Source organism: Daphnia carinata, chromosome 2, assembly GCF_022539665.2.
Source record: "Daphnia carinata strain CSIRO-1 chromosome 2, CSIRO_AGI_Dcar_HiC_V3, whole genome shotgun sequence".
Classification (NCBI taxonomy): domain Eukaryota; kingdom Metazoa; phylum Arthropoda; class Branchiopoda; order Diplostraca; family Daphniidae; genus Daphnia; species Daphnia carinata.
In genome coordinates, this window is record NC_081332.1 from 6,225,321 (window position 1) to 6,362,116 (window position 136,796).

General features: G+C 40.7%; 7 protein-coding genes and 2 long non-coding RNA genes across 12 annotated transcripts; 4 read left to right on the forward strand and 5 right to left on the reverse strand.

Moving 5' to 3' along the window:
* The first annotated feature begins 308 nt into the window (after window positions 1-308).
* On the forward strand, window positions 309-42,406 carry LOC130686566 (MOXD1 homolog 2-like). The gene is made up of 12 exons (XM_057509682.2): window positions 309-1,015; window positions 14,342-14,737; window positions 33,374-33,520; window positions 33,672-33,848; window positions 34,945-35,031; window positions 35,204-35,392; window positions 35,695-35,846; window positions 37,192-37,367; window positions 39,046-39,170; window positions 39,721-39,914; window positions 40,166-40,334; window positions 40,421-42,406. The coding sequence occupies exons 2-12, from the start codon at window positions 14,393-14,395 to the stop codon at window positions 41,048-41,050; spliced, it is 2,391 nt and encodes a 796-aa protein (XP_057365665.1). The 5' UTR covers window positions 309-1,015; window positions 14,342-14,392; the 3' UTR covers window positions 41,051-42,406.
* On the forward strand, window positions 26,185-59,608 carry LOC130686578 (ADP-ribosylation factor-like protein 6-interacting protein 6). 3 transcript variants are annotated; one of them, XM_057509699.2, is made up of 4 exons: window positions 26,185-26,194; window positions 58,331-58,608; window positions 58,681-59,137; window positions 59,203-59,608. In XM_057509699.2, the coding sequence occupies exons 2-4, from the start codon at window positions 58,524-58,526 to the stop codon at window positions 59,300-59,302; spliced, it is 642 nt and encodes a 213-aa protein (XP_057365682.1). In that variant the 5' UTR covers window positions 26,185-26,194; window positions 58,331-58,523; the 3' UTR covers window positions 59,303-59,608. The 3 variants fall into 3 exon arrangements, with proteins under 3 accessions (XP_057365682.1, XP_057365681.1, XP_059350085.1); XM_057509698.2 differs by lacking the exon at window positions 26,185-26,194 and adding an exon at window positions 58,190-58,231 and having other exon boundaries at window positions 58,560-58,608; XM_059494102.1 differs by lacking the exon at window positions 26,185-26,194 and having other exon boundaries at window positions 58,302-58,442; window positions 58,560-58,608.
* Window positions 55,157-55,993, reverse strand: LOC130686581 (uncharacterized). The gene is made up of 4 exons (XM_057509702.2): window positions 55,927-55,993; window positions 55,729-55,868; window positions 55,474-55,658; window positions 55,157-55,411 (listed from the first exon to the last, which is right to left on the reverse strand). Exons 1-3 carry the CDS (start codon window positions 55,988-55,990, stop codon window positions 55,479-55,481), a joined length of 384 nt encoding a protein of 127 aa, XP_057365685.2. The 5' UTR covers window positions 55,991-55,993; the 3' UTR covers window positions 55,157-55,411; window positions 55,474-55,478.
* LOC130686583 (RNA-binding protein 5-like) lies at window positions 59,592-63,590 on the reverse strand. Its single transcript, XM_057509704.2, has 14 exons — window positions 63,404-63,590; window positions 63,066-63,218; window positions 62,844-63,011; window positions 62,658-62,763; window positions 62,523-62,592; window positions 62,225-62,298; window positions 61,916-62,026; window positions 61,735-61,849; window positions 61,443-61,676; window positions 61,123-61,384; window positions 60,743-61,043; window positions 60,164-60,679; window positions 59,900-60,073; window positions 59,592-59,839 (listed from the first exon to the last, which is right to left on the reverse strand). Exons 1-14 carry the CDS (start codon window positions 63,448-63,450, stop codon window positions 59,717-59,719), a joined length of 2,454 nt encoding a protein of 817 aa, XP_057365687.1. The 5' UTR covers window positions 63,451-63,590; the 3' UTR covers window positions 59,592-59,716.
* A 322-nt stretch (window positions 63,591-63,912) lies between these two features.
* Window positions 63,913-65,708, forward strand: LOC130686574 (mitochondrial carnitine/acylcarnitine carrier protein-like). Its single transcript, XM_057509695.2, has 8 exons — window positions 63,913-64,216; window positions 64,275-64,386; window positions 64,477-64,633; window positions 64,693-64,732; window positions 64,803-64,923; window positions 64,993-65,172; window positions 65,240-65,345; window positions 65,414-65,708. Exons 1-8 carry the CDS (start codon window positions 64,115-64,117, stop codon window positions 65,493-65,495), a joined length of 900 nt encoding a protein of 299 aa, XP_057365678.1. The 5' UTR covers window positions 63,913-64,114; the 3' UTR covers window positions 65,496-65,708.
* On the reverse strand, window positions 65,567-92,101 carry LOC130686579 (actin-related protein 2/3 complex subunit 4). 2 transcript variants are annotated; one of them, XM_059494103.1, is made up of 5 exons: window positions 92,095-92,101; window positions 66,312-66,430; window positions 66,044-66,251; window positions 65,811-65,981; window positions 65,567-65,754 (listed from the first exon to the last, which is right to left on the reverse strand). In XM_059494103.1, the coding sequence occupies exons 2-5, from the start codon at window positions 66,374-66,376 to the stop codon at window positions 65,749-65,751; spliced, it is 450 nt and encodes a 149-aa protein (XP_059350086.1). In that variant the 5' UTR covers window positions 66,377-66,430; window positions 92,095-92,101; the 3' UTR covers window positions 65,567-65,748. The 2 variants fall into 2 exon arrangements, with proteins under 2 accessions (XP_059350086.1, XP_057365683.1); XM_057509700.2 differs by lacking the exon at window positions 92,095-92,101 and adding an exon at window positions 66,624-66,776.
* LOC130686580 (uncharacterized) lies at window positions 67,114-67,494 on the forward strand. The gene is made up of 3 exons (XR_009420561.1): window positions 67,114-67,181; window positions 67,235-67,306; window positions 67,365-67,494. It is a non-coding gene; the product is annotated as an uncharacterized LOC130686580 (long non-coding RNA).
* On the reverse strand, window positions 71,320-71,958 carry LOC130686587 (uncharacterized). The gene is made up of 4 exons (XR_008999929.2): window positions 71,857-71,958; window positions 71,638-71,772; window positions 71,475-71,573; window positions 71,320-71,406 (listed from the first exon to the last, which is right to left on the reverse strand). It is a non-coding gene; the product is annotated as an uncharacterized LOC130686587 (long non-coding RNA).
* Window positions 73,101-111,233, reverse strand: LOC130686582 (plexin-B-like). Its single transcript, XM_057509703.2, is given in 24 exon segments — window positions 73,101-74,266; window positions 74,341-74,532; window positions 74,610-74,994; window positions 75,073-75,267; window positions 75,363-75,516; window positions 75,640-75,696; window positions 75,787-76,135; window positions 76,220-76,353; window positions 76,488-76,630; window positions 77,207-77,275; window positions 77,644-78,400; window positions 78,652-79,068; window positions 79,428-79,676; window positions 79,749-79,763; window positions 79,765-80,007; window positions 80,270-80,509; window positions 80,606-80,788; window positions 81,854-82,099; window positions 83,952-84,084; window positions 89,747-89,847; window positions 95,789-95,917; window positions 97,898-98,074; window positions 103,402-104,751; window positions 110,572-111,233. Coding segments are annotated over 23 exon segments (6,177 nt in total). The 5' UTR covers window positions 104,731-104,751; window positions 110,572-111,233; the 3' UTR covers window positions 73,101-73,986.
* Window positions 111,234-136,796: the final 25,563 nt, after the last annotated feature.

Consider the following 136,796-nt stretch of genomic DNA (forward strand, 5'->3'; position numbering starts at 1 on the left):
ACCGCCCTAACAAGATGAAATTTAAGGCTACATAAACAAAAAAAAACAACAAAACAAACGAAAACATAACCCATCTAGAGGTTCTCACGTTTCAAGTTGCCTTTTTTTGTGCGTGTTGTTTTTCTTTCCTTCTTTATAGCGCCGCCGTTGTTGTCCAGAGATGGCGCGCGCATCGTTTCTCTCCCCCACCATTTTCCCAGGCAGGCCCGAACAAGTCCACTAGACGACCACGCTTGCATGGACTGACTAGGGAACTCTTGTTACTCTCCTGCCCATGCCAGAAGTTCCATCAGTCGACTACACGCCGCCGTAGAGTTCGTACAGGCCACGTGTTGCAACCAATTCATTTTAACTTCGAAGTTTTCGTTATCGGTTTCTACATTACATTTATTTTATTCTCTTCATCACAAATAGAAGCTCATTCGTGATTTATTGCTGACGATTTACAACACCGAGTGTGCATTCTGAGAATTTTTAATCGACATCGAGTCAACTCTGAAAGAAATTTGATCCGACATTTTTATCCAAGTGTCTCCTGCATCTCGTCTTGTCCGTAACAAGTTGAAAACCTTCAAATCCTTCGAGTGTTATTCGAGTCAGAACATTTGTCTGTACCTCGTTCAGTGGCCATTAGAGTCAGACAAGAAGACGAGAGACATTTTGCTTTTCATAATTACATAGTCAGCAACGAAAAGTGAGAGAAGAAAGAACCCCCTCCCCCTAAAAAAAAAAATTGCTTAGTGTCTTTTTTGCGTGTCTGTGTGCTTCGTGTCGGTTGTGTCTTTTGTGCCTACACCGCGTGGCGTATACATCAGCAGTGTTTCTCAGTCCGAGTGTGTTCTATATCCAGTGTTGTTCTATACGTTTCTTTCGTTACGTTTGTGATTGCCACAGTCAGTCAGGGTAGATATAATCACCCAAAAGAAGAAACAAACTCATCGCTGTTTTTTTTTTGTGTTTTTTGCTTGAGAAACAACTTTTCTTCCAAAACCCCCTCTGGACGATAAATAATTAGGTAAGTCAGACTGAATTCTTTTCTTTTTTTTTCTTTTCTTCTAATGCTTTTTTCTGTACGAGTCTTTATCTCTCAGCTGGTTTTTTTGTTGTGGGCTTTTCCGTTTGCCCACTCATTTCATGTGAGTGTCGTTCGTTCACTTGTTGTTTTTGTGTTATTATTACCCCGTTTTTTTTTGTCTCGAACCAAATGGGTGGATCCACCACTTTTCTCTCTTTTGGATTTACTCGAGTTCCAAGTTCCATCGCCCGGTAATTGTTTGTTCATTCATCACGAAAAGTTAGACAGTTGCTCTCTCCTCCGGCGTAATATGAACCTCACTTTTGCGTGTGTATCTCTTCTGTGTGTTTTCCTCCCATTTTTTCTTTCGTTCAACAATAAGCTTGGCCCATCTCGCCCGCTCACATGGTCAATGCTCGAACCATTTTTTTTTTTTCTTTTTACCTCTTTCTCGCTCTCTTTAGAGGCGGGGTGGTGTAGAACATCAGAGACAATGAGGGCAAAACCTCGTTCGTGATGATGATGATAATGATGATGATTTCAATCGGTTCCTGTACAGACTTGAAAAACACCGTGAGAAAAAAATGCATACAAACTTGAAGAATGTAACAAGTAAAACTAGCCAACTATGTAAGGTTATTTCATTGCAGTCAGTCACACAGTCTCTTTAACCCTCAAAGGGAAACAAAAAAAAAGCCCCCCTGCTTTTTGTCTTTCATACATTTGAGTCGGCTCGGGTTTCAACTGCGTTGCCTCCTCGTTATGAAGCCCTTTTTATTCTTTGGCCCCCACAAGACATATGCCAGACTGAGGGGCCTTAAAAATCACGACTTGCATGCAGTTGCATCAAACAGCTTTTTTTTTTCCCGTTGACTTGCTCTTCTCGTATGCACAAAGGCATTCGAGCAACAATAAAGCCGATAGATCTGTCAATTCCACGTTACTCGCGTCACATTCTGTGCATGCATACCTGCCAAATCTTAACGAGGTGTCAGCAACAACAACAAAAAAAAAACGTCGAGTAATCCCCTTACGTCGTCGCTGTCTGTTACATTTTTTTTTTCCTTAAAAAAAAAAACGGATTTCCGAATCTCGCACAGAGAGGAAGGAAAACGCATGCTAGGCATCAAATCCGGATTGAATCGTCAAACTGTTACCATTGATGGCCGCATTTTCTTTCTAAATAAAGCTTTTATTGTACAATAAGGTGGGAGGGTGGATAGCGTAATTTATGGCATCGTCATTGTGCAAGAGAGCCTTTAAAAAAAAAAATAAGCGAGGGGGACCGGGGCAAGGAAGATGACTTGAAGGATGGTAACACAAGATGCTGAATTTTTTTTTTGGTCGAGTGTCAGACCTCAATGTCAACTTTTGGGGTTTTCATTTTCAAACAGAAAAAAAAAAGAAAATGTCCGACCCCTCTTTCGTTAGACATTTTGCTACGTGCCTGAGTTACCACTCAGCCGGAAAAAAAGAATACCTTCTTTTCTATCCGCAATTGGGGGGTGTACATATTCTTTTCATTTTTACGAGGATACAATTTTTTTTTTTTTTAAAGGTACTATAATACAATAAACTAGGGCGCGCGCGTTGGAACTTTGGGCATTTGATTTCTTCTTCCATTTTTTTTTTATATTGGGTGCTGTGTTGACGAGGCTGCAAGTCGAGCTCTAGTTCCAGCGGATATGCGTAGAATCGAGTGAAAGGATAGAGAAAAAAAAAAGAGAGACCATGGAATGATAGTCCGGTCATTCAAATGTAGCCGAGCGTAGAGAGCGGACAACGTGCGCGCCACGGGGTGTAGGTGGCGACCAAACTTTTTCGGTCAAAGAGAGGAGGTGGAGGGGAAAGAAGATCTTCGGGGCGGATTGTGTTTAGGGTTTTCTTTCTCCCTCCCCTCGATTTCAAGCTGGAATTATTTAGCGGTCCCAAAAACCTTCACCCCCTTTTCTTCTTTGAGCTGGGACCATTCACTTTGTCACACAGACTGTTGTACTCTACTGCTGCACTATACTGTTACTTCTTTTACCTTTTTCATTCATTGCCCGGATTTTTGTTTTGTTTGATGATGGCGCTAGATCCCCGTCCCTTTGCCCCCGGTCCACCATAACGACAATTCATTGTGTTGGCAAATGCAAGCGGAAGAAAATAAAAGAGGGCCCGTTTCTTCCCTTTTTTATTCAGTCGAAATGCGGGGTTTGTTGTGTCGTCCAGGTGTGTTGTTTGGGGTACGGTAATCTCACTCCTTCCAAAACAGTTCGCTTTTTTCCTTTTCTTTTTTTATCGACAATTGCCAGCGCGAGGAAGGTCTAATCGATCGGAAAAGAAGAAGAAGACGGAAAAATTTTTCAGCCGACACAAATTCCCATGTAACCTTGTTATTTCCGCAAACGTTTCACACGCGCTCTGCTAGATTTGAAGGATCCGCTAGGGACTGTAAGCGTCGATGATGGAAGAGACATTTTTCGTGTTGTTGAATACGACGTCTCGAAGGCTAAGATCCCGCAGAGGCCCTGTAGACATTGTGTGCGTTGAAAGTGGGGGGGGGGGGGATGATGGCCTCAAGTCTTATTCTAAAACGGACCGCCGCCGTCGTCGTCGTCATCGATGTAGATCCATCAAACAAAAAAAAAACGGGAATAAGGGAGAAAAAAAGGGAAGGAGATCCATCATAACCGGAGGAAGCAGATTCGCTCCGCATCTCTTTTACGTATGTGGTTTGTGTTTGTAATGGTTTATATATATATATATATATATACCTGCCGGTCGGGATTTAGCCATCAAACGTGTCTTTTAAGCGTGAGAAAAAAAAAGGGAAAACCGTGTGATTATCATTTTTTTTTTTCTCGAAACTGCGTCTTAGATATTGGCAGAAGTTTCTTGTATTTTATTTTTTACCTCGGCCGAATCGTTTCGTATTTGGTCGGTCATAAATTCAGACGGCAGACACACGCGCGGCTATCGAGAGGAATGCGACGGGTTCCGTGTAGATAAATCACGCAACGGCTGGCGTCTCCAACGGGAAAGAACTGTGACAAATCAAAAGGGCCGTTTTTTTTTCAAGGTTGTTTTCATCTCCACTTGCCGCCGCCAACACCACCACCCACTTGTTGTTGTGTTATTCCACGAAGGCGAAATTTAAAAAAAATAACAAGCTCACAAAATCTCTGTGTCTCTCTCTCTCTCGTCCAAAAAGCAACACATAAAAAAGAATGTTTTTAGAAGCCAAACAAATCAAGTGACAAAAAAAAAAAAATATTTACAAGCAGATGATCAATATCCATTTCGATGTAGAACTTGGTGTTAGTGGATTGCCAGCCATTTCAACTTTCTCATTGGCGCCGCCCATGTCTTTTGGTCGGACGGGCTAGAACATTGTAAATATTAGATTTTTTTTTCTTTTTTAGAACGTTGCATATTTTTTTTTAAAGTGGGTGTTGTGTCCTTATCACGTAATAACACGGTAGAGATAGCGAGCAAGTGGGAGTTTGATTTGCACCACCACTAAATAACTACGTGCTTCTACCAACAGAGCAGTTGAAATCTTTTTATTTGAGTAGATGTTGAGCTACGGCCTGTAATGATTTACGCGCGGTCACGATGGGGGCTGGAGAAAGAGAGAGAAAAAAAAATATTTCACGAATGTTCATTATAATAATAGTTCCTCATTTGATTTTTTTTTTCTATTGGTTGCTCGAAAATCAGATGGCGGAGAGAGAGAGAGAGAATCCCAACGTCTAATATATTTAAATTGCTCGTCGCACTTTAATCATGGGGGCGCACGTGTGTGTTTGAAACCGATGTTCAAGAAACGTGGCCAGGGGGACGTGAATAGAAGCCCTGGTCAGAATGAGGAAGCCATCACATCATGACTTTGCTTTTATTCTTTACGCTGCCATCTCCGTAGCCAACAAGGGGGTTCACGCCGCCGTCATGACTCGGCCTCTTTTCTCTTTTCTTATTCTTCGTCTTTAAACCCAAGATGTTTCCAAACATTTTTTTTTTTAAACTTCTTTTTATCATTTTTTTTTTGTATCTGATTTAAAAGACTTACGAAAAAGGCAAGAGAAAAAAAAACTAGTTATGAACTCGTTCGTGTCAAACGGCCATTTTTTCCTTTTAGCTATTGTAGTAGGTGTCGTGTGTGAACCAAAATAGCGGGGCCCTTTTTTTTTCAGCCAAGCGGAAGGAGAGAGCGAGAGAGAGAGAAAACCCAAATGATAATGATAGCGTGATTCGAATAGACACAATCTTACTGAGGTCTCTTTCGTGACGGTCCCCCCAGTGCAATCGTGTGCCCGTTCTTGCCTAACTCTTGACACTGTCAAGACAAATTGAGTCCGATTGCAGCAAGGGGCCGTCTATTTTAGAAATTGTGACGCACGATTGGCTTCAACACGCCGTCAGATCGATGATTATCTACCGTGATATGACAAGATGGGGTGGAGGTTACTCTCAGTCCCCGTGCTTAGGACTTGTCATTTCCCACCAGCTATGGTGTCAGTCCCATAATAAAATTAAACGAAAAATAAAGCAAACAGAAGAATCAAGTTGATAATCGGCCCTAGAAATTAACAAACGAAAATTGTTTTGCTTTTTATTTCTATCGTAACTGGTTTATCTCGAGGAATTGCATTACGCTTGTTTTTCTTATTCCCCTTTCTTTTCTTTTTTTTTTTTGGAACCAAAGTGGAATCATTCACACAAATTATTCAACGGGCATTTCTTTCAAGTGATGGAGGGGGGAAAAAAGGGCGTCTCACTAAATCAGTTTGATCGAGATTGCGTGCGTGGTACAACGTCGGGCGCGCGAGCTGCAAACTAAACAAAAATGTACATAATATAGTTGATAACATGTCTCCGTTGAAACGGTGCAAGATATCGATCGAGCTATTTCGTGGGTGTACGTGAAGTCGCAGGTGAGAAATGACGTACGCGAACGTCTTTTCTGACTCGAGTTTAAAATAACTCTTCCGCAGTAGGACGCGAAAAGTAAATGACGTGCGTTACAACGTGAATTCGCTGAAGCATCGAATAGAAGTCTCGACCAACTCGTGTTGTTTTGTGTAACCCAAAATGTAAAAGCTGTGTGAAGAAATGAGGATTGCTTGCGTACATACAGCTGTTGTGTTATTATAGGAACACGAGAGAGACAGAGAGGGAGTGGAACACGTGGAGGACGCTGATCCGTAGAACTGGCCAAATCTAATTTGATATCGTCTGTTCCACTGATTCGATTGCTCCCGTTGGAGTGGGGCCACTGTTCTCTTAGGGGGAAAAGGTTGGTCGATTTCGGTACTAATCGTGTTACACGAGACAGACAAGAGTGCGCTGCATCAGGTAGCTCGTAAGATGAGCGAGAGGCAAGAGATTGGAAGCTGCTACCGACTATTTTAAATAAATACCTAGGCTGCTGCTGCTGCTGCTGCTGCTGCTCTTGATGGAATTTTCCCCCTTTTTTTTTTTTTTCTTAAAAGGAAAGGCAGGAACAAAAGAGGCAACTCAAACGACCGTGGGGTGAAAGCCTACGCAGCCCCTAGAGGCAATTCTCTTTCACGCCGAGCTGCTTACGGCCGGTGCACGTAGACAGCATTTAACCTAACTTCATAGTCCGCCTCCTCCTCCCCTCTACCCTCTTTTTTTTTTTTTTTTTTTTTTTTTTACCCAAATAACTTCTCCGTTCACCACAACCCCCCGGTAGTGTATTATTTTTTTTTCTTTTTTCGTTGGGGTTCACCTCGGGGCACGTTTTGTGTGTACACGAAGCACACCTTTCTTGCGGGGGCACAGCGAGGTGCCAAAAAGAGATGGCCATCGCCAATAGCTCGGCCCACCCACAACCAATTCTTCCCCCCCCCTCCTCTCTTCTTGAAGTAAAGTTCCATCTTCTCGGTCTTCTTGAGGCTGCAGAAGCATGCACTCACCGTAAATGCCTCGTACAATTTTAGGGCAAGTCTCCAACTCGTTTTGTTTAAACAAGGAACTTGAGGCAAAGTCAGGAATTTCAACGTTTGTTTTTGACATGTTCTCCACAAAGCAGCACCTTGACTCCGCGTTTACGTGTGTGTGCGCGCTTTGTACTGAGGGGGTGGGGGGGGGGGGAGACAGTTTGAGAACGCCAACGAGTTTGACAGGTCAAAAGACAAACACGAGAAACATGGCACCAACGGGCGTGCAGCCTACGTACGTGTGTTTGATAATAGAGTAGGCCCTCGGCCGAAAACTGGCCGTGTCCCTTCTTTTTTGTTTGAACAGCAACACCTTTCATACATCGTCGAGAGACAGAAAATGTGTAACTCAGTTTAGGAGAAACTCTGAACATTCAGTGGCTTTGTTTTCATTCTCTCAATAACACTTGAAAACACTCGGGACGGAAAGCGACAGCTAAACTTTTTGGCGACAGGCCGTGGCTTCTGGAATCCTCTTTTCCGCCCTTTTTTTTTCGCGACTTGTCTGTGGCTTTAACGGTAACGAACGTCAATAATTACCGATCCAATCAACGTCAACGATTTCTCGAGATCGATGGTCCCCCCCCCCCCCCCATCTCTCCTTTCTGTCTCTCCACTTGGCGCGTATACCTCTCTCAAGGCGCCTGTTATACGATCCGCCAACTTACATGCGACAGGGGCGTTGTTAATAGCTGCGGATAGCGGACAAAGGCGTGGCACGTATTCTTACTTCAAAACGGTTCTCTCCGTATCACTTTTTTTTTCCGTACTAACAATAAGAGGAAAGCTTTGAAATCCTAACTATTAATGGCAGCCGAAAGAATCTAATCGATCGTTGACCGCTTGGCCTTCTTTACCGTCTTGTAGGCATTTCTTTAATTTTATTGATTGCTCTGTTTAAAAAAAAAAAAAAAATATAAATAAAAATAAAGAGTGTTTCTGCTGGATCGAAAGAAAGGCTGCAGTGGTGAAAAGAATTAAGCCAACGCAGTACTTTTTGGATTCCCAATGGCTATTGGGACGTTACAATCGAAACTGATTCATCCGTAAAAATAAAAAAGGGGACGCAAAAGACGGCACAATGTCCCCGTCTTTTTTTTTTTTTTTTTTTTTTTTTTTTCGTATTGATTTTCGATCCGTTGATTTTCTTCGACAGTCTCCGCGTTTGCCGACAAGTTTTTCGTTACATACACACCAAACGCAGATTAGGATTTTAGATAGGCGTTGGTCCCAGGTATATATATATATATACGTTGAGAAATCCTCGCACCTGCCTCAACATCACGTCAGTTTGACCTAAAAAAAAAGGTACATAAAAAGAGGCGACGTCCTTGCTTCTTTTCGACACGCCTTTGGAGTTTGTTTTATTATCTTTTGATTCTGTTAGTGTTAGTGTTGTCGAAAGAAAGTTATATAGTCGCGTGTTGGAATGATTTTTGGGAAAAGGAAAGAAATCCGTCTGCATAACGAGGTTCTTATATGACATCTTGATCTTAACTTGTACACATATCGGAGGGTGTCTAGAAAGAGAGAGAGAGAGAGAGAAAAAAAAAAGGCTGACCTCTTGCAGTCGCAGCGATTCACCTGACAGTTTGACGATCTTGTGTTTACGTTAGAGAATATAGATGGAGGAGCCGGAGAAACAAGAGATAGGACCACCCTCTACGTGTCTAGCTCTTTTTGTTCAGATCACACTGATCTCTCTAGACATTCCTCAACAGAGGCAACACACTAGCACAAAACAAAAGAGACATTGAAACCAGCACGCCATCAAACATCATGAAATTTTCCTTTTTTTTTTTTTTTGTTTTTTAAAGGGAAAACGTCAAATTTTCTCTTTTGAAATAGAGGCCCCAAGATTTGAATAGACCGCGCCGTGATGCATGAGCTCTGGTGGTAGCGTGCTACCATCCGAGTCGTGTTCAAGTCTCTTTTTTTTTTGTTTCGTTAAAAGCCCCCCCCCCCCCCCCCAAAAAAAAAAAAAAAAAAAAAACTTCAGTATTTGATATTTTCATATTTGTTTTCTTGTGTATGGCGAGGTATTGTACTCCTCTTTTCATGTATGTGCAAGACGTATCGAGTGTCAAATGTCGTCCATTGTTCACGTCACGCAATGCCAACTTCCCCTCTAGATCTCTTTTTTTTTTTTTTTAATTCTTACTCTTATTCCTGTTGTATATATTTTTTTAAAAATCAACCGAATCTTGCATCACTCAACGGGTTCAATCTTAAGGAGAAGATCCTCTTTTATTTGTTTTATTTGCTGGAACAGATTTTTTTTTATTTTGGGGTTGATGAGGACGTTTTAAGCACACCTCAACCAAATGCTAATTTTCAATCAATGCACAGACTTCTCGACTTGTCTCATTAAAAGAATTGAAAGCGCACGCACAACGATATAAAAAAAAAAAAATTAATACCAACGCTGGATGTAAGGTATTTTATTTATTTTTTTTTTCGAGAATCTCTGTTCCGCTTGCGCAGACACAATTAACGACGGTGTGACTTGCTTTCGAATTTATTTTTTTTGGACGTAGCTCTTCACTCGTGCCCCTCTTTAGCCTTATGCCTTATTCATGTGAGAGACATTGACATTTGCATGAAATAACAATGAATGAATCTCATTTTCTGGCCAAAACGAAAGCTACTTGTCTAGCGGCTTCACGGATATTTTACACCTGGATAATATCAGAGTGAAAGAAAGAAAAGAAAACAAGTGTGTTGAAGGTCTTCATTCGTTGTCCAGGTGATTCTTTCTCTTGAAAAAAAAGAAAAAAAAAAGGGAGGATGTCTATATGGTCTAATCAACTTTTCTTGTTGTGTACACGTCTGCTGGCCCTGTATATCAAGTCTGGCGGCATTGATCCGACACAGAGGCAGACAGTAGTGACTTTTTTTTCTGGTAGGTCTACAAAATAAAAAGAGTCGGTCGAGAAAAGGGCAGGAAAACGTCATTAAAAACGATGAAAAAAAAAAAAAAAAGGGACCGTAGAGGGCCGGCTGCAAAAATATTGAACTTGAGAGAATGTCCGGCACTTTACCCCCGGAGCGGATGAAGTAGCTGAGACTAGCCCAGCTGCTGCTGCTGCTGCTGCTGCTGCAAGTTTTCTATCTTTTTTTTTCTTGTGTGTCCTTTTTCTCTCAGCATGGGGCGGGGGTCCCCACCTTTCATTTTCAACTACAACAACAGAGGCCCCCGGTAAGAAATGGCAATGTAACATGAAGAGCACAGGACTAGGAGGAAAAGAAACTTTTGCCACTAGAACCGATGCCAACCATCGCTTAATCAATAGCGGCCACTGACAAGTGTGGGCCGGAAAATTCTTCTTTATTTCTTTATTCTCTTGTGACAAAAGAAAAGGGACTAGAAAGAAGAAAATACAATTGAAAAGAAGTCTCCCTTTCTTCCTTATGAAAAATATATATACAAAAAAAAAAGGCCATTCATTGAAGATGACACCTCCATCGAAAAGCAGTGGGGATATATAGAAAGAAAAAAAAAACGTCAGATTGGCCCCGATTTTCAGAGGGGGGTTAGTTGAATGTTGATATTGAGAGACCTCAAGACTGCGGCGTAAAAAAAAATATATATATAATGTTTAGATGGTAAAAGAGATCAAATGTCTTAGCCCGGAAGTGGTCGATAATGTCAACACGTATTGTCCAATCTCTTTCGCGTTTTTCAACATCGAGTATCTCAACACTACTGGATTAATCTCTTGGAACATCACACACACACACACACACACACTGAGGAAAGACTTGATTTACGTCTTTCTTTTTCAACCCGAAGCAGCTATTATTTTTGCCAGAGACATAGTTATACGCTTATAAACATAACAATGTCTCGTCACACGAAGGAACATCTCCGTTGACGGACTTTGGTCGAATACAATTTCACGACCGTCGACATAAAAAGACACGGTCATCATTCACTCGGCCCTTTTTTTTTTTTTTTTTTTTTTTACAGCTGCCGGACTTTTTTTTTTTATCGTCTCGTCGACTAATCGTCACATCGCACACACCACCCCCTAATCAACGTTTAGTAGCCAACATTTTGACGGGATTTCTTCCTCCCCCTTCTTCACGTCATGGAACGTCTATAAAATAAGTGGCTTTTCCATTAAAAAAAAAAAAGAAGAAGAAAAACGGGACGTATGGGAAAACAGATTGCCATCGTCGTTGTGGTCTTTTTCATTCGAACTTTATGCGTTTGGGTCAAGCGTTAACTGCTGGCCCATGTCTGCATTAGCGCAAACTTTCAAAAAAGAGACTTTTATCCGTTTGTTGTTGATGACTTCCCAGCTCTAAATCCCCCCGTTCTCGTTGAGGCATCTCTGTATCTAATAATCTTTATTGATAGTCGTGACGAGGGTGAGAACAACTTGGTGGTTCGTATTCATTCCCGTCTAAAAACCTACCACACCAGACGATAGTAAATAGATTTTTTTTTTTTTTTACACACATCGTGAAGGAGTGGCGAGCAAGGAGGGGGGGGGGACTGTTGGTTACAAAGCTTCAGATGATTATGTGTGCAAGTGATGATGAGTCTTTTGCCTCCGGTGGCCTTGGCTTCCAGCAGTCCCAACACACACACACACATTAGATTCCCGAAAGAGCCCACCCACACACACGTATGTAGCGACTCTTATGAGATGAAGGCGCCCATGACTTGTTGGTACCCGTACATTTCTCTTTTTGTGCATGGTAATATAATATTGACGCTTTACTCCTCTTCTTTTTCTCTTCGATGTCGCCCTCTTATTTCCCTTTTGCTACCCCATTATTATTGTCTTTCGTCGCCCCCCCCCTTCTTCTTCTCTCTCTGTCTGTGTTGACTCTGACAACCGAAGAGAAAAATAGGAGGGTTTCTATGACGCACCCGACCAACCCCCCCCCCCTTTTCTTCACCCGATGTTGCGGTGAGTGTGGTTTTCCTGTCACGGATCCTCTCTCTCTCTCATCCATTTATTTTTTATTATTTTTTTTAAACAAAAATAATGTTTATGCTAGAAAAAAAAGAAAAGAGAGACTGTGTTTGTCGTAGACGACTAGGTCGACTTCCCTTTTTCCATATCCATTACCAACAACCGGCCAGATTTTTGTTGTTGTTGTTTTTTTTTGGGGGGGGGGGGGGGGGGTTCTTTGAATAATGAAAAAAAAAGAGGAAAAGTTAGGAAAGAACTAACAAAATTTAAATGAAAGCAACCTTACAATATCCGATGCGCATATCGATATCCGAAAAGCTGAACAAAAATTTCAAGACGAAACGATTGAAACGGGACTGTTTTTTCCCCCTTGTTTTTTTTTCTTCTGAAATCTCCATCTCATTTTCGGATGGTTTTGTTTGTTTCCGCCTTCAGTTTCCGATTGAAATGCTGAACCAACAAAGATGTTTGCACGAAAGAAAACTGAAAGCTTTCTCACTAAAAAAAAAAAACAAAAAAAAAACTCTCCCATATATTTGTTATAGCTGCGAGATCTTGTGCAGCATGTCGTGTCTGTTGGTTTTTCATTAGTTTGATTTGCATAGATCTCTCTATGAAGTTTTGGCGATGCTGAAGGGCGTGGTTTGTTTCCCTCTGTGTCTGACTTTGGGTGGGGGGGGGGGGGAACTGTTTGTATAAAAACCAGAGTTTGTAGTTGAGCAGGAGCGATGAATAAGTTTTCTCTTATGAATCCAGAATGTACTAGTTGTCGTAAGTTGCACTAGTTTCAAACAGAGACAATAGCCGGAGTTACCGCACCGCTGCCGCTTGTAAGACAAACGCTTTTCTTGAACCATGTTGGATCATTTCATACACAATGTTTATTCTAATTTATTTGTTTTAGCCGTTCGGATGGGAATTGTTCTCCTTCCTTCCCTATCCGAAAGCGAAGTAGATGTGTTTGCATCGTGCACACACACACACACACACACACACACACACACACACAGACAGCACTCTAAGAAATCACTTTGCTTTTCTTCGTCCCTCCAGATTTTTTTTCTTCCTTGGCGTAGTGTAAATCCAAAGTCTTTTAGTCTGATTGACATCGAACACTTTACAGACCAACTCTTACCATTCATTTTTCTTTTTTTTTTTTTTTTTCCTTTCCAATTTTTGATATGCAGCTATTGTGATCAATGATGGCGGCTGTATCTCTTTTTCTTTTTTTTTTTTTTAACTGTCTCTCTTGTAATATTTTCACCCCCGCTTTCGTTCCATCCATCCATAAAAATGTATGGATATGCGGAGAGGTGAAGGGGAAACGTATAAATAGGGCCACTATAAACGGTGAGCAAGATACCGTGAATAAACCGAAACCAGAATCTGACATTCAATTCAGGGTGTTGGTTACGTTTCTATGTTGTTGCAGCTCTATAATCAAATCGCGCACAGCTCCCCCCCCCCCCCCCCTTTCCAAAAACAAAACTATTATTCGAAGCCTACACATGTATATCTAGAAGAAAAGAGAAAGCCACACAACTGAGTCGAAATTGTTTAAAAAAAAAAAAAAGTAATCGGATCCCGGGCGCGGTCACGCCGTCACGCCGCTTTCCTCCAACCGAAAATAATCATAAAAAGTTAAATAAATATATATATATATGTGTGTGTGTGTGTGTGTGCACTCGGATTTGTGTGTGTGTGTGTACAAACAATGTATATGATGGTTGTACGTTGAATGGAGGGGGGGGGGGGGAGATTTACACATACACACAAACAGTGGGGATATAGCGTATAGAGAGAGAAGCGTTCTGTGTTTGGGTCAAGTTATTGTTTGATTTAATAATATGCTGATGAGATGATTATTATATGGCACTGTGGGGTCGTAAATGTCTGGGCGCGACGGCGATATAGCTCTGCTGCGTTCGGCTACTGCCTTCTGACCCATGTCGTTCGGTTATTTTTTGTTTTTGTTTTTTTCCCAATCATCGCTTCCTCTTTTTTTTTTGTTTTTTTCTACTAACTTTGGCATGACTCACAACATGAAAATCTCATCGTAGCGTTTCAAATGGGATTTCGAAAATGCGCTGCCATAACAACAACAAATAAACAACATGAAATAACCAGAAACCAACCCAATCGGTGGGGATGGGGGGGAAGGGAAGTAGGGTGGCGATAGTTGATGGAGAAATAATACTATTTAACGATCTTCCTTTTGGTTTTGGCATTCGAAAAGGTCGCTTTTGAAATAGTTTGAATCGCTATTGATAAAAACAACACAAAAGCGCCATGCACTTATGTATTCATTTTCCGAGTATCCAGTTTCCTTGTCGTTTATCCTCAAAAAAAAAAAAATAAAACACAAATCAATTCGAAATCTTATTCAAACTATAATTCCGATGGATGTGTTTCACAATTGAATAATTTCTTATTTATTTTCTTATTTACAGATTCTGCAAGATTTTTGATTTGATATTCAATTTATTTATTGAAACGGAAGAATGGGGGCGGATGCACCAACTTCGAGGTGGGGGTTCCGGTGCTTCTCCGTTGCAATCCAGCTGCTTTTGTTAGTCTTCTTGACTGGTCACACTGAATGCTGGAGACCGGCCAACAACCCGGCGGCCGGTCCGACTTCGACCAATATACCTAACCCCGGATGGATGCACCGGATGCGACTAGACGCCAACTACGATGTGTACTGGTCAATCAGCGACAGTGAAGTCACTTTTGAGGTGCAGGTGCGCACCCTCGGCTACCTGGTTTTCGGCCTATCACCAAGTGGACACTTCCATGACGCCGATCTCATCGTCGGTTGGATCCATAACGGACGCCCTCGATTCCAGGTACGTTCAAGCGTATAGGCCAATTTATTTCTAGATATATACTGTATATATATATATATATATAAGAGCTTTTCGGAATGAGGATGTGTGTTCTCACGTGTGCCGTCATGCACAGGGCGCACATGTTGTATGGAAGAGGTCCAAGTTGGAATCATTTTTCGATGAATAGGACGCTGATTTTGATCAATTATGCACTTGCAACTTAACGGGTTGGGCCGTTTGAATCATGCGACATGTTTTCTTTTCAAAAAAAAAAAAATGGCTGCGACGTGCGCAGCGGAGGAATATCAGACATATATATTTTTTTTTTCTTGAAGAAAGTAGGCGTCTGATGGAAGAGCAGCAATTCATTAAAAATATTTTGTATGAATGAGCTCTCGTCTTTGGATGCGTCTTTCCACCTCGTTCCAGTCCGTTTCTCCATTTCACCAGAATTTATACCGACACCAACTCTATTACAGATGGTGTGCGGTATTCACGTCAACTCTCCGCCTCTTTTTTTTTTTTTTTTTTTCCCTTCTCCTTTGCTCATACGATCACATTCAACAATTGATTTATCCGGAATGGCAATCAGCTGTAACGACTACACCTCCCCCCGTTGATATCTTTTCCCCCCTCCAGAAAAAAAAAAAAAAAAAAAGAAATATAAACCTTCCTTTTTTTTTTTTTTTTTTTTTTTTTTGAGTCGTTGGTTACCATTTGACCTGATCATCAAAGAAACGAAGCGAATAAATAAAAAAGGAAAAAAAAATACTGTTGGGGCTTTAGCGGTGGGCACGTGAGGGGAAAACTGATAGATGGAATGCTTACAAGCCTCTTGTGTGTGCGTGTGTGTCGTGGTAGGGTAAGAATCTCGAGTGCGGTAGTAAACATGTCAAAAAGGAAAAAGAAAACGGCCATCTTTTTCTTCCACCTGTGGACATCATCGAAGTATGAAAATGTGGAGAGGGGCCACACGACTTTTAAAAAAAGGTGACGCTTTTTGATGATTTATAGAGGGCCCCTCATCACACACGTTGGTCCACGCTTAGAAAAAAAGAAACCTGTTCTGTGTGTCGGGCGATGGCCCAGCTTTTTTTTTTGTGGTGCCCGCTTTTCATTCAGTGCCCGCGATCATCAGAGAGTAAAAAGACAACTTTGCTCAGGTAGAGATGATGTTCATCCGAGAAGATAGGACGACAAACAAAAAATAAGAAGGTTCTCTCTTTTTTTTTTTTTTTTCTTTTCCTATTCATGGCGTTAGACGTTCTTATTACGTAGCAAAAATGTTTTTCTTCGACACCGGGACCTCACTACATTTTTTTTTTTTTTTGGGAAGCAAAACTCGCCCCTTTAATTTATTTACGTCTGAAGCGGCCGTATAGCTTTCAAAAGAAATGGTAAATAGATACAATTTTTGTTTTCTTTTGCAGAGGGTGGGTTTTTTTTTTTTCCAGTCTCTTGCATAACGAGCATCATTAACGCTTATTATGATGATGATGATGATATGGATCGTTTCTTTTCGAGCGTTTTTTTTTTTTTTTTTTTCGTTTTTTTCAAACGGTGGGTTTCTTACTGGTTGGAACCAGATGGAAATCGGAAATGGCTACTTTTTGTATAGAGTCCAAAACTTTGGGTTGGTGACCGGTGCAGTCGGCTTGTGTATATCTTAATGAGTCGACTTCCCAGAAAGTGATCATTTTCCAGCCGACCAGTTTTTTTTTTTTGTTTTTTTCTTTCTTTCCCAACTTCATTATAACATTTTTTTGATTTCTTTTTTGTGTGTCATTATCAACGGAAATTCACGGTCAGTTAGTAAGAATCAGATGCGCTGATGGCGCGCCACGACTTGTTCCCTTCGAAATGAATCGGCAAAAAAAAATGTTTTTTAAAAATAAAATAAAAACTCTCATTCAATTCTTCTGCTCTGACTCTCCGACCGACCATTGTCGATACTCCGAGACATAATGGCGGACACGGTGAATTATCGAGGGCGACGATATAATAATATATAATGATATAGAAAAAAAAAAAAAAAAAATAGAAAGAAGGGAGGCCTTGATGAAGATGTCGGATCTTTCTATCATGAAAGAAGTTGTGTATTTTTTATTATTATTTTTTTTTTTTTCTCTTTTTCTTATATACATTGTATGCGTTTGTATATTGTATTCTGTGCTGGGCCGTGCGGACGCGGAGAAGTGACAAAAGGCGGAAGTTCTTGTGTCAATCCTCTGGCCCGGCAGGGGGGTGCCAACACTACGGGATCGTGGCCAGCTATCGTCTTTTATTTTTTTCTCCTTTTCTTTTCTTTCTTTTTTTTTTTTTTTGTGGATGATGGCGTTCCCAAGTTGTTGTGTACATATATAAACATCGTGGAATGAGTTGCAATTTCCATCAATGATTAGGTGTATATATATATGTATATATCTCTTTTCGGAGCTCTTCATTTTCTTTTCTTTTGGTTGCTTGACTTGGGGCGACGGAGTTGAAGGAAGATGTAACAGTCGACGGTCCGTGATCGACGCTCGTGAATCATCTCTCGCTGTGATTGCGACCACTCAAAAAGCCAAATGTACAGACGTGATTCATCATCATTTCACTAACGATTCACGACACGCTTGTGATATATGTTGGCTGGGAGACATGGTTGCATCGCGCTTGTACTTTATTTTATTTTTTTTTTTTTCCCTCTACATTTATTTATATTACGCATCGTTTTTCTTTTTTTTTTTTTTTTTTAACATACAAGTACCGGCTGGTTAATTCAATCGATCGACAGGGCGGAGAGATCTCACCCACACAAAAGGCGGGAATTCGAAAGTAAAGTTGGAATAAAAAAAAAAGAGGAAACCGATCATTCACCGAAAGGGAAAATGTGTGGGCCTAGTACGACAGCCTCCCCATGTTATGTGTATAAATACACTGGAGGGGGGTGGGGGGGTGGGGTGGGAGGGGGTTTATATCATCAGCTGTTACGTGTATAATTAGACAGGGCATTACCCGCACAGAGAGAGAGCCTCTTGTAAGGCGGGGCGGGGCCGCTTAAGGGCCGTGTACATAAGAACCTTTAGTTTGAAAAAAAAAAAAAAAAAAAAATGTTGAAATGAATTCAAATTTCCCCCCGCTGTGAACATTTTGTACGTGTGTGTGTGTGTAAGGTGAAACGTAACCACACACATGAGCAACTCAAATCTGTTGTTTAATTTCCTTATTCTTTTTTTTTCGTTTGGGGGTCGGAAAGATTTGAGAAAAATGTTGTTGTGTGCGTCTTTGTCGTTTCTTCTGGTATGATGAGGTTGAGTTAAAGGTTCGTCTCAAGAGCAAGATGCGGTTGCTCGTTACTTGTGCGTGACTCAAGGTCGTGATTACCTCAGCCTCTCCGGGTTCACTTTGTTTTGGTTCTTCCCGTTCCTTCCTTCCCAACTTCTCAGGGTCTTCGCCATCGTCTCCCCAATCCTTTTTTTTTTCTCTTTTCTCTTTACCTGGCGCGCTTGTGTTGTTGTTGTTGTTTCACACCACTCGAGTAGATATAGTATCTGTTTGTTATTACGCAATAGACGGGGATTCGACACGAAAAGCCGGCACCGAGCATTCCACCATGCATACGCAACTTGGCCATCGTTTTTTTTTTTTTGTTTGGTTTCTCATCTTCCTTTTTGTTATTTTCACGTCCGTTTTTTTTTTTTTTTTTTTTTTTTTTTGTGTTTGAATTCTGCCTTTCTTCGTGCATCTTTCACGTGCTTTTAAGAGCTGGTTATGTTTTCCCTACCATATCACGGCTTCAGAATTTCAGCAGCGCACCAGAATCAGTGCAAGTGTTCTCGAAATTCTTCTAAATCTGAGCGCGAAAGAGATGCCGCAGAAAAGCTGAAAAGATCCATTTTTATTTCTGAATATAGAATTTTGCTTTTTAAAATAAATACCATCAAAGAGAAAAAAAAAAACAAAAAAACAAAAAAAAAAAAAAAATGAAGAAAAGTTGTCGGGTTTAAATCCATTTTTAATGGTTGTGTCGGGGCTTCACCCCATTGGTGACCTTAGCCAAGGAGAAGAAATGTTACAGTACAACGTTCATACTCGTACAATTTTCGAAAAAAAAAAACAAAAAAAAGAATCTATCCGCCGTAACGGGCACGACGCGTGAAAATTCCAAGTAGCGGTGGAGAAAAAATCTTTTCCTCCCCCCGCTGGAACTCTTTTTTTTTTTTTTTTCTCGTCTACAAACGCTAATCGATGTCGACTGAACTTTGAACTTTTCTGTATTTTCTTTCTTTCTTCTTCCCCTTCAATTTCATTGTTGTTGTTGTTGCTGTCGCTTTGCATTTGTGAACGTGTCTGCGCGTTTAGACGAACGAATAACACGGCAGAATGCGATGGAAGGGAAAAAAAAAAAAAAATACTCGACATTGTCGAGTGGACTCACGCGCTTTAAATACTCAAATGGGCCGGCGACTCTCTCTCTCTCTCTCTCTCTCTCTCTCCACTTTTGCCTTCCAGCAGAGCGACACTACGATGTTACGTTTTTTTTTTTTTGTTATTAGATAGAGATGCTAGATGTAGTGAGCAGTAACGCACAAGGCCCCTCCAATAGCGAACGCTTGGTTAGAACCTTAGTGGCAAGGGCACCGTGTGTCGTCTTCCATCTTCGGGCTCGTTTTTTTTTTTTTTTTTTTTTTTTTTATGTACAAAAAAAAAAAAAAAAAAAAAAATGGTGACCGCTAGGAAAGTGCCATCCAGCGACATTAAAACATTCTTTATTCAACGCCATGTAGAGAAGAAAATAACGCACAGATAGATATGTATATATATCTATATGAAGAGAAAGATAGGCCGTATTTGAATATGTTAAGACGTCACACAGGAAGGCAAAGAATTTGTACAAGAAGACGAAAAAAAAAAAGAAAATCGAGGATAAGTCAAAGAGAAAAAAAATATATATATATATATATAAATAAATAGCTGAGAAAGAGAGAGAGAGAGACCTGTTCAGTCATCCTTTTTCTTTTTTTTTTTACTTGAGACGATCACTAGAATACATTACTAGCCCTTGCGAGAAGATGTGAGGGGTGTTGTGTATTGTTGTCCTTAAAAAACTTTTTTTTTTTTTTCCCTCGTTTTCTTCCATCTTTTTCTTCTTTTTTTTTTCTCTCGAGAAGCTGCACCATTGATGGGTAAAGAGTGTGTGTCGCGATCGAGACCCTCATCATCCAAGCGGGGCGTCGTCTCATCCAACAGGGGAAAAAAAAAAAAGAAATTCCGTATATACAGTATTTAAAAAAAAAAAAATGTATTTTCAGATGATTTTTCTATCTCTGTCTTGCTCGTGTATTTTTTTTTTTTTTCTTGACGAATGCGGGATGGGCCTGCTGGTCGATGAATCAGACTCTCTTCGTCCTTTTTTTTTTTTTTTTCTCCGACGTACAAAAAAAAAAAAATAAATAAGGAAACGGAAAGAGACAACAAGAAAACGAAACAAAACAAACGTGATGGAAGAACCGAATAAACATTTGGTATAATGACAGTTTCGAATTCCAAAACAGTCACCCCATTCTCTTAATGTTTATTTCCTCCTTTATTTTTATTTTTTTTTTTCACTTCCCCAACGTCGGGACGTCATCATCATCAGCCCGTCCAACACAAACAGTTGATGACGCGACGCTGTCGTCTCATTTCCACAAATGATTTCACCCCGAAAATGTCTCGCTTTCTATGTTTTTGAAAAAAAAAAGAAAGACGAGTGGGCTGTCACCATCGTTATTTCCCCCCTCCCCCCCCCCCCCCCCCCAAAAAAAAAACGCGTCGCTTAACAGAATTTTTTTTTTTTTTTTTTTTTTCCCAAACTCGAATTTTTAGTTTTTAAAGTTTGTCATCATGTTCCTCTAGCGATTGTTGTCGCCGTTGTCTTGGAGAACTGCTCGCCATTGGCGCTGCATTCTGCCGGCTGATGCGTAATCGACCGTGTGATTGATCCGGAATTGAAGCCAAAAGCGGGCAGATGGCGATTATAGCCAGCAAAACCAAAAAAAAAACGTATATATATATATAGAAACAAAACAATAACAACACATACACACACACAAAAAAAAAAAAAAGGGAATAGAAAAAGAAAAAGGTTAGAATTTAGGGGGGGGGGGGGGGAGGATATAGACTAACCATCAGTGTAGCCTTCCGTCCTGCATAGGTTCTAACGAAGCAATTTCGCGCTCCGGCTCAGCGAACGAAACTAACCGAGAAAAAAAAAAAAAAAAAAAAAAAAAAAAGAAAGAAGAAGAAGAAGAAACCCTTCTTGGCGTATTACATCCCCCCCCCCCCATCCAGCGGCTCTGATGCGATCTGCTTCGGCTTCTATATACAGTCTCCACGCTTCCCGTTGGGAGCGGGCACCGCCTGTATAAATATATACCTATTTTTTTTTTTCTTTTTTTTTTTTTTGTATACATTCAGAGGTTACTATATAGATATAAAATAGAACAACAGAGTCGAAAGAGAATGAGAAAAAAAAAGAATAGCATCAAATGGTCGGCTTTCTTTCTTCTTTTTTTTTTTTTTCTATTATGGCGGCGAATCCTTGTGGCACTGTTTATTCGCTTGATCCGTTTTCATGTACAAGTTAAAAAAAAAAAAAAAAAAAAAGAACTCGTCTTTACTTGGATTGTATCAAGTGCTCCGCCCCTATTCGTCAATAGGTGCCCCCCCCCCCTTTTTTTTTTTTTTTTTTTTTTTTTATTCTTCCGATTTTCGGTTGTGTCTTTTTGTGTTACGTAATTTTCGCTGTGGCTTTGAGAAACGTAAAAGCGTATCGACCCATAATAGCACGGCTCACAAGTTGATAGTAGCCAACGAAGGCGATCAAAGAAGAGGGGGGGGTTGTTCTTCTACTTTTCTTATTGCTCGCCCTGGGTGCCTAGAATTTGTTGTTTTTTTTTTATATATAAAGGGGGAAAAAAACACATTTTTTTTGTGTGTGCGTGTAATATTCATAAAAAAAAAAAAATAACAAATGTCTAGCAGCTTCCCTGTGGTGACTCGTAAACGGCTATTTATTTTTTTATTATTATTATTTTAACCTGTAATCTATATATACACACAGAGAGAGGTATGCGAGGCGATATTTACTTTTCTTAGGCTAAATTTGTTGTTTTTTTTTTATATATAAAGGGGGAAAAAAAAAATGTTACGCTATTTAAAAAATCTATATATACACACCTGAACAAAACATTGAAAAAAAAAAAAAAAAAAAAAAATCTGGGAAAATTCCGTGTCAGTGAAAAAAATTCGTTTGGAATGAGAGGGATGTGTGCAGATCCTAATCAGTTGGTCCAGGTAGGTCCAGTCAAGGGATCTACAAAAGTTTTTTTGTTTTTTTTGGAAGGGGGTTTCTTTTGACGGGGAGGAATGGGGTCTTTTGTTTTCGTCTTTTTTCTTCTCGTCCCATCAAGTCAGATCACGTCCAGATAAAAAACAAAACAAAAAACAAAACAAAAAATAAAACAAAATAAATCGTTGGAGAGTTAAGAGATCCCAGGCAAAAGCAACACACACCTACGTGTATCCAGTTAAATGTTTCTTTAGCTAAGGGCTTGAGCGTAGGGGAAAAAAAGGGCGAAACAATTCATTGGAGAGAGAGAGAGAGAGAGAGAGAGAAAAGAAAAAGGAACGAGGCACGAAATCTGTTGAATATATCAGATCCAGCTGTCACACACACACATACATACACCGGCCCTGAGACGACGACAACAAGACCCGTGTCTCTCTCTCTTTTATTTTTTGGTGAGGGAATGCATCTCTCTCTCTCTTTCTCTCTCGTTCCTTTTGTCCTCTTCATTCAAATAGAAGAGGTTGACGACGGACTTAGTTTTTTAAAAGAAAAAAAAAAAAAATGTAGAAATTCCTCGTGACAGATGGATCAGACCAATTGATAGCGACGGCCCAGGTTTTGTAGCAGACCTGAAACATGGTCGTGTCTTTTCGGCTCTTATCCTCGTTATTCTTTTTTTTTTTTTTTTTAAGGAGGGGGTGCACCGGCTATATCGTACAGATCCTTTATCTTTTTTTGACTTTGACTTTGAAATTTTCTTCTTTTTTTTTTTTCTATTTCAACGTGAAAAGACACACACAACGGATAGATGGTCGCCTTCTCTACCTTTTTTTTGAAGTTGACAAACAACGAGAAAACCTATAACACGACAACATCAACAACAACAACAAGATGAAGCAGAAAATAAATGAGCAGGAATGTTGTACATAACAAAGTCCCACCGTGTTTGCCTTTTTGCCTCTGTACCCGATCTATCGGGAGCGATGCCACTAAGCGCTGATTCACGCTGTAATGTTAATATCTCTTCCCCTCCCTCGCGTCTCTTCGCTCTCTTCTCTCCTCGCTCTACCCCTTTTTTTTTTTCTTTCAGCACGCATAAGACAAGTGGAAAGGACGTCATCTGTTTTGCATAGTAGTCCATGGTAACGCTTTTTTTTTTTTTTTTTTTTTTTTTTTGAATATCGGCCGTCTCGGGGGCAACTCGTGCGCACCGCACCGTGAATTCGTGATCGTGAACTCTTGGGCCGAAATGTGCACTAAATAGCTCGACAGACGCGCACACGCGAACAGCGCCAATCTTGGCAATTTGGGAGCGCAGAATTGAAATAAACAAACAGGGCCGCTCTTGTTCAATCTCTCTGTCGCTATCGTTGTGTGTGTGTGTGTCGATGCAGTCGATATCGATCTCTCCATCTCGTTCGCTTTGCTTTAACAAATTGGCTCTTTTTCCTCTTTGATCGGCGTTTCTTGTTAACCCACACACAGCCAACAAGTCAAAAGAAGAAAACAAAAAAAAAAAAAAAGAAAAAGAGAAAGAAGAAATTGAAGGGGGGGGGGGGCTAGAAGGCTGATTGTAAACTCAGGTGAGTGTAACACACACACACACACACACACACGGAAAGCAAAAAAAAAAAAAAAAATAGCGGGAATGATTGGGAGAGAAGAAGGTTAGAATAGGCGGGGTATTACGATGTTTTCCTTTTTGTTTCTTTCTTAACAGATTCATTTAAAATGAAGGCCCTTAAAGGCAATATGAAGTCGAAAGCCCCCCTCCGGAGCGGAGGTTGATTGGTTTTTTCTCTTTTTTTTTTCTTTTCATTTTCTTTTTTTTTTTTTTTTTTGGCTTACCTTTCGACATCCAAGCAAAGAGATCATTTGCATTTATTTTTTTTTTGTTGTTGTTGGTCTTTTGCTGCTGCCGGTGCAACCTTTAACGAAGACGAGATAAAACGAAAGGGAGGGGGGGGGGGGGGGGAGAGAGAACAGTTTTGTGCGCGCTAGAAGACGGATATCTACGTGGAGACCCACGAAAGCCAATAGCTATATAGGGACCCCATTCTTAATTAGCCTTTGTTGTTTGGAGCCAGCAAACAGAAACACGAACTTGGTATTGTTATTTAGGGGGTTAGACGAACACAGACAAAAAAAAAACGAAGAGAAACGAGAGTAAAAAAAAAAAAAAAAATAGATAAATAAATAAATAGGAAAGTGGAAGACCAAAAAAGAGAGAGAAAAAAATTACATTAAGAATAAGAAGAAAAAAAAAAAAGAGCTGGTAATATTCAAATAGGAGGAAGCGATAGAAAGGTGGGTGCACACGCGTGAACGGTTTACAAGTTGAGGCAAGCGAACACGGGGCGGGAGTGATTGAAAAATCACTTTGGGGGCGCTCCGGCATCATCATTTGCATCTGATTTGCATCTGATTATTTTCCTACGGCGATTGGAAAAAAAAAAAATAAATAAATAAATAAGAGAAGGGTCTCCCCCCTCCTCCTCTCGTTTATCCCTCTCTTTTTATAAACCAGCAGTCCGAGGGCTATGTGCAGTTGTACGCTATACAAAACAAAAACAAAAAAACAACGAGACTCACGGTCACGTTTTTTTTTTCTTCTTTATTTTTAAAACAAAAAAGGCGCACACGCAAAGAGCACCTGTCTCCTTTTTGGCCGCTCTTTCCCGACATTTTGGGGGTTTGCTATTTTGCTCACGTTAAGCCCTCGAGTGGGGGCCCCCAAAAGAAAGAATTTACGAACATCGATTGTTTGTCCGTTGTTGGAAGAAAAACAAAACAAAACGTCCGTCTGGCAAATGCCGAACCGGCCGTCCCGAAAAAGGTCGCCGCTCACCTTCTCACGCAAACACACATCAGCAACAATCAGCGCCGTTGATGATGATGGAACGAGACACGCGGGCTGCATGCTCGATTTGCCATCGGCTCATCGTTCAAATCTCCTAAATAGCTCTATGAAATCTACGTCTATGTGTGTGTGTGTGTGTGTGTGACGTCTGCACACACACACACACACACACGCGCGCGCGCCATCCCTTCTACAGCATCGAAAGCACCGACTTTTAAGCATTTTCTCTTATATATTGGTTGCCGTGTTGTTGTTCTTTGCATGTTCGTTTTTGACTTAGCGGTACACGAGGCCCGCAGCATCTCGGACGTAAACGATGGAAACACCAAAATAACAGGGACCCTTACTATTTTGTTTTTGTTTTGTTTTGTTTTTTCCCCACTTTTTTTTCTACATCTCCTCCAAACCTATTGTCATTCATATGTGCTAATCGACTGCAGCTGCCGCCATATAGACACTAGCCGACGCCATTGAGCGGCCGACTTCACTCGGCTTTTTTTTTTTTTTTTTTTAGGGGGGAACTTGGGACGTGCCCTGCATTGAACGCAGCTCCCGCTCGACTTGTAATTTTGCCCGAACGTAATACTAAACCACTCATTTTAATAAAAAGAAAACGGACAAGTGTTAGCGCAGAAATGTCGATGGAGAGCGAGGCCACTAGAGAAAATCATGTTTGGCTTGAAAAATCAGACATTGCGAAACGCATTTTGTTATTCATTTTGACTTAATTACTTTGAGGAAAAAACAAAAACAAAAACGGAATGAATCCGTACTCTTACGTCATCTGATCTGCTCATTTATTTTTGTTAGCGAACGCGGGACTCGGCGTTAAATCATAAAGGAACGTATTGATTCGCCCAATGTTTGTTTTTTTTTCCCCCTTTTTTTTTTTTTTTTTTTTTTTTTTTTTCTTTAATGTTTCGATCATGGCCGCGGTGATGACCGGCCATTAAAAAAATGAAACTTCGCGGAGAGACTAGATAGCTCGTTCGTTCTCGTCAATAGTACTCATTTAAAGAGCTCGCAGAACGGCGATTGGAGCTGGCTGAAGTACACACCCAAAGAACTTCATTAAAAAAAAAAAAAAAAAAAAAAAAAAAAACCGACAAAATTCTTGTATATCTTTTTTTTTTTTTTTTTTCTTATCTCGAGTCGTGCAGATAGGGGTCAATGATTGCCATCGAACGTACACCCGTGATTCGCCATGTTTATCAAACGTTTTGCTCGCAGGCGCTCATTATACATGTTGGTGGCTTGTTTATGTTACCTCCAATTTGATCGTTCTGGCCCGGTCTGCTTCGTTTTCTACGCCTAACGTTGTCTACGCTATCAATATCACCGAGATGAGAGAAGGAAACAATGCCAAGCACAATTAACGAGCCAATCTTCTGAATTCTCTATAATGCGTCACACTAATTTTTTTTTTTTTTTTCTTTTCTTCACGGCTTAAAAGCTTTGCCCCTCTCTCGACATATTTTTTTTTTTTTTTTTTTTTTTCCCGCTTAGACATTGTGTTCCGTTTGTCAACAACGGCGACACGAATGTCAGCGGGCCTGGCGCGTCTCATTTCATCATCATTAACGAACCCCCCCCCCCTTCTATTTTACTCCGCCCATTGTCCCCCCCCCCTCTTTTAACAACAAATGAGAAGGGACGCAAAAACGAAATAAAGACAAATAATCATAAGAAGCTCCTGTTTTCTCGCAGAGTAAACAGGAAAAAAAAATATATATACAGTATATGTACACCATTATGTGATGCGGATGACAAAGGGCGAGGGTGGGATGGAGCCAAAGCGAAAAAAAAAAAAAGAAACGGAAGAGACAAGCAAAAAATAACAATAAGACAAAATATATACGTATATAAAAAATAGGGAAGGAAAATGAGACGAGTCATTAAGCCAAACAGAACGAATTTGGGGGCTGGTTTGGAGGATGTTGCGCTGATGGCACTAGACTCTTCTCGGCATTTTGTACGTTGTATATATAACGTATATCAGGCGCGACACACACACACACACACACACACCAAAACGAGGAATGGAGCATTTCCGGACGTGCCCATTTCGTTTCCATCCGCCAGTAAGAGCCTGAGTTGGGGGGGGGGGGGGGGGTAAAAAAAAAAAACAAAAGTAATTATACCTGCGTATATAAGTTACCGGCATGTGTTTTGTATACACTTGAAAAGGGATCGCATGATGTGTCGTCAAAACACGGGATCCACGTTACATTATAACACGCCCCTCACAACAAACGCCGTTCTAGCGAGTGATGTACCAACAATTTAAACAAGAAGCCACTTGCCCATTTTGTTATTTCCGCTCCTTTTTTTTTTTTTTTTTTTTTTCATTCGTCGTATGAAAAAGGGAAAAATAAATGGAATAGACAGACAATAAGAAGACAGGTATAAATATCTTTTTTTTTTTTGCGCTTGAATAAGGATGTACGAGAACATGACGGCATGATGGTTTTCCTCATCATCATTTCCCACTGTATATGGAGGGGAAATGCATCCATTGTTTACCCTTCGTCTTGCCACTTTTCTCATTTGCTTTATCTTTTAAAAGAAGAAAGAAAACACAACGGAGTAGAGAGAGAGAGAGAGAGAGAGAGAGAGACCCCCCGTTCAGCGTGCGCGCACACCCTTTCATTTAAAGAGTTATGTGTATACGGTATATATATATATATATATATATATACCTGGTCCCCCGTCAAGTCTCATTTTATCTAGAAAGAAAAAGAGGGGGGATGAAGGGAAAAAAAGAGATTGATCCTCGTAAATCATCAATAGCTTTAAGAGTTTCAAAAGAACAAAGAAATAAGAGGGGGGGGGGGGATATCATTCTTAATTGAGTAGAATAAAAACGGCGCGGATCGAATAGCGCAACCAGCGTAGGCTTTCAAAAACGTTTAACATGCTGAAAAAAAAAAGAACCGGCTGGAGTGCACGGCCAGATTGCAAAAAAGAGAATTAGAATAAGTGAGTGCACATCTGACGATGAGTTACGAAATCATTGCTCCTCTTCCTTTCGCCCAGCGCAGTCCCAGGTGTAGACGGATACGTGCACGGAGGGGGATCCTGCAGAGCTTTCTCTCTCTCTCTCTCTCTCTCTCTCTCCAAAGTGAAGATGAAGTGAAGAGGCCTGTCCACTGATAGCCGTGTGTTGTTGTGTATCTGTAGAGCAGCTGTCAATAAACGACGAGTTTGCAGCAGCAGCAGCAGCAGCAGCACCAAAAAGAAAAAAAAAAAATAGAAAAAGAGATGGATGAGGAGACACTCGAGTGCCATATAGAAGAGCTGTTAGGATTGTGATGGCCGTCGCCCATCAGTCGGCTGTCGCTTGTCCTATACTACTTTTTTTTTTTTTTTTTTTTTCTTTACTTCCCCCTTTTGCTGATGTTTCGCCACTTTGGCGTGCGCACGAGATGAATAACTGATGAAGCTGAAAGTTAGACAAGAATGAGGGAAAGAAGTTGAGATGCCCACGTAAATAGGAGCGATACAGATTGATAATTCAGACGTTTTGCTGAAGGCTATTTCGGAGAATATAGTGGCACATCTCTTTTCCTTTCGGATAACAGTTTTTTATTTTTATTTTATTTTTTTTTTTGGTATACTATCCGAACTCTTCACGGATATCTTTGCCAGCGCTCTTAAGAGTGTGTCTATAAGAGGCTGACAAGGATCCGCCTCTATAATTGGATGTAGCCTCCGAATGTAATGAGGTACTTGTTGAGCATAGAGACGTGCGCTTTCTATTTTCAACTATCGAACCCCCTTTTTTTTTCTTTTTTTTTTTCCTTTTCCGTTCGTCTCTTTTGTGCCTTTCACATTCACGCAGACGAAAGTAAAAAAAAAAATAGGTTTTTTTTCTATTCGATTTTCTTTTTCACGGCCTGTTGTGCCTTTTTTTTTTTTTTTTTTTTTTACTTTTGGCATTTTGTCCTGGCTCAAAAAAAAAAAAAAAACGCTTCACAGGAGTAAGTAGATATACTCAATTAGCTTCGCTCTTTTCTCAGGTCTCTTTCTTTTTTCTTTTTTTTTTTGTCGACATAGTAACTTAACGTTCACGTCCAAAAATCCCTTTGTTAGACTGGATGCTTCTCCTTTTTTTTTTTTTTTTTTTTTTTTAAGGTTCTCGAGGCTCTCCAAATTTTCGACAATTCAACACGGGGGGAAAGGCAAAAAAAAAAAAAAAAAAAAAAATTACATGCTCGTAAACGTACTTCATGACATTCGGTTTGAAGCCGACATTTTTAAAAAAACAAATCTCGGTCGACACGGAAAGATTAAACCTGAGGCGTATTTTTTTTTTGTTTTTTGTTTAACGTTGATTGTTATGGCAATCTCTGTCGCAAAAAAAAAAAAAAACACAAGAAATGGGGAGGAAAGAAAAACTGTGAAAGGCGAGAAATGCAGAAATGTGAGGAGTAAAAAAAAAAAAAAAAAAAAGAAAAATTGAGATCAGCTCCTTGCGGAGTTGATTAGCAGCCCGCACGACTTGGCGTCACGTGGCAGCAGCTCCGATTTCATTTTTCTCTCTCCACTCCAAAATTGGATGAAACGTTTTTTTTTTTTGTTTTTTTTTTTCTTCTCATTTTATTTTATTTTTTTTTGTGAATTTTACGCCTTAGCCGTGGAACAGATGTTATATACATATCATTCGCATTAACAATACGCACTTCACCGTGTGACGCTTTCGCCTTCCCTCTCTTTTTTTTAAAATTTTATTTCCATACGTAAAGAAGAAAAACACTCGTCATTATTGATTGATGACACGAGTATAAAAAAAAAAAGAAACAAAATTTTTTTCCCTGAAGAAAAAGAAGAGAAGACATTGCAAGTGTTCCATGTTTACGACTTCATTTCACGCAGAACATTTCACACAGAGAAACTGGCTGGGCCGTTTTCTTATTAGTCGAGTCTAATCGTTAGCTCTCATTCTCCGACTCCTTGGAAGCGTTACGAATGCTTGTACAATGAAAAAAAAAAAAGGGGAAGAAGAAGAAGAAGAAAACATATATATACATACGTAGTAACCAACAAGGAACTGTGGTGGGTGTTGGGTAAGAAAAGGGCCATCTCATCAAGGATGAAAAGCAAAGAGTCTCCTTTTTTTTTTTTTTTGAGAGAGAGAGAGAGAGAGAGGGGGGAATAAGGTGGGTGTTTTTTTAATATTTTTAGAAACGGGGCAACGGACGACTAGCCAAACGAACGGAACCGACGCACATACATAGCATGGCTCGTAAATAAGCAGCAGGAGGTGATGCTAGAAACGCGTCTCCTAGCTAACAAACATACACACACACACACACACACCGGAGATTGGTAAGAGAAGGGCTCTGGTTATGTGTGTGTGTGTGTGTGTGTGCAACGACGAAGGGCACCGGTTAGCAAAGACGAACTCTAACTCATGGGAGAGTCGAAAATGAAATGAAAGTGAGGCCTTTACACCACGGAGCGCTTACAACGACCCTAAGAGCTTCTTATTTTTTATTTTTTTTTTCTTTTCTTGCTTTAAAAAAAAAAAAAAAATGCCTTAACCGAAATGAGTTTCTACGCCCGAGTCTCTTGGTCTGATGCTGTGTGTGAGCCACTGTTATGACGGCACCACCGTCCCTCTGTCTCTCTCTCTCTCTCTCTCGGATATATACACTATAATATTTTGTTGGGGAAAAAAAAAAGGAAGGCAGACTTCTCTTAGGTCCTCACTGCAGGGAGAGAAGAAGAAAAAAAAAAGGAGATAGTCGGAGAGAGGTTAAAGATGGCCCCTGGTGATTGCTTTATTCAAACCCGACCGCTCCTATCTAAATAATATACCACCCATAGATTGGGTTTGATGGACTTTACGACTGACCTCGGTTGATCGCTGATAGCGCGGCCACCACACTACAACTGGCCGGGGTTTTTTTTTTTTTTTTTTTTATTTTGGGAAAAAATAATCTTAAATAAATTCAGCATGGGGGCCTTTAGTTATCTCTCAGTTGCTGTGACTTCTCCCTCTTTTTTTTTTTTTTTTTTTTTTTATTATTGTATTCCCAGATTCTTAGTAAGTTGCCATCAATTCCGAATCAGCTTTAAACACTCGAAATCTCAAGCGGGGGAGGGTTATGTGTATTAGCGCGCGGACGTTGGGAAGGGCGGCGTGCTGACCGCATCAACGCCATCCAGCTCTCGTTCACATGCCCAAGTTGTTGGATGCATCCGACCATGTGGACGAATCATTTCCACCCCAACGAATTCTTATTTTCCAAGTGCGCTCGTCAATTTGAAAGTAGGAAAAAAAAAAAAAAAAAAAAAAATCTATTCAATTTCAAAATATCAAATCTAAACGTTAGGGCTATTATCAAAAATATAATCTAGATAAGAAATCAAAAAAAAAAAAAAAAAATGTATTTTTTTTTAACAATTTCACATTGTTACCTCCCCCATGGCGTTTGCCTTCCAGTTTGGCCCACAACGTCACGAACGCACCATCGTTTCTCCGTTCTGCCGTATATATCTATCTGTCGTTGATGATCTGATGCCACGAGCACGGACCACTAGGGTTCTTACTGTCCTTTTACATTCAATAACATTATGTCGTTTCCTCTTCTTCTTCTTCTTCTTTCTCGAGTGTATGTGCACGCCCAGTGGGAGACTTTGAACAAAAAAAAGAAAGAAAGAATATGATATATAGGATATAAGGGATAAGATGATTAGAGTTGAGCGCGGGTGACGGGCGACTCGGGATCGTTGACGACCGACGACGTCATTTTATTTATTTTTTTTTTTTTTCGGGAGAGGGGGGAGGGAGTTGTTCTGAGGGAACGAATGGATGACGAAGATGACGACGACATTAGAGCCTTGAGGGGAGAAAAGAACACGAATCCCCTTCGTCGATGTTCGTGGCTTGCAGAGGGGCCTGCAGGGTGGCCAGTCAAGAAACAAGAAAAGCCCCGGCTTGTTATCGTGTTAGATCCGCAGGACATACACACATATATACATATATATATATATATATATATATATACCAGTCAGTCTTTCTCAATTGTGACAAATCCACCAGCAGCCTCCCTCCTTTTTTCTTTTCTTTTTTTTTTTATCTTTTTCTTTTTCCTCCCCTCCGTTCATGTAAAAGGTTTTGCTCCTGCTGCGTTACGTTGTAGTTACGTCAAACTCCGGCGAAGCGCATTGAATTCTAGTTATGCAATGTATAGACATTGTATATCTACAATATAGCTAGTTGATTTCTATTTGAGAAATTTTGTTAACCCCCCCCCCTCCCCCTTGCTATTACTACTGTCTCTGCGTGTCATATAAAATATACAATCTCAACTATGGGGTGGGCATTTAAAAATAAAAAAAAAAAAAAAAGGAGAGGAAATAAGTAATAATAAGGGCGAAACCTGGGTGGCCACACAAATTTCAATGACGAACATTTTATTATTTCCAGGAGACTGATTCAAACAGAGATTTTTTTTTTTTTTTTCTATTTCGTAGTTAGACATATAAGCAATAAGCCAAAATAAAAAATAAGGGAGTCTGTTTTTGTTCCCACACGCATTTTTTTTTTTTTTTGGACAAAAAAAAAAAATGTATAAGGACCTACCGGAGCTATCCGGATGAAAACAGTGAAGCTTATGTGAATACATTTGGCTAACAGCCAGTTTTGAAAGTGAATGCACAAACAGAAACACACACACACACACACGCGCACACTCAAGAGTTTCGTATACAAAAGAAGAACTATAAATAATGCAAAGGGGTCGTTTGACTCGTTGACGTCCGTTTCAATCAATTTGTCAGCCTGAAGTTGACAAAAGAGTTTTCAACGTTGATTGAAGAGAAGAAAAGAAAACGAGAACGCACGGCCTTTGCGCTCTGACGGGCGGTGCGGGTGCGGCGGAATAGAAAAAAAAATAAATAAAAAGAAAAGGTGGCCATTGTTAGGTCACAGCCGGAAGGCATTCAATGCGTATTATGCAGTCTAATGACTAAAGCGCACACGGTCGGCTTCAACTAAGACACGTACACACACACACACACAGAAAACGCATTGATTGAGCCTATTTTTGTTTTTTTTTTGTCTTTTTTTCTTATTTGAATTGCCTTTCATCCGGCGCCATCACGAACGTGCGTGCGGCCGCACCACACCGCCATTGAAATCACAACTGATAGGTTCTCTTAACGAAGATCGTATTACACCGACTTAAGACAGTTAATGACCTTACGAGTTCGCGTGTCTGTGTGTACAAGAGAAACATCTCAGACCTTGATAGGTTTTTCTCTAAGCTTCGTATCAGTACTTTTGATTCGATTAATTGGCTCATCGTCACGAATTACCATCGTCTTCTTGTTGCCAGCGAGCACGAGCGAACATTTCATTTCAATCAACAACAGCAACAACAAAAAAAAAAAAATAAATAAAAAAAAATAACTGTTACGTTTATTTATAGTCGTCTGATTGACCTTCATTTGTTTTCTCTTTGGTTAATAGGATCGACACGGATTGCCCAACGGCGGGAGTTCATTGGATCCCCAACAGGATTACGACTTGATCGGCGCTCACGAGAACGAGACACACACTGTTATGCGATTCCGCCGCAAGCTCGTCACCTGCGACGACAAGGATCTTAACATCACGGTAAGCAAAACGATTACACAAGATCTCTCCCCCCTTTTTTTTTTTTTAAATAAAATTCCTATGTGTGTGTGTATCCCTACTAAAGCGATTGGTGTGTAATCATAGCCCTTTTTCTTTTTTCTTTTATTATTATTTAAACCACTTCATAAAGGTGTCAACGTCGTGGTTGATGTACGCTTATTCACCCAACGATCCACTGTCGGATGCTGACATTTCCTTCTCCAATAACCCGCACGGCTCCAAGCCCGTCTACCTGATGCATCGCTCGCAATTCGCCGACGACGAGCTACCGTCCGACGTCAAAGTCTGGGACTTAAGGAACTACCAGGTAAAAAAAAAAAAAAAAATAAATAAATAAAATGAATTAAAAATCTATTACTCATGGGGGTCTCGTCAGTCGTCACGCACGGGGGGAAGAAAAGAAAAAAAAAGAGACAGACGGCCACATTAGCATGGAGCAATAGGGCACCACGGTGCACGAACTCACGCACGCAGACACAAAAGAATAGGACAGATAAAAAGGCAAATGAGGCGGATAGTGATAGAAAATTGAGCTAAAGATTTGTACAAAAGAAAAAAGAAAAAAAAACCGGACTGCTGCTGCTTTTTGCTCTTTTTTTTTTTTTTCCTTTCCAATACGATGGAGAGTGCAAAAGAACACGGTCTTGTTTTGTATAGAGGGGAGTAAAATAAGGTCAACGAATTGAGTGGGGGGGGGGGGGGGGAGGAGAAAAAGAAGAAAGTCCATTTCAGTTTGTTTTCAGTGAGTTTAAGTTTTTTTTTTTTTTTTTCTTTTTACTTCTTCGAGTCTCTTGTATAAACCTGACGTTTGAACGCTCATCAATCACGAAGTGAATAGCCTTTTTTTGTTTTTTTCTTGACCCCGGCGTCCGTCTTAGCAACGGGATTGAAGGGGGCGAAAACGAAACTAGCGGACGAAAAGGAGAGAGGACTATTTTCCTACGTCAATGTCTATCGATTTCAGCTGAAACTATATGGCATTACTCTCTTTCTTTTCTCTCTGTGTGTCTGTGTGTAAATTTTGGACTCCCGCCATCCTCACTCCGTTTCTTACTTTGCCGTGTGTTTTATTTGTCGGGGTCCGAAGTCGTTCCTTTCGATTTTACGATGGGTTGTTTGTTTGTTTTTTTTTTGTAGTGGGTCGTTGAATTTGTTTTTCAGGGCTCCATTCCGTAGGCCTAAGTCCCGTTGACTCTTGACATTTTTTTTTTTTTATCTTTACATCAACCGCAAATGAAACACAATGGGACAAACTGAAAAAGAAAGGATGAAAGAAAAAGGGTCGTTATCTCTACCACAAAACCTTGACGTTCGTGATTGGGAATCATTCAAATGTGTCTTAACTCCTTGACTCATTGTTTGTCCTTTTTTTTTTCCCCTTTTATTCTTTGAAACGTGTGTAGGTCTCCGTTCCGGAGAATGAGGACACGTTGCACTGGTGTCGCATCTTTAAATTACCGCCCCTCGATCGTAAACATCACATGATTCGGGTAAGTAAAAAAAAAAAAAACAAAAAAAAAAAACAAAAGACGCACGAAAATCATTTACTTTTTGGCTATTGTGTGTTGTATTAGTGCCGGTGATTGATGATTGTCTAACTCGTAGTCTTTATTTATTTATTTTTTTTTTTTTTCTTGTTTCGTTTTCTTTTGTAATTGGCAGTACGAACCCGTGTTCACGGCAGGCAGCCAACCTTTTGTTCATCACATGAACGTGTACGAATGCGTGGGAGATCCGAGCGTCTTCGAAGTGCTGGCCGCCACGGAGGGATCACGATGCTATCAGCCTTCAATGCCGCCTTTGTTTTTCAACTGCAACAACGTCGTAGTTGCCTGGACAGCCGGTTCCGAGGTATGTGATAAAAACAACACGCATACCTACTTCACAAAAAATATATATATATATACGTATATATATATAAATTAGATATCCGGTTTGCTAGTGGTTGATTAACTCAAATCCCGTTCCGACCATTTATTTCATTAGTAATAAGAAAGAACAAAAAATTGTTGTTTCGCATTATCCGATAAGAGATTGACAAATGTCGATAGAACCAGAAAGAAATTAATCTTTTTATCTTTCCTCTTTTTTTTTTTTTTTCTTTTGTGTTGTACGTCGTTTCCTTGTTGCCTTTTCGCTGTTGACCAAATAAGGGTTTCACGTTCCCATCCGAGGCTGGCTATCCGATGAATCGGGCCGGCGGCGCCAAGTTTTTCATGCTCGAGACGCACTACGACAACCCGAACCTGCAGAGCGGCATCGTCGATCACTCGGGCCTTCGACTCTTCTACACTTCCCAACTCAGGTACGACTGGCATTCTTTTTCTCCATGTTCCCTTACTTTGTGGAAAGCGACGAACAATTTATTCCGCCACCAAAATAAAATTTAAAAATACCTCCCCAACACACACACACACACACAAACATCCAAGAACAACCGAGAAGGCAAAAAAAAAAAAAAAAAAGAGTGGTGTTGTGTTTTTTTCTTCTTCTTCTTCTTCTTGAAGACATCAAAGATGAAGAAGAAAAAAAGAAAAAAAACAAAAGAAGGCGAAAAGACAATTGGCCTGCCCCCTTTTTTATTTGATATTCTTCCACATTCTATCGTCAACCAGAGTAGAAGGGGCGAAAATAATAATAATAAAAAAAAAGGTCCTCCTCCTTTGCTATTTTTCTACTAGAGTACACTCAACCACTTCATCCGACCGGAATGTTTTTGATCTCTCTTGTTCTGCCTTCACTTTATTATATTGTATACACGGTGTATATATATATATAGAGAGAGAGAGAGAGAGAGAGCAGATAGATATATGTAGTACTTATATTTTGTATACTACGGGGGGATTTTGTGTGTACGTATATCGTTTCTCTTCTGCTTCACTAAATGCGGCGGGTGGGTCCAATCAAAAACATCAGCCACGGGAGAAACGAAACAAGTCGTTTGTCTTTTTTTTTTTTTCTCTTGAGCCGATTTTTTGTGCTTTCTTTTAGATCTCTATCCTTCGGCTTCGTCATCGTTTGAAGCCGACGTCCCAATAGAAAAAAAAAAAAAAAAAAAAGAGTTGAGGGTCGTAACACGAATAAGCCCTTCTGTTCTTCTCATTAAAAAAAAAAAAAAAGAAGAAGAGACTGGCGCCCAGTTTTTTTGCGCTTAAAAAAAAAAAAAAAAAAAAACGAGGACTACTATCGAAATAAGAAAAAGATCCAGTTTCATTTTGGAACAGATGGTCTCATTGTCATCTGTTCCGTCTACTCTGCTACTGTTACACTTTCATCCTTTTCACTGCTCTTTTGTTTATGACTTCAAATCTCTTATTTATTTTTTTTCTTCTTCTTTTGCGGTCAATGTATGACGTCTATCAGCCAAAATTTAAAAGTACCCCAGATGGGCATGTCATCGGACACCGAGAATAATGCGGACGAGATGACCGCTCAACCATATCCCTCTTTTTTTTTTTTTTTTTTTTTTTTTTTTTTTTTTCTTTTGCCTTCCGTTCCCAATTTCGATGACGTTGTTTTTTGTTTTGTCCAACACCATCAGACGGTGGCAAATTGTTTTGTTTCACGGGTGAATTAAAGAAAAAACAAAACAACAACAACAACAACAAAAAAAAATGCTAACATCATCGTTCTCGCTTCCTCCTTTACAGACATCACGACGCGGGCGTGCTGAGTGTCGGCATCGATCCGAATTGGAAGCATATCGTACCGCCCGGCCAACGTAAGGTCGTCTCCGAAGCTCACTGCGTTGCCGACTGCACTCAACAGGCCCTGCCTTCTCGCGGCATCAACGTCTTTGCCGTCAACCAGCACACTCACCTCCTCGGTATGCTTGTTATTCTATTCATATTATTAACTAGGCCTGCAATTTATACGTACTCCTACACGCTCTGTGTTATATCATAAAACGTAAATACTGATGTGTGCGAGCGCTCTCTCTCGTGTGTGTGTGTGTGTGTGAATGGTGGGTACCCGTGATCCGTGATGGAGCCGAAGCGGGGACCCGCGCGTTTCCCATCCGTTCCACAGCGTGAAATATGGCCACGTAACGCAGTAGGTGGGTTTGGCACTCGATCGCTACACGATGGCCTGGAACCATATGAGATGCTGAAAGGTTACGAGCTTGCCACACATCGTTTGAAACGTGATCGGAACGCGTGATAATATTCGATCCGTATCCGTAGAAAGCACTTGGGGTGTTTGACGGCGGATCGTCACACTCGCATTCCAAAAAAAAACGAGCCCCTTTTTTTTTTTAATAGCTAAAAATAAAAAAATAAATCTCCTTCGATTTCAAAGGAAGAAAAATAAAAATTTTTAAATCGAAGAAAGCTTAAAAAAAAAAAAAAAAGATGTTTGAAATTTGTTCTGGTTCAATCTGTTTGACAAATCGGCTGGGAAAAGAAAAGACGTGTCAGCTATTGGGTTGATCAACAGCTCAAAGAAAATTAAATTTTTAAAAATGAATCATGTGGAATGTTGGGGCTCTTCTTTTTTTTTTTGAGTTATGAGTGCCACCCTCCCACTAGCCGCTCAGCGCGCGCTCACACGCATACAAAAAGGCTTTTAAAACAGCGATGCGGAACATGGAACATCTTGGCGGAGGAGCTTTTTTTTTCCTTTTTTTTTTTTTTCAACCGTTATGCCTTTGAAAAAAAAAAAAATCACGTCGGTTGGAAATAGGTTAAAGCAACAACACACATACACACACACAGATAGCAGTTCATCTTCATCGTCTCTGATATCGGCCGTGTCGACTGCCGGCCAGTTTCCGTCCCCTTCGTTCGTCGCACCAGGTTTTTTTTCTCCCAACTTAATGTTACTGATTTATTGACAAACGACTTCCGCTACCGTAAACACATACAAATATGTATAGATGTGAGGGTGGGGGACGTTTGCAACATAGGTTTTTTTTTTTTCGACGGACAACATCGACGCCCTCTTCTCCCAAGATAGATAGGAACATTTTTTTTTTTTGTTGGGGGGGGTCTTGTATCCCTCAAAAAATAAATAAATAACAAAACAAATAAGGGACGCGTTTGTTGCGGCTGCTACCGCTTGAGCTTCCGCAATGGATGCCAACTCATCAACTCGTCCGCCCACCTCTACGTCGGAAAAAAAAAAAAAGAAATTTAATTTCCTTTTCTTTATGAATCTAAAAAAAAAAAAAAAAAAAAAAAAAAAAAAAAGGAGAAAGAAAGAGAACAAAAGAAAGAGAACTAGCCGTTGCGTGTTGCGTGAAGGATAGCTTATTCATGAACGGCCGCCGGATTCCATTGCGCCCCCGCCTGCGTCCTCAATAAAAGCAAAAAAATTAAATCGGCCATTGAATTTTATTTTCATTTTTATTTTTATTTTTTTTTTTTCGTTTTTCGAAGTTACTACGCGAAATGATTTCAAATATAAAATGTTGGTGGGTGATCGATTTAACCTAATGTCCTTTTCTTTTTTTTTCTTTTTTTTTTTTCTTGGTTTTGTGCCGTTTTTTATTTTTTATTTCGCAGGTCGTCAGGTGCAGCTGCGTCACATTCGCGGCGATAAGGAGCTGCCCCCGCTGGTGGACGACGCCAATTACGACGTTCACTACCAAGAATATCGACAGTTCCAGAAGCCGGTCAACGTTCTGCCGGTATGAATAATACAGTACCTTTACATTCTGTTTGCCTTCCCATTTTTTTTTTTTCTTTTCTTTCCTTCTCGCTATTTTTCATGGCTCCCTCGTCGAAATGTGCGCGTGCTTCTTTTCCCCACTTTATTTTTATACATGTGTGTGTGTGTGTGCGAGTCCGTTTCATCCGACGATAAGTGGCACGGCTCATTCATGTGGAGGAGTCGTGCCGCCTTCTAACTAAGCCGATCGATAGCTGTCTTCCTTGGGTTTTTCTTTTTTTTTTTTTTTTTTTGCGGGGCTGTTGTTGTTGTCATGTTTTTTCTCTCTTCTACCGTGTTCCATCCTTCGGCTTTTTTTTTTTCCCTTGTAACAGCGGTCGGAAAAAAACAAACAACATTGAAAGCCGAGTCGCGGCCAGTTTGTTATTGGACCCCGAAAATAGACTGTGAGACATGTTCCGTGTGGATGTTTCATTGTCGCTCCTCTTTTGACCTTCCCCATCAGCAGCCAAAAAAAAAAAAAATAATTTTTTTATTTGAATTTTTGTCTTTTTCTCTTCTTTCTACAGGGTGACCATTTGATCAGCCAGTGCACGTACAATTCCGAGTCGAGGAGTACCATCACATTGGGTGGATTGTCAACAAGAGAGGAAACTTGCCTCGCCTATCTGCTCTATTGGCCCCGCGTCGACCTCTCCCTCTGCTACAGCCTACCCTCATTGGCCACTATATTGCACTCACTCGGCATCCAGGAATTGCACCCGTAAGAAATTCAAAACTGTTTCTATTTACGTTTTTTTTTTTTTTGTTTTTTTTATTGCGGGGACAGCGATCGTCGGTGGGGTAGACATCGAGTTCCATTACTGAATTTCCGATGCGCACCACTGACGCCGCCGCTACAACCATACCGCCACCGCCTGTTTTTTTTTTTTTTTTATTGCTACGTGTGTCCGTCATAGTAAAGCGGAATGTTTTTAAAAAAAATTTTATTTGACTTTCGTTTCGGAATAACAGCGGATCGGATCCTGTGAGGATTAAATCGCCGCCAGAATTGGCTGACCAGACGGTTGAAGAGAGGCTCATCACTTTTGACTGGGATAAAAATTTTCACACGTTCCAGGAAGCCACTAGGCGTGGAGCGTTCCGCCCCCTTTGCTGGGGCAAAACTCAAGCTCTTATCGACGTAAGTTTTCATTTTCTTTTTTTACCGTCCCATTTGAATTGAATCGCAATCAGAAAGGCTAAAATGGAATGTTTCCAATTTTTTAGGGATCGACAGCGCCTGACTATTACGCACCCAACGCCACCCAACCTTTACCGGAAGCCGATCCAGCAGTATGTGCTCCTCGTGGAACGCTTCCTCCGCGACCGGCCACGGTGGCCAAGACGCCGCACAGAAAGAACGTCAACGGCGGAGCAGCTGGCCAGCCGGGCGTCCAGCGGAATCGAACAGTCACAACGACCAGCGCGCCGGTGACAGTTCCAGCTATGACAACAACAACAACAGCGAACAGCCGCGTGCCATCCATCACGGCTGGCCGGCCTTCGTTATCGCACGAAAGTAACGGTCAAGTGAACAACGGCCACGTGGCCTCTGTTTGGGGTCAGGGCGCTTCGTTGAACCACGAGAAACTTGGCCCGCCGCCATCGTCGGTGATGATCGAGACGCCGTTGAACGACGTCGTTCATTTGCACAACTCACCAGCAGCCACCCAGGAGACAACGGCCAGCCAGGAGTTAAGTAGCCGTCGAGCCTCAGTGATGCAGAGTTCGTCCGAGTCGACGGCCCCCCGACTAGGCTCCTTCACCATTATCCTAATTGCCTTGTGTTGTACATACTTGCACAACAGTGTATGGGCCAGCTGCAGCTGTTCCAGCAGCAGCAGCAGAAGCTTATAAACTTGGCTCCTCTTGGTTGCTTCTTAGTATTGCGACTACGATTACTACTCTGACTCTTATAGAAAGAGAAACGGACTGTCCCTGGGTTTAGTTTGAAAGGGGGTAGGTTAAAAAAAGACGGCCCGAAAAAGGAGACAAGCTGGACCCTGTGTCGGTTGTCATGTCTTTTGTATTGTGCCCTGTCTATCTCCCTCTCTCTCGCGATTTGTGTGTGTGTGTGTCTGTCTGTGTGTTTGTGTGTAGACGGTGTATGTTTGCGCTTGGCTATTTATTCGTCGTTACGTGAAGGCGTAATGCAAATAGCGGCCAAGTATGAAGGGGTCCGCTACCAATAAGTCGAGTCTGGAAGCGAAGGAGAGTGGCTGGCCAAGTTGGACAAAAGGAAGAAGAAAATCATAGAGCACGCAAACAAGAAGGACACACGCAGTTAGTACACGACACAAGAGTTATATCTAATCATACACGTACATATATGTAACAACAAACTTCCCCCCTCCCCCCAAAACTATCCCCTCCTCCCGCTTTTGCCATACGTTATATTCTTCTACTCCCTCCCTCCCACCTACTCCCTCTCACTCCTCTTGCCTTCCTTGTTCGTCCCTAGTTTTTTTTATTGTGTTGGACGTCCGCGTGTAACCCGAACCACGCCCCACCCCGCATCTCTCGTGTTGTGTGTCCCCCACTCGGCGTTCGACATTCAAAAAAAAGAAGAAGAGAATAAGTGACCATAGTACTATAACAAAAAAAAAAAAAAAAAGAAAAGGTTAAATGCCAAGTGCCATACTGTTCATATTTGTATATAGATATAGAAAGAGAGAGAAAGCCTCGTATGAGAGACACGTAATGATGCACCGTTGGCTCCCTTTTTTTTTTTTTTTTTTTGGATTGATTTTTGATCATTCTAATAATAACTATTAGCTATTCGCTCTTGATTGGCGTGTTCCTTATTTTATACTAGACCCTCCCCCTCCACTGACAAAAAGAAAACTGATGCCCCTCGTGGAAAAATCTCGACACTGTCATCCTTTGAAAATGTCAATAGTTATTGTATTGACTGTCACACAGTAAGCAATGTAAATGTACGTAAAAGAAAAAAGAGTGAAAAAAAAAAAAAAAAAGAAAAGATTAAGATTTTTATGCTCGCACTGGAATTATTAAAAACATGAAATTGTTGTTTGTATTTTTCAATGTCGCCCCATGTCTTTTATTTGTGCGTTATTCTGCCCTCCCAACTCTGTCACTCCCAAAGTCGTTTTATTTCTTTTTCGCTCTCCCTTCCTATACATATTATACATATACATAAACTATGCCAATAGACCTGTGAAATGAGATATAAGAATACAAGATTAACTCGGACTTGTATAATTTCACAACTAAAAATCACACACGACAAAGAGCGCAATAATGTGCACAGGGGGGGGGGGGGGGGGCGGACAATGAGGGTAGGAGAGCGAGGGCAATCGGATGGCAGATGAGAAATTTCATTATTTGGCGACAAGGGCGGGGGGGGGGGGAGGTTGGATTTTCTTTTTAAAACACAATAAGGTCCTGTCGACGAGATGAATAATATATATGGGTGACGGCGGTAACGGAAAAAGACGAGACAAACCAACCCCTACGCGCGCGGCCCAATGACAGCATGAATTAGCGCTGCGATTGTGTGCTGGGCTTGGTGCGAACGCGCGAGGAATTCCTTCCGTGATTGCTGCCTGCCGACCAGCCAGTTCGTCTGGCTCTTTATAAAAAAAAAAAAAAAAAGGACCGGCTGCTAGACGTCATTCTTCGTATAGAACATTTGGCACACAAACGATGATGGCGTCATCGTGGATCCGTCAAAGGAGGACCCCGCGCCATGACTGCCGTTGAATATTATTTGAAAAACAAAAAAATTAAAAAAACGGAGTGGAGGAGGAAGCAAAAATTCCGCGAGTCTTCTCCCCCGATGGGACCATCCGTTGGTTGACGACTCAATCGCAACTACTAACCCCCCTAGCACGCCGGAAGAAGTGCCGGTCGCTTTTCAAGTTGATGGAACGTTGAAAATGTTCTATAACTCTTCTTCGCTCTGCTCCATGTGTGTCTGGGACGCTGTCTCTCTCTCACTCTCTCTCTCTGTCGTGCGCTGCTGGAAGTGAATGCGTGTTCGTTCATTTGGCCAGCCATCAAAGAGAAAGGCGTTGACGTGAACATCACCGGCCATTCGTTCGAATCTAATTGAAATACGCATCAACTATCCATTATCATACTTTCGCCCATCATCTCGCAAGGCTTGAGTTTCAACGGTGACCTGCTATTCTGTAAAGTGGCGGCTCTCCTTTTGGGCGAGTCTCCCCATCTTGCAGCGCAGAGACTAGATTACAAAAGCGATGCAATTCCAAAAGGTTTACATTACAACGTCCTGATTGTGAGGCCAAGCGAAATTTCGGGTACACTGCCATCTTTACGGGAGGCCTCCTCGTCTTCGTTTTGCCATTCGTTGCATGACTTTCCGATGCATCAAATCCGTTTTGAAAGGTAAAAACTTAACACACACACACACACACACGCACACACACACACACACACAAAAAAAAAAGAAAAGGAGGAATAGATGGCGTCGTGCGTCTCGCATTTGACTTCTGCTCGTGTTCGGCTTCCACAAAACTTCCCATCTCATTTGCATTCAAATCGAAGCACACATCTCCGAAAACGTACCCGATCGCCCGTTGAGGGGGCGCCGCAGATGCGTCTGTGTGTTTGTTATTGGGGCGTGCTATAGCTTATGCGCGTGCGGTAGTAACAACAACCGAAAAAAACGACACGACCGTTCGAGTTGTGATGCTGTTCAACAATTTTTTTTTTTTTTTCTTTCACCGAAAATTCGAAAACGTTAAGAAGAAAGAAGTGTGCACCATCATCATCATCATCGTTTCCAATTGCCTCGCACGCACGCACACACACGGAAGGCCCTGTTTCAGCTGCGAAAAAAAAAATAAATAAAAAGGGGCTACTCTACTTGTCCGTATATTCACGTCATATATTTTATATTGTAAAGACATTGGTGTGGTGTCTACCGGTTGAAATAGAAAAGGGCTTTTTAAGCTCCTATGGGGGACGGTGGCGCGAGCGCGAAGAGAGAGAGAAACGAGAGAGTAATTAAGATCTCATACGAGATTCCGTCGATTCATCCGACGGCCAACTACGACGGCGGCTTTTTTCCACGTGCAGGAGCCAGCGGCCTCGTACAACTATCCAGCATCAGCACACAATAGTTTTTGTCGATGATGAATAGAAGTGTGGTTTAGCAGCAGCCGCCCTTTTACCACTCTTTGCCTTATTTTTTTGTTTTTTTATTCCCTATTCTATTTTCGGCAGCTTTCGAGCGTCTTAGCGACTCGCGTTAGTCGGCCTGGAAAACTCTCCCAATCTCCCGACACCGTCACCGTTATCTATAATAATAAGTACCAAATCATCAAAGAGTCTCTGGCTCTTTCTTGTTCGTTTCTTTTCTTTTCTTTTTTTTTATTTCCCTTCGGGCCTCATTCGTCGATCGAGGCCCCGCAGTTATCCACTCCACTTCGTTAGAGGCTCTCTAACCGCCAGGTCCTACAAGTAATCATGGAAAAATGTTGTTTCTAGTTTGCTCTCTTTTTTTTTTTTCAAATTTACAATCGAAAAAAACAAGGCAAAACAACAACTACCCCCTCTGAAAAAAATACGAAAAAAAAAAGTTAATTGCTGTAACCTTAACTTATGGGCTTCTAAAGATGTAGGAGATGACGTGTCCGTTCATCATCCATCATCCCTGGTATCGACGAAGAACACATGCTTTTTTCATTTTGATTTTTTTTGTTTTTTACCTTTTTTTTTCTGGCAAAAAAAAAAGATAAATTAGAGGGATCGTCTTCTTTTTCTTAGAGCCGCAAAGGTACCCATGGCTACGACTACGATCACGTTTGTGCCGAACAGCTCTATCCCTTTCTCCGTGACAGATGAGGCTTCGTTTTGGTAAACAACACTTCCTCCCATTATCCCTTATTACGTTTATTTGCATCATCGGGACAGTAGAGTACAGATCACCTTGCGAGCACCTTGGCCATTTTTTTTTTTTTTTTTTTTTTTTTTTTTTTTTTGCATTCCAAAGTGTTGTTTACAAAAGCAGACAGAAACTGTGTGGGGCTCGATGTTTTGTCGTCTTCAATAAAGAAAACCCAACGACGTGCATTAGGTGAGTCGCACATTGGATGCATTGATCTTACATTGAGAACCTAAGGAATCGTGACTAATGTGGTGTGCACTCGTTGCTTTGACTAGGCAAACCAGTTCCACGTATCCATGTAGACAGACAGCATCCCATGTATTTCGTTGCGTTTCAAGTAAGCATACCGTTCCCCTGATTATTCTCTTCATTTGGACAATCTTTTTTTTTTTTTTTGCGTTGCCCTGACTGGTGCTAGAATTTGTAAGACGGCGGACATTGACACTCTCCGTATTTCATTCGGTATAGCTATTCATCATGTGTTCCACCTGTTTTATTAGCACTTCATCGGGCGTTAGATGTAATTAATCGAAACTTTCTGACCAGTTTAAAGAAAAGAAAAACAGAAAAAAGAATTGTTCCTTTAAAATGGATGATGTGCCTGTAATCATCCATCATCCCTGGTATCGACGAAGAACCTACTTTTCCTTTGGGATTTTTTTATTTTTCCTTTTTCTTTTCTGGCAAAAAAAAACAGAAAAAAAACGAAAGAAGACAAAATAGAGGGATCGTCTTTTTCATTTTTTTTTTTTTTTTGGCCAACGAAGCCGATGTGTGCGGCAAAGGTAGCCACGGCTACAACCCATGTAGTCTTCGATGCCGGCTCATCACTTCAGCTTGTAGGTTATCTGTTGAACATCACAAACGGAAGGATCTAATTCCCTGCCCTCTCTCTGCCTCTCTTGTTCGTGTTTCTGAGCAGCCGATTCGGGGTCGATTTTCGAGTTGCTCGGCTCCGTTCAATCAAAACAACAACAAACAGACAACACACGAGGAACTTGAAACGAGATGTGTGCAAGACGAGGCCCCGAGAAAATTGCGCTTTATGTGTTATCTTAAATGCATAAGAGGCCCCATTTTTACGGATGGCTGCCCTTGACTAACCGGGTGGTTTCCATCAATTATTCTGCGTTTAAGACAGATGACCATAGGCCAATAGAACAACTTGTCTTATGCATCTTGTACAACAGCGAGACGAGAGGGTAATTGAACATTTAGAAAATTGCTTCGAGCTTGTTCTTGGGGGTTTACTTCATCTCTTTTTTTTTTTTTTTTTTTTTTTTCGTTTTAATTTAATGACCTTTCGCTTTGAAAGTTGTCTCGTACAAGACCAGAGTGTAGTTGCACAGTGACAGGGGTAACAAAGCAATGTCAGTTGGCAATTAAGAACTATGGGAGAGCGAGTTTTTGCCGAAAAGGAAGAAATATGTCAACGAAATGTTACCGCAACAGTAAAGAAATGCAGGTGTTTTTTTTTTTGTTTTTGCCGCATTTTTTTGTCGTGAGCTGGAAGGTCTTTTGAACGTGAGAGTTTGACAGTAGCCCGCAGCGGCAGTCCCCCTCCCACCAAAAAGCATTGATCAAAAAAAGGCACGTTTTTTTTTGTTTTTTTTTTCAAATGATAAGTGACGAAAGTCAAACACTCAGAGCCGGTTCTTTTATTTCTCTCCGTTTCAGGATGTGATGTATAATAACCTTGCATGCCATTCACCATTTTCGTGTGGGAATTCAGAGTCAGTTAAAAGCGTAATGAAAAATTTAACAACAACAACAACAACAAAAAAAACAACAGCGAAAGGGAGAGCTGCCGGGGTTGTTTGGGCGAAACTCAGAAGAGAAACAAAAAACAAAGTCGAGACAGTTGTGAGCACGACGAATGATCAATGAGGTGAGAGCAATTTGGCCAATGCTATCACCTTACATTAAGGCTTGTGAAAGCCACGGTTCTTAATTCCTCCCCGCATATGAGCAAAAGGCAAAAGGCTATTTTCACTCTGAACTATTTCAACATTAGTTCCCTTTGTGCGTGAGAGTGGAACCAAGTGGAGTGAAAAGCTCGTGGAATTATATTAAAAAGTAGGGCGTCTTATCTCGACCGAGCTATCGAGCGTCTAATTATTCGTTCCACGGCTTTAGGGCTACCTACCTCTACCGACCGGACGGGCATTTTTTTTTTTTTTTTTTTTTTTTTTTTAGTTGGCCTAAAGTTGTGAGACAGAGCAGCCGCCGGGTACCACTGCATATGCACATGCAGCCCCAAAAAATCTTAAATACTATCGGCCCCTTTTTTTTATCCCTGCGCCAGACTTTTCAAAGATCTTAAACTGAGATGGCGTGAACGTAATCGGCCCGCCGCTCCTCTTTTTTTCTTCTTCTTTTACAATTGATCACGGTCTCGTTTCAAAAGGCAGCCCCGGCTCATAGAAACGGGGCCTTTAAAGGCACCGTATTTACGAGGAGAACAGTCCAAGTCAATAGGAGCCCTTCTAGATTTCCAGTCTCTCTAAATAAATAGATGGGATTTTCGGCGAGCTCTATGGTTTTGGCCGTGGGACAATGTTGATTCAGTTGACTCGAGATGTTATATACGACTCGCCCGTGTGTGTGTGTGTGTAGCTCACAAGATCTTTGTTGTTAGTAGAGCTTTCGTAGGAAAACACGACACAGCTATTACAGGGGCCAATAGCGAGAGGAGGTCGAACTAATGGGAGCGAAAACTGGCGAGAAAGTACTCACCCGTCACATCAAGAATGGACATAATTGAACGTTGATGATGGCTAACGGATATGAACGGTCCATACATCAAACAATAGCCAATGTTGTGACGCAGAGAAGCATGTAATATTTCCGGCGGGCGACGAAAACGATGGCCAAGACTTTCCAGCGGGAAATTCAATCTGCTGCGTTCAGTCTTTGGTCTTCTTGTACAAGCTCTCGGGGGTGGAGGAAGGTTAATCGAAAAAAGGCCGAAGAAATGGAAGATTTATAGCTTGGAAACTTTTTTTTTTTTTTTTTTTTTTTTATTGATCACATGTTAGAAATGGAAAGGGAAGAAGAGAAAAAAAAGCGATGGCCTAAAATAGCGAGATCGCATCAAATGGGAGGAAAAGGAGGGGCAGGCCAATCGGGACGGAGAGGACCAAACCCAGTCTTTAACTCGATTCCAGTTTCATGCATCCGAGCTGTGATGTGAATCGATCGATCCCGTAAAGACCTCACTTCCCCCATCAATAGGCAAGCCCGTTTTTCGCCTCCATTTCTATCCATTCGACACCTCCCTTTGTAAACTGGAGGGAGCCATTTGCGGATGGATATAGCAGTGACAGTCTTCTCCCTATCTGAGAGAGCTGGGCAAAAATATATATAAAAAAAAAAAAAAAAGGAGCGTGTGACGAGGCCCGGTGAGAACTAAGGGTTGAGGTCAAGTCCGACTGCGCATCTGAATTCTTGATGCATTATAAGCACTCTCAGATATCAAAGGGGTTTCCCCCCCCCCCCTTCCCTAACTTTCTTTCTACTTCCATTCCATTTTCTGGTGCCTTACGCATCTTCCCCCCCCCCCCCCCCACACACACACGGACTGCTGCTCCCGGCTCATCAGTAAAAGCTATCGAGGACATAATGAGATCCTCTTTAGATCCTTCAGTTCTCTTCTCTTCGTTCGCTTGCGTCCTTGATCCAGCTTTTATGTTTTCCACGTCTATCTAGCTATGCCAACAGGAGCCCTGGAAATAAAAGCAAAAGAGAGTATCCAGTCGGGGGTGTAGGAGAGCTTCTTCTTTCCACCTCCCCTCCTCCCACACACTGTAAATACTAGATTTTCCGTTCTATAGTGATCGACCATTGAGCGCATTATGTCTTCACGTTCATTTTTCCATCTCTTTTCTTTTTTTTTTTTTTTTTTTTATTCTTTCTTTTTACGAGCAGTATTTATTTGGTACATGTTTCTCTACGTGTGCCTTAATATGCTCGTTTCCTACGTAAAGTGGCAATCCGGAAGAGGAAGACGCCGACAGCCAGCAACAGCCGCAAGCACATCCTCAAGCTAATACTCGTTTTCGACGGAAGTTCCTTCGTTTGCCTGCCAGTCAGCTAACTGATGGCTTAGAGGACGAAATAACGCTAGAATAACACTGTATTATTTATAGCGCAAAACAGCGTGTTTAGGTTCACTGTGTATATTTATCCGTTGTAAGTTTCTTACTCTCTTTTACTGATTGCAAGGCCATTTTCGGTGTAATTTGTAGGGGGGGTTGGTAGTCCTCGCGGTGTGAGACTAACAGCGAGAGCAGAAGAGTAGTAAGAGGTTGGCAACTGTCTAACTCGTCGCTCCTTAAGTAGGATTCATTGCCAATCGGGCGGCAGTAAATCGTCGAACGGCTGACGCGCTCACCATACGTGCCTCTTTTTCTGACGTCGCACATCGTGGGTCTGGACTCCATCCGTCAGCAGCTACATTACTAGCACAATATACACACAGCCCTTACGGAGAGACTCAACTGTACACACCTTTCGGCTGTTTCGAGCCCCATATATATATGGTAGATATATATACAAGTGCTTTTTGGAGCTCAACTAATCCGACCTCTCTGCTCGATGATAATGGGGCTGTTTGGGATACACGGAACTCGTCTGACTTTGCTCGCCCTTCTTTTGCTTTTTTCCGCCTATGGATTTTATTTGATTTTCTTCCTCTTTTTGCTTCTTATTTTTACGATGCTCGAAATGTCTCTCGTCACTGTCGGCGTGCGAGCTCCTGTTAACGGCCGTCAACATCTTTCAACCCCCTTACCGCCCCTCGTCTTGGTCGCCTTTGAAAAAAAAAAAAAAATTTTGACGGCATCTGAGATTGTCGCCAACTACCGAGGCAGATTTTTCTTCCTTTTCTTATACTTTTATGCTTCTCTGCTCCTCATCCTTGTAAATGGGATGGAGGCCAAAAAATATTGTAATGAGATTCAGCCGCGGCGTGTATGCAAATTGTGCAACCTGCGCGCATCTTCTACTAGGCAGCGCGTGACGTAGTACAAGATTCGTATTAAATAGCCACCAGTGGGTGGCTGCAAATTTTCAAATGAAAGATTGAAGTGTACTATTTATTTGAATTTTGAATGAACGAAAAGAAGAAGAAAAAATAAAGGTCAATTTCGGCCTTCGTTTCAGTCAGCGCTGGCTCCTGCTGCCGTGAAGTGATGAACTATCGGCTCGTGCTGTTTGGAATCCACGCAGATTGTATGCATAAATGATAAGTTTAGATTTCCCTGCGCGTTTCTGTCGTCAAGCACAATATCGCGCTCGGCTCACATCTGGGGCGTTTTCTGAACACCACAGCTAAAGTAAAGCAACAACAGATTTCTTCATATCTATTTTGACATTCCGTACACAGTCACAAATAGGATAAGTAATATGGGCCGCCTGTTCTGGCAGTGTGTTTGCTGTCAGACCTTACAATCTAACGTGGCGAAGGACATATATGCGACATGTTGCCGTGCTAGATCAACCAGCCATTGGGGAATCGGTGAATGAATTTATCAAGCTCTTGAACCGATCAAGTCATTTATTCTATGCCATCTGTTCGCAGCCATAGTATTGGTCGACATATTTGACAGGCATTGGCTGCCCTGTATAAATGCAGCATAAAAGAAAGATGTGGTATGGGGGGGAGGTAGTCTTGGCCTTGCAGACCCGTACAATAATGCAGAACTGAGTCGTTGGAATTAGCCATCTGGTTACGAATGCTATTGATTATTGAAAAGAGCGAGCGAGAAGGGGAGCGAGAAGTCACAACATTAGCGATGAGAGGAACTTGATTACCCAATGGCTGTCGAATTGACTCGTAACAATAAAGACAATTTGCGACGGATGGCATAAATTTCCTTAACTTTTTTGGTCGTCGTATCGTTCTTAAGCAGTTTTTTTTTTTTTTTTTTTTTTTAATCTGCCATTTGCGATTGCGTTCGCCAAAATGTTTGTCAACTTAGTTGCTACAGTTCGTACCATTACTGTAATACGGTATGGCAATCCGTTTTACCCCCAAAAAAAAAAAAAAAATATCGGCCTTTTTTTCTATTTCACTGCTACCGCCATCTATCGGTTGGTAGGAGTAAAACAGAAAGTAAGGCTGATATTTATATTTTATAGGGGGGGGGGGGGGTGGGAGGAAAACGGGTTGCCATACATTGCATCAGACCATGGCCTACTATAATAACGGCCAGCAAGCGCGCAATACCCCCTGCGCCTAAAACTGAATTGCCAGAGGGGCCTAATACCCCAAATCGAAGTGCACTTTCTACAGCTTCATACCACCCATTCCAATTTCTTTTACTTTTTCCACTGATTGGCAATGGTGGAGAGGTACTACTGTCGTAGTACCTCAAACAGAATTCCACTTTCCACTGGTTTTTCCACTCATTTCAATTCTGTATTAGTTACCAAACAGTGGAAAGTGGAGCTCGGTTTGGGGTATTAGGCCCCTCTGGCAATTTAGTATTAGGCGCAGGGGGTATTGCGCGGTTGCTGGCCGTTATTATAGTAGGCCATGCATCCCATTCGCCAACCCAAGTGTGCATATGTCTTTCTTGGACAATTATTTTATTTTGCTACTATGTTTGGTAAACTGCAATTATGTCCAATATTTTTGTCTTTGCATTTTAGGTTTCCTCTTAGATGATCTATACCTGATCATGTGTTCTAAAGTGATCTGCTTTCACAGCAGCTACATTTCTGTGTTCTTTTCCGTTGGTCTATGGTTCTGAATTGAGGCAGGTATATCTATTATGCTATGTCACTAAGTACTATAGGGAAAAGAATAACTGAAGTTGATTGAGATCTATTCTGATTCTCCTGGTATCCATCTCAACAGGTTTTTATTTGCTTTTCAACACCCATTTCATAGTGGTACATATGGCTTTGATTAATATTACCATAAAGACTGCTGAAAATGGGTGTGGTACAGAAACCCAGAAATGGCATGAGTTCAACATCAAACATGGATTAGGTACTTCTCGGTTTTTTGTCTATCGAAAAAGTATTTTTAATGCTATTATTTTGCATTCACAGAATTTTAGCAGGGGATCAAGTCAAATCTGGAAGTGTTACAAGATGGAAGAGTTGGTCTGTAGTTGTAAAAAACACTGAGAGTGCATTACTGTTAAGGTATAGGGTAAAGTAATAGAGCAATGCAAATTGTCTAATGAGAAGTATCATCTTGTGTTAATAAATCCGGTACAATCCTCATAGAATCCTTCATAGTTCTGTCACAGCTAGAAGCCTCAAATAATTCTGCTTCTCTTGCTAAAGAACAACTTGTCCTTTACGTTCAGAGTGTTGGTGAAGCTGGGTACTTAAATGGCCCTAAAGATGTTTCACTTCGCTGGCATTGCAGTGATGAACATCATACATGGACTCTTTAGGTATGAAAGGAATTTTCTTGAAAAAATTTTGAATTTATGACGAAGCATTTCTCCTCCTTTTTGCCAACCATGTCTAATCTACAAAAAAAAATTATCCAATAGGAAAGGATTTTCAGCATACTGGGAACATAACTATCAACAATGCAACATTCCACAGGTGCTATTTTATCATTCAAGAGCCTTATATGTTGATGTTCATCTGCAATTTGTATGGCCTTTCCCAAGCTTCTGCCAGAAGTTGAATCTATGAGTCATGTAAGTCACATGAGCAACAATTGAGATGCTTAATGGTGTTGTTTTTCTTTTCTCAGCATAGGTTAATAGTAACATTGGATCTGAAAAGATTCTTGGTTGGGGCAAGACACTGAATAAATTGTAATGATTGGATGGATGACATGACATTTCTATACTTAATTCGGATTCCCGAGACGGTATTTTATATTTTAAAAATTGAAGTGCATATCTGGGCTCCCTTCCTTTCCGTAGCCCCGTTTCCCCTTGACTCATAATAAGCCCGTAGGGGGTCATGCCCCTACTGTACGGTATATATAAAAACAACATATACCGAGGTTTGGAGGGCTCTGGCCGGAAAGGGGACGTGGGGGTCCGCTTAGTCCGATGATGTATTCACGGAGGGCGAAGTGGCTACCCACAAATCCGAACTAAAGGTTAATCGCTCCTGTAAAAATGTTCCAAATCTTCAGCTCTTCTTCCGGCTTCTCTTAGCCAATCACCGGGTAATCTCCCCGGTGGGTCAACAAGGCAGTGTCTCCCCCTGCCTGGGTTGACGGCAACTTTTGAAAGGGCTATTATGCCTTTTTAAAGTTGCAAAAATAATTGTAATGTGCAGAGAATTGTTAATAAAATTTTTTTTATAAAATTTTTTTTGAAAAATTTGTTTCTTTCATTGTCTGTGTTAGCTGTATTCACACATTACATTTATCAACTTTTTTTTTTCTTTGCTTTATTTGTTTTTGTCACCTTTGATGGTAAGCATTGTATCCATTGGTTTATCATTTATCTGTAAGTATTCAATTATTATTTATTACACTCTTTGAATTCTTCAACTTAGATTCAAGGAACAACGTGTAGTATCTGGATATTTTTTGAAGTAATTTTGTATTTTATTTTACCCGTATGGGAACCGATCCCCAGACATTCAGCGTGCAACGCCGATGCTCTAAAATTGAGCTACGAGATATATCTAAATATTTTATTATCGCATATTATATGTTATCGTCTAGGATGTTTATGCAGTCTTTCACAACTATATGTTTATCTTTCTATTTCTTTCAATAGGTTCAAAGCTCTGTGGTAGAGGCTTTAGCTGCGATACCTGTTACCCTGGGATCAAACCTCAGTAGATGTGTAAAAATGAAGTAGAATATATGTAGAAGAGTATATTGCAGAATTGCATTTCAGTTTTATTCTAAGTGTAAATGCAAGTCCACAAGTAACTAGAAAAAAGCCAACTTGACATCATATGATTCATGGCTCATTGGTAGAGCATCGGAGCGGTATGCCGAACATTCAGGGTTCGATCCCTGGATAATAATGGAATGTTTACAGATAAACGATAAACCAATGGAAACAATGCTTACCATCAAAGGTGACAAAAACAAATAATGCAAAGAAAAAAAAGAGTTGATAAATGTAATGAACAATGCTAACACAGACAATGAAAGAAACAATTTTTGCAAAAAATATGTTATAAAAAAAATTTTATTGACAATTCTCTACACACTACAATTATTTTTGCAACTTTAAAAACGCATAATAGCCCTTTCAAAAGTTGCCGTCAACCCAAGCAGGGGGAGACACTGCCTTGTTGACCCACCGGGGAGATTACCCGGTGATTGGCTAAGAGAAGCCGGAAGAAGAGCTGAAGATTTGGAACATTTTTACAGGAGCGATTAACCTTTAGTTCGGATTTGTGGGTAGCCACTTCGCCCTCCGTGAACACATCATCGGACTAAGCGGACCCCCACGTCCCCTTTCCGGCCAGAGCCCTCCAAACCTCGGTATATGTTGTTTTTATATATACCGTACAGTAGGGGCATGACCCCCTACGGGCTTATTATGAGTCAAGGGGAAACGGGGCTACGGAAAGGAAGGGAGCCCAGATATGCACTTCAATTTTTAAAATATAAAATACCGTCTCGGGAATCCGAATTAAGTATAGAAATGTCATGTCATCCATCCAATCATTACAATTTATTCAGTGTCTTGCCCCAACCAAGAATCTTTTCAGATCCAATGTTACTATTAACCTATGCTGAGAAAAGAAAAACAACACCATTAAGCATCTCAATTGTTGCTCATGTGACTTACATGACTCATAGATTCAACTTCTGGCAGAAGCTTGGGAAAGGCCATACAAATTGCAGATGAACATCAACATATAAGGCTCTTGAATGATAAAATAGCACCCCTAGAATGTTGCATTGTTGATAGTTATGTTCCCAGTATGCTGAAAATCCTTTCCTATTGGATAAAATTTTTTTTTGTAGATTAGACATGGTTGGCAAAAAGGAGGAGAAAAGTTTCATCATAAATTCAAAAATTTTTCAAGAAAATTCCTTTCATACCTAAAGAGTCCATGTATGATGTTCATCGCTGCAATGCCAGCGAAGTGAAACATCTTTAGGGCCACTTAAGTACCCAGCTTCACCAACACTCTGAATGTAAAGGACAAGTTGTTCTTTAGCAAGAGAAGCAGAATTATTTGAGGCTTCTAGCTGTGACAGAACTATAAGGGATTGCTGTTACACAGGATTCATTCACACAAAATGGTACTTCTCATTAGACAATTTGCATACTCTATTACTTTACCTCATACCTTAATGGTAATGCACTCTGTGTTTTTCAACTGTAGGCTCACTCTTCCATCCTGTAACACTTCCAGACTTGACTTGATCCCCCACTAAAATTCTGTGAATGCAAAATAATAGCATTAAAAATACTTTTTCGATAGACAAAAAACCGAAAAGTACCTAATTCATGTTTTATGTTGAACTCGTGCTATTTCTGGGTTTCCGTACCACAACCGTTTTTCAGCCCAAATACGGTCCCACAATTGTTCACTTCCTTCGCTGCATGGACTTATTACTAACAATTCTTTTAGTGCAGCACTAACAGGATTTAACTTTAACACACTGTCAGGTGGTAGACTGAATAACTAAACAATAAATAATTGTTTGTTAAAATTCTATACTTATTTTGAATTCTTATTTGAAAAGTTTAGGTACCTGACTGTGTTCGCCTAATGCCAATTCATCCTCATGTTCAGTTAGGGATGAGTTTGGAAAAACCTCCTTCACTGTTTGGAAACTCGTCCGTTCCAATTCGTTCTTTTCCCCTAGCTGAGCTTGTATACTCAAAATTTGAGCTACAAAACACAAATGAATAAAAGCAAATAAATAGAATCATTACGTATTAGGTCTTACCATCCTTAGCTTTGCTGTTATCTAATATTTTGTGTTGTTCCAATAATTGGGCCTGCAGCTTCATAATTTGATCTAATAAACAATAATTAATAATTGAAAACCAATATAATAATCTTTATACTTACCATCCTTTTGTTGTATTATCTTATCCATTTTAACATATTTTTGTACAGCCACGCGTTTTTCTCCAGCCACGCTACTCGACTAACTGGCAATGGGATCCAATGGACTCAAATTGACATGCCAGTAATAACGATTCTGACCGGTAGATGTCTACGGATCGAAAAAAAAGAAAAAAGTGTGATTTTTTTTTTTTTTGGCGAAATTTTTGTTTCTGTGTAAAACGGATTGCCATATGCCATACAATTCTGCTGCATTGCGCTAGCGCTGTAGCGTACTGGCGCCTAGCATTGTGTCAAATATTCGGTATACTTAAAAAACGATTAACATAATGAAAAGATAGCATTTCAGATGAATTATCAGACTGCACTTTTTCCGAATAACATTTTCATTATCATGAGCCATACAAATGTTTTGAACCAAAAATTTATGGACAACCTCTTTACATCATTTTATTTCTTACTGACGAGGTTTTATCTCCCTATGAATGTTTCTTTTACACTAAATGGCATAATTTTTGTGCTGGAAACTAGATCGTGAAACCAAAATTACAAGGGATCCTAACACTGAAGGAAGTTCAGTGATGGTTTTAACTATCCCCCCCTATGTGATTCAGATATTTATGACAGCTCAGAGCCTCCTACCTTGATTTAATATAATATAGAAACTCTTCTAATGAATCCTTTGTTGTACTAAATAGGATAACTGTTATTGGAAACTAGTTTGTGAAACCAAAATAGCTAGGGACTTTGATGCAAGAAGTTTGGTTATTTGTAGAACATCCTTAAACTTCCTATTCCAATTTAAAGCTACTGCTGTTTTGCTACCTGAAGTAATTGATCCTTTAATATTGCTTCCATATGTCACATCAGTTGATTTGTTTTCCCTTCCTTGATGTGTATTTTGCATGATTTTTTTTTCTGTTTAAGATACATTAAACTTGTGGAAAATTCGCTACCATTACTTAAGCAACTTTTTAAAGTTGATTTACATTAGTATTCAGGCGTTTTAAAGCTTCACGACTCGATGAACAACTTAGGATCTTCGACCCCGCCGAAGACAACAAAGCTCTCGATGCCCGTGTCATGAATAGATGGAACTTCTGTAAAACGGAAAAAAATTACGAGTTACACATGTAGAAAGAAGGGATCATCATCGTCAGATGCAAGTGAAGTTTTCTTGGATTGAGAATTGTTTTTACTCTTGTATGGTTGCTAGAGAGTACCATCTCCAACCATTTCCAGTTGTTTAATAAGAGAACAATATTCTGCCTAGTCTTAAATGCAAATCGCCTAAGAATGCAAATGAAAGCATGCTGCAACTTCGAAGGGAAAAGAAAACCAGAGAGGAAAATACCTGGTATACTAGATCAAGCATTTAACAAAATAAACTATAGATAACATATAAACATGTCTTGCTTTAAAGGGCACCTGGAATTTGCTCGCTGTGATATGAGCCAACAGGTCAGTTGGAAATGAAGCAGGGAGAAAAGGGCTGCAGTTAGCATCAGAATCAAATGATTTTGCAAGCATGTTTGGCACATTTACCCTTGTTTGCCATTTGGAATCATAATTAGATGTAGCAAAATCTCAGTAAACAAATCTGCTTCACTTTTGAGCATTCAATTTGAATTCATTTTATGACACAGAGAGTAAGCTGGTGTTTCAGAATCAAAGGATATTCTCCTCTTAGAGCAAAACGACTAATGTTACATCAATTATGTTAATTATACAAAAACTGTATATTGCAATTGGCAGTATCCTTGGCGTTGGTAAATAATCTCCAACTAATCTGTGGGTTTCTTCAGTGTATGCCGCACCACACTTCCAATAGGAAAGCAAGGTTCTCATTCTTTACCCAGTTCAGTTTCAGAGATGAAATTACTTTAAACAACACAAGATTTCTAGCATGATTTGCCAAAGAAGTTTATGGGAGGTGTATTATTCTAGAATTCAAAGACTCTAAAACAGTATGTCGCTTTTATTAGTCCGCTAAGTGATAAAGTGCGGAAAATCCATTTGGTTCCTGCATTTATTTCCACGATGTAGTCGGGCGTGGAATAAATACTATCGGCAAAAAATCGATTACCAAATGACAGATTAGCAGGACAAACATGAGTGTGTTATGGCAAATAAAAGAAAGGATACTTGGAAGCGCTATGGACCATAGACTATGGTTTTCAATGGTTAGTATTATGGGTTATCGTTAGTATTTAGTAACCCCTAGCTCTTCAGATTGTTGAACACAGCATCCTACAGTAAGGTACGTGAATGCACGTCTGTAGTATAGTCTGTCTAGTGGTCTACCTTTTGCAAGTAATTTTGAGCCTGAGGGTAAGGCCGATCTGCCGAGGTACGATCACTGAATTTTCTAAATTTGTACACACAGCATTCAGGGTGAGTCTGCCGCACCCCCCCGAACCTCGCAGACATTTTACTTCTATAGTGTTTTTAAATAAAATCTCAGATTGAAATAAGATGCATCAGTGTGGATTATCATCTTTTTGTTTCCAGGCGTTCATTTTTCAAGTGTCATTTTCCCAGTTGTTTGGCACCGTACTTGGTAATTTTAACTAAAGTGGTATTGTGCTGAAAGTCTTTTTAATGTATAGGATTGTTTGCAACACACATATAGGTGGTGGTAGTCAGCTTTGCCTGTCACCAAACAATTTTCATTCACCTTCAGAGTGTGGCCCTTTAGGTATTCAATCTCCATCTGAGGTGTCAGAGTCTGTTCCAGCAAAAGTGACAGAGGAAAATTATTGGTGGAATGCCACAAACGTGAAGCTTGAATTTAATATGGAGAATATTGTGGCCAACCTATTAATTATTCCACAGCAGTTTTTCTTGTTGTTTAAATATATGTATTCCATCATGAGTTTCACCATTTGCAGTGTTTATGATGTATTGCACTACTGTGCTATTATGCCTGCCAGCTACCTTCAGAGTATTTTATTTAAGCAACTTGCAGTATTGGTTCTTCCGTGTTTTTATGGCTTATCAATGGTGCTTTTCTCTTGGCTGCTTGTTTATTATGATAGCACAATCCCTGGAGTTTTCCCTCCTACTCCTGTTTCACCGAAAAAGCACAGGTAAATTAATCGACAGTATGAACGTCAAAAACAGTTACGATTCTAAAAGCCAACTTCATGTTTAGGTTGCAATCTGGCCATACCTTTCATCTCGGGTATTTACTTGGTCTCATCAATGGTATCATTGTTTTTGGCATAACATTGTGGCAAGAAATAATGCATTGACAGCATAGCTCTATAACAACATCGTCCCATATATCGTGTACCACTAGTCTCGGAACGTTTTGCACTATTAGTTATTTTTCCTCGAAACTGTGTTCCTTCGCCATTAAGCTCGATTCCTAACGCCATAGCATTTAGTGCTGCTGTTTAACTACTAAGTGAAAATGGAAATACCAGCCTCTTTTCCCTGTATGCAACCTTAATGAGTGAGCTTCCGCTGCGACAGCTCATCTTCGCGTTATTTCCTATAATTGAAAAAGATGCCATGAATAATGCAAATTTAAAATACATATTTATCTTGGATTTGAAGTAGGATGTATTTCATGGACATGGGATTCAGTAGCGACCTGGTTAACAAGTAATTAATGGAGTGTTACTGTTACACTACGGTAAAAAGGCAGAAAGAAAACTGGTAGCTCAATCATCGTTTAGTTCTTTGAACCTCATCATTGCCAATTTCTTGACGCTTTGGCGATAATCATCTCCTGCAACCGCGTAAGTTTTCATACCTAAACCAGCTTGGGCACTGCGACGGTCGGCCTGCGAATAGAAAACTCGAATTAAAATAGCCGATTATTACTACGTCACACTTGTGATAACCTCTATGATGGTGGTTCTTCCTTGATTTGATTTGCCTAGGCCTTGTCCTTCCTGCCAGCCCATTTTTTGCAACAGTTTATTGCCAACATTGTTACTGGTTAGCGAGGCTCCACTCTGCGATGGACGCTCGTAGTCGGATGGAACCGATTCTGTCCGGGATCTCGAGACCGACTCCTTATGACGGATAAATGGTCATTTAAGTTAGCAGAGCGCAGGAAAAAACGTGTAGATGGGTTTTCAAATATAGCGGCTGTGTTAACAAACTTGTTTCTTGCGTTGGTTGTTGGGTTCACTGTCGCCATGCTTCTTCCTTCTCTCTTTAGCCCGGTCACGATAGGCAACTGGAGTGTTCTGTTTTTTCCAAGCTTCAAGATTCTGTCGGTGCAAATCCGACAACTGTTGGTGTTTGACCAAAGTTTCTCGGTTGGAAAACTGCCTCTTGCACAAAAGACAAGCGAGTTTGCTCCAATCAATCAAACTCTCTAAGAGTTCTGCAGTTTTCTTTTCATCGTGACCATCACTATCGCTATCACTGCCGTATGCTACAAGAGCTGACGCTCCTAATGGTTTCTTTTCAGCCAATTGTTTTCTCTGCAGCACTTGAAGTACTTCATTCAGACTCGACTTGTCCGTTGTTGATGCTGGTTCAGGTTCTTTTCGTCGTTCTGGTTCTGGTTCGAAAGCCGGAGCTGGAACTGCCACTTTCGTTGACTCCTTTCGCTGGTTAAGAGTTTTAGCCCATTTCTCCATATCTTTGGCTATCTTTTTTGCAACGGTAACCTTTTAAAAATCATGATTGAAAGTTAACTCAAGTGAATAGCACGATGAATATTCTATTATTACTTTGTCCTGCTTTTCCGTTTTTTCCTTCTTTTCCTCTTGGGTATTATTTAACGTTCCCATTTTGTTCTCATCCGCCGAAACGGGAACAAAACAATTTTTATCGTTGTCCCAATAACAGAATTGTTGTGTTTGCGGATTGTAAAAGTATTGGGTTTTAGAATCATAGTACAAATTGGAAGCCGTGTCATAATAGTAACCAGATTTTTCATCGTAAACGTATTTGCTTAAATCTGGCGCTAAACTCTTCTGCGATTTATCCGAACTAGATTGCAATTGATTCGTGTAGTATTGCGTATAGTACCTAGTAGAGAATGAGAAAGAAAAATAAGGTCAAAAAATTATTCAAAATTTTTCCAATCCATATATGCTGCAAAACGTACTGTAAATAAGAGGCGTGCTCTTCTGCTGTTTTTGCGTAAAGGGAAGCCGAGTATTCCGCCAATCGCGGAATTTCTGAGGCAGTGAAGTTTACTTCACCATTGCTGCTAGGCGTAGCGACCTGTGAGCCATTGTTCGCATTGCTTACAGACCATTGCGCCGCTGCGACAGCAGTTACACCTGCCGGTGCTAAAGAATTAGTGGCATTAGACACCGAGGCGACTGGCAAAGATGTATTTCCTTGTTTGCAGTATGACACCATGACTGACGAATAAATAGTTAGATTACAATTTGCAATGTACTAATATGCCATAAATGCTACCTTCTCGACCATCGATTTCGAGGCGTCCGACATCCGATAAACCAGCAAACAGACGCATAGCATCGTTGGTGTTGTTCATTTCAAGGTAGCAAACTCCCCGTGAAATGTTATTCAATGGATCACGACCGATACGAACCGACTTTATGGGTAATGTGGCGACTCCTGGGACACTTTGTAAAATACTTAAAACGCGATCTTCGTTCGTTAACACATCCATGTTGCGTAACAAGACGGCTACCAAATATAAAAGTTTAAGTTAACATCCACGTAACGGAATAGTACTTTTCCTTACTGCTTGTGGGAAAATGAGAGATTTCTCTCTGGACATCATTCATTAATTCAGACTCACTGCGTGGTGATTGACATTTGAAGCATACTTCACGGCGCTTGAAATTGTGTTCGCCACACTGCAACAGAAAAAGTAGTACAATCAGTGGAACGAAAATTAAGGTAATGGATAGATGAACAATTACATGAATACAAAACCAATCTTGAGCCGCCTTGGCAGCCTTATCGTTGAAAGAATCTTTTGAGATGCTGTATTGAAGAGTAGCTTGAAACTGGTTTTCCAACACAAGACATCCCTGCAAAAACAAATAAATACAGCAAATTAGTTGGATCATAAAAAACACTAGAAGCCCCCATTTGAACTTGGTCACGAATATTGAGTAATATTTGGTTCTAGCAGATGACATCCCACGGGACTGCTGGAGCAGCCAACCGTGAACTTGTCCCCACAAACGCGGTTAGCGCTTTGTCGTGAAGTGGGGGGTTGATGCTACCTGATTGACTTCCATCCAACGTTCAGCTTCGGGAAGACGATTAAACTCAACGAACGCGAATCCACGTGAAGTACCTAAAAGTTGGGCAACAGCACCCAGAAATATCCAATAACAAGTGCTCTATTATTGCATTTGTATACAGTCCAAGCCATTTCTCCATCATTAAACTGGAATCCCCTTCCATGGGCGCACTCGAATAATTTGGATGATAGTCCTGTGTATGATCGTGCGTTCCAAGGTTTTAACACCTGAGACTCCCTACTTCGACTACTTCGAACATGTATCGTTGGTACCCTACCCGTATCTTTTCTCCGTATCAGCCGAATGTCTTTGGCAACGAGTCCATACATCATGATATTTGCGCGAATCTGGCAAAAAAGAAAGACAAAAATCAAACAACGGCGAAAAGTGACCAAGAATAGAGGTCACGTACCTCGGTTTCAGCAATGTGAAGCGGCAAATTGCTGACCATAATGGTACTGTTGGGAGCCACAGCTCTCCAGTTGTCCGTTCGTTCATATTCCCTTTCTCGATGATCACTACAGAATAATTTTAAAAAACGTGTTAATACTAAAGAAAAACAAAAGTTTTTGAAAAAAAGAGGCACTATTTTCATTACTCATACGACGATCTATCACGATCCCTTTTACTGCGATCACGGCTTCGACTTCTTCGTCTGTCAGCACGGCTTCGGCTTCGACTACGACTTGACCCCGAATCACTACTCCAGTCTCTTTTTTTGTTTCTCTCTCTACGTCGTCTCCTTTCTGTTGATTTTGATCTAGACCTATTCAAAAAGATTATTTAATATGAGCAACAAACAACTACATGATTGAATTACCTGGATCGTCTTTTGATTCTATCTCTGTTTCTATCTCTATTTCTTTCCCACTCTTTTTCACTTTCTCTCCTGGATTCTGTGTTTATACTATAGTGTTCACCAGGAGGGCTTATCTCCCCATCTTCTTGAACAATTGAACCCTCATGATTCATCCTAGGGAAAAATTGAAATATAAATTGGTGTAAATAAGATCATCACTACAAATAATAACAAAAAAAAAACACATCCATATTAGAAAGCATAGTTTTTAATAGACATAATGCTCAAAGCAGACAATTAGGAGTTACAAAAGGGATTGTACATTTTTACTAGTCTATTGCACAACGGCCTTTACTTACCAATATCCGAATGAATGCTGTCCAGTATAATTGTTGGAGTGAGCCATTTCCAATGTATTGGTTGGCAAAGAGTTATGTATGCAAAACCATTAGCTGTTACAATAAAATGAATTCAAAGAAAAGTATTATCTGTTGAATAAATCAAACAGCAGGACTACGCACACCCCACGCTTGTTCTGTTGGCAACTTCTAATGATTTCCAATGATATATCGATATTTCACATTTGTTCTAGTGGATTTCCTAACAAACATCCGATTCAGACAATATCGATGCTTAGGCAAAGATACTTTGGCCACTAGGTGGTGGTTAATTTCCCACCAAACATATACGTTGAGTCCTTCCTTCCTCCTCCAAAAAGAATACTTAAAAAATAAGAACAATGAAATAATAGAATCTTCATAAAAATACAATTTCAGTATTTCTTTTTGAGTTTTTAAATTTTCATGTTGCGACAATGGGCGTTAATGGCGCTTAACGCTAGAGGAATACAGTCTAAAGTCTAAAAACATCGACTGCTAAAACATGCTGCTTTTGATATGCAGGGAAGGGAAACAGTAATCAGATAGAACGTCTTCATCGTGAGATTTCATCTGTTATCTTTTACGTCAGTTGTCGGTCATTTGCAAAGTACCTCCAGTTTTTACCAGGATTTCTATTGTTATACCCTCCCAAATTGCAGTTTTTCGGCAGTAATCTTTTTTTTTCGAAAAATGGGTGAAGCTAACAAAGTAAGCCCGATCAAAAATTTTTTCGCCGGTGGATTTGGCGGTGTATGTACCATATTTGTGGGCCACCCGTTTGATACATTAAAGGTAACTCCTGCAAATTATTTTTGAAAATAAAACAGGTGTAAACATATACATGCTCTAGGTTCGTCTTCAAACGATGCCAATTGTACCAGGACAGGCCCCACTCTACAGGGGAACATGGGATTGCTTAACGAAAACAATAAAACACGAAGGGATAAGAGGCCTTTACAAAGGTAAATGAATAAGCCATGATTACTACTTGCCTAATAGTCATAGTCTTGTGAAAGGTATTTCAAATACTATATAAAAAAATACATAATTAGGTATGGCTGCCCCTATTACTGGTGTTGCACCTATTTTTGCTATAAGTTTTCTTGGCTTTGGTATTGGGAAAAAGCTTCAACAAAGTCATCCTAATGAAAAACTGACATTGCTACAACTCTTCAATGCAGGAGCCTTTTCTGCTATTGGCACAACCATGTAAGATTAGCTTTTGTTAAAGTTTGAACAGATCATACTTACTTTTTTTAATGTTAAAGCATTATGGCTCCTGGTGAAAGAATTAAATGTTTACTTCAGGTAATAGTGAAGAATTGCTGGTAATGAATCAGATACTAACAAAGCTTTCTCTACCATCTCATTGGTTTAGGTACAACAAGCAAGTACTGGCCCAGCAAAGTATGCAGGGCCAATCGACTGTATTCGACAGTTATATAAACAAGGAGGTATTCGCAGCATCTATCGTGGGACAGGAGCGACTTTGCTCAGAGGTAAGTGTAGGATATATTCCTAAACAGAATCTTCGTAAAGATCTACTAATTGCATTGTGTTAAAAATAGACGTGCCAGCCAGTGGAATCTATTTCATGACATACGAATGGCTCCAGAATACACTTGCACCCGAAAACTCGGAGGGCAAATTAAGCCCTCTTCGGACAATGTTTGCTGGAGGTATGGCAGGAATCGCAAATTGGATTATTGCTATTCCACCGGATGTGTTGAAGAGTAGATTACAAACAGGTAAATAAATGTCACTTATCCTTCAGAAAAGTTTAAAGCGCTACCTTCTTTTTTTCAAAAAATAAAGCGCCCGAAGGAACTTACCCCAATGGAGTACGAGATGTGTTCAAAGTGTTAATGCGTGAAGAAGGAGTTCGGGCACTTTATAAAGGAGCTGTTCCCGTTTTTCTTCGGTAAGCGGAAACTGCAGAAAGCAATTTATTGTCGAATATCTACATGTACTTTTACCTTTTATCCACAGAGCCTTCCCTGCCAATGCCGTATGCTTCCTAGGTTTCGAAATGGCTCTCAAGTTTTTGAACTGGCTAGCGCCGTCCCTCTGATTGAGGTGTGAAACTGTTTACAGTAGATATTATCAAGAAACATGCACACTCCAGCTTTTCAAAATATATAATAGTTTTTGGTAATGTTCTGGTTTATTCTTTGGTCTTGTGCATGAACTCACGCAAAGAGTTACTTGATTGTACACAAGTTAAGAATTTTGAATAAGCTTGCTTGCAAATAGGTTTATGCAAATAAAGTTGGGAATTCTCTTATTGAATTCTTTTGTTCCTCCTCCAAAAAAAGCTCATGGATTTAAAACTAAAGAAACAATAAAATTAAGTAACAGTAAGGAAGACAAAAAGAGTTTAACATACCCGCTTCAAAAATTCTTCAGCACATACACGGGCCCGTGCGTTTACGGCCAATTTCATTTCACTGATTTCTTTGTCTATCTCTTCCATAAAGTGAATGACAAAGTCAACTAATTTATGCTTGTACATAGCTTCAGTGTGGAAATTTGTTATCAGAAAACTAATGTCATACCCCTAAACGCATAGCAATCAATGAATATGAAACATCACTAAAACTAATACTGGAAGTACTTCACCTCCACAGGCTTCCGCCTTAAAACAATAAAATTTTCTGCTCTCATCATCATGAACCTCATAAATTTGTGGCAGAGAATTTTTTCAATTTCATCAGCTTGTTTGATGGAAATACTGATTCGAACTGAATTGATGGAGGCTTCAATCAAGACTTTTTCCTTCTCGTTTCGTGATATGACTACTGGGTTAAGTAACAGTTCCTTGCTTGTGCTATGAAAATAGAATAGTATGATGGTTAATGTTTTAAAGAAACCTTGAATATCATCTTACCGAACTTCCACTTCTGGTTTGTTGTGTCTTTCAACTACTTGAGATGAGAAGTTTTCGAGACACATGGCAGCTTCCAGAGTGCTCCGAACAGCTGACAAATAAGGCCTCAAAGTTGCAGACTACATAGAAAAATTCAAAACTGATCAAGCTAGTTTAACAAAGGTGATGGTTAAAGCATAGCAATAACTAATCATGATAATGTGGATAAAGTGGTAGTCACATTTATTAGTTTTGGATACAATTTAACTGAGAGCTGTCTTCAATTTAATTGAGGGATATGGTTTCTACACCACCAATAAACAGCAAACCCACCATTTTTGTAGTCTGAAATTGTTAAAAATTCTAAGAAACCAGGGCAACGATAAAGCCGGGCCTTATTATTCAAATCCTCTGCTGGTTTTGATTGTATAGGGTGTGCCAGAGCTGTCACAAATCACAATTTTTGTTTTAGATAACATAAGCAGTCAAAGAATTCGGTAAGGAACAAGCAATTTCGCAAGATGTCTCCAGAGTGCGCTAGGGATCCATTTTTCAAAACGTGAATGGAATGGTCGTAAATTATATGGCAATCCGTTTTGCAAAAAAATCAAATAAAATAACTTAAGGATAAAAATAGAAATTTTTCCGGAATCTATATGGCAATCCGTTTTACATAAAAAAAAAAAAATTGTCGGAAAAAAAAAAAAAAAAATCGCACTTTTTTCTTTTTTTCCGACACGTAGCCATCTACCGCTCAGACTCGTTATTACTGGCGTAGGCAATTTCAGTCCATTGGATGCCATTCGCAGTTAGTTCAGTAGTGTGGATGGAGAATAACGCGTGGCTGGAGGAACAAATGAAAAATGGATAAGATAATACAACAAAAGGATGGTAAGTATTAAGATTATTATATTGGTTTTCAATTATTAATTATTGTTTATTAGATCAAATTATGAAGCTGCAGGCCCAATTATTGGAACAACACAAAATATTAGATAACAGCAAAGCTAAGGATGGTAAGACCTAATACATAATGATTCTATTTATTTGCTTTTATTCATTTGTGTTTTGTAGCTCAAATTTTGAGTATACAAGCTCAGCTAGGGGAAAAGAACGAATTGGAACGGACGAGTTTCCAAACAGTGAAGGAGGTTTTTCCAAACTCATCCCTAACTGAACATGAGGATGAATTGGCATTAGGCGAACACAGTCAGGTACCTAAACTTTTCAAATAAGAATTCAAAATAAGTATAGAATTTTAACAAACAATTATTTATTGTTTAGTTATTCAGTCTACCACCTGACAGTGTGTTAAAGTTAAATCCTGTTAGTGCTGCACTAAAAGAATTGTTAGTAATAAGTCCATGCAGCGAAGGAAGTGAACAATTGTGGGACCGTATTTGGGCTGAAAAACGGTTGTGGTACGGAAACCCAGAAATAGCACGAGTTCAACATAAAACATGAATTAGGTACTTTTCGGTTTTTTGTCTATCGAAAAAGTATTTTTAATGCTATTATTTTGCATTCACAGAATTTTAGTGGGGGATCAAGTCAAGTCTGGAAGTGTTACAGGATGGAAGAGTGAGCCTACAGTTGAAAAACACAGAGTGCATTACCATTAAGGTATGAGGTAAAGTAATAGAGTATGCAAATTGTCTAATGAGAAGTACCATTTTGTGTGAATGAATCCTGTGTAACAGCAATCCCTTATAGTTCTGTCACAGCTAGAAGCCTCAAATAATTCTGCTTCTCTTGCTAAAGAACAACTTGTCCTTTACATTCAGAGTGTTGGTGAAGCTGGGTACTTAAATGGCCCTAAAGATGTTTCACTTCGCTGGCATTGCAGTGATGAACATCATACATGGACTCTTTAGGTATGAAAGGAATTTTCTTGAAAAAATTTTGAATTTATGACGAAGCATTTCTCCTCCTTTTTGCCAACCATGTCTAATCTACAAAAAAAAATTTATCCAATAGGAAAGGATTTTCAGCATACTGGGAACATAACTATCAACAATGCAACATTCCACAGGTGCTATTTTATCATTCAAGAGCCTTATACAATGATGTTCATCTGCAATTTGTATGGCCTTTCCCAAGCTTCTGCCAGAAGTTGAATCTATGTGTCATGTAAGTCACATGAGCAACAATTGAGATGCTTAATGGTGTTGTTTTTCTTTTCTCAGCATAGGTTAATAGTAACATTGGATCTGAAAAGATTCTTGGTTGGGGCAAAACACTGAATAAATTGTAATGATTGGATGGATGACATGACATTTCTATACTTAATTCGGATTCCCGAGACGGTATTTTATATTTTAAAAATTGAAGTGCATATCTGGGCTCCCTTCCTTTCCGTAGCCCCGTTTCCCCTTGACTCATAATAAGCCCGTAGGGGGTCATGCCCCTACTGTACGGTATATATAAAAACAACATATACCGAGGTTTGGAGGGCTCTGGCCGGAAAGGGGACGTGGGGGTCCGCTTAGTCCGATGATGTGTTCACGGAGGGCGAAGTGGCTACCCACAAATCCGAACTAAAGGTTAATCGCTCCTGTAAAAATGTTCCAAATCTTCAGCTCTTCTTCCGGCTTCTCTTAGCCAATCACCGGGTAATCTCCCCGGTGGGTCAACAAGGCAGTGTCTCCCCCTGCCTGGGTTGACGGCAACTTTTGAAAGGGCTATTATGCCTTTTTAAAGTTGCAAAAATAATTGTAATGTGCAGAGAATTGTCAATAAAAATTTTTTTATAAAATTTTTTTTGAAAAATTTGTTTCTTTCATTGTCTGTGTTAGCTGTATTCACACATTACATTTATCAACTTTTTTTTTTTCTTTGCTTTATTTGTTTTTGTCACCTTTGATGGTAAGCATTGTATCCATTGGTTTATCATTTATCTGTAAGTATTCAATTATTATTTATTACACTCTTTGAATTCTTCAACTTAGATTCAAGGAACAACGTGTAGTATCTGGATATTTTTTGAAGTAATTTTGTATCTTGTTTTACCCGTATGGGAACCGATCCTCAGACATTCAGCGTGCAACGCCGATGCTCTAACATTGAGCCACGAGATATATCTAAATATTTTATTATCGCATATTATATGTTATCGTCTAGGATGTTTATGCAGTCTTTCACAACTATATGTTTATCTTTCTATTTCTTTCAATAGGTTCAAAGCTCTGTGGTAGAGGTTTTAGCTGCGATACCTGTTACCCTGGGATCAAACCTCAGTAGATGTGTAAAAATGAAGTAGAATAAATGTAGAAGAGTATATTGCAGAATTGCATTTCAGTTTTATTCTAAGTGTAAATGCAAGTCCAAAAGTAACTAGAAAAAAGCCAACTTGACATCATATGAATCATGGCTCATTGGTAGAGCATCGGAGCGGTATGCCGAACAATCAGGGTTCGATCCCTGGATAATAATAGAATGCTTACAGATAAACGATAAACCAATGGAAACAATGCTTACCATCAAAGGTGACAAAAACAAATAATGCAAAGAAAAAAAAAAGTTGATAAATGTAATGTGTGAATACAGCTAACACAGACAATGAAAGAAACAAATTTTTCAAAAAAAATTTTATAAAAAAATTTTTATTGACAATTCTCTGCACATTACAATTATTTTTGCAACTTTAAAAAGGCATAATAGCCCTTTCAAAAGTTGCCGTCAACCCAGGCAGGGGGAGACACTGCCTTGTTGACCCACCGGGGAGATTACCCGGTGATTGGCTAAGAGAAGCCGGAAGAAGAGCTGAAGATTTGGAACATTTTTACAGGAGCGATTAACCTTTAGTTCGGATTTGTGGGTAGCCACTTCGCCCTCCGTGAACACATCATCGGACTAAGCGGACCCCCACGTCCCCTTTCCGGCCAGAGCCCTCCAAACCTCGGTATATGTTGTTTTTATATATACCGTACAGTAGGGGCATGACCCCCTACGGGCTTATTATGAGTCAAGGGGAAACGGGGCTACGGAAAGGAAGGGAGCCCAGATATGCACTTCAATTTTTAAATAATTAATACCGTAATACGCGGGAATACACATGCGACTGATGGAGGGAAATTCAATTCCGTACTTCAAATTATTATAACTTTTTGTTATCGCATCCCAACAAGAAACCTTCGCAGGTTCACTATTGTTTTAATCTAAATTAAGAAAATAAAACATAGATAAGCATAAGACGTTCTTATTGATATCGCTTACATGGTACATAAATTCATCATCTGCCATATTCCTGTAGAATCCTGGCAGCAGCTTCTAAAAGGCTAGCAGTTGCAAATGATCACCATAGCAAAAACTTGAATACGAAAGTTTGGAAGAACCCTTCGTGTTGGACACAGAGATCTTCCATGGGCTTTCCGGTTGGACGTTCCATGCACCATAAAAAACAGATAGGTTACAAAGTTGGTTGATTTGATCACTAAACGTTAAGGTAAACAATGTACCTGGTCTCGGCAGTCTTGACAACAATTTCCATTATAACATCATATCGCCTGATTTTATGGAAAAAGAATTTCGTAGGCGACAGTTCAGAATAGAAATGGTTGCACTCAAATCTATTGACAGGTGAGGATTAAGGACTGTCGCCTTAGGGAGTGCAAACCGCGATTTTCAAAACTATTAAATGCTTGTTAGCCATTGAAAGATTGCTGGCTGCCCGCAGACAATCGTTTGGGACATGATTAATGAGGTGCTTCGTGGATAAAGTTCGTTTTTTTTTAGTCCTCTCCAGGATGACATGAATTCCAGCATGTTCTACACATGTATCAGCACTTAGTGATACACCAATAAAAACAATTAAAAAATTTAAAATAGTACCACCTTTTAATGTTTTTGACTCCATGATTCCTCTTCGTTGCAATTGTGAAGGCAAGACAACTGACCTATGGTGATTTATTCATCACACTTGTCATAACCGTTTTCCCAATGTATCAGCTTTTCTGCCAACAGTAGTTTACTAATACAACATTGACGATTAAAATTAGAAAACTAAACAAACTCAGCAGAAATGCATTACCAGGGAGTAACATCTTGCATGTTGACGAAGAATCCTCGGTTTATCATGTACATGGCAGAATATCCACATTGCCTGGATGGTGCAATCCTTTGTGTAATCACACAAATAGTAACTAAAACATATTGAATTGAAACAAAATTTAAATGAAGTTTTACCCAACAGCCGGCTGCACCTCTGAATTCCAAAACTACGTCTACATATTCGTATCAAGCTTTTCCAGCATGTCTCACCTTTGGCATTTGTTTAAATCATTCCTTCAAAAATTTTTAATAAATGTAAATAAAGTAAACAATTGATATTTATGTGACGTCGGAGTACCATTTGGCTGTCAAGCATTCCATACAAGATAGGCATTTTGAAGAATCAGTGGCAGCAATCAAGTGCTACAATTTGAATATGGGCTAGGTGTTATAGTCGCTGAGGGCTCTCAATCCCTAAACTGAACCTTGCTCACTGATGTGACAATTTATAAAAGGATTTAAATCTTAATTAATGAGACATGCAGGATACTGTATAAAATTATAGTAAAGATGGTACCAAATGCTGAGTTACTAGAAATTTTGCCTGGGAAATCTCCAACTGACCATGTGAAACATAAGTCAGCTGTACTGCATTTGCAAATCCAGTGTTCAAGTAACCATATCCAATCCACGTCTGAAGGAATGAATGAGAAAATTAAATAGGAATCTGGCGGCTAGATGGCCATAGCTGTAAAAAAGAAAAAAAAAGCCAAAATTTTTTTTTTTGGGGTAAAACGGATTGCTGTAATTTCGAGTATATCCTGTGATATCCAATCAATTTCTATGGTGTCAGTTTTTGCCGAAAAAAGTTTTAAGCCCGACTAATAAATAAGCCCGACTTTCTGCTGCATCGCGCTAGCATTGCGTCAAGTATTCGGTGTATTTCAAAAACGATTAACTTAATAAAAAAAACAGCAATTTTCCCTGAAACAGATTCAATTTTGAGTTTATCCTGGGATATTTAACCAATTCCGATGAGTATCAATTTTTGCCGAAAAAAAAATTTTAAGCCCGAATAAATAAGCCCAAGCGCCAGTACGCTACAGCGCTAGCGCAATACAGCAAAAATATTCCGTGATTGTACTGTATGTAGAGAATTAACTAGAAAATGACCGCTAGATGAAAATAGTAGTAAAACGGAAAAATACTATATTTTTTTCGCTCAAAAAAAAAAAAAATTATCGTTTTTTCTGTTTTACTTTTTTCTGCTCTCTCCGACCCGTTTTTTTATAGTATGATCTCCTTGTTTAATCGAAGGGATGACTTAAGGAAAAACACAGCCATCCTTTTCAATTTATTTTATGCCATAACGCTGGCAAGAGCTTATTGGAATGTATCACGCGCCGCTCTTCCGTTCAAGACTTATAAAGCATTTCGTTACACGGTATACGTTGAGGTTCGGTCGAACAAAATTCAGGTGGTAGGCAATGTTCTTGGATGTTTCTCAACTTGAATAGCTTCCTTAGCTTACCAACAAGTGACTAGCGATTCAGTATTACAGCGTAAGGCACGCGGAAGTTGTTTGTGCTTTTGCCTGAGCGCGTTCCGGGTCATTAATGAAGCATCTGTTAGCGATCTTGAAGTTCTAATGCGGGTTGTCCGTCATGTAATTTAGCAAATCCTTGTGCGGGTTCCCTACAATAATCCTTTTCCCTATCTAAAATTTTTATTAGGAGGTAAAAAAAAAAAAGATTAACAACTACTAAAACCTAAAAATTAAAAAATTAGGAGAAATAAAGCAACGACAATTTTTTTTTCTTTCAGAACCTGACTAGAAAAAAACATTTTTTTTTCCAAATTTGTGATACATAATTTTTGCGAATATACACGTACAAACCACACAGGCCACAAATCATTTGGGAAAATCAACAGTCAACTCCATAGTCAGGGGATAGGGGGAAAAATATGTTCCACCTGTCTCGATAATGCGCATGTGCTTATTCGCAAGGGTTGTTTTTCTCTTCCATTTCATATATATAATATTAGACATGATCTGAATTTTAAAATAATGAGAGAAACATAAGGGACAAGGTGTATACAATTTGAAAGAAAAAACTGAAAAGCTTGGTCTATGATTAAGGAGGGAACACCGTTTCCAACGGGTGGACAGTGTCTTCTGTGTGCACATGTAATGACATATAAACAGCCCCATAGTATTAATATTTAACATGAAAATGAACATCATTTTAAACTACTCATGTTTTTGCGAGGGAGTTACAGGGTATAGGGATCTTACAGAAGAAAAGGAGAGGCGACAAGAACCACCATCGGTCCATGCAAAAGAATCATGCGACGCCAATAGAATCTACAAATGGAGAGGGAAAACCAATGATATCCAGTTACAAAAATAAACGAGGTGAGGGGACCAAACAAAACAAATGCGGATTCGATCTCGAAAGAAGAGAGACCAATCGAGGCACAATTTTCCAAACAGTTATTCTATCTCTTTGTGGCGGCTTCATAATTATTTATCCCTTTAACATTTGACGAGCGGGCGAAATATCGGTCTTCTCACACGCCGATATCGTCATGCAAATTTATCTTGCTTTTTTTCTTGCCATTTCTTTTTATCACAGATCAGAAAGGGATTTCTCCACGACAAAGCCGTAAGATTTCGGCGTTTTTTACTTTTTATTGTTAATTGTCATCAACAGGCCGAAGTTTCTTCGCCCTCCATGACGCAGGCAACATTGGCCAAGCGCTGGGCCAGTTGCAGTTTCCGGCAATAGTTCTCCTCCTCCAAGTTTTCAAAAAGCTGCACACGGTATTTATTAACGTAGATATAGAGCTCCTTCAGGGCGGCTACAGTGTCGAATTCTCCGATGTGCAGCATCGACAGTTGCTGCATGGTCGAGTTCATCTCTTGGTCGGGGATCTGAGGCATACTCGAAACGTCTTGGTAGAAAGACGAAACCATTTCGCGGAATCTATTTTCACAATAAAATAAAGTGAGATCAATATAAATTCTGGCTTTTCACGTGAGAGGCAAATCAATTCATACTTTGGTATATCCTTGGCGAAAAGAAGTTTATTGGAAGGCGAATCTTTGCCTAGGCGGTGCTCAGATGTGGAGCATGAATCCATAAACGTTTGTGCGATAACCGACAGGCAAGAGTCAACCGTGTTAGTCTTGTAAATATCGAATACGAAGTCGGGATTCTTGATGAAATTTACCCAGAATCTCAGTGGCAAGCTAACCATTGCAGAAAGGAAAAAAAAAATTATTAATTATATGTCTAAGTAATGATTTTTCAAAAATATTCGCTATACCTATTTGATTTCCAGGCGTGGAGCACTTCGGGGTCGGTAATATTATGCTTGCGAGCCCCTTCGTCGAGGAGATCGAAGAGCCATTTGATAGCCGGAGGTAAATGCTCGTCGACCGTCAGGATGGTGCGGAAGAAATCGACTACGTATTTCTCGATTGTGCCTTTGGTAGAGAGGAGACGGGTGAGGAAGATCTCGGGGATGGCTTTGGGCGTGCGATCCATCTGGCCGTTGGGTGACCATTGCTTGCTATTCGACTTGGTGTCGTCCATGGGCGGTCGAACCAAGTGGAACGTTTGCAAGTGATTCACCCCGTTTTCCGGATCGCCGTTGCCGTTCTGCAGGATTGCGTGAGTCAGTGTCGAGTTGAAGTTGTAAGCGTTGACACCTTCAAAGCGAAAACAATAAGAAATGGCTAAATTAGAATCGTCCGAATCGGATTTGAATGGCACAAGGTGTAACTTACAGTTGCGATACGACGATTTGCAGTGGCCGTTCGTCATAGTGCAGTTGTTGATTTTGCGTGGTACCAACGACATAACAGCAGACTCTTTGACACCATAGTGAGCTAAAGTATTAAGCTTCTTCCAGCCGTTGATGACTTTTGATGTCGCATCTTCATCAGACAGGATGACACTGCCGCCGCGCAGCTGTCGCCATTCTGCAACAATCAAATACAAATTTAAATTAGCAAATCCAATTTCGAATTCCCAACTATAAACAATAAAAAAAAAAAAATGAAACGAGAAACCATACCTAGATCGACTTCGTAAACAGCTGGACGCAGCGAGAAGGGGGTGTGACGGTAGAGGGCGTCGAGTATTTTGTGCTTGACTTGACTGATGGTGTCACAATCCAGGACGCGGCACTGGATCTTCTCCTCAAGCTCTTCTGGCGCCAAGGGAATCGTCTGGTGACAAACGAAAGAGAAAAGGCCGAAACCAAAAAGGAAGAGTATTATTTTCTCTGTTGCATACAGTGAAAAACGGTGACGTCATGATTGATTTCCAAATCGAATAAAGCCCACACTTACGTGGTACGGCTGGTAGGGGATCTTCTCGTAGTGATCCTCTTGAACTAGATGGATCGTCTGGATGGGATTGCGGGGGGGGGCGGCCAAAATAGAAGGATTAGCAACAGTGGAAATCACTAAAGAGATTGGAGCGTTAGACAAACTCACCACGAAAGAGTGATCGATCTGTTCGCGAAGGAGTCTCTCCTCCGAGAGCGAGTAGCGGGCGTCGTGCGTGATCGAGTCGACGGGTCCCTTCTCCACCTGGTACTTGATAGCCTTGAATAGGACAAAGATGGACTGTCCAGCTCGGTCTTTGAGGTAGTGGTACATGGAGAGAGCCATCCAGTTGGAGAGCATCTTCTCCACAACGGACTCGGTGCGGCGGAGCATCAGCTGCGGATGCTTGGTGCTTACGGCCTTATCCATCAGTCGGAAGAGAAGAGAACGCAAGACGCTCGTGGCATACTCCATGTTGCCCATCAACGTCACTACCAGCAGAGAAGCCACGTTCACCCTGGACACAGCAAAAGAGAGAAGAAAAAAAAAACATTTAAATAAAGAAATATTCAATGTAAAGAATGAAATGCAGGAGATTTACTTGTCGCGGATGCTAAAGTCCCGCTGCGATTCGAGCGTCTCGATGAAGGTGAGCAAGAAGTGTTTGTTGCAAATGAGCTGCTCGAATTGCATCATAGCCGCATCGTAATTGGTTCTCGGTCCAGTCAGACGACGCTGTATAACAAAAAAAGCGAAAAGGAAGGTTAAATACGAAAAACAATTGTTGCAAAGATCTTAATGAAAAAAATAGCCCAAACATTTCGGTCCGTAATTCTGCGTTGATTGCGTTCGAAATATTTCTATTTTACCTTTGGGTCGTTGAGGATTGGATGATCGTTGACTCCTGGGAAGAAGACTTTCATCACGTACGTCTTGTGATCCAGCGTCGGGGTACCGAGTGATTGTAAATCCGCTGTCAAATCCGTCATGTCCGTCTGGAGTTCAGCAAAAGCTGTAAAAAAAAACAAACAAAAGAATTGCGCGAATGGAAAAAGAAAATTGTTAATCTAGATATATTTCAAGACAAGACTCTCTTTTTTCTTGTGTTCTATTTATATACCTATACGATATAGCCTAACACTCGACAATTTCATCTACAGTAACAAAAACTAGCGATATATGTATATAGCCTTCGAGAATCTGAGAAAAAAGGTAGAGGAGAGAGAGATCAACGGAATTGTGAGGACGGGCTGGATGAGACGGAATGAGAAAGAGCTTTAAGAGAGATATATAACTGGAAACGGCGGCGCAACCGGAGCAAAAATACAAAGTAAAAAGAGGTGGCCAAAAGAAAAGAGGAGAAAGCTCATCATAACGTCTCGGAAGGATGGAAAAACGGGACCGAAGTCAAGGATTAAAGAAGAAGTGGAAGAGGGGGATGGCATGAAAGAGGGTCCAACGGGGCTGGTAGGTACGAGGAAGGAAACTAATAAAAAAAAAAAAGAAAAATGGGAGGAAAGAATAAATAAATCAATAAAATGGAAAAAAAAAAAAAAAAAAGAATAAAAGCCAGAAATGAAGCCAATACCAGGAAGATTGGCGCCACCACCACCAAGACCAGAGCGTCGCGTGTCCCACGTGCACATTTGTGCGAACGCTGTGTGGAAAACGGCACAGCAACACGACAAATAAAATAAGAACCAATATAGATATCAAAATACAGTACCAACAAAATAAAATAAAAGGAATAGTCAGTATAAAAGAAGGGGCGGGCACGAAAGAGAGTATCAAATCCAACCAAATCAAACCAACAATCAAAACGTGCTACAACTTGAGATAGCGTTAACAAAATCAAGCACGCAGAGTGCATCATTTTTTAGCGGTGATTTCAGGAAAGATAAGTTTTTTTTAAGGATTTTTTTTTAATGGCATATTTAACAGATTGAAAATAAGAGAAGGTCAACTTTAAAAATGTAATTTTTTTTTTTTTTTTAAAACTTGGATTTTTTAAAAATGTTGTATTACCTTGTTTGCATTCGGAGCGGACGTTGCTCTCGAGGGTATCCATCTGGATCTGAATGCGTTTATATTCGCGCTCTGCCTGTGTCGACTTGCGGCGGTACACGAGCAGAATGGCGATGGAGACAAGGACAAGGAGAACACCACCGGCCGTGATACCACCGATGGCTTCAGGCGGGAATGTGTACGGCTTCACCACTTCGTACTGCAGGTATCCGATGGGGAATCGCACATTCTGGCCAACACGGACGACAACTAGCGGCAAACCCGATTCGGTCTTGATACCGATCTCGTCCGTGCCTGTCGGCTGGACTTCGGGCGGCGTACACACAAGTTGCGTGGCTGCTAGAGAGGTGACGTTGCAAGAACGAGTACCGATTGTCACGTTGACGTCCGTTTCGTCGCTGGCCAAGTTCAGATTCTCGCCTTCGATGACCAAAGTGTCGCCCTTGTACAACTTGATCAAACTGGCACCGACAAATGCCGAATAGCTGGGATCTTCCACGTATTGCAGCTGTTGAAAGTGTTTCTTGAGGTCGCGGACCGATTCGACGTTGTCCATCAGGAAGCCGATGCGCAACGTGACCGAACGCGGGACGTCGCGATGCGGCCGCAGACCGGCTCGCTTGCGACGCGACAACGGTGAAGAAGACGGAGCGGCAGTGAGGGCGGCCAACTGCATCCGGCGGGCGTTGATCAGGGCTTCAAAGTCAACGGGCGGGGACGGGCACTCCATATGCGAAGCACTTACAACTCGGCACACCTGGAACATGCACAAAACATCATTAGAGAAAATAGATTTTTGCATATATTTAAATCTAAAAGAGAACGGGGAAAAATAATAGGGTCGAGTTTGAATTTGTTCTTTTGTTCTTTCAAATTGATCTAATTATTATTTATTAAATATTTTTTTTTTTTTTATTTTAAACTTTTTTTTTTTTTTTGTTTTTTTGCGGGGTCTGTGTTATTTCCTCCGACTTTCCAATGTTTGCTCTCATTTCCTCTTTTACGTACCGTCACGTTGGCCACGGTGATTCCGTCATCCATATAAACGGCCATTTGAGGTTTCTGGATCGAATCGAGATTGGTGCCGTGGACCGAGAGGAGTCGGCCGCCAGAGGCGAAGCTCCTGAGAGGCTTGACCTCCATGATCGTCGGGTCTTTGGTATAACTGAACGGATTCTTGGCCAGAACACGTTTAGCGTTGTCTATGGTCACAGTCAACTGGGCGACGGTACGCGGGCCGGATGTGCGCGAACTGGTGCACAAGAGCCGAGTTCCGGACGCGTGACTGCTGTTCACCAGACAGGGCAGTTCGTCGAGGAAGGCCGAAACGCTGCTGCCCATGTTGAGGTGGAATCCCGTGATGGAGAGCAAAGTGCCACCGCTTTGCGGTCCGAATGTGGGGAACACGCTGTGCAATTCCAAGTCCTGAACAATCATAAAAGAAAAACAAATAAAAAAAAGACCCGAATTACATGGAGGGAAATGTGGGTCGACAGGAAATCGAACGAATGTTGCAACAACTGAAAAAGATAAACAAAAAAAAACAAACAAAACAAACACAAACGAAAATTCAATGGAACAGCAAATCGAGGTCGGACTCTCGGATTGCGCAGAAATCCGACTACAATGCGCCGAGTGGGTAACGTTAGAGGTTAATGGCCGTCCGTATCGGATGCCATTACTCGAAACGTCAACGCAGAACACACCCGTGCCCGTCGTTTACACGCACACAAAGAGCACTTGCGTAAAAAAAAAAAACGGAAGCTAGAAAACAAAATACGAACCTTGTAGGAATATTTGACGGTCGATTCAGTGTAGCCGGCCGTATTGCCAATAATGACGGGCGCATCGATTTCAGCCGGAGCTGGCCCAGTCCGGCAGATAATCTTGACCGAAACTTGATAATCAATCAGCTCGCAGGGTATATCACCAATGCGAATTTTGCCTTTGACGTCCTCCTCTTTCAGGCCGAGATTGCTGCCTTCAATCGTCACCAGAGTTCCACCTTCAATCGGGCCACTCAACGGCTTGATCTGAAAATAGCAAATAAATCATTTAGAAATTCATTTTTATTCAATGTAACAATGGAATTATTTTAGACGTACCACGTCAATGCGTGGGTCGAGGACATTCAGATGCAGCGCTGAGAGGGCAAGCTTCACTGTAGGCGCAGACGGAGCCGCACCAGGCGCAACGGTACTTTTTGGCTCGGGTAACGCAGAGGGAGCAATCGGGATGATCTCGATGAGATCCGAGTATGTCGCACTTGTACAGAGTGACGGGCAAGGAACCGACGTAATGGTCTCCGTTCCAGACGACTGACACTTGGGCTTCGTATTCACCCACGTTGGCTTCATAAGAGTACTGCAAAAAAAAAAAAAACAATACACCAGGAAATGAAAAATGAGAAACTGGAAAATCAAAGCAGAAAATCAGGAGGCATTTTATGACGGCTCATCTCTCATTCATATCATTCTCGTGTTTCTCATGCTCGGGGCTTCACGTTGAACACCCGTCGCGTCATATAGTTCCTGCTGATGGTGCAACATTTTGTCGGGCGGAAGTCGACAGCGTGAGAACCAGAAGTCAATCGAATAATAAACTGCGACAGATGATGTAAAGTTACCGTCGTCTTGTCGCAGACCACATAGCGTCCGGCCTCGATGCGGGCGCCGATGGCCATTTTGGCTCCTTCGATGTCGACCAGGCACTGGAAACCAGCGTGTCCGGCCTGAGGGTGTGGCAGGTTTTCAGCTTCCAGGACGAGCTCACGGGCGACTCCACTGGGTACCAAATCATCTTCGTCGGCCGGACGTCTCAAACGCGGGCAATAGCCGGCTCCGTGCGTCATCAAATGTGCCGGATTCTATCATTAAAAAAAACAAAAAAAAAACGCATTAGTTTCATCAATTAAACAAATTTAAAAAAAAAAATCGTTTTAATGTTAGTTTAATATATTTACATTTTCTCCGCTGACGACGGTCCGCTGGCATGTGCTGGCGTTGTGGGTGCAGCGGTTCTCGTGGACGCACCAGTTGCACGCCCATTGGGCTTTGACGCAGGACGAGCAGGTAGTGTGCCTGGAACAGTCGTAGTAGGCGAAATTGCGGCTCACAAAATCCTTGTTCGTCTCAGACGACCGCACCTGCCACGAGTAAATACATTATGAAGATGCATTTTCCTTCCTCTTTCTCTCTCTCTCTCTCTCTCTCTTTTTTTTTTTTAATTTTGATTTATGATTTAACGAACAAAGAAGAAAAGAAATGTTTCAATCCCGTTAAGTTTCCTTTTCTTTGTCTAGTTTCGTTCTGCTACACAGAGAGCGGACGAAAACAATCCACCCCCCACGAATCGGCCAGTCATTTCCATTAGAAAATGTAGAACTCGTATTTACATTTCATATGCATGTAGAGATGCGTAGAGTGGATATAATGAAAAATAAAAATAAAAACATAATCATCGTTTTAAAGAAACAACAATAGTAACAACAACAATGAGAAGAACCAGGTTGGGATTCATATCATCTGTTTAACTAACGGACGGACGTTGATGGAGAGGCAAAGACCCAGAGGAAGTCTTTATTCTTGTTCTTCTTTTATTTTTGCCTGTTGCTGTTATTAATATATTTCTTTTTTTTTTTTTTTTTTTTTGAGAGCGAAGAACAACAAAAAAAACAAAAAAAAAGAATAGAGGGGGGAAGCCATCTGTCATTTTCAAAAGCGCGTTTTTGGCTATTGCGTGTGCATCTGCGTCCATTGGACGTTCATCCGTCGCCGCGAGACGCTGTTTCCCGACGTTATTGATGTTAGTTCAAAAATAAAAATAAAACCTCTTCTTTTATTTTTTCGAGACTTAACGGACAGATATTTCCCCCAGGTGTGGACCCATCGTTCAAAATGCGAAGTATAAGAAGTCAAGACGAGCGTCATTCGTTTTCTTTCTTTTTTTTTTTCGAAGCAATCAGCGTTGAATAAAAAGAAAACGAGACGAGTCGACAGTGTGTACTTTTGCCTAATTGCATCCAGTGTGTAATGACCTGCTCGAATGGCAGCAAAGTCGAGAGGGGAAACAACTCGTTGAATGCACCAAAACAACGTCCGGTTTTTCGCTTTTTTCTTTAAAAAATCGATCAGACCCGTAAACGCTCAAAGACCCAGGTGGACTTTTGTTAATTGTTTTATGAAGAGAGAAAAAAAAAAAAAAAACGTACCGAAAGTGGGACCAGAACGTGATCGGTGACCGTGTTCTGGTTGCTGCCCGTCAAGCTCGGCGTCAGCACGGAATTGGCCACGCTGACGGAGGAGGTCGGAATGGCCGGTCTTGATTGGAGATCCGGCGTCGGGCAAGAGAGTCCAGTGGCCGTGACAGTGGCGTCGATGGGGTCGGCATCGCCAAAAACGCACTTGTACTTGGCGCCTAATGGCAAATCCGGAAGTGTCCTGATCGTCAACTGAACCTGAAAATAAAAAGAAAGGATAAGAAATTTCACGTTTAACGGACGTAATAACTAAGCGAAGCGGGACTGCAAGTTTAGGGTCAAGAAAAGCTACAAAATTGGGAGGGGGACATTGTCCGCGCACGTGCTGTTATCGCAAACGGACCAAAGAAACAATCGCAGATGGAAAGGAGGGGAACGAGTAAACACGTCACGGTGGCAGATGTCGTTCTCCTAATGGTACGCAATATCGAAAAAAATAAAATAAAATAAAGAAAACCTAAAGCATTTTTGCTTTGATGCTACTATTTACACATCGTAAACGTACAACGTGGCGAGGAAAACGTAGATGATGACAATTTGTCCAACTTCCGACGTTCGACTGTTGGTCTACTTTCCCTCCCCTCCCCCCGGAAATAAATGACCTCGTATTTTCCCCAACAATATTACACAACAAAATCAAACATAAATAATGAAGTCAATCAAAAAAAAAATAAAATAAATATATATATAAAACGAACCAAGCGAGGAGAAAACTTGTCGTTTCTCATCAGTCAAGTTGACTGGAATATGAAAATTAAAAAAAAAAGAGGGGGGGGGAGGGGGATCGCGACGGCCGTTTCTAATTTTTACGACGTGTCATGTCGCGTATTATGAACACAAAGCAACGCGCATTAGTGTTCACGTGTCGCGCGTCTCTCTTCTTTTTTTTTTTTTTTTTTTTGTTTCAGTTTGGGCATGTACGGCGCCGCCGCTTTTGTCGGTTTTCAAATATAAATAAAAAAAGGCCCTTTTTTTTCTTTTAATATTTTATTTGATTTCCCTAATTCGGCTTGACTGCTTTGGCCGAAAGGGTGTTTCCAAAGCACGGGCATCTGCAGTCGACAAAGATCGCATTACATTCATAACTCGAGTTGGCATGCTTCTCTGCATCTTTCTCTTGACAAATCTTGTGCCAGAGCATCCGCATGGACGGACGGAAGGGAGCGGGGAGGGGATAAAAACCGCACTCCTCCGTCGGTTGGCGTCCGAAAAAAAAGAAAAGAGACTTTGATCGACAATGATTTCATTAGATCATCGTCCTCTTCTTCAGCCATTGCCACCACCCCCTTCTTTTTTCTTTGGTGGTAGCGCTCCTCCTCCTTCCTCCTACCAAACTGAAAACCACCATCACTGTTTAAATAAGCGGGATGTCGGCAGATATTCACGCTTCATAAATTTCGATGAGAGCAGCCCCCCCCCCCTACCCCGGCATCTACATTATTTTTATTTTTTTTTTCTTTTCTGAACATGACATTCACCGATGACTTGTAATGTTTAATATGGGAAACGGGGTGGGGGGAAAAGCGACAGCGCCCCGATCTTTTAAACCGAGACAGTGTAACTAATCGCGTTAGAAATAAAAAGCTTCCGGAGCATTTGAAGAAAAAAAAAATGTACGCCCTTCCACATCCGCAACAAGCAGCACCAAACTTTTACTACGACGTCTCTCCGTTTTGCGACCCCCCCCCCCCCCCAGCTTTCTCTTTCCATATGATAGGGGGGGGGGGAACATCGTGTGTGTGCTAGCGCACGTGATCCTTTGGCAAAAAAAAAACAAAAAAAACATCAAACGACGTTCAAAAGTGTCTTTTATCGTCTTGGACGTTATATAGAGTTCCATAAATTGATGGAGACTACTACTACTACCTATTCCCATCCACTGTCTATCTTCTTTCTCTTGGCTTTTTTCACTTCGATATATGCATCGAACAGATTCAACCAGACGATGAAAGAGAAGTCAATCACACATTTTTCTTTCTTTTTTTTTTTTTTTTCGGGGGGAGTGGGGGGAGTGGGGGTGTAGGTGGAGTGGAGTGGAGTTGAAACTTACGACTGCTGTTTGAGCGATGGGGATGCGATCGGGCAGGACTTGCTCGAAATCGATACACTGCTGGCCGGATCCGTAGGCTAGCCAACGCGGCGAGCTGGTAGTGGCCTTCTGGCAAGCACTCTTCACGGTACATCTGTTGAAAGAAAAGAAAAGAAAAATAAAATATATATATATATACATATAAATATTATTTTTATCTGTTTTTATTTGATATATATTTTTGTTTAAAGAAGCCATTTTTTTGTGTGTGTGTGTGTGTGTTTTGCGTTTCTTTCCATCCATCCAGAATCCATAAATCACTCTGTAGGATATTATGTGTATCCAAAAGACACATAGCGGCTCCTATAGGCCTCTCTCTCTCTATGTCTCTGTGTATATGTATGACTACATAAATGTATACGTCTACACACACACACACACACACACACACACACACACACACACACACACACACACACACACACGCACACACATGCACACAAGTCTAATATAGTCAAGACGCCCAAAAGCAGATCGATCAGTCACGAGATGAAAGGAAATGAAAAAGAGAGCTGGAGATGGAAGGAAGCTCTGCGCGGCCCGGGCTCATTATCAATCCCCCCCCCCTTCCCTTAAAAAAAAAAAAAAAAAAAAAAAAAAAAAGGAATAGACGGAAGGGGAGAGAGAGCGGCGAATGCAATAGAGGACGATGGGGAAAGGTGGCTGTCATTTCCTTTTCGATTCAAAGACGGTCGACATCATCGACATCGGTTTAATTGTAAAGAGCTAAGAAGAGAAGCGAACATTCTGCGAAAATCAAGGCAATGTGCAGCGTTCCCGTCATTAGGACTCATCAAGTCCGGAAACATGACGGATAGCGAAGAAGCAAAAAATCACGTGGGAGCGATGGACGATGCCAACGTTACCGGGGAACGAATGAGGTGAGCGCGCAGGCTAAAATTTAAAAATATAAAATCGGGACAATCAGCGAGGAGAGATGAAGAGGGAAGGGAAAGACTAATGCGCGGGGCGTGTGTCAAAGTTTGAATGTATAATCGCATATTCGACAGGCAGATGAAGCAGACTATGGAAAAAAAAAAATAAAATAAAGGCATCCATCTCTGGAAGAAGAAGGAAAAATAAATGTTGACATGAAAGTTTTTCTTCTCCCCGTGGTCTAGTCTCAAAGATATGCACACACACACACACACACACACACACACACACAAGACCATATAAGAAAAAACCAGACGAAAAGTCACAAATATTTGTTTATTTTTTAAGACCGTCGTCTCAATCGATTTTTCTTTTTTCATCCCCCATCGTAACACTCGACTCGTTCAATGTCTGCTCACAAGGCAGTAACACTTGAGGGCAAAGAAAAAGTTCACATTTTTTTTTTCTTTCTTTCTTCTCTCGTAAACTAACGCATTTTCAAAAAGCCATGTTAAGAAAAACAGCTTATTTTTCACAGACATAGATAAGCATCCGATAATCATCTTTCTTTACAAAAAAAAAAAAATACTAAAATAAACTTTAAAAACGAAAGAAAAAAAAACACGACCCGGAAACCGGCGGTTTATTAGAAGGTTCACTCCCGTATAATCACGCGTAGACTTATGGTATGTGTGTCTTGTGTGGTGTGTGTGTGTGTGACTTGCGTTACTTGGTCACGCCCTCGCGCCTTACAATACAACACGTTCTCGTTTTCTCTCTCTCTGCCGTACGCATCTGATTATTTGTTAAGGAACTAGAAAAACTGGAACTTTTTTGTTTTTCTTTTTCGGTTCCCACCATTAAACCCGCCTTCTTTTTGTTTAACTTTTTTTTTTTTTTTTTTTTTTGTCTCTTTCTCTCTCCTTTATCTCTACCGTTTTCTTTTTCGGCTCTTTTTTTTTTTTTTTTTTTATCATAGTAAAAAATAAAATAAATAAGAAAGGCGGAGGAAAAGGAAAAAAAAAAAGCGTCGGCGCCATCATCGGCGGTGCGGATGCAAAGACATACACACACACACACATACAAAAAAAAAAGCTCGTCTAGATAATCAACTTCCGGTTTGCCATTCTAAAGTGAAAAGACAAAAAAAAAAAAAAAAAAAAAAAGTTGTGCCACATCATTGCAACGTTACGTCACCCTTTAAAAAAAAAATAAAAAATAAGTTGTCTAAAAAAAATTAAAGGGACATGACTTTTGCTTGCGTTATCGAATCAAAAACAACTAAATCAAATACCTATTTTTGCTTGTTGATGTTCTTCGTTCTGGCATGGAAATAAAATAAAATAAAATATCCCATTTTTTTCTTTTATTTTTCCCCCTAAACTAGATCGAAGGGAGGATTTGCAACCAGTGGGGTGAAAGTAACGACGTGATTGAACTGGCGATGGGAGTTCCGAGATCCCGCCGTACACACACACACACACACACACACACACATATCCGAAAAAGAAAAGGGGAAAAAAAAAATGGGAGCGATTACGCAGTGCGAGGGATATGGGCGAGTAGGGATCTCATTTCCTTTCGCATTCGACAAGAGGATTGCGTTCTCAAGCTTGCGTACCAAGACGATGATGATTATCATCATCAGAACGCAGGGGCCTCGCTTTTATTTCTTACGTAGTTACGTTTTTTTTTTTTTTTTTTTATTTGGCCCGCCGTCTATCACGTTGTACGAGGTGAAAGACATCCGATAAATCTCGTATAACGTTATTATTCTGATGAAACTATAAGACCCCCAATATCCCCCCCCCCCCCTCCCACTCCCTCGCTTTTCTTTTTTAAAGGGAAAACAAATCGATTACGATCCTAGGCAACCCCCCCATTTTTTGTTTTCCAAAAAAAAAAGAAAGAAAGAAAAGAAATATAGACATACTTGTGACGAGCTCAAGTGGCTGCGTTCTATTCGATATGGGATGTTAGATAAAAGACGAGGCTCGTTGCTTATACAATGTTGTACAACATAGGCAAATGGCAACACGAAAGGCAAGACCATCGCCTCTTCGCTACGTAACTCTATGATTTGCTAGATGCCTGCTTTTTCCCCACTTTCGCCTTATTTTATTTTATACGCTGGCAGTTCACAGTCGACTGGGCTCCTATTAAACTACTAGAACGTATTACGACTATTATTATTATTATCATTATTATCACATTAGGCAGGAGAGCTCGCGATGAACCTCTTGTAACGCATTTAGTATCTCATCTTCGTCTTCCCCGTGTCATCATTCAGAGTCACGAACGCCATCGACCGTGATGACGAACGCACACACACACACACACGATCGATTTTGTTTTTCTTCTCTCTCTCTCTCTCTCTCTCTTTTTCTTTATACAAATATTATCCCAAATAAATCAATACGAAAATAACCCAAGTTTCTTTTTTTTTTTTTTTTTTTTTGAAAGTAAGAAGTATATAACAAATTTTCTAAAAAGGATGGATGGACTGAAAATTACATCCCGTCCTGTATTTATTATTTTTTTTTTTTCGTACCCAGGCCCCTCCACCCCCCCAGATAGTCCCGGAATGTGATTAAAGTCTTGCTTTCAAAAAAGACTTTCAGTTCCTTGTCAACAGTTTGACAATAGCGTTCATTTTACAAAGAAAATGTATGACCTTGATTCTTTCTAGTAAAATCAAGGGCAGTACACATTCTGTTGCGGATAACAACGAGCCAATCTGACTCGAAAGATGAGTACAAATCCAAGACAAAACACCTTTAAAACAAGTGCACGTTTGATAGATCCCCCCCCCCCCACCACCACCACCTCATCCATCCGCGAATGTTTTCAAGAGGTCAGACTAAACTGTAAGCGCGAGTCGGTGAGTGAGGGGGTGGGTGTCAACATCATTAACGGACACACACAGAGAGAGAGAGAGAAGAGCTTCAAATACACACTCGACGCATTTATTTCTCCGATGCTTGTAGCCAAGGGGGAAGCAAGTGCTCGCACAGTTGCATCACACGACGAGGTTGGCCCACTTCATGCCGATTCCGGAAAGGGGGGGGGGGGGACAATGCCAGCTGGCTTGGGCTGGTCCTCATTTTTTTTTAATTTTTACAGTGGCAGTACTACAAAGTAGGTAGCCGAGTACCTCCCCCAATTAGCGTTACGATTCAGAAATGAGAAAAAGAGTTTAAGAAAGAGTTGGGCGGAGGGGGGGGGGCTTTAACGATGAAGACATACAAATAACGTTGGACTTTCTTGGCCCCTCTTCGAAAGTAAACAAACAACAAAGTTAAGTAGCTTTCCTTATTTTGTTGAAGACCACTGATTTTTGTCGAATTAAAAATCGAATGATCGTCAGAGGGTAGTCCGTATTGACTCAAAATCAAAATGGCCTTATGATTCTTTCTTTTTTTTTTTTTTTTTTGAAGCGAATGGGGGGGGGAGGCCTCATTGGGCCAATTACTGACGCCCTTCATTCTTTCTTTCTTCTTTTCTGTATTCTCAATGACACCAAAGAGAAGAATAGAATCGATGCACTCCTCTATAACCCTCCCCGCTGGAACGGTGGATTACTGAAGCCGAATGTCGTACAATGGAAGTTAACTAGCGGGAGAAAAGGGGGAATGAAAGACATGGCATCGGCTGACAGAAGAGCATCGACACGACCCACGAATTACACAGACACACACACAAAAAGAGGAGGGAGGAACAAAAAAAAAAAAAAAAAAAAATGGAAAGCTGAAGCTGATTTTTGGTTGTCGTTTCGTCATTGGATTGTAGGATGTGGCAGACTTAAAAAAAAAAAAAAAAAAAAAAAAAAAAAAAAAAGTTTGAAGGCCCTTCTTCCTTCTAGATGTGTGAGTAGAAAGAGATACGTTGGCAAGTTAAAGTGAGGAGACGAAGCAAAAGAGCAAGAAATAGTTTTGAAAATGACGCAGCATGGCGTGGCACTTTTGCCTTTGCTACTCCTCCCTTTAAAAAAAACGGCTGTGGGATTCATCAAAGTTGATAACAACGCCAAAGTATGTGTTGCGACAAAGACGTGAGTGAAGAGCGAAAAGAAAAAGGAGATACCGTTTGCTTTTTGATTCTGCTATTGTCTCATGTTCTCGTCGCCCTCCAACCCATTTTACCTATTGTCTTTCCTCTTTATAAAATGAGGAAGTCAACTTTAAACGTATCGAATCTCTTGTATTGGAACTCCCCCCCCCCCCCAATCAAACAAAAGCCTAAATGCTTCACGGCCTCTCTCTCTCTCTCCCGTTCCAAAACATCTCTCGACTATTCAATGGTCTGCGCGCTAGTTGATAGACGCGCAAATCTCCCGAAAACAAGAGTTTAAGACGTAAAGAGAAGCCTACAGTGAAACTCATCTTTCGCTATTTTGCAACTGCACATATACATATATATATATATATATAAATTTTTTAATTAAAAAAAAAAAAAGAAAAAGAAAATCGTCTAAATCCTTTTCGTTCCAAATATTTCCATTGAAACCTGTCAGCCAAGAAAAAAAAAAAGGGCGGGCCCCGTTGCACCTTTGAAACGTAGTCGACTTTACAAGTTTACTTTGTAAGCGGATTAGCTTTTAGGGACATGACGTGGGACGAGTACTCTCTCTCTCTCTCTCTCTAGCAATGCGAGCATTTCTACTGCCAACTAGCCAGCATCTCTTTGTTTTGGTACGAAAGCTGCTCACAACATCTAATGACATCATTAGAGCACGTGGGGGAGCTCCCCGTGTCACGAAGTTTTAGGAGCTCAACATCTTTTTTTTTTTTTTTTGCCTATGCTCGGTAGAGGCAGAGGAACATCAGCCAAAAGTTTTCACACATCGAACGGCCGGGCCATAGTTTGAAAATGTTGCTCACCTCTTCTCTAGCGAACACCATCCACAGTAAGGATCTCGGGCTTCGAGGCAAGACGAACAGTTGGTGTAGGTGGAGCAGTGCTCAACTCGCACTTTTGAGATCTGTCAAACACAGAATTTAAAAAATCAATCGTCGATTAATGTAGTACATTTTAAAAAGAATTTTTTTTTTTTGTTTTGTTTTTAAACAAAAGAGAGCAAAATATGACGAAGTGCGTTTTTTTTTTCTATAAGGATCTTCAAAAAAAAAAAAATAATAAATAAATAAATCAAATGGGTACGTGCTGTGGCGCACACTTTAAACAGCGAATGAAGAAATAAAGACAAAAATGGCAGGGAGCAGAGGATGGTAAAAAAAAAAACAAAAAAAAAACACACAGACGTGCGCGGTCGTGTTCAGTTTAATTGGCCGACTACGACGAGATCAAAGTCGAGTGCGGTCCCTATGCCGCCGTAGTCCCCCCCCCCCCTCTCTCTCTCTCGTACGTAACCCGACTGTAAATGCGTTATTTCCTTACCATGCATATATTGCTCTCGATTCTTTTTTTTTCTTTTTTATTTAATTCGATCTCTCTACGATGTACGCGCTGTCAGCATCGGGCTGCATAAAGCCCCTTCTAGTTCAACTACCGGGCAAAGGCAAAGGAAAAAAAAAAAAAGAAAAAGAAAAGCATAGGCGACATCGACGAGGCAGACAGTGCCCGTGTCCTAACTTGCGCATCTTCGCTCGAATTACCCCCTTTACTATTTCACATTTAATGGCTCTCTATTTTTTCTTTTCTTTTTTTCTCTTCTTATGCTCGATGAAATAGCCGACTCTCCTTGTCTCTTTCTTCCACGATCTGATTTTTTTTGTTTTTTTTTTTTTTTTTGTTTTCTTGCTTCGGGAATATCGATCGAATAAGGGACATATAACACGGTAGAACGAGAATTCGATGGCGTTCGAACTCGTCGGACGGGCAAAGTACGTACGACCCAAGGCTTTTGTGCTTATCTCTTATCAGCGCAGACGGGGAAAAGGGCGTGTGTTTGGGATTCACTATTAACAATCGTGTTATCTTTCCCGATTTCCCCCCCCCCCCCCTCCTCCCATTCCTTTTCTTTTTCTTCTTTATTTAAAGCATCTTGGCTCGTACGCACCGAGATGGGGCGGGACGTGAAGAAATCATTTGAGCGGATGACTTGAAGGATCAATGCTGGCCCGCCATCCTTCTAACTGGACCGAGGCGCATGGACAAACATTTGACTGATAAATGTAATAATAATCAAATCTCTTTTTGAAAATGCTTTTAGATTTGATCGCGATGCAACACACATGTAAAAAGAAAACGAAAGAGAGATGGAACTCGTCCATCATGTCCGATCCGGAGATGTAGCCCGTCCATCATCGATGTTTCCAGCCAGTTCCGTTTTTTTTTTTTTTTTTTTCTCTTTCTCTCTCTCTCTTTCTCTCTCTCTCAAACAAAACAACAACAACAACCGTTGGGACGCGGCCAGATGGGGAAACTCACGCACCCCGAAAATGGATCTCTTTTAAGTGAATCGAAAAAAGAAAAAGAAAGAATGTCATCAGATTTCGGCGTGTGGTCCAGGGCTACGTCGTCGACGACAGTAGATTAGACACCATTTCCTTGTGTGATTAGACTCGTCGGAGAAACGCAACCATGGCAACGTTGTCTGCTCTTGTTAGAAAGACGAACAAAAGAAAAGAACTTTACCGTCTGGAATACTAAGTGGATGGCCAACATGCACAAGAAGCAAAAAGAAGAAGAAGGGTGAAGGCAGCAGCCGTGAGATTTGTAGCGTGATAAATCCTCTCTTGCTACGCGTAATCAATGGGGGGAGGGTTGGGGGGGGGGGGAGAGAGGAGGGCACACGAGGGTCGTTGAGAAGATACAAGTCCTCCGATGTTCGTTTTCTTGCGTCACGCGAATTAATCAAATGACATGTAAAATCAACTGGCGCGGGCCATCCTCGAGTTCACATTCTTTTATTTTAGAATTTTTTTTTATTTAAATCGATAACTTGCTGAAAGGGAAAGGGTGGGGGTAGCAATTCGTCGATAGACGGCGAGATTGGATTCCGACCGCGGAATGAAAATAAATTGTTTTGCCTTCGGGCCATTTGAAATGACGAGAAATGCCGGAAACAGTTGCGACGATTCCATCACTGTCCAGAGCATTAAAGATGTTTAAAAAAACAAAAATAATAAAAAATTTTAAGGGACGAGTGCCCAACATCGCGATCCAGCTGAATGATGACGAAATCGAACGAAACTATTGGGGCGGTTCTCGTTTTTTTTAAGGAAAAGGAAAATATATAAGAAAATACAAAAAAAAAAAAGGTAACGATCGGAAGAGCAATTGCAACGGGCTGGAAGCAATTGGTAGGGAACGGATGACTGCATTTTCATTCCTACTCCCGTCCTCCCCCGTCCCCCCGTCTTTTTTTTTTTTATTTATTTATTTATTTTTTTTTTTTTTACAAGGCGAAACTTGCGCTAGCGAAAACTCATTTCCCGATTGATCTTCTAAGGGCAACTCACAGGTTCTCGCTGTCTCTGTCTCTCTCTCTTGTGTTCCTGTCTGCCAACTTTATCGATTGTGTTGTTGTGTGCGTGTGTCTTCATCATCATCTTTGCTGCTCCTTCGTACGTGTATAAAGGTGCACCGCCGCGCCATAGATAGCGCCCGCTATTGTCGTCAGGGGTAAACATAATTGGAATCGAATCAAAGTCAAACAAGATGGGGGCCGACGCCCGATTGCAGGACGATGACGGCCTGTCTCTTCCTTTCTTCCGCTCTCTCCCGATTTTTTTTTTTTTTCCATTGATAAGGTTCCCTTCTACTCGCAAAACATTGAGGGTGGGGAGGGGGAGGCAAGAAAATGTCGGCCAGTTGTGACAATGACGACAGCTACACACACGGGCGGCTGCATCTTCACGCAGAAGAGGGGGGGCGTCCAAACGCCAGTCGAAGAGAAAAAAAACAAATCAATACGACAAGTGTATACCAAAAAAAAAAAAGTCGATCAAAGAAATGAAAAAGAGATAAAAGCCGGAATGGAATGTAGCCATTCGCAGCTATTACCGAATATTTATACATTTTTTTTTTTTTTTTTTTTTTGGTATCTTGAGTTTGTTTCCGGATTTCAACATACGAGATCCGGTTTCGACCCCAAATGCAAAATAGAGAAGGCGGAAGCTCTTCTTTCCCTGGCGGTTAGAAGAAAATCATCAGTCACTTAGCATTTGAATGGCGGTCGCGCACTCGTCGTCAATTTTCGGGCCCCTTTTTAAAAAATAGAAATGAAAAAAAAAAAAAAAAAAAAAAACATATTCGCGTTGAATCTTTGCTCTCAACCTCTCTCTCTCTCTCTGTGTGTGCGTATATACATAACGCATAGCCAAAGACGGAAGAGAATGAAAGAAGGCAGGTCCAGAGGGGGCCGTTTGTATGCAACCGCGCATCCAGCACACAAGTCGCTTGCCTTTAAGGCCGCTTGATTTATGCCAAAAACTGCTCTTTGCACGGAGCGAAGAGAGAGAGAGAGAGACGCACGTCACCCCCCTACCCTCCCGTTTTCTCACGCAGATCACGGCCATCAACATGCATTTGCAGGCAAAGTATGACGACCCAATCTCTCTCTGTGTGTTCTTGCGTTTCATCCTTTTGCAGCGTTGCCGGACCACGCAGTAAAGTAACTCGATCGCTACATTTCTATCTTTCACCGCCTATCTTCTCCAGTGTCTCACATGATTAGCTAACCTCCACCGTGTGTGTAAAAAAAAAAAAAAAAAAAAAGGGGAAGATTCCGGTTACGGAACATGAACACACCCAATCGAACAAGCACACCTAAAAACCCGCCCTTCTATTTTTTGTGTGTGTGCGAATTCGAAATAGATAATGATGGGAGCGGACGATCGGGTCGTGTAACACCGGGCTAAACATAGTCAATGGATGTAGATAAAAACCAGAACAAAAAAAAAAAAAAACAAAGAGGGAAAAACAAATAAAAAAAAAAAAGGATTTTCTGGAACGAGTTTAGCCGAGCAAAATTTAAAATCCAGATAAAATTGGGCGGGAAAAAGAATCGAGTTGAACTGCGATGTTGATGATTGTGGAAATTGCGAAGCGTACGGATCAAGAAGATCCTCCTAGCGGCACACACTCGCGATCGAACAGAATGCGAAAAGAGAAAGGCGTAAAAAAAAAAAAAGGAAAGACGGAGGGGATCCATTGGCTCCTGGCAGACATTTAATCCATCCTACACACTTTGCAAGAGCTGGATTGCTTTCTATTCCCTTTTTTTTTTTTTTTTTTTTTTTTTTTTTTTTTTTGAGCCTCTTTCTCTCTCTTCGATGTGCGTCGTTCTATCTAACAGCGTCTGCGATGCGAGAGACGCAATCGGGAAATCGTATTGAAGCCTCCTCCTCCTCCCCCCCCTTAGGCTCGTTGCCGTCATTTAGATCGAGCCGGATCCGATACAGCAAGTAATGAACGACATAACAAAAAAAAAAAAATAAATGTGAGGAGGGTGGGTGGGAAGCAAAACTCACTTTGTACAACGGGATGAACATACAAAAAAAATAAAAAATAAAATGTATCAATGTATTTATAGATCGTACGAATTGGAGGGGGGGGGAAGGACTCGTGTTTTTTTTTTTGTGTGTGTGTGTGTGTCTGTTCGTGTGTATTGCCTATTTCGTTCTGGAACAGTTGACGAGATTCGATTCGATCCAGCTGGGCGTGGAGTTGGTTACACATCAACTTTGTCACGTCACATAGAAAAAAAAAAAGGAGGGGGTGGGGTATGGGGTACCCGATTCTTTTTAATAGGACGCAACGCTTGAATGGACGCAGCTGACGGCCATCTTTTCTTCCTTACCCCCATAAATAAAATGAAAAAGAAAAAAAAAAAAAAAAAAAAAAAAAAGATCGTGCTCCAGTACGGGCCGGATGAAACGCGTTAAAGTCGAGTTCCGGGCAAAATGGACATTTTACGTTTCCCATCATTTGAGTAGATAGATAGCTATATAAAATGAATGAAACAATTCACACACACACACACACACACACACAGACACACACACAAAAGCCACAGCTACTGGTACCCGGTTTTTTGTTTTAAAATATCTAATAGAAAGAAAAGAGAAGAAGAAAAAAAAAAAAAAAATGTTCCAGTTTTGTCTCGTGACGTTGATTGAATTGACCATCACGAAATATAAAAGGTCTTTTTTTTCTCTCTCTCTCGAATGCACCGCCTTTCACGCTCGGCAGAGTCCTGTCACTGGGATTGTGTGCGTGTTTTCTTCGGTTCGATTCATCATTGCACCCACCTTCTATAGCGTCCAGTCTTGCCACCAAATCTTATTACGTTTGACCAGTTCTTTTTTTTTTTTTTTTCTTTTCTTTTCTTTTATCTCTATCCCCCCCCCCCCCCCTTTGGATTTTTTCTTTCTGATTAGGATGCCGTGACGACAAGTCAAAAGACATTCCCGACCGCGGTAAAAAAAAAAAAACAAATAAATAAAATAAAATAAAATAAAATAAAAAAAAAAACAAGGTGACCAGTTTTAAATACTAAATTAAAAGGCGAATCCCTTTTTTAGTCTATCCTGAATCGTAAATGAATGAAAAATGAGACACGATGGCAGAGGAGATTGGCCATTCAAAAGAGAGAGGAACAAAAGTATCTCTTTTTATCGGGAGAGAAATGAAAACAAAAAAAAAAAAAAAGAAGAAGAAAACGAAAGCAAACGCTCAACTCGGGGCCAATCCTCTTACAGGCCGGAGGCCCATGCAATTGCGCAAAGAGATTTAGCATGGCGGATATATCGCGCCTCGACTGGATTCCAAAAACAAACAAAAAAAAATGCCAAAGAAAAGAGAAAAACAAGAGTAAAGCTCTTACTCTTTCTATCAAATAGAAAAGAAAAAAAAAAAATGCAATCCAATTTGATGGCCAGTGAACAAAGACAAGATGAAGAATAAAAAAAAAAAAAAAGGAATGATTCTTTGGTTTTTTTTGTTTTTTTTCTTACCTTTGACGTCGAGATGGTGTAGACGTGCTCTCCGATCGAATCGACCATCATATCAGGTAAAAGTGTAGATCCGGCGTCGACTGGCAATTCCTCGAATTCCGTCGCCCTACCACCGGATTCCAGCAGAATCTGGAATTGAAAAAAACAAAAAACAAAAAACAAACAGATGATTATTTAAACATTCAATTTAAAAACATTCAAAATGAATAGAAAAAGCGCTCGCTATATAATTATTTGAAATTTCGGCTTCTATTGTTGTTTGGTTTCGTGACGTTTTGACACGTGACAGACGCACTCCCGTCTCTGCTCTCGTTCCACCTTTACCCAGAAAAACTCATTCTCTTGTTCTTTGTTGTTTTCCTCCCTCAGCGTAGACGTGCACGGCCCAGTTGTGATGAAGAGCTTCTCTCTGCCACTCTCCTGAACATTGCGCGTCTCATTTCTGCCCTCCCCCCCCCCATCTCTCTCTCTCTTTCACGTTCAGAAAAGAAATAAATCCGAAATCTCCTTCATCTCCGCATTTTGTGGGCAGCGATTCTTCTCCTGGTCGTCACGCAGCCAAACGCAGTCGGCCGTAGACGAAATGACACAATGTGACACGCTTTCGACCTCTCCTCTTTTTCCTCTCTGATCTTTCACAACAACGGTACGTTTTTTTTTTTTTTGTTTTTTTAAAAAAAAAAAAAAAAAAAAAAAAGAAAAGAAAAATATATTTTAAAAAATTCAAAAGAAGGAAGGCTCAATTCCGAAAACATTTGTGAAATGTTGCTCATCGACGCTGCAACCAGTTGAAATATACAAAGTCTGTGTTACCTGTCTCTCCATCTTCGTTCGAACTTTTGTGCCTCTTTTTTTTTTTTTTTCTGAAAAAGGGTTTGGTCGACATTTGCATGACAATCGCAACAATACAAACATATACATACACACGGAGAACGTCCAGAGTCTGTAATGGCCGCTCTTCGTGTGCGGCTGTTTTTGTGTTTTGTTTGGCCTTTTCGACGTGAAATTCTTATTATTTTTATTTTATTTTTTTTTTTTTTTTGGCATTGAACTCTTCGATTTCAGAACGCGTTCAAAGAACACGTCAGTTGTGTGGTTCGTCCTTTCCGAACGCGATACGAAACAGAAAAAAAAAAAAAAAAAAAAATGAAAGAATTAATGGGGAAAAATTGTTTTGATTGTGGAACCTTTCGGCTGATGCGGATTAACACAAACCTCGTTTCGAAAAAAAAAAAAAAAAAAAAAAAAATTAGAAACACCGTTATCAACGAGAGATAGAAGAAGGCGGACATGATAGGATCAAATGCCGTGCTGCTGCCATTACTGACGGATCGAACAGAAAAGAAACGCAGAGAAAAAAAGCTAGGGCTTAAAGGTCGACGAGAATAAGGTTTTTTTTTTTTTCACGCCCCTCTTTCCCGTCCTACCAACCCCTCCTGCCACTGATGCCATTCTATATGGAAATGTTGGCAAAAAAAAAATGGGGCGGTGAAACGTTGAATCTTCCCCTCGTGCACAGCCATTTTGTGATTTCCTTTGTTTAACGCCACAATGCCAGCCACACACACACACTTGTACGTGCGTGTGTGTGTGTGTGACGTCACTAGCCAATCGTCTATATTGGGCCTTGTACATCGTTTTTTTTTTTTTTTTTCATTATTATTTGAAAGAAAAAAAAAAAAATGCATTTTCGTGTGTGTGGACAGGATGGCTATTGTCCCAGTTCACGGCTGACAGTTGCTTTAGCCCGCTCTCACTTGGGGCGTGTTGCTGCCAACACGGGAGAAGGGGGGGGGGGGAACAAGCGTGAGGAGATTTGAAGGAAAGTAACAACAACCGAATCCAATCTACTAAAAGCCTATTTTTATTTTTTTTTTTTTTTCTTTTTGGCGAGATTTGTTGGCAGGAATGAAAATTGGTCCCAGTTTCATCATCATTCCTCCTTTCTTACCCGCAAGGTACGTACAGCAAACGCAATCTAATACCCTCGTGAGTGTGGGCTGTACGCAATTTGTTGCATTACATTTCGAGCCGAAACGTGTGATAAAAACAAAAACAAAAAAAAAAAAACACATGTGTTGTCACACAGGAAATAAATTGAACGTTTACCTTTTTCATGTGTCCGTCGGACGTGCCGAGGAAAGCGACCGTGTGTTGTTCCGTTCCAGACACGGCGACTGAAGTCAGCAGCGTGTGGCTGTAGGTGAGCGCCGGCGGGCTGTAGATGGGCACGATGCCGGCGATTTTCAGTCCGACTTCGCAGAAATTGTGAATGTTCCCGGTTGTCTACAAATCAAATACATAAAAAAAAAAAAAAAAAGAGAGAAAAACAAAATGCTTATTATAATCAAATCAAAATGTACAAATAGGCAAACAACAAGGAGAGAGAGGAGGAGGTGGAAGACTCGAAAGGTTGCAAATACAAATACACAAAGAGAAAACGAGCCAAGATGAATGTGCTCAACCCACAACTAATGAATAGTCGCACGAGAGAGAGCTAGCAAGCTGAAGCCTTCTTAACAACATGCGACCGAATCAAACGAAGATAAATCAACAGCTCGACCTTTCATTCGATTTCTTTCCACTCTATACGCATTCACCTTTTTTTTCCAGTTCATCCCGCGTGCGCTAGCTCACTCACGATTCTCTTTTTGCTCAGCACGCGCTTTCCATTTTTTTTTTTTTTCGTTTGAATTTGAATACACGAAAAAAAAAAAAAAGACAGGAAAGGCAGAGGGGGGGGGCCAAAAAAATAAAAATAAAAAGAATATCCTTCCCCTTTCTAAATATATACATATTCCAGGTGTGCGTATATACATCATTCTGGAATATAATATATATATATATATTTTTTTTTTGGAACTGGGAGGGGGAATCGAAAAAAAAAAAAAAAAAAAAAGGGAAGACACACAACGCCGCCGCCGCCGACTCCGGTCACCACGTCGATAAGATATGGCCCCGTGTTTAAATAATTTTTTTTTTTTTTTTTTTTTTCTCCCAGATTTTTTTTCTCACATTTTTTTTTTTTTTTTTTTTTTTTTCTATTTGAGCGGAATGAAAAGAAGGGAGGAAAAATCAAGAAAGGAACTTGACCAGATTTGGGATACATCTCGGTCTCGGAATTTCCGCTTGATTAATTACCTCCAACTCGACCAGTAATGAGAGAGGCTGTATGCATTATTCATAAACTTCCCTAGCTACATTTTACTGAAATTCTTTTTCTTTTTTATTATTATTATGATTATTATTATTATTACTATTATATCTATTTTTTTTTCTTCAAAAAAAAAAAAAAAAAAAAAAAAATAATTTCATTTAGAATTATTTCCCCCCCCCCTTTTTTATGTTCTTCTATTTTTAATCATCGATTAAAAACACGGCCGTGATTATTATTTCGTTCAGTTTTTCCCTTTTTTTATTTCTTTGTGCGCAAAACTGCGTGCGCGCGCGCTTTTCAAAAACGATTCTCCTTTCTTCAAACGGCGCATCGTTTAAATAATAACCTTTTTTTTTTTTTTTTTTTTTATTCCATGATATCTCCCGCCGCGAATGATTGGTCCACTCTCTTGTACTTGCTTGCTTACTTACTACCTAAAAAAAAAAAAGCAAATATATTCTTCTATTTCTTATCTCAATTTTGCTTCTTTCTTCGCTTTTCTTCTTCGATAAACGAGACACGGTTTAATACTCAAACGAAGAAAATTGAAATGAGACGATTGCTTTCCTGTTATTCGAATGTTTCTGATAGCAGACGAGGTGAATAGAAAAACGAATTCATTTTTTTTTTTTTTCCTATCCCTTCACTCCGAGACAAAGAATTAAAATATTTCTTTTCTTTTTTTTTTCCCTTTAAAATAAAATAAAAAAACGCTGGACTAATGTGGTCTGTCCCCTTCTAGCCCGAGAGATCCCGCCGACATTTTTCTTCTTTTTTTTTTTTTTTTTTGAAAGGTATAAAAGAGTTTTGGAAGGGGGGAGATTATACACGCTGTATAGGTTCGTTGAGATGGGGGGTTCTGGTTGGTTGCTGGCGGCCATTGTGAACGCGGCAGGGAACCCTGAACGCAAAAGAGCCACGATTTTTTTGGGTTTGGACCTCAAGAAAAAAAAAAAAAAATGCTTTTCTTTCCTTTTTTTTTTTTTTTTTCTTCTTTCGTTATATAGACTGAATATGTTTATTTTTCAAAGAAAAAAAAAATAAAATAAAGAAGGGTAAAGAAAAAAGAAAGTCGTCCAATAAGCTTTATCCCACCCGTTGTAACACGGCATAATTCTCCTATTCTTCAGGGCGAGAGAGAAATTTTTTTTTTTTTTCTTTCGGCCAAACAAAAATTCTAAACAGGAAGCCAAACACGAGTCCAGTAAAAAATAAAAAAAAATAAAAACAGGGAAGAAAACAAGTTCTTCTTTTTTTCTCACTCACTGACTTTTTCAATGCCTTTTTTTTTTTTATCGTTCCATATTTATGTAGCTCTCGGTCAAGTTTTCTTTTGTTTTTATGAGCCCCCAATGAGACAGCTCGGGATGCCCCCCCCCCTTCCTCTTTCAAAAAATATGAAAGAATGAGTGCGTGAAGCCATCACTCTCGGCTGTCCGTTGCTGCTGTTTCGTTTACGATACCCAGCGATCAAATGAACTTTGGCTCGTGATCCCGATAGATCACACACGTTTACCTCCTCTCGCTTCGAATCTAATCAAAAAATAAGACTATCGGCTTTTTGAAACGTAACTAGAAAAATTTAAAAAAAAAAAAAAAAAAAAAAAAGGCTTTCTTTTGACTTTGAAAATCTTCTTTACTTCGAAGGGGAAAAGAAGAAGCTCTTCTTTCTTATACGGCCATTGCAGCGAGAGACGCCAGCTAAACAAACACATCTGGCGACTTATTTATTTATCGCTCTGTGTATATACACAGAGTGGCCTCTTTCTGGGTCCCCGTCTTGATGAATCGCCAGTGTGCGTTACACCGAAACTCAGTTTGCGTCTCCTGTTATTTCTTTTCTTTCCTCCTCCCCCCCCCCCCCCCCCACCCCTCTTCTAACAAACAACACACTTAGTATGAATCGGTTCGGGGTCGTCATACGAAACTGGCTAGTTGTCAACACGCTGGCGAACAAACCCCACCCCACCCCCCACCAAACAAAAAAAAAAAAAAAAAAAAAATCTTACCGTTTTCTCTTCACGAACGAACATTTCGCAACATTTCGTTTAAATCCCCCCCCCCCCCCCCGACCGATGTGATGACGAAAAACGAACGTACATCAAAGTTGTTTCAAAGAAGCCAACCGGAAAATTGGGTGGAGACGCGCGCAGTTGGAACACCGCACATCCGTTGGCCAAAATGCTAATTATTTTAACCTCTTAATGGAATTGACGTCGCAGAGATCAATGAAAAAAAAAAAACCCAACCATTTTTTCTATTTAAATTTTTTATTAAAATGGAAATTAAATTTGCTTTAAAAAAAAAAAAATCCCTTACGAAAGTTCAACCCTTCTCTTTCTCGTTTGGTGTACCGTAGTTAAAGCTATTCCCCGTGAACCCCCCCCCCCCCCCTTCCCCACTTGCCTCAAAAGTTTTTTTTTTGAACGACCGGCGTGGGTTGAAAAAGGGCCGTACCGACGAAGTGAGTGTAGGACAATGGCTGGTGTAAATTATCTGGCGGCTATTTCAAACGTCAGGTACAACGAGAAGGAGAGAGAAAATTTCATGATGAACAAGTTAAAAAGAAAAGAATGTTTGGCCTATCCTATTGAAAGAATATCACACTACTAAAAAAAAAAAAAAACACATTTTTTGGAAAGGGGGGGCCGGCATCTCTTTCGCTGGAACAAAAGAGAGAGAGAGAGATGGAAAAGAAAAAAAAAAATGAGACTTCCACAACAAATTGCTTCACGTCAGGCGAACCGTATTAATCCGTAAACGACTGACGAGCTTGTTCGTAGCCAGTCGATCCTTTTCATTCCTACTCCTCCTCCTCCCCCCCCCCTTTGGCCACTAGCCGTTTCATCCTCACTATCAAACTATGTTATATACCAAAACTTGATATAATATAACACTATAAAGGTATCGTGGAACGAACAGAACCGAGGGGGGCGATCTACAGTACAAAAGAGAAAATACCGAAAACTGATGAATTATTTTACTCTCTCCCCCCCCCTCCCTTTCCGAACCCGACATCATGGAACAAACAACATTGTAGGATGTTTGCGTGCGTGATAGTGTGTGTGTGTGTGTGTCTACCAACTAGTCTCTCATTCTCTCCCCCACACTCTTTTTTTTTCACCTACTAGTTGGAGAAATGCCGCCGCCGGCCTCGTTTTTTATAGGTCCCCCCCCCCTCCCCTCTATTCTTTCCCTTGCCTTTCACCTCAGTCCCCAACTCTTGAAAATTCATCAAAAGCTTTGTGGTAACCAAGTGTGCATCTCTCCCTAATGTTAGATCGATAAAACTCTACAAGTCAAGAGTTCGAATCCCCCCCCCCTCCCTGAAAAAACAACAACAAATTGTAGGGTAGAAAATAATAAAAACAAAAGATGTCGACGAAGAGAGAGAGAGAGGAATACAAAAAAAAAAATTGATTTCATCTGTTAACCAACAGACAGAAGAGCCCGCCTTTAAGATAGGGGCATATTGATTCCACTTGAGCCGTTAGACGACAACCACCACCTGGTCCCATCATTATTTACGATCCCGATCGGCCGTCCTAACCATGTCGTTTTCATTTTATTTTAAAAAATAATAAGAAGAAATTTTATCTCTTTAAAACGTAAAAAAAAACAACAAATTAATGAAAACTAACATTGGACGAGAGAGAGGGGAGATTGGACGAGAGAGAGGGGAGCAGAATCACGTTTCGTGGTCAGCGGGCAAAATGTGTGTGCGTGCGGTTATGATGTTTGTTTATGGGCAGCTATCGTAAACGTCATCATCATCATCATCATCATCACAAGCGCAGCCTTCGTAACCAGCAGACGGTGGAAACGCAAAATGAGGGGACCGTCTTTTTTTTTTTTTTTTTTTATCTCCACCCACGTAACTGTGGCCATGAACCGAGTCATTCGATCCACTAAAATGAAAAAGTTGGCCAGTTACGGTTTTACTCCTCCGAAGTCATTTGCTTTTTTTTTTTCTTTTTCTAAATGCCCAGCTCCCCTAGCGTGAAATGATGAATTCACGTTCTGTTCACTCTGCAAGACATCTTTCATCTCGTTTCGTTAACCCAAAGAAAGAGAGAGGAAGAAAACAAAACAAAGAGCGAACGCAGATGGACACCGCCCACACCACCTGCTTCTTTTTATTTTTTCAAAATAATATTTGTGTGCTTCACATTTCTCTCTCTCTCTCTCTCTCTCTCGCATTTTTTCTTGAAAAGACCGGCATCATCCACAAACGGCGGCCGCGGGTTAACGAGGACCCCCCCAACCAAAACGAAAAAAAAAAAAAAAAAATAAAATAAAAATGTTGGCCGGTTGTATGGGCTACCAATTAGCCGTTCCGCCCGGGACTAACGAGGCTGAGCACACGAGTCGGTAAAAAAAAAAAAAAAAAATGCCCACCATGGTAGGAAAAAAAAAAAAAATAAATAAATAAATGAAATGAGAGTCTTGAGCTTACCCCGGCTTTGGGACATTTGCCGTCGAGAATGGGGCCCGAAATGTACTCCATGTTGCGAGACTGGAGGCTGCCGTTGAAACACATGTGAATGTTCTCATTGAAGCGAGCCTCAATGTCCGCAATGCTGAAAACACAAACGGCCGATTGATGGCTCGGCTCCGAGCTGCCGATGCCTTTTGGGGGCGAGAAGAGACCGACGAGAACTGGATCGCCAGGACTCAATCCCAGGCTGTTGGCCAAATCGGGTCCGGCTTGAGCCAACTTGGCGTCCTGGACGAGCGAGTAAGCTCCCTGGCCATCGGCCCCGCCGCCGCACTGCAAAGTCACTTCCGTGTACGAATCGTAATTGGCGTCGGAAATGCAGGTGCGAGCCAGTCGGGTGACGTAGCCCAGCTCTTCCTCGCCGGGCAGGTGCGATTTCTTCTGGACGACGACAAAGTAAGCGAAATCCGAGGCATTGAAGCCGTAGACGTATTTGACGAGGAAATGGTCGCGATATTTGACGTCGATGTGCAGCGTCGACTGCTTAGTGAACGAGAACTCGGCAAAGTCAAGATCGTAGAGGTTGCGTGACGAGATGGCCGGCACTTCGTGGCGGTACTCGCCCACCGAGGTGAAGGTCGTACCGACGTAAAGGACGTTGGACCGGCCCCAAGGGTTGTAGTGCTCCGGCCCGATGAAAGCGAACGTTGAGGCCGTTTCGTCGTTGGCCGCCACGTTACGCGAGATGAATTCCGGCTCGGATGAAATGTTGGACAGACGGTACTTGGTGCAGGCCCCTTGCGATGTTGAGCCGCACGCCAACAGGGTCCGGGCGTCGCGATCAACGATCAGCACTTTGTTGACGTTGTCGGTGGACACGGCGTCGACTCCGCTGGACGGGGCGCATCCACTGGCGTGGCATTGAGGACTGTCGGCAACTGGGCCAGTCACGACAGAAGCTTCGACCGACAGACTCGAGTCGAGCTGGAAGAGTCGGTTGACTCCGCCGGCGTAAATGCGTCCGCTCGATACGTCCATCGTCAAATGGCGGAAGCCTCGGTTCGTGCCGTTGACGGTGACGCTCGATCGCGGCCAGTGGAACTGTTTGACGATGCTGTTGATGCCGGCCGATGGATCTTTGCGGCTGGAGCTGATCGACATCGACGTCGTATTCCGACTGCTGCTGCTGCTGCTGCTGCTGGATGCAATTAAAACTTGACCGATATCCGGAAGGGCGGCGGTGGCCATTGGAAACGAGGCGGTCAGGGCCAAAAGGACGACGAAGAGGATGGTCGCCATGGCAACGGACAGAAATCTGCTTGATTCGGATGCTTTCAATCGCGCCATGAAAACTGTGTCATCATCCACCTGCGGAATCCAATCAAAAATAAATAATTTTATGATTACTATTTTCCAATGAACCAAAAAAAAAAAAAATAAATTTTTTATTTAAATGCAGTTCGTTGTCTCTTTAAAATACCGAAACAAAACGAGAACGGGTTAGCAAGAACGAAGAAAAAAAAAACACGAAAATAACAAAGGTGCAATTTCCTGCATATGTAATGAGGTGCAATGAATAAACCGTTATTGTGCTTGGCACTCCTCCGGTCCCCTCCCCTATTTACTTGAAATTAACTAAAAAAAAAAAAATAAATAAATAAATTCTCTCCCCCTCTTTTTAAAAACGAATTTCAAAAAGCAAAAACAAATAGAGCGTAGATTTCATTTCTCTCCCTCTCCCCCTTTCCATTTTGATTTTTTTTTTTTCAATTTATTTTCATCATTTAAAAAACGAAATAAAAAGGGAGCCCAAAAACAAAATGATCCGCCACCATCACACACACACACACACACACCCGCAGAGTTGCCGACCACGAGTGCGAGAGGAATCACGCTGCACAACACACACACACACACACGCGAGGTCAAATCAGGAAAAACACAATCGTTGTTCGTGTAATCATCTCGCTGTATATGCCTTGTCTTCACCCCTCCATCCTCTTTTTTTTTTCTCCTTTTCCTCCTCCCGTATGTAATTTTTTTTTTTCTTTTTCTTTCCCTTCACAATGAGGGCTCATATGATTGAAGTTACAACTGTTTGGCTCCGGGCTTCATGTTTAGTTGTGATGATAATTTTAGGTGAGCTCTTCTTCTTATTCTCTTTTACACTCGCGCCTCGAAAAGAGAGATGGACGCTCGTTGGAGGCTGCAACAACAAGAGCCCGCAAGGCGAAAAAAAAAATATGAAACTAATGAAGTTGAAATGAGACTGACCACCCAGTTACCTTTCGCGTAGGTCAAACAACATGTTTCTTGTTTTTTGTTTTGTTTTTTTTTTTTGTTTTTTAAAACGTCAAAATGCCGGAGCACAAACACATTCAAATAGCGCGCGACAGCAGACCCGAAATAGACGACTGACATTAAGACAATTATTGTCGCAGTCGATTCCGCATCGACTAGTCGCATTATCGATCTCGTCCATCGTCGATCCACTGACCATATTTAATTCCAGGAAAAGGGAATGAAAAAAAAAAAAAAAAAAAAAAATTATGTTTCTCCACGTGTGCGTTGATGCTTGCCCCCGTGTGCGTGGACAATGTGCCTGTCCATCAAATGCGAAATGGGACGAGGAGTAAAAACAAACGGAGAAGAAGACGAAGGCAGCAGCACCCAGACAACAGCTGCCATGAGCCAAGTCAACTGGACAAAAGAAAAGAAAAAAAAACGCCGTACATAATTGGGTACGAAAATTGGGGGCCGGCTACGGTCCGCACGAGACTGTCACATCATCGAACTCATCAGAAAGAAAGAAAAAAAAAAAAAAAGAAGGGAGAATTAAAGAGAAAACGGTTGACGATGACGACTTGAATGGAACTACAACTTAAATACGGATGGCCAGGTCATTGTTGGGAAATATCTATGATGATTGTTCCAGCTTTTTTGAATAGGGACGGTGTGGGAAGAGCCGGTAGTGAGCTGTCATTCCGTCGAGTCGTCCCAGTCCATCAAAACGGACGAAAGGAGGAGACAAGAAAATGGGAGAAGAAAAACGCAAGGAGATGGAACTGCATTCATGGAACGAAAAATAAAATGGAAGACTTTTTTCTTCCTTTCTCGACGCCATTAAAGGTCATGACTCGTTGGTTTCCATGTTCCACGCACGCACACGGATAGAGAGAGAGTAATCAAGTCAAATGACATCATTTCTCGAACCCACCTTACCACCCTATCCTTTTTCTCCCCACACATACACACACCCGGAGCCATCAAGCCGGATGGAGTATTTTTATTCCTCCCCTTCCCCTGAAAATCAACCCAAATTTTCGATTGACCTTTTACACACAAAAGGGTCGACGTCATTATCACACATTTTTATACAATCAAAAAAATAAGCTTTCACATTTTCTATAAGAAAAAAAGAAAATGAAAACTCGAACGTGCGTTTTTTTTTTTTTTTTTTTTGATTTCATAGAATTCATCCGGAATCGACCAAAGAACCCGAAAGTGTGTATGTGTGCGGTATAAAGGTGTTGTTGATTTCCCGCCTTTCTTCATACGTCTGTCTTATATTAACTAGCGTGTGTGTGTGTGTGTGTGTGTATGTGCGACGGGGGCTCCTTCATATAAAACACATATTGAAGACGAAATAAAAAAAAAAGGGAGATAGGACGGAGGGGGTCTTTGCGTGTATAACACATTGCACACACACACACACAAGTCGGGAACCCCTTCAGGCCGCACACTAAAAAAAAAAAAAAGAGGGTCCCTATCTACCTTGACTCTGGCACTGTGCCTCTTCTACCGATGCCTCCAGGTACAAGTTTGATAAAAAAAAAAAAAAAAAAAAGAACAAGACTTTTCTTTTTTTTTTTTCTTCTCTTATTCTTCTACTTCTTTCTTTCTTCTTCTTCTCTTCCTAGTTCTTTTTTGTCCCAACAGCAGACTATGTACCTTCCTGGGGCCATTCTTTCTCCCCCCTCTTCCACCATCCGAATGCCAAATAAAAGAAGCAAAAAAAAAAAAAAAAAAAGAAAGGAAAATGGTTGAACTGGATGATGAAAATAAAGAGTCAGGAAGAAGAAAGAAAAAAAAAACGGGGAAGAGGTGTCGGGCAAAGAAGAAGAAGAGGGGGAGAATAGCGATGGAATGCGCATTTATTTTTATTATGAATATAGCAGAAGATTCCATTTTTTTTTTCTTGCACCTGGACACGGTTCAGCTTCGATCTCAACAAAAGAGGGAAGAGAGCAAACTATTCAATAACGGGTCTAGCGGAACCGATTCCTCTATTGCCATTTCTTCATCGTTTTGCTCACTGCGATCGATAATCCCAAGCTCAACAGTTGATGATCGCTGCTTTAAAAAAAAAAAAAACGACATCGAAATCCCTCGGCTGGGCCTCAAACGACTGCGAGTTGTTAATCATAAAAAAGGGTTTCTTCTTCTTTATTTTTATAGCCAAAAAAAAAAAAAAAGGAAAGAGGAAAATGGTTGTGGTCCACATCTTATCGGAGCGCCCAGTTGGCCATTAAAAATCTATCCGCGGAGTTAAGAGGCAACAGAAACCCTAAAGACTCCACACACACATATCCACAGTGTGTGTGTGTGTGTGTATGTATATAAATAATATCAGATCTAATCGATCGTTAACTCGCTGAACGAGCGATTCCATTAGCGGCCGGGGGACCGTATCGCCTGGCCTTTTGGCCCATCCTTTTTGCCCCCAACGCCGCATCTTCTTTCTTTCTCAAGAGAGTTTCAAATGGTATTTTTTTTTTCAACGAAGAAAAAAAATGAGAGAAAAGAAACAAAACGAAACAAAAAAAAAAAAATGCCCCCACCATCAGAAAAAGGCTAGAGGTTTTCTTAATGATCATCCGCAGAAGAAGACCGTTCCTTTTCAATATATTGTGACGTGCGTCAGCTTTTTATCTCCTTTTTCTACCTCTTGACCCTTAAGACAAACCTTCTTTTCTCTCTTTTTCTAAATGTTTCAGGTAAAAAAAAAAAAGAAAAAGAAAATAACAAAGTTAAAAGAAGGATTTTTCTCTTCTTTCTTTTAAGCGATTATCCAGCATCCGGTAGCTGGATTAAAAAAGAGAAAGAAAAGAAAAACAACGTTCATTTGAACCGCTAGAAATGTTTGACATCCACAATATTCCCGCCCTCATTTTTCTTTTCTTTTTTTTCTACAAAAAGTGACCATATAGAGAGCCAAACAGTTTATCGTAGCGATATGCAACGGAAACCCTCCCGGTGGATCATCAAAGTAAAGAAAAAGAAGAAAACAAACAAACAAAAAAAAAAAAAGAGAGACGACAACCCGCTGAGTGTTTGGGACTTTAAACACTCCCTCCAACTTCAAAAGTGTGTATGTGTGTGTGTTTAGTCTTATCAAAAATAGAAGTCCAGATGGTCGAAAAAGATAAATACTTAAAAAAAAAAAAAAAGCGATGTGGATATGAGTTTCGATAGTCGATACGGACCCTTGATCAAACAATAACAACGAAAAAACTGGCTAGGGCAGCAGGAAAAAGAGCGTGATTCCGCCAGGTGGGAAGCGGCCTACAGGTAGACGACCATCGTCCATCCGTCTGGTTTGTTCTTGTTCGGGTAAGAAGAGGAAACCCAAAAATAAAAAACAATAATAAGACCAGAAGGGGGGATCGAGAACCCAAAGAAGGGCAGTCATCTGCATAATTTTTCAATTCGACCCAAAAGGTCTAAGAAAAATATTAATGAAAAACAAAAGGCACCTAGCGGAAGGAGCAGACAATAATAGTGTAACTATTAGTAGAGAGAACGGGGGGGAAACAACAACACACACAAAAAATGTGTGTGTGTATGTATGTGTGTGATATGGAGAACGATGAATCCTCCCCCCCCCCCCCTTCACACACACACACACAAAAAAAAAAGATGATGGAAGACTTGTCCGCTTGTGAGAAGATTCCATACCCCGGACGCATTTTGGGGCCTCTTTGTTGCGTTTGATACTTCATCATTCAACGTGTACGCACAGAAAGATACGAAGAATAAAAACGACTCGGCGTTGAGTTTTGTCATGAAAGTCATCCGAGTTGGTTTCCAAGTCCCCACTGGTTCGTATATGTAAAACAATTAAAACAAGTAACACAAAAAAAAAAAAAATGCCCCGTTACTTCTGTGCAGTGGGGCAGGCCCAAAAAAAAAAAAAAAAAAAAAAAAGAACGTTCAGGTATGAAACTTGCCATGAATTTCACTGATTATTATTACAGAGAGAGGTTATGCTAGCTGAAAACAACAAAAACACAAGCGAGCGTGTTGTTTTCGTGTTGAGCGATTACCTTAAGCGAAACGGGTTAAATCACGAGGGCCTATCCGATGCCTACAAAAAGCGACGCTAGACTTTGATGCATGAGCCGAAAACAAAATCCCCTCTTTTTTAGATTCCGATTTTTTTTTCTTCTTCAAACTGAGGAATGCATAATTTTCACAACAGCCTTTTTTCATTTACAGAAAAAGAAACAAGGACAACAACAACAAAAAAAAAAAAAAAAAAAAAAAAGTCCATCCGCACATCGACTGGCCGTTCCGTTTCTCAACATTTGCTGCTTTTGATTTTCCCAGCTGTGTGTGTACCTCTGGCAATGGGGCCCCCCTCTCTTTGTATTTTATTTTATTTTTTTTTTCGGGGTCTTCAAACGAATATGTAGAACTATGTCTATGATAATAATGATGATCTGACAGGAAGTGGTAAAGACAAACTCTCACACGCATTTCTCTCCTCTCACTCCATTTTTCTTTTCGGGGGCTACGAAGGAGAAAAGGGCCTTTTTTTTCTTTCTTTCTTTCCCGAGGACGGATGCCTTTTTAAACAGAGCGATTCTCTTACATCAACCACACCGATTTATTTTATTTTATTTTTTTCGTCGAGTTTCTTGGGGCTTTTGGGAAAATCCTCGACGTGGTTCAACAGTCACATCGATATTATATGTTCGTTTTTCCCTACACACACACACACACACACACACACACACAGAGAGACGAGGAAAGAAAAAGGAAGTTATCTCTTTTTCAGTAGACATTATTCCGACATGGCAGCCAAAATCCGTCTAAACTCGTTTTCTTTACAATTTATGGACGTTGCCCATCAAAAAATAAATAAATGGATATGAATTTGAGGGGCTTTTTTTTTTTTTTCTTTACCTTTCAGATTTCACACGACACACGAGTGAGAGAGATGATTCTCTTGAAAATGTTTTTCCTTTTTTTTTGTTGCTTCCTTCGATAGTATTCCAGGCGTTTGGAAAAAAGCGAACACGACACACACACTAACACAAAATTCTATGGTTGAAAAAACCGAAGAACAAAACACTCGTTCGCACAAGAAACGCACGCACACACTGCACACAACCAGCAAGGAAAATAACCCCCCCCCCACACAAAAAAAAACACACTCTCTGATATGATAAAAAGAAAAGAGGATGTGTCACGCACCCGCCACCACCAAAACAGCACACCACTGGGCACACAAAATAATTTTTTCAATCCAATTTGTTGGGTGCTTTTTAGCTGTGACGCGATGGCAGCCTTTTTTTTTTTTCTTTTTCTTTTTAATTACCAAGTCCTCACGAGTGTGTGTTCTTTGATGTTTCCTCTTTTTCAGAGCAGGATGATTCACTTGACGTTGTTTTTTGGAGGCAACGTGCAAAAACTTTCTTCCAGTTCCGATGATACACACACACAACGAAAAGAGGTAAAGCAAAAAAAAAAAAAAAAGAGCAGCTGTGTCTCGAGTTTTGCTGTTTCCCTCCGAAGAAAACCAAAAACAAAATGGCTGGACTCTTTGAGCAACGTTGTTGTTGCCCGTGTGGACGAGCTGCGACTAGCGAGAAGCGCCGATTTGACACTGAAAGTCGCTCGTCAGAAACTGAGGTGCAACGTTGCCAGACGTAAAAACTCCCCCTAGAATTCTGGGAAAAAGAAACAAAAAAATTCGTTCCCCATCCTCTGTTTTTCTTTTTTTTTTTTCATTCTCCGCCTGTGCGCAAGCGCCTCCTGGTGGTTAAAGATCTTCAAATGCCTTTAGGCGGCTACCTTCCAACGGCCTTCACAGTTGAATGGACCCAGGCGCCGCTGCCGTACACCCCAGTTATTACTATTATTATTATTACTGCCGTTTGGTTATTTTTTCTTTTCCTTTTTTTTTATTTTTGTTTATTAGATTTTTTTTTTTCATTTCTGATCGTCGAATAAACGTCGTCAGTTGAAACTTTAAAAAATAAAAATAAAAATGTGTGTGATCTCGTAGATCCTTTTGACCGTGTACACACGTCGAAACCGCCAGGCCATGAAAAGCCACAACGTGATGACGGCCATCTTCTTTTTTTTTTTTTTCGCTTCAATTGCAGCGTCAATTAGAGGATTAGAAGAAGCGGAAGTAGTTTTGATCTTTGCCTTTCAGTTGTGTTCGAATTTGTTTTGATTGGATCTTCAATTGTTTTCGTTGTGTGTGTGTGTGTGTTGAAAACGTGGCGATTGAGAGAAACGAAGAAAGAAAGTCGAGTGTTTGAAAATGCAACAACAATTTCGATGTTTTATACGATGATCTCCAAGTCCCGAGGACTCGACGATTGAAGCCGCCACAGGAAAAATTTAAAAAAAAAAATGAAAACATCGTTTCTCTTTCTGCTTTTTTTTTCTTTCTTTTATTCTTCTGCATTTTAATGATAGGGGTGAAAACGGAAATGCATTGTAATTGGGCCTGTCATAAAACGTAGAAAGCCGAGAAAGAAAAATGATGTGTAGTAGAAGCCATCGTTTTCTAATTGGCTGATTGAATTGGAGATTGGGATTTTTTTTTTTTTCTCTTGAAAAAAGAGACACAGAAATACAAACATTGGCTACGATAACACACAGGCATTTTATACACACACGACCAGCAGCCCCGCCCCCACCCCCCATAAAAAAAAAAAAGGGAATATTAGACATTCTCTTTGTGAAATGGCGTTCGAAGAACTTGGACATTGTGCTGATACGTTATTAAAGGAAATCCCCAGCAACTAAGCATAAAAGACATTGACGAGGGAGGCCATAAGGAAAAAAGCCTCGAATCGAACTGTGGCCAAGCCGCTCACGTTCGCACAAACGAAACGGAACAAAAAAACGAAAAGAAATATATATATATATATATATAAATATAAAGAGAACGAGTAGGCCAATTGCTTATTCCAGTCGCGCGTACACTGCACACACAAACGTAATAAGAAGCTGATTTCGGTAATACGATCTACGGCTGTGTATTACTTATGTTCTTGTGCTGTTCCCTTATGTGACTGTACACTACTGTTGTGGACGTACACACAGAAATAAGACGAAGGCAGGCGAGGGGTGGCTAGGGCTATAGAAAAGCGTACACAGAGAGCTGTGGTACAAGCCCTGTTTTCGTGTTGTAAGCGCGGTATTGTGTCGTGTTCGCTCTTATGTCAGAACAATTTTTACCCTCCCTATCGCTTTTGTTGTTGCTGCTATAACACACACACACACACACAGAGGAGTGTGTACTGCTTGTAGTGAGAGCCAGCTGGTGGCTGTTCTGGTGTATACGATTACTAACGCGGGGTATTAAAAAAAAAAAAAAAAAAAATACCGACGACGAACGACGCCGGCGTTGTATATACAAGGAGTCTCAGCTCGATGACCAACCACACATACACACAACAACCGCAGCTATCATCGGGCTTTTACCGCGCATGAGAAAGAATTTGAGAGAGAAAATAATAAGGATCTTTCTGCTATTGCTTCGGCAAGTCATACGATATCCTCAACGTGTTATTTTATTTTATTTTATTTTATTTTATTTTATTTTCGAAAAACCATCAGTTTCAAGGGTCAATCCATCATCTTCTTTGATTTCTCCCACAGCAGCCCAGCACTGATTGTCTCCCCGGTTGCGCGGCGTCCTTTTAAAATTCAAACAGTCGACACAAGATTAAGGGACGAGAACCTCCTTTTCTTTTCTTTTTTTTTCGAATTTTTCATTTTTTTTTTTTTTGTCTCGTCTTCCAAAAAATTCGAAAGGCTTGTGAAAATTGAGGGAAAATGAGGAGGAGAGTTGATGGTCAGACGGTATAGAATAAAAGGTGGCATATTTTGGAACTCGGGAGGCGGAGGAGAAGGAGGTACTCGGTTCCAGAGACGAAAGATTGTGACAGCGGGCAACAGGGCCCTAGCTGAGCCATTCAGCGTGTCGCATCCATTAAAAGATATACACAGTCACCTTTTTTTTTTTTTTTATTATTTTTAAGGAAAAAAAAAAAAAAAAAAAGACCACCATGATTTTTCTGTCGCGACTAAACGACAGTTTTTCTGCGACCCGCCACCGTGGAACGACCTGCGCTAAATAGAATGGAAGAAAAAAAAAAAAAAGTAGGGGGGGGAGAGGCAGAAGAGGAGGAGTGTTAGACCAAAAAAAGTCGAATAGAAAAAAAAAGGAAGAGAAAAGAGCTTGTCACCTGGATATCTAACACAAACCCTGTGATTTTTTCGCTTTCTCAATTTTTTTAGACAGGCAACTCTGAGGGCCCCCCCACCCCTGTCTATATAACAACGTTGAAACATTTTTTTTTTTTTTTTTCAATAGTAAGGTAGGCTTTATATATTTTCTCTCTCTCTCTCTTTATAAGGCATCTACTGCTGTATAAACATATTTTGGATAGGGAAGAAAAAAAAAAAAAAAAGGTAACACACACGCACCAAAAACGAAAATACGTATAGCCTTGCACCACAATAGGACAGGCCACTTACGCTATTTAGGAAGAAAAGGAAATGGTATTAAAAAGCCAATTCAATCTACAACAGTTTTTCTCAAACCCAGCACCTGTCTTTTTCTTTTCTTTTTTTTTTATATATATTTCGCTTCCCCTTGTTATGTAGTTCTCCTTACTTTTTTATATTTTATGCCCCTATAGCTGTCAAGAGAAATATATACATTTCAAAGAGGACCTGTGTCTATGCGATATACGGAGGGTGTCCGGAAGTCTGTTTTCATCGCTATTGTCATGAAAAAGCCATTTATATATTTATTTTTTCTATTCCCCCCTTTTTTTTTTCTGTATCCCCATACATATATATATATTCCCAACAGAAAAATATAAATTGTGCTATATGGGGCGCGAGCGATGGCCCAGGGACGTCAAGGTGTTGAATCGGTTTCTATTGTTATACCGACCGATAGATATTTTTTCCCCCCTTTCTTTATCCAGCCCTACATAAATACGATGTAACAGACGTTGCGTGATAGCGTATGTTCTCTATTTGCTTTACGTAGGCACCCAGAAGCGGCACGTAACAGGGGAGAAAGAATTTATTATTTTTATTTCTGATTTTCCTTTTATTTATTTATTTTTTTTCTTAAATTTATATCAAACGTCCAGGTGATTGTGTTGACGAACCATTTTTCTTCTGGCCAAAAAGAAAGGCAAAAAAAAAAAATGTGTTTGTTTATCCTAATGTATTTTTACGTTTAAATGTGGGATAGGGCGAGAGCGCGTGAGAAATTCAAGCCCCGTTCCAGTGCAGTTACAAACTTGCTGGCTCACAAAAGAAACGCAATACAAGACGCTCTTTTTTTCTTTCTGCCCTTTTGTTATTTTCTGTGAGCGTATCGCAGTAGCATCTGATGTCTCTCTGCTTATAAAAAAAAAAATAAATACTTTTCAAAATGTGTGACTGTTGGAAAAAAAAAAAAAAAACGTTTTTTTGTGGTCGTGTATTTCAGGAGCCAGGCTGGAACGAATGTTACGTTCCATTGTCGGCTCTTCTTCTTCTTCTCTTCTTACGCTGCTTTGCAAAGTCAAAAGACGCGCTTCTCCCGTCCCGCTTGTCCATCAGCAATCACGCGGTATTTTCTTCTATGCCTAAACTGTTACGCCAGTCAGACCGCAAAGGCATCGGTGCGTGTGTGTTCCGCAGGATTGTATGGCCATGTGTGGCGGGTTGTCGGTTTCATCCAATGACTTTCAAAGGGCAGGGAGGGCTGGCCATCTATCTTATTCTTTTTTTTTTTTTTTTTTCTTTTTTTTTCTTATTCTTTTAATAGCAACATGAATGACTGATGAGAGTTAATAGCTTGACAGAAAAACCCCCTCTAGTTCCATGAATATGATTGCCGCTGCATCGCGCGTCAATCCACCATATCCAACTCCGGTTCTCCGGAGACACACAACAAACCCTCCTCTTCTTTGTCCTCTTTACTCCTCCCCCGCTCTGGTTTTATACTTGATCTCTCCTGAGGACTTTGCTGTGTTAAACGGGAAAGACCCTAAATATATACAAGGGGGAGAGAGAACAGAGTTCCAGTTTTTGAGGTCAACTATGAAAAATCCTCATCGTCTCTTGTCATTTTCCCCTCTGTCCTCTTTCAACGTATCATCGTAAATGACTGACCAAACCCCCAGCAATTTACAAGTCGTCCTAATCGTATCTACATGGAAAATTTAAGGGGCTACCAAACTATACCCTTAAATAAAAAGAAGAGGGGGTCTCTCTCTCTCTCTCTCCGGACCCTGTGTCTAGTTGAATTTTTATTATAGGGGGGATTGTGGAGGGGTAAATCCCACGTTAAGATTGAAGGGGGGGAAACAACACGGAATGAAGCGATATTTTATGAGCATTAACCAAATATTCCAATTGAGTTTGATTTCATTGCTGATGAAAAAAGAAAAAAGAGAGACCTTGAATTCCCTTAGAATCCTTATAAGAAACAAGGCATCAAGAAATCACAGGGTCTTCTTCTTTCAGCAAAGAAGACGAAGGATTTAGAAGAAAAAACAAAACAGGTGTCGGACACATTCCTGAACGTCGGCGGACGGTTATAAGGTCCATGCCGCCATTCACACGATCTGTATAACTAACCACACCTGTATACATCCCCGAAAAAAAAAAAAAGACAAAGTAAGAGGGGAGCAACGAGAAACAATGGGGGCGAATAAGATCAAACTGTGACTCTCCTATCTATTATATGATACAATCCAACTATAGACCTATAGACATTCGGGAAAAAAAAAACAAAACAAAAAACAAAAGACGATTTTCATATATATTTTTAAAGAAAAAGAAATGTTTTAAGGACAACCCCCCTTTTTTTTTTTTACAGAAGAAAGACAAAGAAGAAGGAAAAACACAGCAAAGGTATGAAAACATTGTCGTGACTCTTGTGGACCGCTCGGTGGGAGGTCCTTTACGCACTGGCATGTCTTTTGTGTCGTCGCCGATCGTTTAAAATAATCACCCGCACAAAACGTACAGGTATCTACGTTATACGCCTCTATTTTGTTTTGGTTTTTTTTTTACTTTCATATTTTTCTTTTTTTTTTTTTTTTTTGCAGGGGGCTCTCCTCACATAGAGGCATATAACGCATACACGTACGGTGTCTTAAAAAAAAGTACATACACGCATTTCATTTAGACACACAACGCACGTACAACCACATAAACACACACACATGGTCAAAATACAATTTAGAGAAAGAGAGAGAGAGAGAGAGAGAAAATGAAATGAGAAAAAGGGGCAATATAAGGAGCTGCTGTTGCAGTGCGACCAACGGAGAGCGCCAGTAATACTTAAATAATGGGCCATGCGCATATACGGGCAGTGCTTTACTGCGTGGGCCTCTTTTCGTCCCTCTCGTTCTTGAGAACGGGGAAAATAAAAAAAATAAAATAAAAAAGGGGCCATCAACAGCGGATTAGTATCACAAAGATTCATATCGCCGCTTTCTCTTCGTCCGCTTTGTTTGCTCTTTTTTTTTTTTTTTTTTCTCATTTTTAACCCCTCTTTAAAGATTTCAACGTCAACAAACTGAAGGAAATTGTATTTCACTGCTGTCTCTGGAAAAAACTATATATACATACAACCTGTGTGTAACCCCTTCATTTTTTGATCAGGACCTATGTTATCGAACCCAATCAAGCGCGTGATGTGATATAGCGCACCGCTGTATACAGATCGTATTACTTAACGAAAAAATACCGACTCAGATCGGTTCAATCTACCGCTACACAGGAATATATCTTTCCCCAACTTGTTATTATTATTTATTTATTTATTTTTTTTTTTTTTTTGGACAGTGAGAGGGGGGTTGGGGTTTGTAGGAAAGGGGCCCTATAAAGCGGCTGGCCTTTGAGTTGTTAATTGAAACCTTTCAATGTTGTTTTCGGGGGGGAGGGAAGAGACTCCTTTTTATATGTAATATCTATTTCTACCTGTGCGTCTATTTATGTTGTGTGTGTAGTACACATTGGGAGCGCTTCCTCATCTCATTTCCCTTAGCCCCCCAAAGAGAGAAGAAAAAAAAAAGCAAGTTATGCTACGTGTATATATATAGTGACATATGGCGCATAGCGGCTTCCTCTCTCTCTCCATCAATATTATATCATCATTTCCTTTCAGTGAGCCCTTTTTGGCCCGTTGAGATACTGCTGAGAGACATTTTTTTTTTTTCTTCGTCCTTATTATCATGGGAGATAGTACGCGATGAAAAACAAAAGAATAAGTCAAGGAAAAAAAAAAAAAAAGGCCAGCAGGACAATAGAGAATCGCTATCACGAGATGACACGATGGCATTAAAAGCACCGGCGCGGCCGTAACATCTCGACGCTAATTTCCAGAAGGAAAAAGAAATGCTCCTAGAAGTATAGTAGCCCATAGTTTTTCTTGGTTGTATAGAGTGGCTACGAAAATATATATTTATATAAAAGGAAACCCCCGTGTTGTAAATTATCATAATAAAAACGAATAAAAAAAAAAAGAACGACTTTTGGATGGCGAAACGCGCAGATAACATTTCAAAAACATCGTCACGTTCCATCTTCTTTTTTTCTTAAATATATGCAGTAATTCTCAGTTTTTTTTTTTCATTATCGCCAATCACGATGGAGCCCTTTACCTCCTTTTTTGTGATTGATTTCTTTTAGAGAAGGGATTGCCTCATCATGATTCTGATTGCAATCGGCCTGTTTTCTTTTTTGTTCGATGTGTGGAAAAATGGCTTTGATGAGCAGGGAGCTCGATCCACCACGTAAAATGCGAAAATCTATTTTTAAAAGCTTATATCTTTGTTGATTGATTGCCCATTGGTAAATCATTAGCCGTTTTTGAACCCAGCCGTGGTCAACGCTGGTCCACCTACGCTGAAAGAAATGAAGGAGAGAGGGAGAGAGAGGGCTGCAAAGCGGAAACGAATTTTTCGAGTGGAAGGTTCAAAAGTAGATGAAATGAAGAACTTTGCTGCGACACAATCAATGGCCACTGTGACAAGAGCACACGGTGGAAAAAGGGGACCCTCTTAAGCGTTTAGTATAGAACACAATCCCAAGTAAAACCTTCTTCTGTTTTGTTCCAGGGTCTATAACCTTCTCGATATTTATTCAGCCATTTCAGTTCCAGTTCGAGTTCAGCGTCTCTCTCTCTCTCTCTCCCCTCTCGTTTGTGTTTGAAAAAAAAAAAAGAAAAAGGTATAGAGCACAGAACTGGGTGACATAGAACACGGGACCGTTGCCAACAAGAGAATAAGAGCTCAATAGTCCCTGTATATATAGGGAAAAACAAAAAAGAAAAAAAACTGTCCAGTCCAGCCCTTCGATTTTTACGAGCCTTCGAGAAAAGAAGAAGAAGAAGCCAACAGTTTGATTGTTCTCATCGTGAAAATGGAGAAGAGAGAATAGAAGCACACACACACACACAAAAAAAAGGGCAGGACCGTGAAAAATGAAGGTCCGGAACAGATTGCGTCGTGTCCATGTCGCCCACTTTTAGCCTCTCTTTTTCCTTTTTGTTATCTCTACAACCTTTCGTTTTCTGTTTTTTTTTTTTTTCTTTTTTTTTTCTTTTTCAAAACATCAGAAACACGCACACTCGTTGAAGAGAAAAGTCTTCTTCTGGCTTCCCTTTTTAAATGAAGAACGAGAGGGCAATTTGTTGGACTCGTTTTTTTTTTTTTTTGGCCATCTGATCAAACGAGTCGCCCAAAGCGTTCGTTTTCAAAGACCATCCAATTGCGACTGCCTTCTCAAATTGCTCCGAAAGGTACACACACAAACACACATACACATTTTCAAATACACGTTCTATATTTTTTATGTTCGAAAATAGATGCGAAAAGAGAAAACGAGGGTCTTATAAAATCGAACGGGGGGGGGGGGGCTTCGTTTCTTTTGATGTAACCCCCCTTTTTTTTCTTCTTTTTTTAAAATTGAAACAGTCATCGACATATCCCGCGGTTGTTTGCATTAGAACACGCCGAGCAAACATCCCGCAACGACTAATATTGAATGGCTGGAGAAAGAAAATAATAATAAAAAAATAAAAATAAAAAGATCCGCCAGCTTTCAATTACCTAAAATGCGGGAACTGGAACGTGGAAGACACATTTCAAAAAATACAAAAGAAAATGGAGGAAAACTTTGTCAAAGGTCGAAAACAATAAGGCAAATAACAGGAGCGTGTTACATTTCCCACTGGATTTCCACAATGCGCGTTAGAAGAAAAAGACCCAAGTCAAAGGGACTTGGTCTTTGTTTTCTTCTGCACATTTTTGGGCGTTGCGAGTGGGTGGTCGATGTACAGTGTCCTTTACTCTGCTGACCCCTCATCCATCTATCTATATATACAGTATATATATATCCAGCCGTTGCCTTTTTTCTTCGACTCTTTTCAAAAGGACTTCTACTTCTCCCTCCTGATCCACCAATAAAATCCAAAGAAACTTCGGAGGCTCCCTAAGTCATAAAACACAAGAGTTTTTTGTTTTTTTTTCTTGTGCCACAGCGGCAGCCAAAAACGCAACTGTTGGGTCAGCAATTGTTTTTCTATATTTCCTACGCGTATTTCTTTCTCGAAACAAAAACAAAAAAAAAAAGAACTCGCTCAGAGAAGAGGGTAGAAGAAAGATCCACCTTGTTTCTTTTTATGACTTTTGCCTGGTGGTGGTGACTAGTGAATTGATGCTGGCCTGTTCGCACAGCACTGCAAACTGTGAGAAATACAAACAAGTCGACCCTTCGATTTTCTTCTAAACTATGTGACGGCCGCCCGTCAAAAAGGGCCAACTCTGGTTTTTCCACATCTGGAACTGACCGACATGGGGGTTGGTTTTTAAAAGAACCAGAAAAATCTGCAAGATCCATCAGTTTTTGAGGGGAGGGGGGGGGGGGGGGGGATGTATTGGATATCCGGTTGCAGAAAACGCGGGCAAAACGGACCGCGTCTCCGGCAAACGTTTTGCGTGTGGCAGGCCCAGGTTTTTGAGAAACGTGTCAAAAATCGTCCGTGTCCAACAAGACAAAACAGATATGAAATGCGATGCCTTTTTTAAACCTTTTCCTTTTTGTTTTTCGCAGCTGAAAAACAGCAAAAGAAAAAAAAATAAAATAAAAGGGAACGTTTTCATTTAACAATTTGCTGTTGTTTCTTTATCTTTCTTTATTTTTCTTTTGCTTTGCTGATGGATTGTTTCCAGTTAGGCACGGCGCGCACCAGTTGGGATGTTTTGTGCCGATGAGGCGTGTCCCGTCCCGTTGAAAGCTTGATCTTTATTTCTAAAGTTAGGATATATTTTCTCTAGTAGAAGAAGCACAACAACGTGGAAGGCAAGGGCGAGCTCGTTCACTTGAGATGAATCGCGCGCCAGTTTGATGGCCATCCGTTTTTTTTTTTTCTCTTGCCTCGGCGTTTGTTTCTCTCGCGCTCGGCGTGACATGAGCCTCCCTCATTAGGCGGGCGAAATGTCCTCGAGCGTGCAGCATTTCAACTGACGGCCCCCAGTTGAAGAAGACAAAAAAGAAACAGCTCATTATCCAGAATGATCTTCTGCCCTGTTCAACTTTCGTCTTGCTTTTAAAAACACATCGATGTGTTTAAAACCAAAGTCCGTGATAAGAAACACGAAAATGTCCCACTAGCTTTCCCGATATAGAATTGGAATCAAAGAAGGGAAGAAAAAAACAAACAAACAACAACACTAAGGCATCGATATATATATATATAAAGAAAAGAGTAGGGCTGCTAAAGTCGTTTGGTGTCGGCTCTCATTTTTCATCGTTGGCACATCACAAGCCGGTGGTAGAGGTGGTCGTGGTCGAGTAGTTGGCGGTTGACGGGGGCTAACCCTGGAAAATCCATCAGTCTCTTTCTCTTCTCTCTCTTGTAGACCCTCTCGACCGAACCCCCCAGTTCTTTTTTATTTTTTTTTTTTATCTCAAAAGCGACTTCACCGTCTCAGCATCCATCTAGTTGATTGGATGCTCGTCGGAGTCGCCCCCATATCATCGCAATCATCATAACAAAGAAGGCGACAGAATGTGTTCAATCCACTTCTTTTCTTTCCTCTTTTCATCTCCTCTTCTTTTTTTTTTTTTTCTTTACTGACTGTATTTTTATTTTTAAATAAAATATAACAGTCGATCTGTCAAAGTGGATTAAATGATAGGAAAAACTAAAGCCAACGTGGCATTCAAGCAGATGGTGCGTTTGGCTCCGGATTGCCATGCAACATCCAGTCCTGTTGTCACTCAATTCATTAACCAGACACAGTTCAACTCTGACCGTTGTCCTTTCTCTCCTTTTATTTAAAAAAAAAATAAATACATACATTATTTTTCCTATTACCACATACGAAGGAAATGGAGTAGCCCTTCGTCACAAAAAAGAACGTCACATGGCTTCCGCTACTTTCGATGCATTGCAAATGGATCCGGGCAATACACACGCCCTCTTGTCAAAGAAAAAAAAAATAGACCAAAAAATATTGGAAAAATGGCTTCTCTTTTTTTTTTTTTTTGAAGGATAAAATAAGATTTCAAATTCTGGTGGGTAAGCAAATGATCCAAACTATCGCATGATGGACGCTAACAAAAAAAGAAGGTTGTATCTCTATCTTGGTGGTGGATGTAGGCCGAGATGCTCTTTTCATCTGTTCAACATAGACGATCGCATATAGAGGGATGAAGCAAAACGTCCCAAACAGGACGGAGAGACATATCTCACGTCAAAGTGGTCCATCTGTAAATGTCGAAAGGGAAGAAGAAGAAGAAGAGCGAGTGGACGAAGAGAAAGAAAGAAAGATCCTCCGCACGGACAGATAGCGACTGATTTTCTCTGTGTGACTCGTGTCATCCCTTTCTTCCCTAGCAGCGTGGAGAATAGATTGAAATATCTGAACGGAAATGGACCCAATGATTCCGAGAATTTTCTCGTTTCGTCTTTCACAGTCAACTTAGCCAACTTCTCCCCTCTAGAAAAGATCAGACAGCACCAATCTACGCTCTATCTAAAACTCTCTCTCTCTCTCTCTCTTCCCACGTCTTCCCAACGCTGCAGACCCGGGTTAAAGTTAGGAAACGTGTCGACTGATGTCGGCAATTTGTTTATCCGCAAAAACCCTGTCCAGGGGATCACCCCCAATGGCCAAAAAAAAAAAAAAAAAAGAGAGAGTCTGGCAATGAACGGACACACACATACACAGGCGACTCTATAACAAATGGTTGGCATTTCATTTTCTATTTCGCTTCACTCGGCTGGGGCATCTGGCGGACCAACGCACTCAATCAACCGGCCCCGGCGTATCTATAGAAGAAAAGAGCAAATGGACGCAAGCGATTTCGATGAATGAAATATCTTTGCGTCTATTTTTTCGCCGCCGTTCGTGTAACGGCGGATATAGAAACGCTTTTCCTCTCTCTTTTTTTTTTTTTTTTTTGTTTGGGTGTCTCTCTCCCCCTCTCTCTTTGCACTTGCACTGTCAGATGAAATCGAAGCCGTTCATCAAAGTCGCAATCGTGTTTCCCCCCCTCCATCGCAGTCGGTTCTGTCTCTTTTTGTCTAAAAAGGGTCCCCCCAATCTTTCCTTGTCTTTTTCTCGTTCACAGTGATTTGCGTTTGAAAATAAAAAAAAAACAAAAAAAAAACAAATGAACGCCATTAAGGCGATTGCGCAAGTGGGCTCGTATGGGCTCGTCGGGGGAGGGAATACGTATTCCACGTGGGGATAACCTAAGAAAAAATGCGCTAACAAAAAAAAAATATAAGAAAAAAAAAATAATACGAACCGAGAACATGCGAAAGGCTGAACTACGATCATATTCCTCCTCCCCCTTTTTTTTCCATCAAGTTACTCACATGACCTGATTAATCAAGACGACGAAGGCATCGTCTACGCAAACTTGCGACGTCCAACCCCCTCACCGTTTTTTATTCCCCGTTTATTTATTTTTTCTTACAATTTGTTAGTTTTTTTTACTCGCGCAGTACATGAACGACTGCTTCTACGTAGACCCGATTAGGATTAACGGGGCGTGGTCCGACTAATTCAATTTGGGAGACTTACGTATACACTCTCTTTTTCTTGTTATTTTTTCTTTTTTGTGTGTGTGTCCCATTCAAGTTGCAGAAGGCCTTGATAGAGAGAGGGAAGCGGAGAAAAAGCGGAATAAGAGGAGCGGTGAGTGGGCAAGTATTAGCCAACAGAGTCGAGGAGAGAAACTCTGTATTTCTATATACGCACAATAGCATTTTCATGTTTTCAAATGATCCCCCCTTCGCTTAAAGCACATCGCGTGTACACGACGGGTAATCTAAGTGCATACAAAGTGAATGGATGGCCACCAGGAGGGGGATCAGCACAATGTCATCATCATCATTTGGCATCGTGCACAAAACACACGTAGTGTTGTATATATATATATATATACGAAGGCACTACTACGAACAGAAACAAGGCAATAGAGGAAAGAAGGTCAGCAAATTGCGCAATAATTCAGTGGGAGCCATTTACGTACATCGGCAGATTGGCCGTCTTGTTCGTGTTCAAATGTGCGCCATTAAAACTGGCAACATTGGCAAATGGATACAATGAACAATGGGGAAAAAAAAGAAGAAGGACCTTGTTTTATTTTTAAATAGGATATTGTTTAATCGTTCTAAATTTAATGTACTGTATCTATTTTTGTTCATTAGTTTTGTCTAACGGGTTCGTTTAATTGCACGTTTTGAATTGGGTAACGCGTCCCGGCTATTAAAGGCAACTGAGAGAAAAAAAAAAAAAAAAAGACCTTATCGAGAGAACGGAAGACATCTGTATCCTGAGACGTGCACAGCAATCAGTTGGTAGACTTGTAACTTATAGTCTTTCGCTTACGACATCATACCGCGCATCAATAAGGTGGATTCCGCGTATTGGATTGCGACATCTGAAACCCCAAGTCGGAAAAGGGTAACGAAAGATGGGACGGAGAAGGCGGAGACATGGGCGTTTTGACTCGTTGCTTTTGATATCTACATACAAAGAAAGAAAGTTCCAACCACAAAGGAGTTTTTATTTTATTTTTTTTTATTATTTCTCTAACAGAAAAATGAGGCCGTGCTAGAGGGTTCTGTTGCGGACAGTTTCCAAACTCTTTTTCGTACGAGTACCAAAGAGATCGGAAGTGGCGTGCGCGCGGTCGATTTGAATAAAAGCGCGTCTACAATATCCCCTCTCCCCTATGCAGAGTCCCCTAGTTTGTCTGTTTCTGTCGCTACTATTATAAAGAGTCATACTTGATATACATCCGTTGCAAAAGAGGAACAAAAAAAAAAATAATACAACTCCCCTTTGCATTCGCTTTTTGAATAACAACAACCGTCCTTTTATTTTCATTTAAAAAAAAAGAGTTGTGAATTCATAATGAAAATCCTCACTTCTATTATCAACCTGTCCACTTGATTTTTTCTTTGTTCGTTTCTTTTTTTTTTTTCGAAATATTGTTTGCGCATCTGCGCGTGAGTGACAGCCCCCATTCTCCGTTGACCAGGAAACGAACAGCAACATCTAAAAAAAAAAAAAAAAAAAGAAACGGTAGTAAAAACATGCAGGGAGCGAAAAGCAAGAGTTGCCAATTAGTCGAAATGTCATCCGGCTGAATTCCTGGCATCCACTAAGCGAGAAGACATCACGGTCTCGGGCACACACACACACACATGTTGCAAACAAATGGGTAAGGAGACAGTCGTCCATCTTTTCTTACCAGCCTTTTTTTTTTTGAATAATGATTCCCTGCAATTCTTAACGAGGTCTCGAGTCCCCCCCCCCCCCCCCCCCCCCCCGACTTCCTCTTTTTTTGTATTTCATTTTTCTTTTTTCCCCTTCATCTATAAATATATACTTCGTTCACTTTGTATACATGCACAATTTTTTGTTGTCCCTTTTTTTTAGCTTGTGCTATGTACGTATATTTCTCGAGTCTTCGAGCTTGTTATATTGCCAAGAAAAATTGTGCGTTCGTTCTCTGTTGTCATCTTTGTCACGTCAAAAATACCTAAAGGAAAATCCCTGAAAAAAAAAAAATAGAAAAACGAACGGCATGAAATCATTCCATCATTTTGACGTCACCGGTTGCTTGACAAATTGTTTCGCTTCTTGAATGAACATTTTTTTTTTTTTCAAATTTCTAAAAGAGCCACACAATCTGGACCCAGACGCTTTCAGATCCGTATGAGCAATGCCCTAAACAACAAAAAAAAAAAAAAAATAAGCAGTTCCGTTCTATTCATGGTCTTGAAAATAAAAAATTCTATCCTAAGCAGACGCCAAATCAACAAGGACCGTTAATATAAAAATTAAAAATAAACATTTAAAATTTTTGGTGGGGGTCTTTATTAGGATTTTTGTTTTGTTCCCCCTCAGCAAACGACGTATATTTCCGTACGCTCCATTCATTCATTCATTCTCGATTGGATCAAAAAGTCACACAGTCCACGCTTGTCACGCGGGATGAAGATCCGTGTCGGACAAACGTTGCTGCGCCAGAGACGCACACACAGACACAGGCGGGTGGCCACAATAACGAGATGACATCAGCGCCTTCCTTCTCCCCTTTTGTGTGTGTGTGTGTGTCTATGTGTGTGTCTGTAATTCTGCTGTTGAAGCGCCTAAACAGCCATCACCCCCGGTTGGGTTCGTCCGCTGTGCGCATCTTCATCTAATCCGTTGGATTTCGAGATTGTCCACACTCTGCCGGTTGGCAAAGAGAGCGCACGGGCCATCTTCCTCCTGTCTGCTCGGATGTATTCATGAGACAGTTCCAAGGCACCGTCACAGTTGAACACGACGCGTTTTTTTCTTTTCTTTTCTTTTGGCCCACAAGATCCAAGCCACCATGGCCGAATATTCATGCGCATACATGAAGAGCAGGCCAGCATTGAGCAACGTTTAAATATATACACACACACACAGACAGACTTTACACACAACAATACACTGTGTATTTGTTGAATCCCCCCCCCCTCTTTTTTTTTGCAGTTGCATACATATTCCGGCAGGGTTCATTTACGTGGAAATTCTGACACGCTCACGACAGGGGCACCCGGCCATTTATATTCCGGCATCATGATGAATGGAAAAGGGCAAAACTCTTTTGCCAGGTTTTCTTCTTCTTACAGCAGGGGGCCCCCCGTTTCGAGCCTGTAGAAGAAGAAGAAAAGGGCTGAAGGGCGAAGATGAATACATTACAATAATATCAAAGAGGCTCGAGCGAAACGAGTCAGCGTGTGCGCGCAACACACACACACACACACACACACACGCACAACAATCTACTATTTATTTATTTTTCTTTGGGGCTATTCTTCTTTTTTAGAGCAAAACGGGCTCACACACACATGAAGAAAGAGATTCTAAAAAACGCTTATTTTTATTATTATTATTATTTTTTTTTTCATTACTGAAATGGAGCCCTGTCTATAAATATATGGACGTTAAGACATTCAGTTGTTTCCTTTTTGGCTTCCTCGTTCGATTCGTTTCAAGTTGTCGTCCAAGTTTGTGCGCGAGCGTCACCCCCCCCCCCCTTCTTTGCTGTAAGGACGTAAAGAAACGGTAGACGATCGGAACGAACGGAGGAATTCCTCATTTAAATAGAAGGAGGAGGAAATGAAGCGCCGGAGTGCAAGTTACTTGGATGGGTGGGTGGATATGAAGGGAGAAAAAAAAAAAAAAGAAGGGAAGGAAGGAACACAGATGGACCAATCACTCAGCCGGCGACAGATGGGACTGTTCCTCTTGTCTGCTTTTGTATGGCCCCTGGATGTGCCCTCTCTCTCTCTCTCCGTGATGCATCCCGAAAAAAAAGAAAGAAGTGTAGTTCTTTTGCCCAAGTTCCTATCAGTTAGAAAGAAAAAAAAAAAAAAAAAAAGGGAAGAAAACAAAAATTACAAGACCGCCAGCTTTTTGAGAATGGATAGATGGATGGTTATATGGATGGATGGATGGACGAGTTCGGCCACCCAAAATGTCGTCATTTTCATCCGCCTCCTTTAACTCGCCACCCCTCCCCGCACACGACAAACTTCCGATAGAGCCGCATTTTCATCGCACGTTGGCGCACTCTATTTCGGTCGGAAAAAAACTGGCTGAAGCGATGAAGAATTTGGGCCGTGTTACACGACCCACTCAGACACCACACAATCCTGCCTCGAACTAATTTAACAATCATAATAATCTACCATATCGCAATTTTTTTTTCGTGATATTCAAATAAAAAAAAGGGGAACAAAACGGGCTCGTATTATTGGCCCGTGTGATTCCATTGTTCGATGCAAAAAAAAAAAAAGAAACTTTGTACACATATACGAGCTGGTTGAACATCTCCTGCTAAAACCTGGCCGTGTCGTTGCACTGGGCACAAAAGCGGGGGGAAAAAACACAACTGGCAGTGCCATGTGATGTTGAACAAAAGGGAACTCAAAAGAAGAATAGGGGCCGAACGAAACGTGACATGATAAGAAGAAGACACGGTAGGCTAACATGCGCCTTAGACGGAGTGCAGTAGAGATGCCAAGAAACAAGAAGAAAAAAAAAATAGAGAGAGAGAGAGAGAGAGAGAGAGAGCTGGGCAGGTTATTATGAATACTCGCCTAAAGGTCCTAGACGCAATATTCAATAGGATGTAAATGATTACGCGGCAGGAAATAAACGGGTCGAGGGGTTGCGTGTCGTCTCCGATGGGCTGCTGCCCAAATTTCTCGGAATACGGAATTGCGAAGAAGAAGAAGAAGAAGAAAAAAAAGTCCTGTCAGGTCCAAACTATCCGGGAGTGGTCAGGACTAAAAGGTAAACAAGGCGGAGATAAGGCATCAACTTAGCGCTTAAGGTTTCTACATTTATTGTACGTGTCACGTGTTAGATGTGAAATTGCAACGGTGCGCGTTTTGGGTTCGCGTAGTCTCAACTTGTCACACGCACAGCGAATGGAGAGCGCGCGTTAAACATTTATCCGTGTGGACAGCTAACTATGCAAATAAGCCAACTAAAAAGCGCTTCGCCAACAACATTGTCTCATTTCTTTTCAACACACAAATTCCATTGTTTCGTTTTTTCTTCGAAAGATGAAACGAACGACTCTCTTTCTCAAACGCTTTGCACAGAGTCTGAAGAGTTCGCGGAAACAAGAAACCGGACAACTCAATGGGCACGTTTTCAACAGGAATAATACACAAAAAAAAGGAGAAAAAGAAATTGTAGGGAGAATGAAGAGAGTTAAGGAAAGCACAAAAGAGGAGGAGTGGTTGCATCTCTTAAGCCAGGGCGCGAGACACGCAGAGGCTCTGTGACAGAAGGGCTTCGCTATAGTTTGTAGTGGATATGTAACAATATAGACCTAGTCAAAGATGTAGTGTAGATGTGCAGAGCCACCACAAAAACCACCCCCTCTCATATCCACAAATCTGGGCTTCGTTTTCGTATAGGACTAGGCCCTTGACAGGGCAGTATTGTTGCGCTGTAAGCAGTATCACGTCTATAACAACTTTATTACCTCAAAAACGAGCGAGAGCCCATTGAACATTTGGAAACGAGCACGCACGCAAAATGGAGCGAGAACAACAAACGAAGGACGGACAGGACAGACTCATTAAGTTGTCGGAGCATCGCTCAAATCTGACGACAGTTATTCTTCGCCAAACAGAAAAAAAAGGCCTATCATTTCTCTTCGTTTTCCACGGCCCTTGAAAAACTAAAAAGGGAACTAACTTTGCATTGGCGCTTTATTTTATTTTATTTTTTTTTTTTTTTCAATGAATCTTTTGCCCGTTTCCCCCCTCTCTGTCCTTGCTTGTTGTTGTTTAACGCACAGTATATTTACATGTCTCTCGATTATCAACGATGTGCGTGGGAAAAAGAAAAAGAAAAAGAAAAAAAATCTCCCTCTATACTCCGGGAATAGAGGGGAGGACATCACCAGTCTTTGCCAACATTATGGGGTTTCGTTCTTGCACTCACGGGAAACCTTTTCATTTCCATTTTTTTTTTCTTTTTCTCTCTCTTTTAGATGATCACGTTAAGTGCTGTTCCTGCTTAGATTAACTAGTCACGCAATGTCTTTGCATGCACAGCTTTATATATGCCACTGCTATGTGTTTCTTATCCCATACACACACACGACCCTGCAAAAAAAAAAAAAAAAAAAAAAAATAGAAAAGCTTTCCTGAGTTTATTTTTTTTTTAGTCCTACGGTGTTGGTAAAGACCAGAAAACTGTGTGTGTGTGCATAATTGAATGGGTTACGCCAAAGTTATTCAAGGTCTTCGGGGGGTTCTTGTGTGTGGCATATGAATGGTCTGAAAGAACGGAGAGTGTCACAGACACACACCTGATCCCGGGCCACCGCATCATTATCGTCATCGTCATTCAAATGTGTTTTATTTATTTTTAAACTTTCAGTTTTCTTTGATTTATTATTACATACAGTCCTTTAGTTCGCGTGTTTAGCAGACGTAGAGAAATTGGCTGGCCTGTTGGTTACTCGTAAAATGGTGTGTTGGTTCAACTTGCTGGCCGTTTCGATCCCGAAGACAGGTGAATGCCTGATGATGTGCAAACGTGTTTTTTTTTCTTCGTTGCAACGCAATGCAACGAGTGAAAAATCGAGGCGGATTTCAGTGATACCTTATATTCTCGTGTTGCATCTCATAGCCATCCTCCAGCTGATATCACGTCGCTGGAAGCAATGCGAAACCAACCGGCGATGATGTATCGTTTTTCTTTTATTTAATTTTTATTATTTATTTATTTTTTTCTTCCTGTTGCAACTTGGTGAGCTCTCAGCAAGGGGTACTTGGTATTAGACAACATCAGACAAGATAGGACGAGAAGAAACGAAACAATATTTCCGCCCAGTGGTTAGCGTTTCATTCCATAATCGGCTAAGGACCCCCATTTCCTTCTACGCATTTTGCTCGACCGAAAAGGAATAGAAAGAAGAAGAAGAAGAAAAAAAAAAAAAAACGAGCAAATCATCGGTTTCGGGACTTTTGGGAGAGATCGGGACATGTTCAAATGACTCACGATTTCTTTGGATTTTTTTTTTATCAGTTAACAAATTAATGATTCTTCTTTTTAGTTTGCCGGTTTTTGTTTCGTATTTCATTTCTAGCCAAACAAAAAAAAAAACAAGAAGACAAACTCATTTAGTATGGAAACATCCGGGTTATTCCTGGAATGGCATTTTTGTTGTGAAATCGATTCTGGTTCCGTGGCCATCGTTCTGTCCAATCGGTTGGACTGTCCGTTTTCTTTTACTTTGCATGCCATTTTCAAAATTGATTCTCTCTCTCTCTCCTTCTTCTCTCTTCTAAATGATCAGAAAAAATAAAAATAATCGGGATTTCTTTTTTTTTCTTTCCTCTCTTGAGAAATGTTGAATAGATGCATTCGATCACATCGTCGTCTATGAAATATTCAGATTTCAATTGCCACAAGGGAATGGATGAAGAAGCAGATGGGGAAAAAAGAAAAATACGTGAATAAAAAGAACGCGCAAAGAAGAAAATGGAAAGACGTCAGAGGTGGACGACGAGCAGACCATTGTTACTATATTGAACGAAGGAAAGAATAAAAAAAAAAAAAAAAAGAAAAGAAATCCATGTATGTGTATACAAAACTTGCAGCGTTCGCACGATGGGAGGCCTTGCTCGCCCGATGATCAATCGATTGCCGCTTCTATACATAATCGATTGGTAATCAGCCATGAATATATACGTCTACACATGGAATATGCGTGCGCATATATCATCTTCCCAAACCGGTCACATACTCAATTTTCCTAGAAAAAAAAAAAGAGAGAAAAAAACAAAACAAAAAGACAGCCGAAGCATTCCAGTAGTAGGCCTTATCATCAATTATCTCGATCAACGGAAATACTGAATGATTCTTACGCTTAACGCACACAACTGTGCGCAACGAACTAAGGAGGGAATTTCGAAGTGGGTAGAGACAAAGAAAGAAAAAGTTTTGTTTTTATTGAAGAGCCAAGTTAAACGGCTGTTGTGACTTGGCCACGTCAAAGTAGAAAAACAAACAAAGTAGACAAGAGCGATTACGTCTTCGTAACACAAAGATCTCTAGGGGTAAAGAACGTTGTAGAAAAGTTTGAGTGTCACTTTTTGGCTGTATTTATTATTGCGCAAGTTGTTCTCAATTTGTTATTTCTCTTGTGCGAAAGAACGGAAGCTTTTTGGCCGCATGGCCATCATTACCGCACCACTGGGAACATCTTCCCTTTTTGCAGAGGCTAATATGAAAACAAACAACTGCATTTTTCGATTTGATGTGTTATAGCGTTCAACGAACAGAGTTATCGATCGATATTGCTAGTGCTACTTGTTACATTGTTCCAATATGATGTGTTTCGTTCAAGGTGAAATCAAACGGATTGACAATGGGAAACAATGGGGGGACGGATTGAATCGAAAAGCAGAAATAGTCAAAACTTTTTTGATTTTTTTCCCCCGTTTGATTTTTTTTTTTTTTTGCTTTCTGTGTGTCGTCATTTTACACATTGTAAACGCTATAAAACCTTCATATCCCTTTGTGTCAGTGTGTTGTTCGGTGGCTGCCTATCGTTCCACTGGATGCCATTCCACAGAGTACACTTACGGTATATCGCTCCGTTGACTCCACACACACAACAATACACACAAACACGCACGCACCCCTCTTTTCTCCTCTTGTACAATTTTCACGAAAAGTGGGGACGAAAGAGTGCGAGTAAAAAGGGGGGAGAAAAAGGATATTAGTCGCTATAAAATCTTTGCTCGTCGTCCCCCCCCCCCATTTCTCCTATAATGCGTGAATACACTACACATGAAGAACTATACCGCTGCGTTATATAACAACACCCTCCGCTTTTTTCCCCCTTATTCCCATCGGTTTGCATCCCCACTTTGCACACAACACCCCGAGCGTACACAACAGTCCCAGTCGGGGTTACGTATCGGCGGAAGCCTTTAACGGTGATTTTAACACGTTTTTACAGACGAATTGGTCGATAGGCTATTATAGAATATAAACATAGACACACCCGTAGAAGAGGGGGGGACGACATCAGTCTACAAAAATGCCGAATTGTTACATTAAATAAAAGGGGGACGATCGAAGAGCTGACAGAGAAATTGGAACTCGATGATATGGGCGCGAAATCATCATTTTTTTTTTTTTTAAATAATAAAATTTGTAAAAAAAACTGGTGGTTGAACGATTTTGTTTCCCCCCTACCCCCACCCTCCCATATAGCAGCCGAAAGGGACAGATTGGGGTGCCATTATATTCATAAAATATGTGACGACACACACGCACAGAATAAAAAAATAAAAGAATGATGTAACAGCAGCTGGCCCTGTATATCAAAAGCTCGCATTTTTTTTTTCTATATTGAGCGAGTGTGTGTGTGTGTGACTTGTGATCGATTTCTTCCTATTAAAACGACTTTGATGATCATTGAGCGCAGTTGGATGACATCGGCTCGCAACATTAACTTCAATTTGGTCACGGTGATTCGATTAGGCTGCGCTGTGCAAGAACGAGCGCCGGCTTGCCTTACTAGTGGTGCAATGATGGGGAAAGTTCCAGGCATCCTGGCGGCGTCCCTTTCAAAAAAAGGGTCCAATGGCTACAGTATTTATTTAGGACGGGTCCTATGTCGCAGCCACAAGGTAAGGGTGTTCACGAGCGTGTACGCATCAAACGAAACACAAAATAATAAGCCCCGCATATAAAACGAACTGATCAATTCAAAAGAAAAAAAAAAAAACGAACTCATTTGACCTGTATATGACATAGATTGTTGGCTGTACATTTTATGACGAAACGGGGAGGAAGGACGATGAGCGAATGCAATCCACTTGTTTTAACGCTGATGAGTTTTAATCCGTTTGATTATTTAAGGCAGGAAGCGCAACGGGACGAGTCGCGCAGAGCAAATCCAATTGGAGCCATGCCGGAAGAGGACAAAAAAGAAAAACAAAACAGGGAGGCAAGGTTTTCCGAGAGAGCGCACGACTCTGGAGGACTCCCTCTTTATCTTTTAGTACACACACAAAGAGGAACGGACGTGAGTAGCGAGAGGGGTGGGGGAGAGAGAAACTGTAAGTCAATTGAATTGCCCAGCTTCATCATCGTCATAATGGTAACCCGGCAACGGCTAAAACGCTGGCAAAAACAACATCCTCCTCTTCCGCACGGAAAACGAGAGAGAGAGAGAGACACACAAGTCCAGACAAGAGAGAGACGAGTCTAAACAACATAACGTAATCCATTTCGCTCTTTATTTCCTCTCCTGTGCGCCGTGTCCCCTAGATCCGTGCGTGCCTCTGTCCATGTTTTTCCTAGTAACTTCTTTTTTTTTTCACAAAGAATCTAATCCCGAGAAGGAAGGGAGTCGTCGAGAGAACATTGGTTGCTTGTGCGACGATGAAAAGATATGAATCCGTCAGCTGGATTTATGCTTCCCAATGCTGGTAAGAGTTCTCTCCCCCCCCCCCCCCCCTTTCTTTTTTTTTTGTTCCGTGCTGAAGGGCTATAGAAGTAGCAACCTTACTAGATACATGTATGAAACACATATAGAGAAAAAAAAAGCCAATGTGTGGGTGGGGGGGGGGGGTAGTGAAAAACGGGGGAGTAGAGGAAAAGGAAGTTGTGGAAGAGAGAGGAACTTGAAGGGTCTGCGAACATTCGTTTCCGTCCGTTATATACAACTGCTTATATGTACTCGATCTATCCGCTGACACGGCTCGATTTGACCCCCTCTGCATCAAGTCCGGTGTGTGCGGACGTGTTCTCAAAACCGCCGTCCACACGGAATTGGCCCAATGCCCTGCTTTTTTTTGTGTGTGTGTGTTGCCAAATGTTGCCAATCTATGTATTAAAAAAAAAAGACGATGGTGGACACCACGAAAAGCCCTCAAAACAGTTGACACTCACACCGCTCTATCTATAATAGCCTAAATGGGTAGAGAAGAAGCCCCCCCCCATCTCGCTGAAAACGGAAACATCGACAGCAACTGTCCCCCCTGTAACAGATACAGTTCAACTTTTGTTTTGGCCAATGTCGTTTGACACTCGCAGCTTGCCCAACTGACTGATATTTCGCACTCATCGCTCTAGTATGCGAGGGGTGTCTCTCCTATTGGTTTTGGGCCGGGGCACATTGCACAAGTGTCAATAACTAGCGCTATATACACGGCAGATGTTTTGCTAAAATAAAAATCTCGCTATCTTTTGTTAGTCTCCCTAACTCGTCCTGTCGAGAGTAAAGCGAACAACATGTGTGACATCCCGACGACCGACAAGTTGCAGTAGTCCATCAGCTTCTAGAGAGTAGCGCTGATGGACTGAGTGGATCAGCGATTGCTTATTCTCAATCGCACAGGACTAGCGGCCCTGCTGACCCCAACAACCTTCCCCATTTTGATGGATCTCTTGGTTTTCTTTTTGTGTGTGTTCTTTTCGTCTATCCGCACTCAAATCTGTTTCTAAACCAAGCCCACCCATCTCCTTTTCGATGCTTAATTTCATTACGACAGCTACTTTAGTCCTAACCGTACAAAAAAAAAAAAAAATAAGGGATGCATTCAATGATATCACGTTAAAATATGCAGAAAAAAACAAAATAAGAAGCCGAGTGCTGATGCTAATGGCAGCGTTGGAACGTCATCGCTGACTTGTTTTTAGTTCGGGATAAGTTGAAACGCTTTACCCTATCGTTCACAAACGGCTGACTGAGTGCTCCTCTACGATCGTAAACATTTTGTTTGTTTTGTTTTTTGTTTTTTCAAAACAACAACACACACAAAAATGCACAGCGATTCCTCTTACACATTCGTTTGGGGGCTGTTGCTTTGCTGCTGTTGCTCCATTCGTGTCGTTTTGGCTTGTACACAGAGAGACTGCGTGATAAACATAATACAACACACACACACACACGAAACACATCCAGCACAACAAGAGATAGTACGGTAGTAAAGCAAGTCGTCAGACTTTAGCGGGCAACACTATAATTTCGTAAAGTACGATGAGGGAAAAAACGCGACACACACACACACACACACACACACAAAGGAGAGAAAAAAACAAAAACAAGACTAAACAGAAACAAAATACCCAGTGTGTGTGTGTATATCTACGTAGACAAGAGAAATTTCAAAAAAAAAAATAATAAAATAAAATAAAAGCCACTAAAATAGATAGGACCTTTTTTTTCCTTTTTGTATTATAATGCATGTATATCGCGCGATGGCCGGAAAACCACGGCTGTAAATATCCGCTGTGCGTTCAAAAAGAATGACGCATATCGTATAAGAGAAGAAAAAGAAAGAAGAGAGAAAATGCGTATGTATATATTTAAAGACGTAAAAGAAACGCTTTATATATTCGTTGTGTTTTTGTGGACTTGCGTATAGAGAAGAGGGGCGCACACCAACACCAGGGCACTGATTATATGCGTGTGATGGTCGTTTTTTTTTTTTTTCTTTTCCAAAAAACCAACTGAAGAATGAGATAAGAGCACCGGAGACGAAGTGAATCAGAAAATGCCACAGAATTTTTTATTTTATTTTTTTTTTTTTCGCTTTTTTAAGTGAAAAGGGAAGAAAGATGGCCGATCCATCATGCTGTGAAGCAGAGGAACGAGAAAGAAAAAAAAAAAACTTCACTCCTGTGAGTAAACACACCACGCTGCCTAGATACTTATCTCTAATCATAATAAGAAAGCTTGTCTATCTAATAAATGTAGGTCGAGTTATTTCACTAGAAAAATCAAATGCTTCTCATTCCCGAAAAGAAATAATAAATATTTTCCTTATATTATTATTTTTTTTTTGACAGGGATCTCTTTTAGAAAACGGCTCTCTAGTGTCAAATCCTTGCACTGCAGTAATAGGGAAATAAAGCAAAAACAAAAAAAAAAAAAAAAAATTGTTGAAGACCGGGAGGGAGAGGTTTTAAAGAATGCGTTTGTCGTTTTCTGCCGTCTTGTTTCCATTACGGCGATAAGAGAAGGAACGCGCGCTGCCGGCCATATCCCGCCAATGTCACGCTCAACCAATGAGTAAAACAAACGCGTGC

Coding starts and splice junctions, on each gene's coding strand:
- LOC130686566 (XM_057509682.2), top strand. CDS start 14,393: ATGGGGGCGGATGCACCAACTTCGAGGTGGGGGTTCCGGTGCTTCTCC. Junction 35,393..35,694: donor CCTGGACAGCCGGTTCCGAG/GTATGTGATAAA, acceptor TGACCAAATAAG/GGTTTCACGTTCCCATCCGA. Junction 39,171..39,720: donor AGCCGGTCAACGTTCTGCCG/GTATGAATAATA, acceptor TTCTTTCTACAG/GGTGACCATTTGATCAGCCA.
- LOC130686578 (XM_059494102.1), top strand. CDS start 58,317: ATGCACGTCTGTAGTATAGTCTGTCTAGTGGTCTACCTTTTGCAAGTA. Junction 58,443..58,559: donor TTGTACACACAGCATTCAGG/GTGAGTCTGCCG, acceptor TTTTGTTTCCAG/GCGTTCATTTTTCAAGTGTC. Junction 59,138..59,202: donor GTTTCACCGAAAAAGCACAG/GTAAATTAATCG, acceptor CTTCATGTTTAG/GTTGCAATCTGGCCATACCT.
- LOC130686581 (XM_057509702.2), bottom strand. CDS start 55,990: ATGAAGCTGCAGGCCCAATTATTGGAACAACACAAAATATTAGATAAC. Junction 55,869..55,926: donor TAACAGCAAAGCTAAGGATG/GTAAGACCTAAT, acceptor TGTGTTTTGTAG/CTCAAATTTTGAGTATACAA. Junction 55,659..55,728: donor CATTAGGCGAACACAGTCAG/GTACCTAAACTT, acceptor TTTATTGTTTAG/TTATTCAGTCTACCACCTGA.
- LOC130686583 (XM_057509704.2), bottom strand. CDS start 63,450: ATGGCTCACTCCAACAATTATACTGGACAGCATTCATTCGGATATTG. Junction 61,677..61,734: donor CTCTCATTTTCCCACAAGCA/GTAAGGAAAAGT, acceptor TATATTTGGTAG/CCGTCTTGTTACGCAACATG. Junction 59,840..59,899: donor GAAGAACCACCATCATAGAG/GTTATCACAAGT, acceptor TTCTATTCGCAG/GCCGACCGTCGCAGTGCCCA.
- LOC130686579 (XM_057509700.2), bottom strand. Junction 66,252..66,311: donor AAACCAGAAGTGGAAGTTCG/GTAAGATGATAT, acceptor CTATTTTCATAG/CACAAGCAAGGAACTGTTAC. Junction 65,982..66,043: donor TAAGGCGGAAGCCTGTGGAG/GTGAAGTACTTC, acceptor CTATGCGTTTAG/GGGTATGACATTAGTTTTCT.
- LOC130686574 (XM_057509695.2), top strand. CDS start 64,115: ATGGGTGAAGCTAACAAAGTAAGCCCGATCAAAAATTTTTTCGCCGGT. Junction 64,733..64,802: donor GAATTAAATGTTTACTTCAG/GTAATAGTGAAG, acceptor TCATTGGTTTAG/GTACAACAAGCAAGTACTGG. Junction 65,346..65,413: donor GCTGTTCCCGTTTTTCTTCG/GTAAGCGGAAAC, acceptor TTTTATCCACAG/AGCCTTCCCTGCCAATGCCG.